At 47.1% G+C, this 137,936-nt stretch overlaps 3 protein-coding genes and 1 long non-coding RNA gene across 7 annotated transcripts; 2 read left to right on the top strand and 2 right to left on the bottom strand.

Moving 5' to 3' along the window:
• Positions 1-143: 143 nt before the first annotated feature.
• On the top strand, positions 144-5,641 carry SLC16A6 (solute carrier family 16 member 6). The gene is made up of 6 exons (XM_026046894.1): positions 144-168; positions 1,264-1,505; positions 1,586-1,729; positions 2,618-2,746; positions 3,818-4,642; positions 5,234-5,641. Exons 2-6 carry the CDS (start codon positions 1,271-1,273, stop codon positions 5,476-5,478), a joined length of 1,578 nt encoding a protein of 525 aa, XP_025902679.1. The 5' UTR covers positions 144-168; positions 1,264-1,270; the 3' UTR covers positions 5,479-5,641.
• Positions 5,642-17,690: 12,049 nt separating this feature from the next.
• GNA13 (G protein subunit alpha 13) lies at positions 17,691-42,961 on the bottom strand. Its single transcript, XM_026046759.1, has 4 exons — positions 42,606-42,961; positions 41,296-41,522; positions 25,519-25,569; positions 17,691-22,113 (listed from the first exon to the last, which is right to left on the bottom strand). Exons 1-4 carry the CDS (start codon positions 42,886-42,888, stop codon positions 21,541-21,543), a joined length of 1,134 nt encoding a protein of 377 aa, XP_025902544.1. The 5' UTR covers positions 42,889-42,961; the 3' UTR covers positions 17,691-21,540.
• A 1,046-nt stretch (positions 42,962-44,007) lies between these two features.
• Positions 44,008-46,356, bottom strand: LOC112953704. Of its 3 annotated transcripts, none has more exons than XR_003250605.1 (3): positions 46,338-46,356; positions 45,896-45,966; positions 44,008-44,891 (listed from the first exon to the last, which is right to left on the bottom strand). It is a non-coding gene; the product is annotated as an uncharacterized LOC112953704 (long non-coding RNA). The 3 variants fall into 3 exon arrangements; XR_003250604.1 differs by lacking the exon at positions 46,338-46,356 and adding an exon at positions 46,153-46,328; XR_003250606.1 differs by lacking the exons at positions 45,896-45,966; positions 46,338-46,356 and adding an exon at positions 46,153-46,328.
• Positions 46,357-48,361: 2,005 nt separating this feature from the next.
• Positions 48,362-71,955, top strand: RGS9 (regulator of G protein signaling 9). 2 transcript variants are annotated; one of them, XM_026046809.1, is made up of 17 exons: positions 48,362-48,424; positions 51,669-51,765; positions 54,313-54,363; positions 54,520-54,626; positions 55,398-55,449; positions 56,554-56,612; positions 57,033-57,109; positions 58,227-58,308; positions 58,725-58,787; positions 62,360-62,389; positions 62,824-62,885; positions 64,595-64,708; positions 65,647-65,762; positions 66,248-66,335; positions 67,061-67,199; positions 68,369-68,454; positions 70,021-71,955. In XM_026046809.1, exons 1-17 carry the CDS (start codon positions 48,362-48,364, stop codon positions 70,190-70,192), a joined length of 1,458 nt encoding a protein of 485 aa, XP_025902594.1. In that variant the 3' UTR covers positions 70,193-71,955. The 2 variants fall into 2 exon arrangements, with proteins under 2 accessions (XP_025902594.1, XP_025902595.1); XM_026046810.1 differs by lacking the exon at positions 68,369-68,454 and having other exon boundaries at positions 70,021-70,125.
• Positions 71,956-137,936: the final 65,981 nt, after the last annotated feature.

Raw genomic sequence — 137,936 nt, 5'->3', positions numbered from 1 at the left:
AGCGGCGCGGCCGGCGCAGACCGGCTCAGGCCGGTATATAAGGGAGCGCCGGGAGCGAGCGCCGCGCAGCCGGCGCCGCCGCGGGCAGCGCAGCAGCCGGGACGGCGGCAGCGGCGCCGCCTGCGCTCCCGCCGCCGCCATGGGCAGCCCCTAGCGCCGCCAGCGCCGGTGAGTGCGCCCGGGGCGCGGGCCCCCCTCCCCATTATTTATTATTATCATTTTTTTCCTCCCTTCCCCCCTTATCTTTTTTTTTTTCATCCGCCCTCCCCCGCCTCGCTGCGCCCGCGCGGAGCAGCCGGTGCGGCGGCGATGCGCAAAACGCGCCCGAAATGTTGGGAAAGTGATGGGGGGGAGGCTGGGTGCCCCCCGCGCGGGGCTGCCCGGGGRTTCCCACAGCCTCCCGCAGCGCTCTTCTCCATCGCTATTTTTTTTTTCATATCATGTGCTGCATTTTATTTTTTTAATTGCATTTTCCCCCTTCTTTTAGGTGATGCTGTATTTATTTATTGGCTAGCGCGCTGCCCGCTATCCCGGGCGCTGCCCGCGCGGCGGCTCCGCGCACGCGGGGCGGCCCCCGGGGGGGGTCGCGGGGGTCCCGCACGTGCCCGGCCCCGGCGCGAAGTTGCTGCGGGGCGCACGGGGTGCGGGGGGGCACGGCGGGACCCCCGCACCACGAGCGGGTCCCCAGCCCGGAGGAGCCCCCCGGTGCACGGAGCATCCCCCGCCTGTCGCAGCTGCATCACCGGGAGGGCGCCGGGTCCCCAAACTGGGCTTGGTGGCGGGGATGGGAGCGGGTGCCGCACACGCCATTTTGGCATCGGGCACCTTCCCAGCAAGTTATCCGTCCCCCCGCATCCCCTTGGAAAACTCCCAYTGGAAAACTCCGAGTGACCGGCCCCACAGGGAGGAAGCCTGAGATCCCGACCCGGGTCGGGATTTCGGGAATGCCGCTCGGCGGGGGGATTAGGGCGGCTTTGTCCGGCGGGCGTGAGACTCCGCRCCGGAGCCGGTGGATGTTTCGGGAACGGTGTCCCCGCGCTCAGGTGACGGCGCCGCAGCAGCGCTGGCCGAGCCTGGAGTTTCTCCTCGGCTCTAAGGCCACRGCCGGACAAAGCAGCCCCGTGGCGCCGGGAGGGAAACTTCTCCCGGAGTCCCGCGGCCGCGCCTGGCTCCGCGYGGGCGCTGCTGCAGGTGCCGAGCTGGGCGTCCCGGGGCCGGGCTCTTCCCCTGCTCATGCCTCGCTCTTCCTGCCCTCTCTCGCAGATCCAGAATGACGGTCAAAGCAGTGAAGATGTCGTGCGCCGCTCCCAATGTCTATACTAAAGTGCCTGACGGAGGATGGGGCTGGACGGTCGCGCTCGCCTTCTTCTTTGTGGAAGCCCTCACGTACGGCATCATCAAGTCCTTTGGGGTCTTCTTCAACGACCTGATGGAAAGCTTTGATGAAACCAACAGCAGGATATCCTGGATCATCTCCATATGCGTGTTCGTGCAGACGTTCACAGGTGGGCGCGCGGAGCGGGGCGGCGGAGCGGGCCGAGCCGCCGCGGGCGCCCGCCCGCCCTCACGGGCTCTTCTCTTCCAGCTCCCCTCTCCACGGTGCTCAGCAACCGCTTTGGCCACCGCGTGGTGGTGATGGCCGGCGGGGTGCTCATCAGCAGCGGCATGGTGGCCGCCTCCTTCGCCCGCACCGTGGTGGACATGTACGTCGCCATCGGGGTCGTTTCTGGTGAGTTCTGCCATCCCCTCCTCGCCGCTCGCTAGCGAAGCCTCCGGCAAACGCGGCTCCAGCTACGAGGGCTTCCTCGCCCTCTGCCTCTGCTCTCTCCCTCCACGCTGCGACTTATTTATTTATTTCTGGGCATTAGTCACTCTGCAACTTCAGCTCCCCGCTCGGTAGCTTTTCCCACAGAGCTGGCTGCAGAGAAGATGGTTGTGGTTTCCCCCCTTCCCCTTGGCCCTCCGCGCGGGCGCTGCCGCTTCCCAAGGCATCCCGGCGCACGCGGCTCTCGCRTCCCTTGGGGACGATCCCGCTCCGCGCGGGCAGCGGTGGCGTTGGGGACACGTGGGTTCGCCGCTCTTTCCTGTCTCGGTTTCCTGTGTCACCCAGGGCAGCTCCCGGGGGACGCAGCTCCGCGGGGAGGCTCTTGCGGACGCTCACGTTGCTCCYGCTTCCCTGCGGGACACGGAAGCGCTTCCTGGGAGCACATCCGCTAACGTTGCAGGGGTGGCAGCCCCCCAGCTGTCCCCGCTCTGCGCCGGGTGTCCCTCAGCCCCATAGTTTGAAGAAGCGATAGGTCCCAGCTCAAAGCCTAAGCACGCGAGGTTCTTGAACCGGCACTGCTGGCTGCTTGGGAGCAGAGGGCTCTAGCTCACGCTTTGGGKTTTTTTTGTTTTCTTTTTCCCCCACCCCCTTAAAAATCTTAATCCCTTTGGCTTTAGACCAAAACAAATAACCTTCTGGTTTCCCCAATGATTCTCTTCCAGGGTGACTCGCTGAGTTGGCCGAAATGACCCCGTAGTCTCGCCACCGGGAAAGCCGACTTAACGGGTTCTCGCACCGGTGTTTGCTTCTCCCTTGCTTGTTGTTATGGCAATTTTTGGCATTTATTCACAGGCCTCGGATACTGCCTCTCTTTCCTCCCGACTGTCACCATTTTATCACAGTATTTTGACAAAAGACGTTCGCTGGTCACAGCGGTGGCATCTACAGGAGAATGTTTCGCTGTCTTCTCTTTCGCGCCAGGTACGCAGACCGAATCCCAAACCTAGATGCATGTGGGAGGCACGAGGCAGCACTCTGACCCCCCTGCCACCCACCTGGGACCCTCGGGCCCCACATACGGGGCCGGTGCTCGTGTGTGTCTCGGTCACCAGTCCCTGCAGCCACCGGCTCCGTGTCCTGCGGGCCGGGTTACGGGCGGGACACGGAGCCCGTGTCGCAATCCTTGGCACCCTTGTCCATGCCCGCAGCTGTGACGGTGCTGAGGCCCTGACCCGAGGGGACCCTCGGCTGCCCCAGCTCCGAGCCCATACAAGGAAAGTTTTCCCCGGGGAAGGGGACGGGCACAGAGTGCATCCCGCAGCCTGCGGGCGAGGAAGGCTCCGCTGTCATTCCCAGCATCTCCGGTCAGAACAGGGCACCCCGCACGGACACCCAATCCTGGCTCCCTATATCTGTCCATCCGGCTAAAAATACGCCCGAGAAACGTCAGCTTTTTAAAGTAACCGTTCCTAAAGGTTAGCGGGCTGCCGCTTGGCACGCGCCTTATCCGCCAGCTCCTGGTGAGGGGGAACCCTCAGGGCACCTCGTCGTGGACCCTGCACGGAGCTCCGTGGCCTCCCCGCGGTGCCCGCCGCTGCTCCCTGCCCCGAGGTGCCGCCTGCCTTGGGTTAACCCCACGCTGGGTTCCTTCCGCCCGCTCCCGCACACAGGGTGGGCTGGGCCCGGAGAGGAAGCGCAGACGTCGCTCGCTCCCGTCCGCTAAAAATAACCCCACCGAGCGCCGAGGGGACGAGCCAAGGGGCCGCGGTGCCGCCGGGCTGCAGCCGCGCTCCCTCGGCGCCTGCCCGCTGCAGCCGCGCTCCCACGGAGCTGCCACGGGGATGCTAGTGCAGCTGGGTGCTGCACAGGATGCCCATTGGGGTGCTGCTCCAGCACGCCCTGCTTGGCCTCTGCTGTGTGAGCCCAGRGCTGGGCACCCTTCTGGCTTCGCTGCAGTAGAAAGCAACGGGGTCTTGGTTCCTTCCCTCGCTGTCATCTCGGGKAGCTTCGTGGTGGGTAGTTAGTTACTCACTCTGTGCCCTCTCCCCGCAGCCATCACGGCCCTGAAGGAGCAGATGGGCTGGCGCTACAGCCTCCTCGCCGTGGGGGTGCTGCAGCTGGGCATCGTCGTGTGCGGCTCGCTGCTGCGGCCCATCCTCATCGTCCAGGAGCACGAAGAGGTGAAAGCCCAGCCCGTGGAAGAGCCCGCAGAGACCAAGTACATGCTTGAAAACGAGCAAACGCGCACCTCAATCGAGTCCATCGACTCAGGAGTAGAAATAACTACCTCACCCAGCAATGTGCCTGGAAAAACCAAAGCAGAGCCCAAAAGTGAAGAGCCAAAGGAAAACGTACAGATCCTTGTTGACAATAACAGCTCCCCTACAGAACCAAAAACCCAACTACTGGACTTCTCTGTGATGAAAGACTATAGCTTTATCTGTTAYGCGTTCTTTGGCCTGTTTGCCACCTTGGGGTTCTTCGCTCCCTCGCTGTACATCATTCCCCTGAGCCTCAGCCTGGGCATCGGCAAGGACCACTCCGCGTACATCCTGTCGGCCATGGCCATCGCGGAGGTCTTGGGAAGAATTTCAGCTGGCTGGGTCCTCAACAAACAGCCCATCCGCAAGATCTACATTGAACTCATTTGTGTGATCCTGCTGTCTGTAGCACTGTTTGCCTTCCCGTTCGCCTCCGGGTTTTGGGGCTTGATGGCATGTAGCATATTCTTTGGGTTCATGCTCGGGACGGTGGCGGGCACGCACATCCCGCTGCTGGCAGAGGACGACGTGGTCGGCATCGCCAAGATGTCCTCTGCAGCTGGAGTCTACGTCTTCATTCAGAGCTTGGCTGGGTTGGCTGGACCACCCCTTGCAGGTACCTCTAAAACACGCGTGTCGCTTTTTGGGTGTTGGACACCAGCTGCTAATGCTGAGTCCTGCTGTGGAAGTGTCCTGGTGGGACGGTACTATGACTAGTGGTAAAACTCTGCAACTTGTATTAAGAGGCTCCTGGAGCCACAGGATTGCTGCAATGCAGCTCTGCAGAGTCCCAAAGATGAGGCAGCCTCCGCTGAGGAACCTCAGAGTGAGGAAAAACACCGCAGTGCTGGCCTGAGCCTGCTAGAACCTAAAATTGGCATCGTTTCAGGCTCTAGTGCAGGATGCACACGAACTGCTTTGGCTGTGCATGTCTCAACCAGACGTTCTGCAAAAAGATGAAGTTGCTAACGTAATAACTAGATGCCTGATGTATCTCAGGCTTAAAGTCCCTGCAGTCAGGAAAAGGTTCTCACTTGCCTGAAGATGACAGTATTTCTCCCTGGAAATGCTGCTTTAGCACTTTTGGTTTGTTTAATAGAACATGCATTTGTCACTTTTTTTTTTTTTCCCCCAGTGGGAAATAAAAATCCCACTGGACGGATGGGCAGCTGGCGGTGCCTGAYGGGTGTAACCGTTTCCTCCGTAGGTGTCTTGGTGGATACGACGCAGAACTACAGCTCGGCCTTCTACTCGTGCGCGGCCGGCATGGTCCTGGGCGCCGCGTTCCTGGCGCTCGTGCGGCCCTGCAAGGCCGGGCCGTGCCGCCGGCGGGAGCCGCGCGCCGAGGCGCCGGCCGCCGAGGCCCCCCCGCAGGACCCCCCCGAGGACTTCATCGAAATGGACATTGGAAAGGCAGACAGTTCAGGAAAAGGCTCCGACGGCGCCGCGTGAAGAGGCTGTTCCACCTCCATGCAGCGCTCCCGGGGCGCRACCGGGGACCGCGTCAGCTCTGCTCCACCTTTTAAAACTCCATTCGAAAGGGAATGCAACGTTTGAAATGTGAACTGTTGCTACCAACAAGGTTTTTTTTATCATTAGAGAAACAATTTTTTTTTTTTTTTTAAAAAAACCAACAATGGAAAGTTCCACAGAAAATACAGATAGCCACATAAGAATAAACTCTGTCTCGCATGAAGATGTGATTCACACTCCCGCTTTCCTCCCAAGTGACAAGTATAGGTAAAGGGTTGGCTCATCCCAATGGAAAAAGCAAGCCCGGGAACACCTGAAGCAGCCCCTGGAACTCTGAGCAGTCTCTGCCTTCATCCCACACTGCAACTCCCGCACAGCCAGTGAACAGATGATCCAACTACAGACAAGTATTTCACAAGGCACCGGTAATAAACTGACTTTCCCTCAGAAAAACACAGATTCCTGAGGAAGAGGCTAGGCTGGAGAGCTGACTTAAATTGCTAGCGTTCTTCTAATTAACTTGAATGTCACAAATGCTGGGAAACCGGAGGTTCCACGCATCTTTATGGCCAGTTATTATTGCACATACTTCACTACGAGATCATTTTTCTTCTCCCAATTAGTATCCTTCAAACTGTTTGCTATTGAGAGTCAGATCTGATGTACTGTTTCTAATTTAACTAGTATTTATTAACTTATTCTCAGATTGTTAAAGGCTGATAGGTTAAATAACTGGAGAGGAAAAATAATCTTTTTGAATAACGAAGTTATCTTTCCATCAATCCTTTCAATACCTATCTTGTATTGCTAGCTTGTGAAATTGTTGGGAAACTTTTATTTTTACAGCATAGAGTGTAGCTGTTTTTAATAGGTAGGTCTTAAATAACTCAATTGCTGTTAAAAAAAAAAAAAAAAAAAGAAAGAAAAAGAGATAAAACAAACTACAGATAAAGCATCTCTCTCCATAAGGCCTCAGCTGGTATATTTGGACCTAGCTCAACTGCTGTGAGCAGAGCACCACGCAGCCCTGATTTGGCCCAGGATGTCTTAATATTAAACCTCGCTTGGAGGGGTGCAAGGGAATGTTGGTGCAGTGATGGGATGTGCAGCCCCCTGCCCTGATCTGGGCCGCCGGGGCTGCACAAATACCCGCCCAGCTTCCCTGCTCTGTCCCGGAGAAACCATCCGGCCCCAGGTGCATTTTCACACCTAAAGAAAAGGAGAAAAGGCAACGTTGGGCTGTTCCTTTAGTCTTAAGTGGAGAGATTCCTCCTCCCTGGGACMCAAGCTTGCTTACCCCACCTATATGCATCTTCATGCCTCTAGGCAACTCAGGGGGACAAATAAAAAAGTCTGTTTTGGTTCAAAGAACACATGCTTTTGGAAAAAACAAAATCTGTGTATTTGAGTGAAAGTGGTATCATGCATTAACTGCTACACTGACATGTCTGTGTATTCTACCAGCCATAGAAACATGGGACAATCCGTTAAAGAAACCCACAAACGCCTCTTTGGGAAGGTGCTTGATTTGTTTTTCTAGTTGTCTTAGATGTCCAAAAAAAAAAAAAAAGGAACAGGCACTTTTGCTCGAGCGATTCATTGTCACTGCCTGCGACCTGTTGTGACCATGCTGCAGTTGTGTGTCCTTCAAACGCCTCAGCACTTTATCACGTAGAGCAGAACCTCGCGGAGCTGCGCCAAGGACTGGGAGCGCCCCGAGAGCCAGCGAGGGCTTGGTGAAGTCAGCGAGTCCGTGAACAAATGCACCCGTGCGTTCAAGTGTACTTCTTATTTATTGTTAATTTATGATACTTCAAGCATTCTGGTAAATGTTCTGTAGCATATAATTGTAAAATTATCGAAGTCTTTGTAATAAGAGACCTCACTACAGCACTTTGCTATCACAGCTCTGCTTAGAAGTGGAATAAGGCCTCCAGGTTTTGTGTGTGTGTGAAAGCTCCCTGTTCTGCACATTTACGAGGTTCTACTGTAATTTTTTTTTTTTTAAACCAACAATTTCCAATACAGATCAATAACATGTTTGTCACTGACCTCACAGTCCATCTCTGTTTCCGTGGCCGCACGAGCAGGTGAGCGAGTGAGTTTGTGTGTGTGCGGCTCGCCGAGCCGAGCCGGCTTCCCGTGCTCCAAGCAGGACTTACTGGTTTGTTTGTAACATACCTAGCGGACTCTGGAAATATGCTGAAACACTGAGTTTTGCAATAAACTTTCTCTTTTTTTTTTTTTCCTTTTTTCCTTCTTTCCCTCGCTTTCAAGAAAATGAAAGTATTTCCTTCTCGTCCTCCCCTGGGAAAAGGCCCTGGTCCTGGGGGTTAGTGCAGGGTTCGGTTCCAGCCCGTGGTGACCCCGCTGCTTGGGCAGCCCCCGTTCTTCCCTAGGAGCTGCTGGGAGCAGGTGGATAGCGCTGGGCTCGAGGCTGCGCTCACAAACCCTTGCCCGGATCAGCTGGATTATAAGCAGCCTTTCCCTGAGCAGTAGCCACTTAGGAACACGATCCTCCTGTCTTCAAGAAGGCAGCAAGCACGCAATTATTTTATCACCCCACAACTGCAGAATGCTCGCTGCAGGCCAGGCTGCAGGGCACGCATATCGGACATCAAACTAGTAATAAAGAGCAGCGGAGAATCGCACTAAACGGCACTTTTCCCCCAAACATTATTTCTTTCCACATTGACTGTGTCCTTCCCCGTTCCACCTGTGACCCTGGCACTGCAGAGCCCTGCGAGCAGTAACCCTGCCCCGCTCCCCAATTCCTGATGCCTGCATAACACATGTATTAGATCTGCAAATTAAGCGCTTGTTGAAGGAAATGTTGTGCCACCAACATGTATTAATTATGGTTTGTTTTCATTACAGTTGTAAAAGTCCTAGCGCAGAGGTGATCACATGTGCAMGCAGACCAGACTTAATGCAAATACCAAATTCCCAGGAAGCTAATCTGTCTCCACATTTGATTCTGGCTCAATGACAGCACCAAACAAACACGGTTTGCAACAGCTTCCTCGGAAAACAAAACACGGCAGTGTCCACACTCCTCACATAGGTGTAAGCACATAAAGCTGTAACACTATCTGATGCCTTCCTGTACGCAAGCAATTTTTGAGCCATTTTCCCACCTGGTTTAAATTAATTGCTCATGACCCCCTGGGACCAACTCTTTGTTACTCTGATGTGGAGGCATTAATATCGCAACCAAATAGGATAAAAACATTTAATGCAGCAATAGTGCAGTATTACTTGGTCCCTGTAAATAAGAGGAAAATGCAGGGTAAAAGAAATCCCTGCTCCTGCAGGCTGTGGGATTCCTTCCCTGAGGCCAGCGCCTGCCAAATGCAATAGGGACATAAGGGCAGACTGCAGAAGGACACACAAAAAACACCCTGAAACCATCGGTCCCTTGGAACGGCGCCCGCACAGGGCTGGGGGGACAGGGCTTCCTTTTAAGTGTTTTTCCCCTTTGAAAAAGAAAAGGAGCAGCAACCTCGGCTTCTTTTTCACTTATTTCAGATAAGCCAAAGTCAGGGACTTGAAAGGACAAAGGAATCTTTAAAAATAGCTAAACTGGTTCCGAAAAAAAAAAAAGAAAAAAAAAGTTAAGTAGGTGCTTACAAAACAGCACAAGTGTTTTAATGATTCCTTTCAGATGTTACTTGTTAGTATCTGAGATCATCGTTTTCCAGCTGCCCATAGTAAACATGACCTGAATTTTTTACAATGATACAAGGACAAAAAAACATTTTTTTTTCCTCCCTCTTTAAAGATGATCTTTACGATTTCTCAGAGCACCACTTTACAAACACATTCCTCTGACTTTTGGCTCGGTTTAAAGACTGACAAAGAGAATACATTATTTTCCAGTGTAATTATTTTGCACTTAGGTCAGCTTAATAACATCAAAAGGCAGAATCCCRAGTTTTTACTGGAATACCACATTGACGACAAGCGTTTTCCTGTTGGTTACTGAAGCTGTGCACAGAATCCTCCGTTGTGGCCACTCACCACTGCGAGACCTTGGCTTTTAAGTGCTGATGTGAAGGAGCCGAAGCTACCAGGTCTGGGCTGGAGAAGGAACAGTTCCCTCTAGTGTGGCCCTGCTGCAGGAGGCCTGGGAGAGGCTCTCGGGCATCCAGAGGCCCCAGCAATTAAATAAACCCTATTTTCAGCCATAATGCGTGTGCCTCCTACCACTCCAAGCGACCTCTGGGGTTCCTGGCAAAAGAATAAGGGCTGTTCTCCCCTGCCCTATTTCACTAATAAAGACTTTTACTTGCAAGAGATGCAAGCATTAATGCTAGCATTAAAAGAAAATATGCAATTTTTTTTTTTTTTTTTTTTGCAAATTGCAATAAGTCACCTAATAAATCAAGCACAAACCCCCACCCTCTTTCCCGCTGCCGTTGTCAAGCTCAACAATTTGTGGTAAAATATTGCTCCCTAGCAGGCTGGCCCAGGCGGGCAGCTCTGCCTCGGCACAGACAGCCCCCTAAATCACGGCTTTGTCCCAGAAGCCACAAGCAAAACCAAAAGCACTTATTACACGCCAGCGTTACGAGGAGGAGGCCAGCGAGACAATAGTTCCCCTCGCTGCCTCCTTGTCACAGCTTTCATTAATGCTGTGAGCGCCGCTGCCGGCCTGGCACAGGAGCGGGAGCCGGGATGGGTTATTGGGAGGTGGATCCTTTTTTTTTTGCACTTTTTTTTTAATCGACCCCCCTTAACTCATGTCGTCCCTCTGCTACATCCCGARTTCTCAGATGGGGCATTTGATGCACGTCAAGGCTGAGCTCACAGGTGGGGACGGACGGAGCACCAGGACGTGGCAGCTGCGACGGACGCTCCTGCTCRTGCAACCTGCTGCTGCAGTCGCTTCTGCACAGGGTCGATCACAGAGTTTGACCAATGGTTCCCCTACCAAAACGGTTCCTCTAGCAGGTCCACGTCCCTCCTTGTGCCCCCTCTGGCGACCACAACCAAAGGAGCAGCACGTTGCTTGGTGCTGCTGGAGACGCTGTCCAGTAGCCACACRCTTTTGTGGCCACATTTCCACCAGAAAACCTTTCCCAGGCTAATAAACTTGAATGCAAAAAGGCAAAAAATCCCCCTGCAGACAATGGACAAGCAGGACACRGCAGCAGCCCGGCCGGGGAGCACAGGAGCCACGTTCCTGCTTATCTGTCACCCTYGGCCAGCGGCGCTTTATCAGCAACCAGCACCTGCAGCCGCCCCGCGCTGCCCCCTCGCCCAAACCAAAACCTCCATGGAGCAAAGCGGGCCCCAAGGGCACAGCCCTGCCCTGCAAACACCCAGGCTGCCGCCCCCAAACCACTGCAGCTTGAAACCTGGCTGCAGCAAAACCCTGCAGCGTCCACCTGCACGGAACCACTGGCTGGGCTCTCCCTCTTAGAGCCGCGCATTGAAACGCTCCTTCTGCGCCAGCAGGAAATTGCATAAACTGTACCTGGAAAGGAAGAGCTTGCAGGCCAAAAATGCAGTTTTTCTGCTTTCTCTCCTTTTGTTTCGCTTTTTCTTCTGCCTCTGCTGGTGCGAGCCCTTCACAGGTTCTTTCAATCCTGCAATCAGGAGCCCAGAGCAAAGAAGCCAGAATGTTCTCCCTCCACCCCAGCAAAGGCAACCCCCATGCAAACAGGCAGCCCAAGCATTTACACACACAAAAGCATGTGAAATTCAGCTGGTAGAATATTTTCACTGAGAGAGCCCCTGCCTTTTCCAGACCTCTAGAGACGTCCTGACATCTCTTTCAAGTTTCCTTATTCGGGTCGTTTTGCACGAGACACGAATTTCAGCTGCTGTGTTTTTGTTCAGGTGCAGAAGGAGGGAATTAAATGGTGGAGGGAATCTGGGCTGAACTGAACCCTGGTTCGCCCGGGCCCCCAGAGCCCCCTTGTTCCTCCGCTCCTCCCAAGGCTCCTGGACGTGGGCTCGCAGAGGGCACCGTTCCTGCAGGATTTCCTCATGCATTTAACATGTTTCCTGCACCGTGTTCTTCAAGGACCCTGATCCTGCAGTCAGACCCATATGYTGGGCTTCTCCTTAAAAAAAATCACCTTTGGGACCCAAGAGCAGGCCAAACTGGTGTGAAGTGCTAACCAGCTGTGAACTACRTATTTATATTGAGTTATATCTTCAATAAAGAGGGGAATAGCTGCGATAAATATCCAAATGTATTTCTAAGCAGTTATTTCAAAACTGTATTTAAAAATATATAGATATACGCACTTGGGTATGTGCTTTCTCACTGCCAGGACAGCAGCTCCTTCGTGCGCTTCAGAGCGAGTTAATTGTGCCCAGCGGGAAAGCGGCGCCAGGGCGGCTTTGTGGAGCACAGAGCAAAAATTAATCCTGGAAATTGGGCGCCGCGGGATCTCTCACCCTCCAGCCCCATCGGGGACCGTGGCACCGGCGTGACAATTTGCCAGGCGGGAGCAGGAAGCTTCCTACCTGGGCCACAGAAAAGCGGGAAGGAAGCCCAGCTAAATCCCGGGGATGGAGATTGGAACAAGCTCCCCGACAGGGGAAATTAAACCCAACACCTGAAGCTCCAATTAAATCTGTGACGCTGGTTTCTGAAAACTGGGAACTATGGAAAGAAACTTCCTTGGTCTTTGGGCAAAGGACGTGTGCAAGAGTGTGTGAAGCCAAACCTGAGCCTCACGGGGCACCAGCGCAGCCCCAAACCGCATCCCCACGTCCGCAGTCAGCACCGGCCGAAGAGGCGATTCCAGCACTGGCTTTTCAGTCCGTTTGTCACGCACTGACAGACCTTTGTTGGCCAGTTCGTTTTGGAACAATCCACAGTAAATGCTCTTTAACTCTTTAAAACCAGGAGCTTTTGGGGTGCGCTGTGTGCTTTTCATACCTGCTTCAGTGCTGCAGCACAGTGCGATCCCTGCATGCACCTGTGGCCTCGGAAACCGATGGATGCTTTGGGGACCGTGTCCTGGTCCTTTGCTGGGTCCCATGAGCATGGTTTTGCTCTTGTCACCCACCTGCCAGGTCTCTGACACATGACATGTTATGTGGGCAGCAAGAAATCACAGCGTTAAAAGATTTTAATGTTAAAAGATCCATGATCACTTCAAAATTGCTCCCTTGCCGCCGTGTTTCTCATGTTAGAAATGGCAGCCCCAGGGACAGGGGAGCAGGTTGGAGCGGGGGCCTGGGGCGCTGGGGAAGCAGCAACCAGAGCCGGGCAGAACCGAGCTGGGCAGAACCGGGCAAAACCGAGCTGGGCAGAACCAAGAGGGGCTGCACTGGGTAGAACCAAGCYGGGCAGAACTGAGAGGGGTAGAACCCAGCCGGGTTGTGCTGGGCAGAAACAAGCTGAGCAGAACCGAGCTGGGCTGCAGTGAGCCGGGCCAAGCTGGGCCTGGCAGAACCGAGGCAGGTTGTACCAGGGAGGACCAGGCAGCCGGTCGGCTGGCTCCGCTGCGCGGCCCACGGGCTCCCTCTGCCGCGTCGCGGAGCCTCCGCAGCACCTCGGGTTTTAACCAGCACAAACACACTTTACAGCAAAGTCATATGAGCCCTAGATCCACTCATTAACGCTTTGTGATGATTTTCCATAGGTAAAAATGATCAACACACTTTTTTTTCCCCCTCTACAACAAAAAATCTCCACTGGAAGTTATGCAGCAGTCTGCATRTTAGGAATTCCCTGCAATCACTTAATTTAACTCAATACAACAGCAGGTCCCACGTGGCATTTTSCTGTTATTAAGCTGATGGCTGGTCTCTTGGAAACAATTTATTTCTTGCCCTTTATCAAGTTGTGCAGTAAAAGAGAAATACCTTTTGCCAAAGAACCGGTCCAGAGACGAAATTCCCAGGCTCATCCAGATGAAGGTGTGTCGGAGTTGTTCCCACAATACAGGAGCATCTCTGGGTTTTTCCTTCTTTGGGTATTTCAAGTCCTGTAATAAAAAAACACCACTGAGAAGGCCGTGTTCTCATTCACTCGTTTTCATGAGATGAATTGAGAAGCACACGAGAAAGCTGGGAACACACAGGATTATTTTTATGTATGTATGTACTGCAGGAGGGGGTGAAGGCAGCGGCCGCGCTGATCCGTGGGGGAATGTCCCTGCACATGGAGGTAGGATCCGAGTGGGAGCTGCAGCTTGGGGGCATCTCCCCCGTGGCAGGGGATGCATCATTTGCACGACAGCATCATTTGAACATCCTCCCCCAAGTGTTTTCAGCAGAGGTAGGTTCCGATGAGTCAAAATTTTGATTTCTGACAAGYCACGCTGGTCAGGGTCTCCACGAAACCAGCCAGATCCTAGGAAGTCCTGCTGGGAAGCGGGAACTTTCCGAAGCTGCTGGTGGCCTCCTGCAAGGAGAGACGGCGCCGTCCAACGCGGCTGTGGCCGGTGCACTGATCCTTGAAGGAAGTGGGAGAGCCTGGACAGGCCTAGAGGAAGGTGCTGCAAAAGCATGAAACTTTGCAAAGTTACTAATAGCTAATGCTAATAAGGAGGGCAAAATATAACAACACAGGGTTCAGTCTGTGTCCTTTTGCCAAAGGTGAGGAGGGAAAATATTTGTACACCCGAATAATGCAACATGCAAAAGGAGGCCGGACRGCCAAATCTTGCCGGTTCTTACAGGTGTGTCCTCTCTTTTCCTACCAGAAGCAGTGTTTTCCCAGCATACATTACAGATCTTGGGTGTTTTTAAAAAAATCAAATAAATAAAAATTAAAAAAAAACCCCACCACATAGCTCTAAAATTAAAAAAAAACTTATTTGATGTTTTCTTTGTGTTCAAAAGCTTTCACAAACATCAGTAAGACTTGCTGGGAGATACTATGCTCAGACAGAGGAAGAGTTCTGCCTGGGGTAGAAGAGGCAAATTTCCTACCGTGGGTACAAAACTTTAATGCAGTCCCCAGAAAGCTGGAGGCAGGAGAAGGGGAAGGAGAAGCTCCGGAATCAGGGCAGGACAGCGTTCCCGTTCCTGCACGAGCCGTTTATAGAACTGGAATTTCCCAGCTCTTCTGGGCCGTGGTTTTGAAGGGTCCTGGCTTAAGTCAGAGCTTTAGGGGTGCATTTTTAGGGGTGCATTTTTAAGCAGGACCACCCACCATCRCTCTGTGTGCTGGGGCAGCCTCCTCATGGCCAGAATCACATCCSCTTTTCTGCTGGGTTTTGTAAGCAGGGACAGAGGGGAAGGAGACGTTGCTTGGTTCATCCCAGCAAAAGGGGAAGTTCTCCCCTTAATTCTAGACGTTTTTTAGCGCGTGCCAGACGTGATGCAACAGGGCTGCTACTGCTGCGAGCTTGCTCAGCCTGCAGCATCCYAATATCGACTCTGAAATCGCTGGTTTCATTAAAGAGCTGTTTGCTTGCTGGTCTGCTTCCTTTTTCTCCAGGTAAAAAGGAAGCTCCACCAGGAAATGGTCACCAATTCACAGCTATTCCCTTGATTAGATTTTGGATCAGTGCATGACAATCTAGCTCATATGGAAAAAGGACCAAATAGGAAACATTATAAATATTATATTATATTTTAAATATTCAAACATATATATTATGCGTAGGCCACCCGGTAAAGATCAGTATCATTTAAAGATTTTACCTTTTCTGTGCATAACAGCTGAATAACAATCACTGCAAAGCGAAGCCCAGGGGTGCTCAGAGCACTCAGTCCCTGCTCCGTGGCCAAGCCGAGTGCCACCCRTGTTAATTGTGGAAGTGCTTCCTGCCTCAACAGCCTGATGGGGCAAATTGCTGCAGATTAATTATTCAGAGTTGGTATCGTTTCACAAACACCATTTGCACAGTGTAGTTTCTGCACAGAAACAGTCAGTGAGCACTGAAGTCAACGTGGGGAGACTTAAAGTGTGTGGGACCCACTACTGATTCCCCCCTGAATCTGATAAATGGGGGCTTTCTTTGAGGTACATGCTGACCGTCTTTCAGGCTCCTGGCACGGAGCAGGAGAGCGAGAGGAACTGAAATCCAACTGGGATTTTGGTTTTAAGTATTGCTGCCCACCGGGGGAAAGGGCCTGGGAAGACTTTCGTCACCTTCCGCAGGCCAGAAACAAGATCTGTCCCAGGGAACAGAGTAACAGAGAGGGGAAACTCACGTCCAACATTAATAAAAACACACTCGTACTTCCTCCTCGCTAAGTCCTAAACTAATGAAAACCAGTCCGTGCTGTTCAGCACCACCACGCTCTGATGCGGATGGAGTTTTGAACTATGCAGCCACAGAAACGATCCTTTTCCCATGCATTAGGTGTGCTAGCCAATGTGTCCAGCCTTATTTTCCAATGCCTGCCTGTCCTCACGGCCTGCAAAACAGCAGCCACCAGAGACCTCGCTGGCTACTGCCAGTACCTGGGAGAACAGACTTGGAATTTTAGCCTTTGCAGTCCACAAAAACTGCTACTCTTGGATGCTGCGTTTAGCAGAAACATGAAGTTTTGCCTCTCGTTTGGAGGTGTGCATAAAAACAAGGGAGGAAAGCAGAAAAATTGAAAGGAATCCAGTGCCATCTAAAAGCAGGCAAAAATCCAACGCTACCGCAGAACCTTTTAGAGCTCCATCCGTCTGGTCCCCTCCTATTGATTTCATCTATCGATGAAACTCCCAGCACAGCGCAGCTCTTCCCCTGGGCAGCGGGGCACTCGGGCTCCATCCCCTCCGCGCGGCCGGGAAGCTCCATGCGCCTCTCATCCCATGTCGGTCATGGCGCAACCATCGCCCCAACAGGAAAGGCTCCAACACAYGGACCCTTGGGTGGTACCTGGAGCCCTTGCTGGTTCCCAGACCCATCACCATTTAGAGGTTTAGGAAAGGGAAGATTTTAAACCATACTGTCAAGTGGAGAGAAGCTTCAGGCCGCCCAACGCGTAYCTCCGGCCGGGGAGCGGAGACGTCTCCTCTTTGGTACCAACCTCAGCTCTTCCCAAGCAGGAGAGGCTGGGCAAACAGCTTCCTATTGCTCCACGGGAAGATTAGCAGAGCCTGAGAGCTTTTAGTTTACCTTTTAGGATTATCCAGACAATATTAGTGCTGAGAAGCAGCTATGCAAGAAGGCGCTTATTTATATCCTGAGTATTTTCAGAAACTAGGTGCCCACAACGTGCCAAGCAAGTCAGTCTTCTTGCGGAAAATAAAGCGTGCATCTCAAACCTGGGAAAGCCAACAAGGAGAAATCCATGTTTTTCTGCAAAACATTATAATGTTTTCTGTAAAACATTATTTGATACTGCAGCCAGCTGCAAAACTGCCAGAGATCCATTTCTAGAGGCGGCAGAGGCCTATTCGCCTTGCAGCRGCCTAACACCCGCCTCTGCAACAGGGAGATGCATAATTTATAGAGAGGTTTCCCAGTTATGCCAGAACACAGCAAATGCACCATCAATATTTTAAATACTGAGGCCTAAATTGAAAGCAACTTCTGCAATCTCACTTTGCCTCTCAACTAGTGGAAACAAAGCAGAAAAATCAGGGTGAAAATAAAAATATGCAGGGGACCTTTTAACACGGAGCTTCTCTGAGACCAGAGGTGGAAAATCTCATATTTTAAGGACGCAGCCTTAGCCAAACAGCAGCAAAAACCTAGCGGACTTTCCTCTATATAACTAATTTTAAAATAATTTCATAATACCAATGTGAGACTGTATATGTTTATTCATCGTCAGTAATTTTTGTACACAAGGCAAATATTAATAGCTGAAAGGCAACATTTTTGCAGAGTATGTACACAGCAATGTACAAGCAAATTTAAGAGGTTTTGAACTATTAGTCAATTTACCCATTTTATAAAAAGGAAGTGATGCTTTTTTCTTCTACGACCTCCTTTAGAAATAATTTATTGCCAATCTTAAACTAAAGCAAGGAGAAAAAAAATTTACAATAAAAAGTAGTCCCTGGAAAGTTTATAAAAAGTTAAACATATAAAATTGTAAGCCACAAACATTTATACAAAGCTAATACAAATCTTGGTTTTGTTAAAGATCTATGAGGTTGTTACAAAATATATTTTTACATAAAGGCTTCACGTAAGGTAAGCTCTCACTGCTACTGAAAGCGCAGGAAAGCGGTTTTAAATAGTCGGCAATTCAATTTATTTTCAAGTACAACGCAAAGAAACTGCAAAATGGCACTGTATTGCAATGTTGTGTAATTAAAAAAAACATACAAACTATGTTAATGGTACCATCAAATAGGCAAGACCTGTAAAGCTGACTTGTGAACAGAGAGTACAGAACATTTCTGATCGCTCTGAAACGGGAAATGGCATCACTGGAAAAYGAATCTTCTGCAATCGCCCTCAAAGAGAAGGGCCTGGCGGCGGCTGCAGTCAGCAAAGGGCATGTTAAACATGCGTGATTCTCAGTCTTTAAGCACGGAATTACTCCTAAACATGAGACTATAACTCCGCTTAGTACTCTGTTCCTGTTTTTAAACTAAAAATTAAGAAAATAAGGCAAAACTCAGACAAAATTTGGCACTATGGGGAGCGCTGAGCAGGCAACCTGACACTGATCAAGCTCCCACCGAGTGCCCTGGGCTGGGGACACTTGGGACGGCCACCTCGCCTGAGCAAACCCAGCCTAATTCTGAGGAGCAAAACTCAGAGCCACCACTAGACAGGCAGGTCTAAATAAACAGCCTTTGACATCAAGGAACCCATTGGATTTTTTTTTCCCTTTTTTGAAGTCTAAAAGAACTCTTAAATTTAACACAAACTGATGGCTTAAGCTCCCACATACAACAGCTTGAAAAAAAAAAAAAAAGCAGGAATTTTTATGGCCCTGGGGATCAGGCACGGTTTTCTGGTGTTAAACAACTCAGTTTAACACGCTGCAGCAGGGAACGTTTGCTAAAACTCCGATTTCACCATCAGTGCACGAAGGCCGGACAAGGCAGGGGTAAATCTCAATATGTCACCCATCAGTGACCTTTTTAACCAGCTTCTCTGCCCTGAACAGAACTAAAAAGCTCAGGAACCTTCCTGCTCTTTACAAGAAACCCTGACCTAGGACCTCGGGGGGGTTTTAAACCACGAAGTCTCACTCTTATCAGGCAGGGGTGACTCACTTGTTTGCTTCAGGATACACATCAGTCTGCTCAACAATATCAATGGCTTCATCTCTTGTACCAGAGTGATATTCTGCCATAAAGAAACAATATTTAGCAACAGATCCACAAAGAAATCCCTTTGCAGGAGCTGACACGCGGCACGTTTGGAGGTGGGGAGCCCAAGGTGTATCTGCTCAGCCAGGATGTCCATGCAGAGGAGCCGTGTGAGCGGCTGCAGCAGCTCCCCAGCCCCTTCAGAAAGGTGGGAGAAGGCCACAGGATGCAGGGATTTCATCAAATTCATTAATTCCTGCCTAAGATTCAAATAGTACTTGCGTACCAGGACCTGCTTGGTCAGCACTGACCCATGTTCATCTCAGAAATGGCGAGTGCCTGGGAAATATTGATAACATCCTTGGACTGGCATCAGTTTTGAGGATCTTCAAGCAAGTTAACAGATCCCTTGATTAAAAAAAAACATTTTGCATAAATGAACTTGCTTAGACAGGCATATTCTCAGTAGCTTTCGTATCAGCCAATATCCAGTCTCAAGTCTCCTTTGTAATCACCTCGTCTGCCATCGTGCCGAGCACATACCACAGACCCTCTCCAAATTAAAGCTCGTTATCAAGCGAGCAGACAGTCTCCTCTGCAAGAAATTTGTTCAAACACTGTCAGCAATGGAGGGGATGAAAAAAAAAAAAAAAGACTATTCTCCCCGTCGTGGATTTGTTCCCATGGTTAATTACCACCTCTAGAAGGGTGTGGATTTGTTCAGCTGCCAGACTGGACTTTGTCCTGCCCTGTCAAGGTTGTTAGACTAAGGTGTGTTGCTGCTGACCTAACATTTATAACTCAACCCAACCAACCTGTAAACCTTCTTCCAGGAGGAGGAGAAGAACTTTCTGACCTCGCTGCAGGCAGGCTGGCCAGTCTTTCACATATCCTCATTAATCTCTTGTGCTATCTCTAGTTACACATTCTTCTTCACTTGCTCATACAGGAACTAAAGATGTCAAAAAAGGAGCAATCATCTCCATGCCTAATAAGAAGGTAACAACTACATGAAATATCCCCAACCTCAGATCATATTAACCCTTCTGACTTCCTTGCTGCAGTCAGGCTTTTAAAAGATTATGCACTGTGACTTCTCCCAAGCTCTTCTCATAATTCTTCCCTCCTAGAAATAGTGCCTCATCAAACAAATCAGACTAATGTTTAAGACTTATGATTGCTGCCTGGACAATATTAAAAAATAAAGATATTCTGAAGCACTTAACTGAAGTGCACATCCACTATTCCCTTTCTAATGGAAGGGGAATGAGGTACAGAGATGCTAATAGACCTTACAGTAAGTAGAAGGCAAAGTTCAGAAGACAGGGAGCTTCCCGTGTTCTAGCAACATCATCACACGTGCAGGGATCCTGCTCAAAGCAGTTTAAATATTATATCCTACCTCTGGCCACATATATGTTATAAAAAAAATTATGGCCAGCATCATCAACCACAGGAATCAGCTGTTTCCCTGGAGCAAAGGGGCAAGCAGAATATCTAAGTGGAACTACAGGCTGGAGGAAACCTGGTAGTGGCACCACTCTCTCCAATACAACTTGGCAAGCTTACTTTTATTTACTAGTACTCTGTGTGGTGTATGAAGATAGCTGTTCAGCTACATGGTCACGTTAAAGTCCCCCTGCCCCTAAAAAGAAGAAAAAAAATAGAGAGAGAGAACTGCAAAGGAGCTTTTGGTAACATATTATTAGTCACGAGCAGTACTCTATGCTGTGCAATGTATTTGGCTCAAGTACACTTAGGATTGCTAGACCCAGCTGGAAAGTCTCGGAGAGACTCTCGTCACCTGAAGCACATTCTGCTGTGACAGGTCACTCTTTTTTTCCAAAAACATTCATCTTAGTGGTGTTAGCCACACAAGGCCTCTGCTGGGAGCACCCGCTCACATAAGGCCACTGAAAACACTGTGGGAGGACAGAAGGCCGCGAGGCACTTCAGTTTGCGAGCACTTCCATCCATCACCAAGCGCTCCCTGCTGAAGCACAGGCACGCTGCATTAAGTTAGGAAGAAAGTAAAAAAAGAAAACAAAACAGAAAACCCACAGTGATAATATTAAAGCCCTTCAAGATCAGGTAAGGTACCTACGCGTAACATCTGGTTAGTGGAAATAAATACGAGTTTAGCTTGTTCCCCCTTCCCACATCAGAATCCGAGAGAACCGTATCATAGTGCTCGGTGCTTTGTCACGGCTCTAGGATGTACTTAAAAGATACAACATTGTGAAGGAGTGTGCTGTGCCATCCACTAACTCCTGCTCGTTAGACTTCTGCCTGCGTTAGTACTTCCTGCCAGCTATGTCTGAAGTTCCCAGTATAAGTATTTTTAAAGCACGGTCTAATCAAAACCCATGCACAGATTTCTATTTAGAYAGGAAATACATTACACCAGGTATCCAAGCTTTAAATAGATGATTTCAGCAAGGGATTTATGGAATTTCTAACCAATAAAAGACCTGAGAAATCATAAGTTGGCTGTGCAATCAGTCATCTTTACGAAGTTGAATGTGAAGAGTTTCTTTATAGTTACTGCCAAAATCTAACAATTGCATCCATTTCACTGAAGGCTGGACTCAGAATTGAGCAGGTGTAATGAATTTTCTAGTTTGGAGGTTGATTTTTATCATTCATGCTCTTAAAAGGTCCAATTTATATCACTTTACAGGYAACTTAGACATAGGCTTGCTATAAAACAACAACTTGAGTCAACTTGAAGCTACACTGGAAGAGATTAAGCCTGGATTTCTGCAGAAATTGGCAATAATGTATTCAGCAGCAGCTTTTAGCCACGTATCAAGAAGTCCGACAGGATCTGGATTTCTCTATTCCTGTTGTAAACTTCTAGTTAAAAACAACACACAAAAGTTATTCAAATAAAAATGTCTTTTTGCACATCACTGTAGCATAAGCTGCTTGAGGTTATCATGAAGGATGGTATCCTTGACATCACGGAAAACTAGTCGGATGTTTTCTGTGTTAATAGCAGTGGTGAAGTGGTGGTAGAGCGGCTTCTGCTGCTGGTCCCGGCGTTTGGTACGAAAACAATCCACTAGGAATTTTTGGACATCTGTTAAGCAGTGGGGATCCCCTTCAAACTCTGGGAAATAGTCTTTGATGCTCACTTTTTGTACTTTTTCCTCGAGTAAGTCCGTCTTATTTAAGAAGAGAATGATGGAGACGTTGCTGAAAACCCGGTTATTGACTATCGTCTCAAAAATGTTCAGGGACTCCGTGAGGCGATTCGTCTGCCGGTCCTCCATAAGCACCTGGTCAAACTCGCTCGAGGAGACGAGGAAGAGGATCGACGTGACGCTGTCGAAGCACTCGAACCAGCGCTTCCGTTCGGACCGCTGGCCACCTACATCAACCATTTTGAAAGGCACGTTTTTGATTTCGAAATCGTACTCGTGAATTCCTTTCGTGGGTTTTCGTGCCAGCAGAATGTCTTGTTGTGATGGAAGATAATCCTGAAATAAATAAATAAACAAACAAACAAAAATAAAGCAGAGTTTCCCAATTAGGACACAAATCACAGGCATGGTGATTACAGTTGACTTGCAATCTAGAGAAAAGCTTGCAGAGGAGCAGCGTGAGGTTTGGAACAGATACATGCATGCATATTTATATCTTAACACTGAAGCACTTTGGAAAATCTAAAGTCCAAAGCAGGGGAAATACAGAATTAAATCAAAAATATTTACTCCAGGGAGCTGTAGCTTTCCATTTGTCATATGGCAAGCATCCATAAGCAGCAACAAAAGATGCAGCATGACTGAAAGGTGCACCATGAATTCCTTAATGCGATTTCCCTCATTCTGAGTTACTTTATGCTTCGTTCTTCTCTTCCCACAAAGCTGGACACGCTAGTTGCCACCACACTAGCTGTCGTACTAGTTGCCAAAATGGGAATGCAGTAAAGAAGGGCTAAAACAGTCAGGTTCCTCAAATTAATAACCAGTGTCATACCCTGTTCTAAATATGAGCACTTGATTCCTCCCACATTCACATGCGTATTGTGTAAGCRACTCAAAAAAGGGCAGTGACATCAGTTCTGCTGAGCAAGTCATTTTTCAGACCGCCAATTAATCATGCCAGAAGTGTCAAACCTAACCAGGTCTCTGCACTGCGCCRCGGGCAGCTTCCTCTTTCTGGAAGATCTGCACCTAAGAGGTGGCTTCARTCTAGCTGCGTGACACCTGTGAGCTCGCCCTGCCTGAGTCTGCCCACAACTGAGCTGCCAGCAGAGGAAGGGCAGGGGAAGAAGCAGGAGCTCAGGACGTCGCAGCCTTCGCCCGCAGTGCTGCCTAGGAGGGTGCCCGAGGCAGCTGCTCCTGCATTTGTGCAGGGCGCCTTTTCCTCCGCACCAAAGCACGCAGAGGAAGTTTCCGCAGTCCTTACGTTCGCAGCCATCTTCACTGAAACGAGATGCTCGCAGGAGGAGGTGCTCGCGTTAGCTTTTGCTGACATGAAATTCTCAACTCAAACTGGGGATTTCTTCATTCTAAGAATGACACCTCCTCACATGGTCCAAGTTCTTCCACTTTTGAGGAAGTGCGTCTATAACAGACAGCTTTAGCTGAGATTTACAGCTCTGTTTTTCACCTGTTATGAAAATCTTCCTTACATTTTTCCAGCATTTCTTACAACATCAGAGACGGTGGTTTAAGTTTCAGAGTTGGAAACTAAGTCTCTTCTCAGGCAATAAACAACTGTTGAAGATCTTCCTTTGAGAATGTCAGGCAAAAAATGCAATTAAAAAAAGCAATTAAAATCATGAGTTATGTATAAAGATCCAACTATTAAAGGACCCTTTTGCTTTATTATGGAAGTTTGAAAGCAAAACTAAAGAGGGGCTGTTTTGTCTGAACTTCTGGTCTCTCTATTCAAGCTGTTCCAGATTAGGGCACTGATCTTTATCAAGGTTGCAGTTACGACACAGCTCTCCAGCACAGACTCTCCAGCCGCCCTTCTTGCTATTGCACAGGACAGAACAGCCACAAGCTGCACCACCTGAACCTACAGGAATGCTCGGAAGCAACACCAAACCTCCTCCAAAACCCAATGCAGCTTTAAAAATTAATAAGACTTCATTGCATTTAACTTTTGTCTTTTTTTTTTTTAACCACCAAAACTGTTAGAAGAGGAGGACAATCAAAATTAGAAGAAATGTCCTCATCAAGGGGCACTAAATAGGTGAGAAGGGATTTTGGATAAATTCGAATGTTAACATTTAGGAGAAAGGATGGAACAGGTTAAATCTTTATCCCCTCTTTCAAACAGGACTGCCTATTTTTTCTCTTCTGTTCAGAAGGTTCATCTCAAAGAAGTTCTCAGGGAAAATCAACCAACAACATGCACCTTAGGACAGTCTGAAACAAGAGGTAAAGCCACAGTCACTTTCTGCACTGAAATTAGCACACAGCAGATCACTTAGCAGTTGACCCTGACCATTTATACAGCAAAGACCGAACTCCTAACCCAGAATTCCTGACAAACTCACTCCCAAGTATTATTTCTCATTTAGATGCTTTCCCCACACACATTTTATGCCAGAGGAGGGCTACCCTGATGCAGCAGCCTGCAGCGAGTGCACTGCAAGCGAGCGCTTGGTGCGGAGCCACCACTCAGCTACAGCAGGCTAAACACATTCCTGAAAAGTGCATTAAAATACTGGGAGATTTCTTGAAGGATAATTTAATTCTCATCTCCCTTTTGCACAAACTGCTCGGAAACCACCAGCTTCCTTCCATAGTCATTCTGAATTAGGTCCTTTTTCCATTTTTATTGTTAATACGATTTTCTGTAAGTGAAGCCTTCTGCATTAGGCTGTTTCCTAGGGCCAGCACTTGCTGTCATTTCCCAAGTCTTGTTGACTCTTGCTTGCTGTCACTCTGCACCTTTCCTCCCAAACCCACTCTCTTCAACTCCTTACCCACTGCCAGCAGAAGCAACAAACTCCTACAAGGAAGGAAGCAGATTCTCCTGTGCCAGGGGGCTGCTCTTACTCTGCTGAGCTGACTAATCTGACCAGCCACTCCTCCTCCCCAAATGCTGCTGCCTTCAGCTCCCTCTCGGCAAGGCACGTGAAGCAGAGGTCCATCTGCTTACAAGCAACCCAGCTGCAGCCAGCGCACTCGCATCACAGATCAGATAAGAACAGTAAAATACTTATATTAGCATATTAAGCAACTCTTACAAATAGATAAGAATAAAGCAGAAGAACTTATCAAATCTTTCAGTAACAAAACTTACCCAGCACGTCCCCTGCTCCCCCCAAGTACTTAATGTTTTCTATGACAGCAAATCTTAGGAAACCTCCGCATCTCAGCRGCCTCTGGTCTGACTCTAAAGCAGAAATGCTCTAACTCACAACCTGGAACTTCAAACCAGAAATGCTCTAACACAGAACTCGGCCTTCCAACAGAGCAGATCTCTAATTCACACGTATTTTTTGAGCAAACTAATAACTATCTGGTCTCATGCATTAAGGAAAGAATAGGTCAGCATTAAGGAAAGAACAGGTCAGAGAAGCTGCAGAAGTTTGTACCTGTAACAGGTTCTTGTGAAAAATACGTATGATTTTTAAATTTGGTAAATAAGCATGGAGGTAATGTTATTTTTACAATCTTTTGGCTGCATAACCATTTGTAACTTGCTTTTTGTTTAATTTCCACAGAAGTTGTATTTGCAGACAGCCTCTTGGCCTTTGCTTTGCCTTGTGTTTGTGTCACGGCAGCRACGAACCACTGAGATAGAGAAGCAAAGTTACTGAGGATAAAGCCAGGAGAAGAGCACAGTTCATCTGCTTAAAACCCAATAGTSACAAAGACTATCTCAAATTCATAGCTAAAACAAACAAACAAAACACTTACTTGCTCTCCAAGTTTATCCAAGTTGTCCAAGAAGTATTTTACAGATTCCCCCTAAAAAACAAAGCAAACAGCGTTTAAATAAGCAGCACAGTTGAGCTCAAGAGATTTACCTAAATTAACGGGCCTTCAGAATGTAAACTATATAACTGTTGCTAGCTTTAATTACCTTTTTTTTAAGCCATCAATATCGAGAGCATAACTAAATTCTTATTTTTAGATTGGTTAATATTCAAACTTTAAAGGCACAAGCTGTCATGTTCATAATATTTATTTTTTTTCTCAGGTTTAGAATGCTCAGTAAATTCTGTGGTGCTATTTACACTGACCGCCCATGAAACACCCACTGAATCGGACGCCTTCATTATGAAAAGCTGCATTAAAACCCTCCAGAATTGGAAGAATTGAGTCTGGTTGTACAAACATTTAGATACAGAAATTAATCACTGGAGATGAGCCCACATATAAGAGCATTGCCATATGATCCCAGGCACTGYACCTGAGCGCAGCAAGTGTTTAGCAGAAAACTGCAACAGATGAAGCTAAAGTTCAAGACAGGCTACACTTTAATYCCCTATATGGGGCTATAAGCTGCAATGTTCCATATCTCACCTACTATATGTTCCACCTGCCAAATTCAAGACACCACCCCACAAACAGTAAATGCAGCTCTTAACCCTGATAACACAAAACTAACGTGAGCCTGARCTGGACGACTCTGCAGAACCCTACTAGTGCACTGGGAATAAGGGGAAGGAGGGATTTGCCCACTGGCACCGCTGAACCCAGTAACAATAATTTAACCCCATTTACAGTAATTTAGGATTTTGGCACCATCTTTCTGAGAGCTTCCCGGCCCAAGGCCAAACGCAAGAGGCCGCAGAGCCACCCCAGTCCTAGCTGCAGAGCCAGGGCAGGGCAGGTTGGAGGCGGGTCCCGCCACGTGCCCATGGGCAGCACCCACAGGCAGCACCCACAGGGCCTCCCCGGAGCAGTGACACCTGTGCGCTGCTGCCTGGCTCTGCTCCAAGMCACATGCCATGGGAAATGGTGCTCGGAGGGGCTCCTGAGCCAGTGTCTCTGACTGCGTTTATTGCAAGTGGGGAAGTCTCAGCGCCAGGACAGAAGGCAGGAGCTTCCCTTCAAAAGCTCTGAATTATCAAGCAGGATCCGACTTTCTGAATAGTAAACACACAAAGGAAACCTGTATTCCTACTCGGCAGATGGGAGAATAGAAATTCTGGCAAAAYTGTCTTGATGGGGAATCCTTAAGTATCCAAAATAGGGACAACTGCTGGAGCAGCGAGGCAGGACAGCAAGAGGCTCCTGACAAGGACTCTCTCCTCTGCAGTCTGAGCTTGCAGAGTTATCTGGGAGGACTCTGAAACCTCAGTATTAACCCATGTCACCCAAGCAGCCATAGGACAACAACGTAAAGCCACAGCCCCAAAGGGGCTCTGGCAGGTATATAACMTAGGCATCTTTGCAGGCACTAAAGAGGGTCACACAACGAAAGGAGACAAAGTCCCTGAGCAGGCAATTAGAACAGCAACCTTTAATTAGGCAAGGCCAGACTTTTGTTGAAACTTGCCTTGTGCTCGACACACCTGCAGGGACAGAGTCCAACACAGATCTACCACCACCACCTACCTTCTGCTCGTCTTAATGCTGCCTGCTCTCCGGTGACAGGCTGCAGCAGGACAACTAACCATTTTAAAGCTGCCTTGGAGCAAAGCAGTGACTTTTCATTACRGATTTTATGACTGCATTTTTTCACTATTTTAGAAATCCATTCGAATCTCACTCCTGTACGGGAAGTTCAGGGGAGACAACATTCCCATTATATAGAGAAATAGGTTTATGCACAAGGTTGTGCGTATAAATCTATCAGGAGCACTTYTGCTTCATGCTTCCCAAACAGCAGAAATTCAGGAGGCCTGAATTCTGATCCTAAAACCACTGCCTTTAGCTGAATGCTAACGACAAAGTAATATTTAAGGTCAGGCTTGATTTCTTTTTCAGATTCTAGTAGGAGCTGAGAAAACCCACACTACTGTGCACAAGTCAGCCAGGTTTCAGACTCGTTAGCTGCAGGCATTTACTGTAAAACACTCGTACCTCAGAGCCTATAGATATGCATCTATGTATATAYGTATTTTGATCTTAGCTCTTTTTATACTCCTCACAATAATGTCCACCCTGTAAATCACACTGACCTTGCAGTGCTGCAAGGCACAAGTTGGTGCCTCTCCCTTCTATGCCAGGAGCTTCTGCACCTGCAAGGGACGGAGCTGCTCTAACCCACAAGAAACCCACAGCCTGCAAAGGTCACAGGAAGGCTTCCCAAAGAGGGGGTTTTCTGCAAAACGCATCCCAGCAGCATCGCTCTAGACCCACACAAGGCCCTAGCAGCCGAAAAGCAGATGGAAAAGACTGCTCAAGGTTTCAGGCAGCCGTAGATAGAGTTTCGTGGCAGATGAGTATCACGGTGGGTGCTTTGAAAGCGCAGCGGGGTGAGGTATCAGGGCTGCTGCTCACAGTGGTGACGTAGCCCTTCTCCTCCTCCACAAATCCGATTTATTCACCGGGTGATTCCCTTACCAAAATCCCTTCAGACAACTGCTATGACACACCAAGGAAGTGTGTGTCAACATGACTCAATCTAACATTATCTTTAAAAATAGTTATTCAAATGCTGACTTCTAAATTTTTCATTCACTGGGAGTTTACAAGGGCTTCAAACGCATGATCTCTTTTTACTTCATATTAGAGGCATCTCCTTACATTACACAGCTACAAACCAACGCCTCGACAGAGGTCATTTTCCATCTGTTTTGGACTTCTCAGGGCAAGGGGGCTAAGTGCTGCTAACTACAGACATGCTCTTGAATTGGAACCTACCATGCCCAACAGATCCTTATCAGAACACGCTACTGCAAAAAAGCAGGTTTGACCCATTTTAAATAAGCTTCAAAAAGGCACCATTACAAAACAATCAAGCAAGACTTCAGATCCTTTTTGAAATGTGTAAGTCTTTGGAAAAAACATCCTCAGTATCATATAATATCAACAGAGAGAAAACCCCATACTACCAAGGAACACCTTAATTCCAGCAGTTGCTAAAGCTTAGCAAGAGAATGATCCATGCGCAGCCCTGCACAACTAAAACCTAACCAAAAAAAGAACAGAATTGTTTCTCAACTAGCCTGCTTTTCATTACATTAAATATAGTACTAGATCTCACATCCTATAAACTGAAGACTGTTCAACCACATTCAGGCTGCTGCCTGTAGGTTGTAAAATTTCCCTTTTGACTAACTGCAAGTTATCTGGTTTACCCGAGATGACTAGAAAATCGAAGCGGAGTTCCCCTCCCTGCTTAATGAATTCATTAATGAATGAATTAATTCATTTAATGAATTAAAGTTCATTTAAGTTGAACTTTAATGAACTTAGAAAAATCTCTTCTACCAAGAGGTCCTTGAACAAGTCACAGTCCAGAGCTACAATTGTATTTTTTATATATTAAAAAAGTTACACGGTTTCTATCAAATTCAGGAGCAGTGAAAAATATAAATACCGTCTACTAAGTAAGTAAATTTCAAAAACAACTGCAAGTATCAGCTATTCTCAGGCAGGCACCCAAAACTCATCCAAGCTAAATATAAAAAGAGATAAGGCTACCGATACAGCACAACTCCTTTGCACAGAGCTAACATATTCATAAAAGATCACATATTATATAACACAGCATGCTTCTAGGCAGGTGATATGGAGGGTTTAACCCAGTTACAGGTGAATGCTTTTGATGTGTGTGCCTATTTTTTTTTTAATAGTTAATGCAGGTGAACTTTAAAATTATTTTTACAGTCGAGCAGCTCTGAACTTCCAACCTCTGAAGTGTGGTTTAAGGTTAATAACAATTTGCTTGCTACACCACACAGACCGTGGAGCTCGTCCACTTCCCATTCCCTTATATCGAAATTAAAGCAGGTGCCCAAAGATGCTAATATCAATGGTAAAGTAAAACCTAGGTTTAAATGTATTTCTGGTATGCACATTGACCTGCAGAAACTTGAAGCAGTAAGCACTAAAATAAAGCTGTTTTCTTGAATATAAAGCAATGCAGTCAAATGAATGACTTGCACACTACCTTCAGAGACCTTACAGTGTTAGAATACCGTGTTATCTTCAACTTTAAGCCATCACTTTGCATGCAGAAGATGCACTTTTTCATTTAATTGGAACATGCATCTCAGCTGCAGCCCTTCAGCCTCCTCCCGATTCAGAAATGCATGTAAACCACAGGAAGTTGACTGTTAAATAGCTTTATTCATAACTGTCAAGGATCCCATTTTCAGAAAGGTTTGATTCAAAACAGCTTGTGCCACTCCTGCAGTCTTGGGATCCCAACTGAAGAAAGCCAGGCCAAGCTACTTGGTCAGGAACATACGATTCATTTACCAGCTACGAAAAAATCCCTCTAATTCATGTTCTTATCAAATTGCTTAGATGCTACAACAACAGCTACCCCAGCGATACTGCATTTAATTTACTTGTCTAGCTCATGCCTGCACAATAAGACATCTTAAAGTTTTAGGTAAGGCACATATTACAAAAACAAAACTGGTCATTTACCTACAAGGCAGCAGTGCAGTACAGCTGTGCCTATGTGGTCTTCTGAAGCCCAACAGATTCTTTTTTTTTTTCTTTTTTTCTTTAAACAGGAAGATTACAATCTAAAATGCAGCTATTTAGTGCCTAAAGCAAAATAACCACAAAAATACTTTGGAGAAAAAAGGCCAGATGAATTACACAACAGATGAACGTATCTTTTCAACCCAGGAAGTGGCACCAATTGATTTGGTTTCCATGAAAGCACTGTCAGCAATCATAATATGATCTGTTGAAAACTTTAACATAGCCAAATTAGTTTTAGCTCTTTTAAAGGGATCATATATAAGACATTTTAAATAATTTGTYACAAAAAAATGGGTTTAAAAATAAAAAATATCCAAATATTTTTCTTCTTATAAAATAAGACATCAGCCATCTGCTTGGTATCTACTGAGGCCTGTATCTGGAGGGGAAAAATGTTAGAGCAGAAGAGAGGCAACTGGGAAACCACTTAATACTGTTCTTAGTTACAGCAGTGACTTTCTTAGCAATGTTTCAGGAGTCTGCAGTAAAAATTACAATAACTCCTTTTAAAAAAGGATGCTACAGCATTTAGGGAAGAGTGTCAACGTAAGCAGCAGTACCATTTACTTACCAAAGTGCAAGGGAAAATATTCGCAATTGTGCTAACACAAAATACTTCCCTGAAAGAAATGTTTCCTTTCTCTAAGTGTTAATTATGACCAAAGTTATGTTAAAACCAGCATAAATTGGCACTCCCACCAAAACACAGCTGTCCTCACTCATGCCAACATGAACCCTATTGCTGCCATGTGGTACAACCAGATCTGTGAACTGTTTCAACTAAAACAAATCCTTTCCTCTCCCATTATTAAGGAGAAAGGCAAATTACTTTAAAACAGTAGTGCTATCAATGGTAATATTAAAGAAACCACAGTCTGACAAGGGCTAAAATGCACATACCCTACACCAAGATCATTTAGTCTTTTGATTTTCAGTAAGACTGGACAGTTTCAGTTACAGACCACGTTTGTTTAGCCAGGAGTACAAAACAACCTTATTCTCGCCGGGTACATGGCACAACTGCGTCACGGCTCATCCCACCTCTGCTCAGAGTCCTCTCCTATTTCCTCTTTTCAGAGCTTCCTGTGCGCAGCTCGGCTCGTCTTTGGCTTTCTGCAGAGCTCAGAGCCGTGTCACACAGCGTAAAAAAGAAACCCTTCTTGCATTCAGACAAGCTGAGCATCTATCCTAAAAAATGGGTTGAAGTCCTGACCCAAGAAAGCAATCTTTTACAAAACCTTTTCATAGCAGAGGAGAATTTGGATTCAGAACAGCTGGATCCCATTTGGTGGAGGGCTCTAAATATCATGAAGCCACAAAAGAACCAGGAAAGGTCRTGCCTGACATTTTTATCTATGAGAGGGTGTTAACAGCAGAAGGTGAAGGAGTTTAAGAAGGGTTTTTAACCAAATAATATCCCTTTAATCTATTATCCCCCATTGACTGTGTAATCCAATTAATCCATCATTCTCCAATTGTGGAAGGAGTGTAGGTGCACAGCCACAGCTCCTCGACCACCTCGCAGCATCCAGAGGCTGCTGGATCCCCAGAGCATCTGCCACAGCTGCCAGAGACGAAATGTTATAAATGGAAAGGGAGGAAATCAGGCAACCAGGTGTAAGTGATTTTAATGGTAAATGCAGCTAATAAAGCTCTGGCATCAGATTTTTCTCCTTGAACTGAATTCAGTTTTGCATTAGCCTTCAAAATGCTTTACACACAAATTTGCTCCATTTCCATTTCTGTTTCCATGGCTTCAGATTTGACGTGCTATCCCAAGTAGCCCAAAAAGGACATGATCCAGTACTAAGCAGAACTTAAGCCACATATTAATAGGCTACAGAGCAAATTGTTCCAGTTCAGAACTACTTTCCTAAGAAGCAAAAAATCCAGTTTTGTTTTTCTTTAGCTGACTTACTCCTTCATTGCCAAGCTCTCAAAAAGACTTGCTCAAAGACATGAAAAGTCAGACCAGCTTTTAGATAAGGTCAAGGATGGCTTGCCATTAAACTGCATAAAACTACAGCTTCTTCCCTGCAAGATACTCAAGTTATCCTACTTTCAAACAGATCTGAAAGACTACTTGAAATTAGAAGGCAACATACTCCATTAATGAATGAGAATTTTAAGCAGCTCCAGGTAGTTCACGTTTGTACAAAGCGATATTCTGTCTGTATAATCCAAAWGCAAAAGCCAAGAATCTCTTGCTCCTGAAATGATCTCCCAGCCAAATTAAAAACCCAAGAAACATAGAGCACTTATACTGAGGTAACATAAATCTTAAAATCACTCTTCCAAAATATGAAGCAGACACTTAAGTCTATTGCAGCCTCCTCCAGAGATCCAAGACAGATTGAGAAATACAATAAGGGACATACTCTGCAGAGCCAGGACATCTAGTGAAGAAGCTTCTGTTTGCTTGAACCTGAATAGAAATCAATCCATGAAAGCTAGTTAGGATATGTTGTTGAGAAAATCAGTTGTACTTTTTTCTTTGAAGGTTTATTTTTCCTCCCTTCTCTCCCTCACAAGGATGTACCTTCCAGATAAGTTCCCTTTAGGAAAGATACTGGTACTTTGTAAATAATTTTTTTGAGTTTCATTGATTTCTGGTCATGTGCCACATGAAGACCTAGTAGAAGTTATAGGAAAACATGCACTGACCTAGCTGAAACAGCTACCTCCCAGTTACTATTTACACTCTGGGAAGCATCTATATAAACTTCAGATGTTTTGCACACAAAACAGACTGGAACCAGACTGTAAACATTTGTTCTTCTTTCAGTGCACTGACCCACTGGCTCCATGACTTCATATGTTTGCAACTTAAACGGCATTTAATCTAACACTGAAGCAGCAGTGAGTCTGCAAATCTGCCATCCATCATTCGGAGCTTTACTTGCTTCCAAGTCATACAAGACTGGCAAGGGCTCCTAGAAACATGACAAATATTTGGCATGTAAAAACATATCAGYACTACAATTTGTCAAGTCGAACTTTAAGATGCTTGAAAAGCCTATTATTATACATTCTGTAAACTAAACCACAGCCTTTCAAAAGTGGAAGTCTATAACTAGATACCAACGTGCACACAGCAAAGTATCCCTAGGATTCAGCCTTATAACATGCACTTCGTTCTCATTTCAGGCTCATGAGACATCCGAATGACCAAAAGCTTTATAGCTCCTTCATCCAAGTCACTGGCTCAATTAGCAGAATCCATTTCAGTTAAATTCTGATGCTTCTCTTTGCAAACAATGCTAAACCAGCAAAATTAAATATTTGGGACATATGAAAATATCAGCTCTTGTTACAAACTACCTTATAAGATTCAAAGATAAAATCACTGAGCCGTGCGGAAGACATACATGCATCATTAGATGATCATTTCTTTAAAAAAAGTAGAAATTGTGTCTAAGGCATTAAACAGTAATGAGTCCAGAACACTCTTTGAACGGGATCAATATCCAAGAGGACAAACATTTCATACTACTTGTAGAATTTACTAGTAATTAAGCTGCAGAGGTAACTATATCTGCTTGCAGCTGAAAACTCTTATATGGTCCAAATATAATCTACTTGTTAAATTTCTAATAGAYCATCCTGCAAACCTCTGTGGGATACTTTGCATTACAGCAGATGTCAGTGCACAGCTTTTCCCCACCTGGAATTTCTGCATCCTCTTCTATTTGGTCACTAGCAGATGATCAACATGTCATGTGTCCAGCGAGAGGCGTTTCTAGATGCTCTGCTGAAATTCCAGGCAGTTTGTTTAAAATGATTTAACTGGTGCCACGAATCAAAGGATAAAGACAGAGAAACTCCTATGTGACTGTGCAATTGAACTTTCCTGTATCTTCCACTTAAAAAAGGTAACAGGAGGGGTGGAGGTCTCCTCAGTTCTTTGCTTAAGTCACTACAGATGCGCATGACCATCCACTTATTTTAAATAAGGATACCATTATAGATACTGGAAAAACATTTAAGACATGAATGATCATGACAGAAGTGTGATTCAAGGTACATTAAGTGCTGTGGAAAAGGGCACACTGCTGCTTACAGAAATTTTAGCCTCATAGTCTAAGGTATAATGACAAAGAACTCCGGWGTTTTCTACATTTAAATGTCCTAATATTTATCACTAATGCAGAATACAAGTGAAGAAGCTGCTGGGAATTATTCAGGACCTCATTGCAGTAGCCAACATAACCTTTATATATACATACATGATTCTAAACATTTTTTTTTTTAGTCACTATTTAAATTTATCCTGGAGAATAAAAAGGGGTGCTGGTAGACACAACGCTACTGTGAAGGATTAGGACGAAGCGCAACTGACTTCTTGCTATATAAAAAACACTACAACAGCCATTCTATTGCTCTTCTTGTTTAGTACAGACAGCTGTAGTTATGTTTTCTCACATTTTCTTAAGCAACTTCCTCAGCTACTGCAAGCTAAGCTCCCTATCACTTTGCTGTTTCTTTACAAAAAGTGCAGCACGAGCATAGAACGTTAGAAATAGCATTCAACAAAACTGAAGTTCAGGTCAATAAGACTGCCAAAACACCAAATTCCACTCCAGTGGAGCTTTAACAGCTCAGCGAGAATAGATTCAACCAGCCTCTAAGGCTGAAATTTTATTGCAGTAGGTTTAAATTARGGAAGAGCAGCAGCAATCAACACTGCCGCTGGCATTGCACCCCGATCCTAAAGGAGGCCATTATTTGCATATGAAAGAGATTGTTCCATTTTCTTTGCCTGAGGTGCATAATTAATTTCACCCCTATAGATGGAACATCACAGCTGCATTCATACCACAAGTTTTACCAGCATGGAGATTTGCTGACAGCTATGAATACTAGAACTTTGTAGTGTAGATTGGGCTTATATTTAGTAAGTGATTTGGAGACAGACACGGAACAAGTCTCAGCCACTGCTACATTTAAGCTGTGTGAAACACTGCAGGAGACAGCGCTACAGGTATTAACATGTAGTATCTTGCAGCTTAGCAGCCAATACGGAAATTGCCTTGAATACCATTATGTCCTTTATGTACCAAGCTCTCATGTTACCCTGCAAGCAGCAGAAGGCAGGGAAAGCTCCTCTAACACATTCACACCAGCTTAAAAAAATAGAGATCACGAGAACAGGTTCACCACCAACTACAGCAGTTCAAGACACGTGAAAGGCTGAGAAAGTTTCTTCCTCTGAGCGAGCTCTTTAGGACTCGCATCTTCTAAAGGGCACTTACACTTTAACTTTATTGTTCATTTTATCAAGGTTCACACAGGTACAGAAACCAGATTTTTACAAGATGACATCACTTGTTAGTCTTCTACAGTGTTTAGGAAAACTAAGTCACATGCTGATCAACTCCATAGCTTCAAGATGGAGCATGGGTAAGAACTCGGTGCCCTGCTCCCACACTGCATTGTGAAAGTCAGTRTTTTTAAAGCAGTGGTTCTCCATAAACAGATATTTGGATCAAGCTTGAATTCAGAATTCCATCCTCAGAGGTTGTACATAGACAAGATATGATTGTGCAGGCTAAACATAGCTCACAACACTTCAGAAAGTTGCTGGTGTTCTTGCTCAGAAGACAGCCCAACATGCTGCTCTCTTCCATGTGTGTATGGGGATAACACACCCAGATCAAGACAGCTCCCATTTAAAGACCTCTCAATTCACAGCCACATCTGTAGTTAAAGCCAGTAGCAGCAACATAAGATACTCGGTCAGRGCAGTTGTTAAAAAAGGCAGAAAAGATGGTGCTCTTTGACCTTAAGAGAGTAATGTCAGAAAGGGGAAGAAGGCAATGCCAGGGAGCAGACTCCTAAAAGGTGCAATAGCTCATGGAGACTGACATAAAAAAAAATCAATCCCCAATTTGGAAAATTAGAAAAATCAGCACTTAGTGTTAAATTAGTGTTACATTAGTAAAYTGAAACTCAGTGATAAATTAGTACCAAAACTTTGTATAAGATTCATTTGAAAATAATCTAGATCAAGTATCCTGGATTGTAATAATAATAATAATCTAGAATAATCTAGATCAGATCCCGGAATAGGCTGCCTAGGGAGGTTGTGGAGTCTCCTTCTCTGGAGGTCTTCAAAAATCCGCCTGGATGCCACCCTGTGCCACATGCTCTGGRTGTCCCTGCTGGAGCAGGCAGGTTTGAGTAGATGATCTCTAAAAGTCCCTTCCAGCCTCAACCATTCTGTGATTCTGTGAAGTAGATAGCGGTAAATCACCATTACCAAAGCCCTAGTATGTGCAATGAAATGTTTTCTGGCCACAAACCAAGAAAAAGTGAACTTGCAACTCCATATTTAACCCTAGTGTTAATGCCTATATGGAGGCCTTTGAATACAAATATGAATTTAAAGTYAAGATAATCTTGCCTGTGGGACAGGAAAAGCAGCCAATTTGCAAGAATTCTGAGTCTTCTCTGAAGATCTGGACATTTTTAAACAGAATTTTGTAAAATACTCCTCCTACCAGTTACAGCAACAGTCGTTGACACATCACTTTCACTTAAAGCAAAATCAACAGATGGCAATGGGTAACTCTAACCTTTCCAAGGGTTTTTATGAGCCAGACTCGCTATAACATGCCATCCTGTCATTTGAAGTTTGGTAGACCTATTGATTGGAGAAAGTGGGGAAAACAATTTGTATTTGTGCATAAAGCAGTAGAAGTTATTTTACACAGAAATTTAAGCAACGATTAGTGTAATCCCAGCACTGTACTAAAACACAGTAATGCTGAATTAAACAAATACATGCCCAGACAACAAACAGATGGATTTACAGAAACACATCGGGCAATGGGATCTCATGTCCTTTCCAGTAGTAAATTAATGTTCTCGTGCACATAATTGCCAAATCAAGATTTAGAGACAAAACCCAGGAAAGCTCCAAAAGAATACAAGACAACATAAAAATCTTACAGCACACTGAATAAAATTCTCCAAAAATGCTACTCTGCAACAGAAAATGCTACAGAGAAACTGCAGCAGAACTACCAGGAGAACTCAAAGCTGAACACGCCTTTTCCTGTCTTCTATAATCTGATCTAGCACTTGCAGACATGCCACAAAAGTAAACAGGATCCCGAGGTAACTGCGTATCCAGTCGTCCTTGCTGTATTTCATGCCTCCCTTTACCAGCAGTTCTAGGCAAAAGCTGCCAGAACACAAGGATCGATGACAGTGTCATCACTGCCCCCATACACTGAAGACTCATGGCACAAAAAAGGCAGCTAATGCAATTCACAAGAAGGGTAAAAATGTCTATTTGAAGAGTGCTGGCAGCAGACATCTAAAACCACTCTAAAGTTATCTTTACCAAAAATAATCCTTTAATATATCTGAAGTTCATGCTGCAACATGAGCTCATCCCAGCTGAGTATTGAAAATGCCAAAGACTCTTAAGACCTGATTTCCAAAGTGCTTCTTTGTCAATCATTCTGGCAGCAAACTCAAGACAAGCAGGTTCAGAGCTGGCACGCTGATGTGAGAGGCAGCACCCCGTGTATTGCTACCCAGAAGCATCTCCTCCGCAGTACTAGATATGCAGTAGCCGCACTAGAAACTTCTTCAGCCCCCAGCATCTCGGAACAAATTTCAACCTTCCAATTCACTGGAATACTGGTTTGCTGTTGTGATGAAATAAGCCACTGATGTGTATGGTATAKGATAAACAAAACCATTATCTTTATTCAAGTCACTATAGAAGATTCTTAGAGGAAAACAATTTGCAGTGGGAAATTTGAATTGTTAATTAGATGAAGGAAAGTTTAAGGATGAGGTAGATGAATTCCATAGCTAACACTTGCTAGCAACCTGAGCAGGGGCCACAGAAAAGCTCAAAGGATGAAGGATAGATACAGCTTAAGGATAGTTAGATTCTTAAGTGCAATTTACAGGAACTGACTAAGCAATGAAGGAAAAAAAAACTGTAAACTTAACAGCGTAAAGGAAATTGTCCCTTGGAAAACTTTGATTTATTATAAAGTTTGAGGAGTTATAACATTAACAATCAAAGAACTATTGAAGTGCTGCATTAAACCTTATTTACACMCCACATTAAACTGTAATTAGCCTTTTCTAGTTTCAAAACTTTGAGGTGTAAGCTAATTAACTTTTCTAAAACTTATTGGATTACAATCCAGAAACCCCAACACCCCCTTTAAAAACAAAACAAAAAAAAAACCCACCACCCCAATAACAAGGAACACACACACACACACACACACACACACACACACTAAGAGAGACAGAAGATACTGACAATGTCCATGACGAGTTAAATTAACAAAAAGAGGAACACCATTCTAGTGAGCAAGGCATGGAAATGATTTCTAATTCCATTAAAACACAACTGAGTCTTGGGTTTCCCCATAACATTGCTATAAAAAGACTGCACTGTTTCTTTAGGTTCCTAGTACGGTTTCTGCCACTGAGTGAAAGATGATAGAGGAAAATAGGAGAAGGAAAAAAGGCAAGAAGAGCTCAACGATCTCTTACAAATGCACTTGCACCTCTGGAGTCCATCTCAGCTCCTTTCCTTCAGTATCATCATATGAATTTTAACACTTTTATTCCTAACCACCACTGCTGGGTTATTTACTCACTTGTACCTTTGTCCCAAAGTGTCCTATCCTCAGAGTAAGTACTTTCCCAGMCCTCTTAATATGAAGAATTTTTCAGTGCAATGTCCAGAAAGCATGTTTCAAACAAACAAACAAAAAAAAMCCTAGACACTCTGAAAAGAAGCTGCTTACAGACAGTCAAGCCATGTTCTATACCACAGTCAGTCCCAATATTCCATGCTTTTTCCTCCACTCATCCTCCTCTCCTACTCACCTTATTACTCATACYACTGTTACTTTCATTACATGTTTTTGCCACATACATTTGAACTACAAGTGGAATATTTCCCCCGCCTCCCCATTTTACAGCACTAACAATTTTCAGTCTTCRACCTTTGCTTCAAGAATCAGCATCCAATAGTACTGAAATGCCAACTTCTTTCAACTTCTCCCTGCTCTCTCTCCCACCGACTTGGGATATGCCTGCACCTCCCTTGAACCATTCRTGTCTTCCTTCCATAGTATGCAACAGCTTCTACACAACCTAGGTTGTCTGAAGACATTTCTGCAAAGCTGCATCTGCTTCTGTCTGCAGATACAACAAGAATATGTATCCTTCAGGAGGGCTCCAGTATTCCTTTGCCCACAATTAGCTCTGTCATAACTTAAACTGGAAGCCTAGACCGGGGCTGCAATCAAGACTTCACGCTTGGCTAGCGCTGATCGCACTGCGCTCAATACAATGACATCATTCAAGTTTTTTCTCTTCTCTGCTTCCCCTTTTTTAAGAAAAAAAAGTGTTTACAACTTGGCATGAATATCTTACACTGAGATTTTGAAAGGATTTAAGAAATAAAGCAATGGAAGTATAAATAAAGGAGTTTTTYGTGAAWAKKWAWGTWWKGWCMWWACWTWMMTWTTAAGAGCTCTTTTAAAAATATTCTCAAGTTCAACCTAAAAYGTAATGTGATACAGATGTATCTTCACAGAGAAGATGATACAAACCTAGCAACTGTTAAAAGAAAGAAAAACGGCAGATTTCAGAAGAACAYGCCGACTTCAAGTCCTACTCAAAGTGAAACCATGCACATGCTTCAGCATGGAAAGAACCTACTGGTCAGAGACAACAGAGGCAGCAAAGGAAAAGGGACCTATTCAGCCTGAAGTCACTAAACATGCTTAATAGAAGACAAAGTTGTTTAACAGATTTTAAAACCGACTTTCCCATCGCAGCAATTACATCACGAAGAGTCACATTTGTACCAGAAGAGGATCTTGAATTTAGTAGAGCAGTTACTTCTTTATGATCATTTTGACAGCARAACTCTGTTTCAATACAACCTCCTTAACATCCAATTGCATTGTACCTCACACAACACAAGGAGCCACAGGCCCCATTACAAACATTACAAACACAGCTCAGAACAAGGCTGGGCAGTCAATGGGCTGCTCGAGCACTTGCCCATTCTCTGGAAGACACTCCATAATAAGGTCAATACATATTTACAACAAGTATTTACACAACCTATTTAAGTCAACGTATGATTACACAATTGTTCATAATAGCTCAACAGGAGACACCATCACCTATTGTTCACATTCGCACTAACACAAAGGTTATTTTAAGACTTTAAAACATAATGCCACTTAYGTTTAATAGTTCTGTGAGAACATCAGATTTAATCTATTTTAAGGTTCGCAAAATGCCCCACCCCTAAAAAGCCCTTTAACACTGGCATTTTACTGTGCAAATCTACAAATGACTAGACAGCAAGTAAATCCTCTCCTTCAGCAGGCATTAACGTAGAAATGGAGTGAAGGGACAGTTCCAAGATCAGGCTCAGGAATCAAGATATGTTTCCTTTTCTCTTTCCAAATCCTCTACTGACCTGTGTATTTATTACATCTCTAGCTGAGAACTTTAAAATAACAAGAATCTCATTACATGAGAATTAACATACACATTTAAATTTAAACAGGAAGTATACACAGGGAATGCTCGCAAGATAGCTCAAATTGGAATTAAGAAGGGAGTGGTTCTTCTAATTAACCCATGCATATCTTCCCTTAAAATCACCATAGTATTAAGCCATTCCTTACTGCAAATCATGTGAGACTTTTTAAACAAATACAGTATTTAATCAAGAGTAACGACATTCACATGGTAACAACACTACACAGATTCTGGCCACCAGTTCCTTGCCTCTTTTTTTTTTTTTTTAAACAAGGCCAAAAACTTGGTCTCAGTTCTCTCATGCATGAAATGAAGACAACTGTGTCAGTAGGTCTGTTACTCGTGGCTTTAAGAAAAGGAAAAAAGGAGAGAAAAAAAAAAGTAGAACTCATCTGTTCACAATACTATAGTGTGACACTCTGCCATTCGAACACACTTGGCATCCATTAGGAGGCTGCTCAATCAGTGTTTCATTGAGAAGCCTAAGTCATCCCACACCTTCAGCTAAACCCATTAAAATACAGATCCTACCAGCTGGAACTCCCTGCGCCTGTCGTATGCRTGCTGGATGCCGCTGTCTGCCCACAGCGCTCTGATGGCTGGAAGGTACTGCAGGAAAACCGTGGTCTCCACCGTGCCGTGCCCCACCGTGACCGCCCGCGTATCGAAAGCCATCATGGTATCTCCGTTGCTCTGGTTGGCCGGGTCTCCCCAGGGAATATGAAGTTTCTCTCTGGCATCGACGAGGACTCTCACACCTTTAACAACAGGAAAGAACAGCACAGTTAGGATTTCCCAGCATCTACTGTTTCACTAGCCGGTACTAGTCTGTAAAGGCTTGAACAACACACTTGCTCTGCGTGCTGTCGGAGCTCAGCAGGACTAACTACGCAGCAAGAAATAATGAAATTCAGGCAAAATTGACTCAAAGCGCTATATTTTCACATAAGATCTTGAATATTTGCTATTGAAAAAACACAGTCCGGGATCAGGCATGTAACAGCCATAAGCCACTCTTGCAGAAATGCCACAGAATGAATATTATCGCMTAAAGTCCCTCACTTGTATTTTCTTTCTTTAGCTACAGTAAATATTCTCCATCATAAGCTGAACATTTTAAGCCTGTTTGTTTCTAGGTAGATAAAAACAAACACCATCATGTCAGTGCTGATAAAGCAGAGGCAGGGGAATAAAATCAAGTACCAGATTTATGAATTGCGGTGGGGGAAAATGAGCAAATATTAAGGCAWGGGAGAGGCATAAGGAACCAAGATGCACTAACAGCTGGCTCTGTAACAACACGCTTGTTCAGGACCATCAAGATCCATGAGCTTCCCATGATTTTTCCATCTGTCAAAACCAACGAGTGCACCAAAGTAACTAGAAGACATGTTGTTCTGCCATGTGTGCTTTCCAAAAGTAAAAACTACCAGACTTTATTGAGGAATAAGGTCTATTTATCAAGGAATCAGGTCTACAAAGCAGCTCGTCGCTGTTACCACCCTGTTGCCTGCAGCGTTCCCCGGCGTGGTTTGGGAAGGGCTTCCCAGGGCAGTTTTCCCTGGGAGTGCGGGGCAATGAGGGCGCGGAGCACCCGGAGAAGGGGGCGGGCGGCCCGAGCGTGTCGGAAACTCAGGCCGGGTTTAACGGGGCTGCGACACCGCCCGGCCCGGCCCGGCTGACAGCGGGGCGGCCGCCGCGCCATGTGCGCGGGCCCCCGACGGTGTCAACGGAGCTTAACGGCCGTAACGGTCAGCGGGGAGGTGGGGGGAGGGGAGGGGGCGACCCCCCTCTCATTTCCCCCCTTTTTTTCCCCTCCCTCCCCCRGCTCCCTCACGCACCCTTGATCACGTTGCTGTAGATGGTGGCGCGGAACTCCTCGCGGGCCGCGCGGTCCCAGTCCTGCCCGTGGATGATGCGCATCTGCTTGAGGAAGGTGGACTTGCCGCTCTCGCCGGCGCCCAGCAGCAGGATCTTGACGAGGCGCTTCACGTAGGTCTTCTCGCGGTTGAGGCACTTGTCGATCTCCTTGGACTTGCGCTGCTGCTCGGCCTCGCCGCTCGTGAGCAGGCAGCCCGGGAAGCAGCCCGAGAGCACGGAGCGCGACGGCAGGAAGTCCGCCATCTTAGCGAGCACTGCCAGGCAGCGCGGGGAGGGGAGGGAGGGAGGGAGCGGCCGCCCGGCGCGGCGCGCAGCAGCCCGCTCTCTGCGCGCGCATGCGCACGCGCCGCCGCCGCCGCGCCCGCCATGTGACGCCACCGCGTCACATGACGCGCTCCCCCCCTCCGCACCGCCCCCGCACGCGCGCGCTCCCCCGGCGCGGTCACGTGGCCGCGCGGCGGGCCCCGCCCCGCCCCTCACAGGAAATGGCGGGAAGGAGGCGCCTCCCGTGAGGGGGCGCGGGCGGCGCTGCCCCGCGTGGGCGCCGGGCCCCGAGCGCGGGCGGCCGCGGGGGTCGCGCGAGGGGAAAGCGGCGCCCGCACGCGCCGGGAAGCCGCCTCAGACACGGCGCCTCTTCCCGGAAGGCGACGGCGCGCGTGGCCGGGGAGCCTCGGGGTGAGGGTGCAGGATGGAGCCTGCCAACTCAGCAGGTTTTTGTTCTCGGTAGAGAAAAAAGAGGAGAATCGTTTGGTTAGAAGCCTCCGAGCAAGCCGGCGTGTACTTCCTGCGGGCTGCTCAGTGAGGAGGAGACGTGGGGATGTGACACCCAAAGGGAAGAGCTGCCTGGGGGCCACACACAGCCACAATGCTAGAAACAGAGCTTTTCATCTTCTTTCATTAAATGGGAAGCACTATAAAACATTGAGAAATTCTCCTAGTGATGCTTTGAGAGTGTCAGGGCTCAAAACCCTTTTTCACATGAGAACAAATGGTTGTTTTATACCCTCCATGTTTCATAAGCAGGAGTGAGCCACAAATGCCTGGCCAGATACCCACATGGCACTGCCCTGCCTACATGGGCCGCTGCTCACAAAGGTCCCAGCCATCATATTAAAACAATCACTACCCCCAATCATTAGTATATTTGCCCAAATCTGTACAGAAAACTCTTAGGAGCTACATATTGGTCAAACCAGTCTGCCCACTGACACACTGGTGGCTGTTTTTAGATATACGGACTCAATGYGAGTGAGACGCAAGCAGAGATCCATGAGCAATGGAGCTCAGTTGCAAATACATCTGTGTTATGCTCTTCTGACATGCATTTATAGCAGGTACCACAGAAGTTACATATACACAATGCATGTGCAATGATTAAACAGTTCTTTTGTCTCCACTTGATCTTAACTTTGCTGCCTTTACTTTTACTTCACTTTATCTTTTCCTGATTTTTCCCCTCAATGCCCTTATGCTTTTTCTTTAAAATTTTTAAGCTTATGACAAAGGAAGAGATGAGCAAGGAAACTGTGAGCTGAGCTTAGCAGGCAAAAATGTCACTTTGCCTGTTAACTACAAGGACCCTTCTACATCAAACTCTGTGATGGGTACAAATGTTCACACCTTACACAGGGATTGTTCCCACAAAGGGGATTTAAGTTATTCCACGTGATCTTTATTAAAAAAAACCATTAATCATAAGAGAGCAGGATGTGGTTGCGTAAAATCTGTACAATCRTCCAAGCAGCAGATCTTAGTGGTCTTAATACAGAAACTAAAGCCAGTAATTCTTGAGGTCTAGTCCAAGTTTTAAAACCAAGTGTTCTTGCTGGCTTGACACAGTTCCCTGAGAATCTCATCTTCAGAAATGCAGAAGACTCAAGTTTCCACAGTTCCTCTTGGATCTAAGTTGTTTTCAGTGAATTAAAAGCCTGCCAAGCTTTCTCATTGCGTGCTTCTTGTCTGCATAAGGAAGCTGTTAACAGTACTTGTGCTTTCCTTCAGAAAGTTCAGTGTTCTTCCTATAGAGAAAGGAACACTCATTGCAAGAAAAAAGATGATCAAATATTAAAACATTTTAGTGCCTCCTTTGTGAGAAACTGATTAACTCCTACCAGAGTACAGCAAAGAAATCTGGATTCAGTCATAGAAACAGATTAAGAAAATCAGTTGTGCTGCAGAAAAGATAGCGACAGCCAGTCTTGCAAAGGGGTGACAAGTGTCTTTGCTGTCCGGGCCAGGCAGCGATCCTGGAGCACAATGATAAAGAGCATGAATTAAAGAAGAGTAAAGGCCATTCTCTTGTATCACCCAATAGCAAAGCCACCTTAACCCAGGCCAGAACGGCTGTCAGGACAGCCAGGCCTCTCCTAGGGCTACCTGTGCTCCCTTTCAGCCTCTCCTCCAGTTCTCCCTRGTAGTCTCAGTTTTGTCCTTTTCCTTCCCCTTTCTCCTCTTTTCACTTCACTTTCTCTCATCCAGCCCTGCCAGTGACTTTGCTAAAGCCTCCCGCTTCTCTGGGCCCTGGCTCTCCAGCTTCCCACACCAGCTGCCCGTAACCATCATCATCATCTGCTTCCCGCTGTCCCTCTTGGCATGGGGACTGCTTCTCTCACATTTTTGCCTGGTTCTTCTCTACTYCCATTCCCCGTTTCCAAGTGCTCCTGCACCCTCCAAAACCTCCTAGCTGCACCATTCCCAGTCTCTTTCCGAAGGAAAAGGCCCTCCACATGCTACAGAGAGGGAAAGTCTGTTCCCCACTGCATTAAAACCTGCGCTGAGGAGGACGGAGTTCCCTGGGGAAGGCATTGGAGCAGGCTCAGTGTTATCCAGCTTGGCAGGGGAAGCAAAACAGCTCAGCCCTGGGTCAGGTGCAAACCCAGCTGCATCCTCTCTCCCCAGCAGCCAGGCCTCATCTACAACACAGGGTGCACAAGGTCTTTCCCCATTTTACTTTTTTCCTTAGTTTTCCTGTCTCTGGAAGGTCCAGGAGAGACAGGAAACAAGTGCTTGCTGCCCACTCCCAGCTCTTCCCACGCAGCTGCTGAGGGAAACCCCTCAGTTTCAGTGGCTGTGCCCTGCCAGATGGTTCTTTTCTGGTAAATTGCTTTGAAACCTTCCTGAAAGGAACTCCGTGCTGAACTTCAGACAGCCCTCAACACGCTCGCAGGGCCGTCCTCGCCACCTCGCTTACGTTAGCCCCTTCCTTCCCCTCGCCACCATCCCCAGCTTCCTTAGAAAGGTCGTTACTCACTGCAYGCCTTTTGTGTTGCGGACACCGCTTGTGAAGTGTGAACAAAGGGCAACCACYGTAGGAAAAGTGATCTGTAAAGAAAAGAGGGGATTCCACCTACCCTGCTTTCCACAAGAGAAAGCAAAGAGAAACATCCCCTTATCTGTGAAGGAGCCCGTTAAGAGGGAAGGTAGCGCAAGGGGGCTTCAGAAGGAGGATGGAAAGACAGAGTTGAAGGTCCCATTGGACCTTTTCCTGACCATTCAAGGGGTACTTACAACCAGGAAAGCAGCAGCCGAAGCAGCCTCTGATCAATATGGTCCCAGCAGGGCCTTGGGCAAAATTTAGCCCCTAACTCCTCCTAATTTAGAGCCCTGGGTGCCTTTCCAAGCTTATATAACCTGACCCAAACACCTTCATGAGGACAATCAGCTGTAGCTCATTAGTTAGTGGGGTAATTCACCTGAGCAACACCTGGAAAGCAACTTATGTGTGGTCTTCTCTGCATTTAGTGATTTGAATCATTTATAAATGGCARGTAGTTAAATTTACACCAGGTGTTTCTTATAAAAAAGAGACGAGGCAGCTTTATAATGGATGGAAAGGCAGTTGTAGGGTTTTTTTTAAGCTAGTCGTGGTGGCAGAAGTGCAGTATGTGAAGCGCATTGGAGCTCCTGAGCGCAGCAAGGTTTGAGAGCTCGCGCCTCGCGTTGTAGCTCTTCACAGCTACGTCACCTGCTTCTCTTGCCAGGAAATTTGTCTTTCAGAATTCATGTGCCCACGCAGTTGGTTGTTCCTAAATAAAACAGTGATATCCCTCAGTGGAACTCCTGAAGTCRGTATTTGGAGCGAAATGACCTTTTTTTTTTGTTCCTGAAAGCCCACAGGGCACATGCAGTTGGTGGTGCTGGATGCTTTATTTAGGCCAGGGTTTGCACCGCACCTCAAGTACTTCTGAGCCCTTCCACAACACAGGAAGGTGATGCAAATAGCTGTTCAGAGAAACCATTTGCAGCTTGTAGCAAGTTTTGCTGGTTTGCTTACCAAACCAAGAAAYGATGCTACCTCTTTTTGACTGATATCTACACCGATAGCATGTCCAAGAGAATTGATCTCAGAAAGAAGTAGAGCCACTTTTGGTAGCTGTCACCCTCAAAATGCCTTTGGCTTTACTGTTTTTTCCTTATTTCTTCTGATTCTACTTGGATTTCCCTCCCTCTCCCACTGTTTTCCTTCAGGACAATCCAATGCCTTGGCAATCAGCTGATGCCTTGAAGCAGGAGATACAACTGATACAATTAGCACATGGAAATACAGAGGTTAATCATAATCATTAAATTACCTGGCAGCCCAAAGCAGGGAATGCCAGAAAAGCCTTCTGGAAAGCATGTACAGCCCGTGATCCAGAGGCTGCTGTGACTCACGCGGGGGATTTCGCATGGGAATCATTCCGAGCAGGCACAGGAGAGAGGCCTCTTGTTCAGATACTGCGAAAGAGCAATGATAAAGATAAAATGCTTCCATGAGGGCAGCAAAGCAGCTGGGAAAGCAGCCTGTGCCTTCAGGCTATTGCTATGAATGGCAAAAGAGCAGCTCGGAGGCAACATCCTTTCCTGCAGCGTGCGAGCCACGGATTGTAATGTCGGAGCGGGCACAAAACACYGGGCTGGGAAGCCTTGCCCTGGAAAGGGTTCTGCATGTCTGGGAAACGTGGGCTCTCCGTATGCAACTTGGGAAGAGCYGACTGGGCGGGATGCATGCATGGCATGCACGTGCATCCATAGGATGCGAGCGTGCAGTGCRGGGAGGCGTTTTCCACCCATGCTCAGAGTGCTTTTGGGGCGGGTGCAGGTACCTGCGGGTCTGCAATGTGAGTGAAGCAGAACGTGCCCACGTGGCTGGCACCKATTCCCGCGAGTGCTGAGCGGGAGATGGGACACAGGAGCTGTCGCTGTGCCCGAGGAGCCAGCCCTGTGCTCCCCACTCTGGGCCTGCAGGCTGAGCCCTCGGGCATCACAAGGAGATGCTGGATTTGTGGAAGAAACTGGCTGGGCAGATGGAGCTCTGAGTTTCCAGTGTCACCCATCAGAGAGCGCCCACCCACCCGCTGGCTGAGGCGGGACGACTAGCACCCAGCTCTGTCACCTGCACCCAGATGTGAGCCCTACACCGACCATACCCCTTGCCCCTAGCCCTAACTGCATGCACCCAGCCCTGTCCCGATCCCTGTTCCAATTCCCGTCCCGATCCCCGTCCCCAGCCCCGCCCCGCGCTCCCCCTAGCGGCCCGGGGCGTTGGCCGCGCGCCCCCGCGCCCTCATGCAAATGAGTGCGGGGCAGCGCGCGCTGATTGGCTGCGGCGCGCGGCGCCGGCGCCGCCTGCGGCGGGCATGGGGGGCGGCAGCGGCGGCGCCCGCAGCCAGGTGCGCTCGGACGGCGCCTCCGCTCCGCTCGGTCCCGCTCGGTCCCCTTGGGTTCCCCCGGCACCATGACCGTGGCGCGGCTGGACCAGGGGCAGCGCCACCGCCCGCGGATGGCCTTCCTCAAAAAGGTGAGGGCCGAACCGCGCCGGGGCAGCCCTGCCTGCGTGGAGCAAACAGCGTTGTCCGCTCCGGTAGCTCGGTGCTGGGAGGGCTGTCGTGTTGCCGCCGGGTCCATTCCTCTGCCCTCTCTTTAGTGCCTTAAAGGCCCTAAAATGGGGCCGTAAACTGGAAGAGAAAAAGAAAAATCACCTGCTGCGTTAGGCCCCTGTCCTGCCCGGCTGCCCGGGACCCTTGGAGCGCCCAGGTGATGCTCGTTGTTCCCCAGGGATGCGGCTCTTGGCTCCCTCTTCCCGCTCCTGCCGTGTTTGTTTGTGAGCGGGAGCAGCTGAGCGAGTGGGAAGAGGCGCCCACGCGTTTGGGATGGAACGGGATGCGTAGTGTTGTAACGCCTTTGGCGTTTTTCTTTTTCTGCAATGTTCATTCAAAAAACGTAGCCAGTTCTAGCCTAACGGATGTCTGCAGAGATATTTTTTGCAGCGTTGTAAGCAAGTGTTTCTCCCAGCTGCTTTTCCTGCCTGTGGCTTGTCTTATTGAGTGGAATTAGGTGGGTTTCCAGGGGCAAGCACAGCCTTGGAAGGGGAAATGTGGGAGCTTCTCGGTCCCAAAGTGCGCACTCGGAGCTGCAGACACAGGCACCTCTTGGGCTGGAGGCAGCGAAGAGGATGGTTTTTTGGTGCCTTGTTTTTGTAGGTCGATTTGGGAGCCCTCCCAAAAGAAACACCCTGGGTCAAATCCTGCCCCGCAGGAATGCTCGCGTGGGGATGCCGAGGAGAAGCTCCTGATCCTCAGGTGGGAAGAGCTGTTAAAGCAGCTGCTTGTCCCGGAGAAAAGGGCTGGTGCTGCAAGCAGGGAGACATCTGAGCAGTTATGGGCTTTGCATGACCCAGACCTGCTTGGAAAGGAGCCTCCTGAGGAGTCAGTAGACAGTCCTGGGCTCTCAGTGTTTCCCCACCCTGTCCCGTTTTTCCCGGGCAGTGGGGAAGCCCGGGATGGAGCCTTGGCTGTTGCACTGGTGCCGTCTGCTTGGGTTTGGCTGTGTTTCCGAGAGCAGAGCGTGCCCTGAAGTCCCCGGCACCTGTGGCAGCTGCTGCGGGTGGTGGCAGCTGAYGGTGCTTGGCACAGATCCCCTTAGCACCTCATGGAATTAGATCCTCGAGGAGCTAAAATCCTGGAGAGAAGCTTTGCTAATTGGTTAAGCCTGTGCTCCAGCCTCGCCCCCGGCTGGAACAGAGGGATTTCCTGGGATGCAGCTGATCCTGTTGTCCCTCTGGAGCTGGCAGGCTGCTCCATGCACCGGCTCTTCTGCTGGCTTGTGATTTGTTCCCTTCCAAATTGCTTTGGAAAGTGTGTTTCCAAAGGAAACAGGTTCCAGGGGAACCTCCTGGACAAGATGCCCGTGTCTGTCTGGACACTTGTGTGACTGTGGTGGCTGCCCCTTTGCTTTGTAGGTTCCATTGGGATCTGCTGCTGTGGGGGAAGGTGGCACAGGGAGGGAAAAGGCGCACGTGGAAAGGAGGGGTTGTTAACGTGCAGGCCTAGAAAATGAATTATCCTTTTGAGATAGGGATACAACTTTTTATCCTCACACCTATCTGAGGAATAGGGAGGGAATATTGATCTTTGCAAACGGAATTAGGTAGTAAAGAGGAGGGGATGCAGAATGGGATAAATATTTACGATGGAGGAAGCTGCGTGAGAAGATGTTTAATTTTGGCACCAGGAGYAGGTCCCCTGTGAGGGGGAGGATGTGTCTGTGCTGTATGGAGCACAGCCCAGGAGCAGGTCCTGCCCTGTGCCCCTGCTGAGGGGGTCGAGCTGCTCGCCCCGAGTTGTGTTTGTTGTTGCACAGAGTTGTTGTGTGGTTGTTGCACGGCAGCCTCTGCACCTGGCCACTGCTGCTCCTGTGCTGGAGACAGCCGGGTAGCGCGCGGGCAGCCGGCAGCACCGGCCTGCCCCTGGCAAGGGCTCTGTGCTGGCTCTGCCCCTGCCCACGGCTCCCATGTGCTGCTGTGCAGCTTGCAGAGTGCTGCCTTTTCCCGCGGTTTGCACCTTTAGTTGTGCTTTGCGCTTAAACCCAGTGGCTTTTTGCTGTTGGAGATGGTTTTGCTCTGGTCTGTGAGGTTGCCGCTGTGCAGAGGTTGGGGCTGGTTTGCAAGGAGACCTCGGAGGTGCCTCGGAATGAGCCTAGGRCTGGGCTCTGCCAGTGCTTCTGCCACCCCTGTTCACCTCGTGCCCCTGCACCCCTGAGCACGGCAGGACGCGGCTTCTAGTTCTAATTTCACATCAAGTGATGTGAAATTCAAACCAGACGGTTTCAAACCAGATGCAGACCATCTCCCCTGGGAGATGAGCAAGAGCTGTGTTTGGATCACGGTTTGCGGCCAGAGCAGTAGGCAGCTCCCCATTCCCCGTTCATTTCTTTTAATATCAATCATTTCTTAAACGATGCAAGGGAGCCCAGCAGGATGTGGGAGTGACGACTGTCTGGAGCTCGTTGCTCGTTAGGAGAGAACATCCTGTGCTGGGAAACTCTGGTGGGTTCCCAATCACCTGGTAATGACCTGGCTGCTGAATCCAGCAGGGAATGAGGGGCTGCCCTGTCCCTGCCTCCGGACCAGGGCTGGGGGCTCCATGCAGCGAGGGCCGGCTGAAAGCCTCGTTGGACCTGGCAAGGTTTTGGTCCTAGGTCACCATGGTGCCTGTGAWAACAATATCCTTCCCTATGAGTGCCATCAAGCTGCACCCACTGTATCTACTGATCCTAGTTTAAAAAGCTGCTTCCTCTCCCGAAATGGATGTGAGGAGACAAAATTGGTCCTGTTGGAACAATTTGAACCATCTAGAAATGGAGTAGAGAAGGAAGAGCATATTCTGCAAAACCGCTGCTCTCGTGGTATCCAGCTGATAAGAAATAAGAATAAGAAATCTCTCCAGCTGAAAAGCCTGTGTGCTTCCCCACTTGTAATGCTGGTCCCTTCTGTACCCAGGCCTTGGTCTGCTGCTCAGGGGCCGGGTGGTACCTGTGGCTCCCAAGGGATGGGTTGTTCTCCCTTCCCTGGGRTCTGCACTTCTTGGGCATCTCAAGGTGGCATCTCCAAGGGGAAGGGTCTGGAGAGGAGAGCGGTCGCTTCCCTGCGAGCAGCTTYCCTGCTCCTCTGCAGAGCCCCATGAGAGGCCCTGGGGTCCCTCCTGCCTTTCTCGCTACTCTCGTACAGCCTGTCCTAACACAGCCCCTGCCTGTGTGCTCTGCAGATYGAGACCCTTATGATGGAAATGCAGAATCCGGACACGGGCGTCAAGACGCACACTCAGAGGGTGATGATCACAAACATCCCGCACGCCGTGACAGGTAGGAGCTTGTCCTGGGGAAGGGACCAGCCAACAAAGTTGTTCAAAGAACAGCTATGGGTGGCCACCCTTGGCTTCTGGGTATGCCCTGGAGCTCCTGTTTCCAATAACTGTGCCGTGTGTCCTTTGAAACATCTGCGCCCTTGATCACGTCCTCACTTGTGTCTTCTTTGCAGAAGAGATGTGAGCATTGCTGGTCACACACTCACAGCTGTCTCACCAGAGTTTGACTCCTCTAGCCTTCCTTTGCCCTACAATACAGGGGAACAGAAGCTTCAGCTGGTGCTGGATCACAAATCAAGATAAATATTAAAAAACAATTAAACTGGGCAGAATAGAATTTTTCCTTGGCATTTTCCAATAATAACCATTTTTTCCCCTCAAACAGCAGGAAATAAGCTAGACATTCAACCCGGTTCTCTGCCTCTAAATGACACTTTTTTGCCTTCTTCAAATGGGCTAAGGAAAAACCAGCCGGGTCATATCTAGTGTGAGAGGAAGCTCCTGTTGCACACAGCCCTTGTGCCTGGTAGCTCCTTTCCCAGGGCCCTGGCAATGCTCTTGGCACTTCCCTGCTCTCCAAACCCTCATGTAACCTCCTGTGAGGGATCTTGCCTTGTAAATATTCACACAGACTGCCCCAAAATCCCGTCCTGTTCTGRGCTTCCTGCAGCACTTCGATATTGTGAACAAGAACTGCCACTGAAAGCAGTGAGCTCCAGGCAACAAAGGAGAAGACTTGGCCAGATAGATTAATTCTTCCCCGTGGCATTTGCAAAGCCTTTTAGGCCCTGCACATGGTTTGGACTTTTTAATATATGTAAGGAAAGGCAGGAAGGTTAATTTACTTGCCTGTGGGCACAGCCTGAGTCAGYGCAGGGGCAAGGAGAGCTTGGATGACACCTGAAGCTCGTTGTCTGGAGCTCGTTCTGTGTGTTACCACCCAAACCAGGTAGCGGTTGTCCAACTGAAGCTGCTGGGGCATCTGCAGAGGATCTGCCCCCTCTAGTTCCTGCTGAGCAGTTAAGGCAGTGCTGCACAGAAGTTTCCCYTCTGCTCAAAACAGCATGCCAGGCAGATTAGATGAAGTGGGAACAAGTGCTTCTCTTGATGTCTGAGCACTCTGAAATACCAGTTCCTGAAAGTCAGTAGATAGATGATGTGGAGGGAAGGTACCCGTGGGTGTTTATCCTCTTCGTGTGCTCTCTACTTTGTTCTGGTTCCTCAACCACAATTGCTGGGGCTTCCCTCTTGTGTAGGTCGTTAGTTCTCATCGGCTTCTGATGAGCACRTTAGGGTCTCTTTCCTGGTCAGTCATTATCAGACTCTAGAAGATGATATTTTTAGTGCTCCCCAARTTGTATATACACCAATTAGCATCTAGGTGTGGCAGATGAGACCGATTCCTGATTAATGAGGAAACTGTGAAGRCATTAGAGCAAATCAATCGGTGGGTGTTAATCTACTGAAGAGGACTGAGCTTCTCAAATTCAGGAAGACAGGTAGGTAAATTCTGTGTGAGTAAAATGACTCACAACTGAAAAGGCAAATAACTATCCATGTTTAATGTGCACCTTTTAGGGAAAAGGCTTACAAAGAGAGCTGTCTAGAAATAAGTGATGAGATAATCCTTTAATTTCAGCTATTTCAGGAAACAGGCAGGAGGATAAAAGCTCTGAGCCCCATTAGGAGGCTAAGGCATCACTCCAGTGTCAAGAAAGGTCATCGCTTCATTTTGCAGTTGCAGGGGACGTTTGAAGGAAAGGTCTGTTGATATTGATGTGGGACTGAGTGCATGGTGTTTTTTTTTTTTTTTTGCCTGACCTTGTTTAAGTGGAAGGAGGTTCACAGTAGTAAGTTCTAGATGAAGATTACAAGACTATTGGAAGTTTATGCTGACTATGGGCGTGACTGGCTACGTCCCAACAAGTGAACTTGGAGAAATGAAATGTTTGTGAATGTAGAAATCTTGCTTTCTTTCAATATGTCCTGTTACCAATCCAAGTTGGGCTAGYGTGCTACCCTAGTCTAAGTAGATCTAAGACTTCGCTGCTGCTTCTACACTGTAAGTAGTGTCCCTTAAAGGACTGGAGAAGATCAGTCACTGGTGCCTATCTAAAGCTAAGGTAACATCGTGCTCTGTGAATGTGGAGATACTTTGCAGTGATTCTTTCCAGATATGATGGTGCAAAACGAGGACAAGGATCTTCCCTGGGAATGTGTGTTGCTGAAGCCCTTTCTAAGCCAATAACGAAGGCTTAARTGATGCTCAGGCCACACGTGGGTCTCCTCAACGCTTGCTATGAACCGCCCTGAGTTGGTTGCCTTTGCCCTGCTCCCTCTCCTGATCAGAAGTTGATGCAGACTCAGGAGAAACACCCAAAAGGCAGCATGGACAGTGGGGACATACATTTGAGGACACATGTGGAATGAGGGATCCATGCATTTGCTAGGCTGGAGAGCAGTGTTGCGATAAGGAGTGGAGGAATCCCCCTTTGGCCCATGCATTGCATGTTTCTAAGTACCTGATAATTTCCTTGCTTTGCAGGTAATGATATACTGCAGTGGATTCTCCAGCGTTTGCAGATCACTGGAGAAGGTAGGTAGAAATGTAAACAGGGAAGGCTTTGGTTTTGTAAAACTTAAAGCTCTCCACAAACAACTCCCTTAGATGTGCTCTTCTGTTCTGAGCTCACTTCTGAACTCCACTGTGGTGTTTCTGTGCAATCRCAGCATCTTTCTCCTCCGTTTCCAGAGGCACTGCACCTGGGGGACCTGTTTGTCAAGTATGGATACATCTATCCTCTGCAGGAGCCAAAGAACCTCGCCCTCAAAGCAGACAGCAGCCTGTACAGGTTCCAAGTGAGTTGCAGCTCATCTAAAGAGGTTGACTGAAGCTAGTTTGAAAATCAGACAACTAGAGCAGTTCTCCAGGAGCTGGAGTCACAAGGCTGAACTAAGTAGCTGTGCTTATCTTTTGGCATGCAGAAGAATGGAAGAGGGGTCCACAGAGCCTGAGGCCACTTTTCCCACTCTGGCACCACTTAAAAGCAAACTGGGATGCTGCCTTTGACTAAATTAGTGTTTTTATTCTACTCTAAAGACTATGTTTTCTTCTAAATGTGTTTTCCTTTCTTGGTCTTAAAAGTATCAAATGAAATCCTAGTCATAGGTGATCTCTGGGTAATATCTAAGTGTTAACTAGTACTAGGTGAGCAGTCTGAATAATGAATGSATAGAAAGCACAGTAATGGATTATGGCCAAGTTCATGCATGGACTGTTTCCCTTATGTTGAGAAATTAAGATATGCTCACAGGAACTTCCAGTGAGGAGTTTGGTTCCCCTGTGCTGCCAAGTTAGGCTGCAGCATCTCCGTGTAAATGCTCAGGCGGTGGTGAAGGGTTTAACCATTTTAGTTGGTTGCAGGGCAGAAGGGGGTTTGACACCACCAGTCTAACGAGCTGTGTTGCAATGACTGGCCCAGCTGCACCACTGYGTGTGCTTGCCCACCGGCAGGGTGTTGAGCTTCTGAGCATGGGAGAGAGAAAAGGATTCCTCCCTTTCCACTGTGGGTGCTTCCAAGTGTGAGTTCAAAGTTACTATGTGCTACCCAAGGGCTTGTGTTTTTGCAGACTCCCTATTTCTGGCCCGCACAGAGCTGGCCTGCTGATGACACAGACTATGGTAAGTGAGAGTTATTTTTGTTCAGGAGGGGCAGTTCAGTCCTGTGTCTCTGTGCACACAGTCCCATACCACGTCTGCTGTTCGTGTCTCTGTTGTGTGTCCCCATGCAGTGACCAGCATTTTCTTTTATGCTCTTTTTTAAATAATGCAGAATGGAGGGAGCACTCTGGATGTGACTGCCTTGTTGTGACCTTAATTAGATAAAAGTGTTTAAATCTCCATTTTTTTCCATCAGGACCCATCAGCCTGGAACACATCTAAGTACACTACTGAGTAGGGAAGACTTTAAACACAAGCTTAACYTTCCCTGAGTAGTTGAGTGTATTCCTGGACCTTGGCCCAAGGCTGCCTCCCTGCAGCTTGGATCAAGCCCTGCATTTAGAGCTGGTTCTTTCTTTAAACAATTTGTGGTTGCTGCAGCATCTCGTGACAGCTTTTCTATACTGATCTTTGCTGCCATTGTAATGTCTTTTATTATAGGCCTGGTCGTGARACTTGGGCCAAACAGCTTGATTTGCTCCTTCAGGCTATGCTGTGCACTTCAGATTGGTTTGTTTAYGCCAAGCTTGTCCTATGTGGCTTTTATCTACATTATGCTGTAGATCTTCTGAAGAAAAACACTTTTAGATTGGAACGTTTTGAACAAAACTTGGAACAAGACATAGGCCTGTGCTTGGAAAGCTTATAGGAAGAACACTAAAACCCTCAACATCTTAAAGATTTGGCCCAGTATCCTATGGCCCTGGAGGCCCTGGCTCGGCTCCCGGAGGAGGCTCAACTGCTGGAATAAGGGCCCACATTGCTCGTTGTGCCCTGCTCCAACCCCTGTCCCGGATCAGGGAGTGTCCATGGCAAAATGGAAGCTCCCAGTTCATCTTCAATGAGCGTCTGGTGGGACTGGAGCTCATGCCTGGGAAAATGTCTTAATTGYTATTAAGATATTAAGACCCATGTAAACACAGTCTTTGTCTATTAAGATATAAAGATATTTTTTATCTCTTCATCTCATTTAATAGACAAAGATTGTGTTTATGTGAGTTCTGGATGTGGATATTTTGGTTTAAGTGTATTTTACTGTTTTTTTTTTTTCCTTTTCTTACCCAGCAATTTACCTAGCAAAGAAGAACATAAAGAGGAAGGGGATTTTAGAAGAATATGAAAAGGTAAGGAAATGTTGTGCTTGTTCTATTGCAAGCCTCTACTTTGCTGTTTCTCTGGCCATCTGTTCCTGTAGCTGGAGTATGGCAAAGAAAATCAAATTGCAATTGYTTGAAATATTCCTCCAGGGGCCTCAAAGGCCAAAATTGTAAAAGTGAAAAAGAAACTGGTGCAGGAAGAGGATTCTGAAGTCGGGGATAATTTCAACAAGGGTAATTGTTGATAATTTCARAAAGGGTAATTGCCCTCCTCGCAGTGGTACTTTTGAAATACTGTAGTTTGTATGAATTATACTGGGAAGAAACCGGAATTTCTAGCTTAGCTGCCAGCCTGACTAGTCAAATTGTGGAGAGTCAGGAAAGCCCTAGGAGGAGAGTGCCTTGTCCAGCATTCACGTACTAACTGCTATTTTATTTTTATTTCAGGAACATTACAACATGCTCAATAAAAAAATAAACTACAAATGGGATTTTGTTATTATGCAGGCCAAAGAGCAGTATAAGTGAGTCACCTCAGTTTCTGTTATTTGCCTCACTGGGGAGGGTGTGAGGAGACGAAGCTTTGCTATCTAGATATGCACTTAAGGTACAGTTTAAAACATAGATTGCAGCTTTAAAATAGCTCGCAAGTGCCCCTCGAGACTCTAAAATAAACCTGTTTTTTGTATCAGCTTGTGGCCTCTCAGTTTAGGAGGGACATTTTGTTCATCCTACTTTTTATAAGTGAAGAAGCTTGGCTGGATGCTTCAAATTCAYGGGGAAGTTAGTGGACATGAGATGTAATTACTCCTTTAGAGACAGTCTTTTCCCTTTTTGTGGATTCCTTTCACCTTTTCTACTTCCCAGCATGGCATATTTTGCTCCTGCCATTCAAGGACTGTTTATATCTTGCCCAGGATTGTAGCCAATGGGTCAGAACACAGCTCATCAGATAACTGTCTTGTTAAGCATGAGGCTGTTGTTGTAAACTGAGGTCAGACTTAGGCTTAGGGATACCAAATACAATTTTAAAGATAGATAAGACTGTGTATAAAATAGTAGATGAAATTAGAATTAGTTGATTCAACCCAAACTTTTCTAGTGCCCGTTCTGTTTCATAGAAGAGATTGAGATGGTTGATTTTTAGCTCCTGAGAACATTCCTGGCACCATTTTGAGATCATTTTTGGATGAAAATGTCCCCCTTAACTGAGTGATGGGGATGAGGCACGTATAGAACGTATCTCTGCATGGAGGTCTCAGACACTGGTCAGCAACATCTGAGGCAAATAAACATGAGGCAGCCTGACTGACCACAAGTAAGGGACTCTTAGCATGAAACTGTACCAAAGGGCTGTCCCTCTAATCAAAAGAGGATGTGTCTGCTCCCAGCTGAGCTCAGGAAGAAGATAATTTCCCTAAGAGAGAGGAGGGAAGAGCAGTCATGTGTGGCCTTGTGAAGGACATGATTTGGAGGCTAGAATTAGATTCTGGGTGGTTGGACGTGCAGTCTGTGCAAGGAAGCCTTGCAGTCGGCCTGGGGTCTGTGCAGCAGTGAAGGCTGGGGCTCTGTCACCTTCATGGAGGGGTGAAGGTCCACAGGTGCCTCTGCTGAAATTCACTCCTCTTCTTGGCTTTGCAGGGCAGGGAAGGAGCGGAAGAAGGCGGACAGGTACGCGCTGGACTGCCAGGAGAGAGCCTACTGGCTCGTGAACCGAGTGCCTGTAAGTCAGGGCCGCTCTACGTGGTTTCAGTATCTAACTGGTGCTGCCAAGCCCTGGGGAACCAGCTGGTAGCTGAGGAACCAGCTGGCTCAGTGGCAGTAACGCAAAGGAGCTTTGGGGGCAAGTTGTGGGTAAAAACAGAGTGGGACATGCTGCACTTTCACGGTCACTCCCAGATGGAGACCGGGAGGCRACAGGAATCCTGAATCCACCCAACTTTTCTCCTTGATTGCACTCAAAATGCAAGGGAGGGAGACTTAGTTAAAGGCCTCAGTTGGGAATAGTGTGTGAGGTGGCAGCAAAGAATGAGCAGCAGCAGCCCTTCTAGGTCTGTGGTTCCCCTTGTGCTTTAATGTGTCCTATTGGCTTTAAAACAACTGAGCTACAAAGGTGTTGATATTTCTTGTTTATGACAGCCCRGCATGCAAGATGTCCTGGAGTATGGAATAGACCGAGTAACAGATCCTAACGAAAATAAGGTAAACCAGGTGAGGCTGCATTATTGTCATATCTACTGTCTTGACTTGGGAAGACCTGGATAGTAACCCCATTGCTGTGTTTTTGGGGGGCACTGGAGGCTGAGCATGTCAGCTCAGGTGCGGTGGCTGCATGGGCCAGAAGCCGAAGCTGTCTCGTTGTCCCAGGGCTGTGTCCAACAAAACAGCATTGGGCAACTTCTTTGGGCTTTAAAATACTTGATTTCAGGTAGCTTGTGTGTGCAATTACAGGACACTTTCTCTGCTGGTGAAACTGAACTRAGGAAACTTTTGCCTCCAGCTGCTTGTTGATGCTTTTTCTATTAGTGCCAAATTAACTGTGGGGTTCTGGGATATAAAGGATCCAGAGGAAAGATCCAGGTTTATAAAAAAGACCTCCAAAAGGAGAATGAGCAAGAGGAAGATGAAGTTGGGGTAGTGCATAGGGAACAAACTACATTGCATAAGRATAAATATTGTGTGTCTTCAGGCCCTGAAGAAACATTACTGACCTGAGACTGAAACCCAAGTGGGACAGATCCAGAGTCCACACTGCAACAAATGCAGTCAGTGGCTGGAGAATTGGTGCCAACCTTCCCTTTCTTCATCAGCCCTTTTAAGTGATCCTTTATTTGTGCACTTCATAACATTCACTTGGAAGCGAAGTCAAAGTGTGTTGTGGCAATTAAATGTAAATGTTACTGCGATCAAACGCCCTGTCTTCCCACAACTTCTCATTTCTGTAGCAGCCTTTAAGCATCTCAACGGGCAGAGGCTGGATAATTGCTTTGGCCAATTGTGTTCTGTTGCCATAGAGACTAAAAATGAGCAAAACGCTAGGATTGGGGGATATTTTATGTCTTTGTACTGTATCTTTTAGCTGCTGGAATGCTTCCCCCCCCCTCAGAGTGAAAATGAAAGAGTGGAGGAGAGAAAGGGAGACTGAAGAGGAGGCTGGCTTCCCGTTCTCGCCCACGGTTTTACAGCTGACATGGCAGGAGACTKGGGGTTTGCAAACTTTCTGAAAGCCTCTAGCCAACTGACAGCTGCTTGGAGCACAGATGAAGGGAGAGGATGGGTGCAATTCCCACCCTGGACACGAAAGGCCCCCTATACTTTACACTTAAGTAGAGATCCCAATGAGTGATGAGGGCCTGAGCCAAGGACACCAAGCTTGAGGTGACTTCAATGCCTTTCTCCTTTAAGTTGGTCTCTGAGCTGCCTTTCCTCTGTGGAGACCRAGCAGGAAAGGGAAGATTCTTCTTGCTGTGCTTTCTGCAAATATCCAGCAGAGCCACCCAGGCTTTCCTGCATGCTCAGGCTTTGACAGGAAGGGATCCTTGGTGTGGGACATAGGTTCTGAGAAGCTTTCCGTGTGGGCAGGCGTAGGATTAGCTTTATTTATTTACCTGCATATGACTTTTCTACATGATGACCCTTCTGGCTATAAATAACATTTAACTTTGTGTTTTCTCTTTCCCACCAGCTGTCTGTCTTGTGCAAATGTGCTGTGACCTCCTGCYTCTGAGACCCCTGTAGAAGATTAACACAACTTAACTACACGTGTGAGGTGTCTTCAAGCAGTTATGCCAACATCCACCCCTTCTCACCCCACTGCACCAGGGCTCTCCAAGACATCCATCTGGCAAAAGGGAAGAAGAAATTAGGGGCCTTTTAAAACCACCTAATGGTTTTAATCTGCTGATATTTTTCCTAAATTAAATGCCCTAACCACTCTCTAGTTTCATCAAATGGAACAGTTCAGCTGGCACTTGGTAAATCTGGAGGGGCCTGAATTGTATCTCAGGTTCCCTAAGGAGCTAATGAGCTCCTACTGGGCAGGAAATAGCTGGCCTGGAACAGAAATGAAGCTCTTGGAAGAAGGCAATTCTAGGACAGTAAATGTAATAATAAGTAGTTAATTTTTTTGGTCCTCTGAAACAATGATGACACTGTAGAAACAGGGCTTACAAGAAAGCTGCCCTGGCATCAGGCAGACCTTTAAAAGCAGGAAAGGGAACAAAGCTTTTACTCTGCGCTTGCATCCAGCAATTTTTTTCCCAGTAATTCCAAGCTAACTAGTTGATGTTTTTTGAGCCCAATTTACTTTTGCCTTGGAGTTCTGCTTACCTTCAAATACCAGTGTCAGTGCCCTGGTTTTAGTGAGCTCTGCTCTCCTGCCTTTCAGCTGCTGCTCTGTGCTAGTTGCTGCTAGTTTCTCCCAGCCAAACAGCCCACTTGAATCCTCTGTCTCCTATAGTGTGTCCCGGGAGACTTTGCATCAACAGGGAGGCTGTAGGTCTATGGCTGATGGTCCTACTGTTGTCTGAGATCCTTGTGCTTCCCTTGATATATCAGCCCTTAAATCCTCTCTGTTCCATGTGTGTGGCCTGCAGAGCATCTCTGCAGTGTTTGCTTGCTTTCCTGGTTGTCCCTGCTGAGATGACATGCACTGCAGTCATTCCAAGACACTTATGGCACTTCCATCAGCAGGAAAAAAACAAAACAAAGCTCCCTACTCCTGCAATCCCACAACAGGGATCTCTTCGTGCTGTACTGGCTAGGCTAGGCTTGTGTGAAGATCAGATGGGCTGACTCTGTGTTAGGCAACACATCAGCCAATCTATAGAGCCCTATCTGGCTCCTGCTGCTGAAATGGTGAGTGCATCTTCTCAAAGCCAGCTGCCTTTCAGCTACATGTGGGTATCTCTCACACGTCAAACAACCCCTTCCAGAGTGGGACTAGCAATAGGATTAAAAGGCAGATGTGTCCCCACCAYGGTCCCGTGGCAGAGCAGCGCGGGAGAGCCCGGCTGTGTCCAGAGGGCAGCTCTGCAGCTGGATCCTGTCGCTGCATTCTGGATCTTGGCTTCCTGGGGCGCCCTGCAGACCTGAGGCTGCCTGGGTTAATTAGGATCATTGTGGGCTGCAGATTAGCTGCGTGGCTAAACCAGGAGATGCAGAACTGCATAAGCCTTTAAGGGCTTGTGAGAACATCCCCCCCTTGGCCTCTCTTCCCCTCTCCCTCCTTGATTTTTTTGCCCTAAGTAACTGTGTTTCAAAGGAAGCTGTGTGAATAAACACCCTGCAGTTAACTTCTCGCCTTCAACGGCGTGCTCATTCATAGATGACATATAACGTAGTCTAAATTATTCAAATCACCACGTAAGCACAGCAGCTACTGCTCCTGAGGCTTTTAATTGTGGTGTTTATATTTTGCAATGTGTTGGTTCCTGTCTCCTTTAGCTAATATTGAATGATCTAATCTGTGTCTTGTAAACGAATCTATTTAGCTCCATTAGAATAACCCTTTAATTGAAGGCATACAGGCAGGCTGCGATGGAAGAGGCAGTGCTAAACAGTAAATACAGCTAATGGAACCATTTACAGAATGTGGGTGCTTTTAGCTTTGATGATACCCTGATTAGTTGAKCTTGCTGTGTTTGATTTTATTTGTAATGACAATTAATTAGAGAAGACTGCACACAGACCTGCAATGGTGCTTAATTTCTCAGAGAAAATGTAGGCAAAAGCACCTACTCCAACTTAATGATATTTGTTTCTTTATTTTACAGAAAAAAACCATGGATGTTTATAGGAGAGAGGTAACTGGTCCTTCCCTTCATTTAGCTCATTAGATCTAAAGTAGTGGGAGAAATGCATCCAATGGCACCAGTATAGAGACAACCAAGGATTGATGATATTTGCATGCTAAATCTTCCAGAGCACTTATATGTAGCTAGAAGTGTGATGTGGGGAGGGAAGCAGTGGGGTTGCCCTTGTGCAGTTATGCAGCATGAGGAGCTCGTGTTAATTGTTTGCACACTGTAAAATGCTCTTCTGATGTTTGACTTRACTTTAATGAAAATACCTGTGTGGCCGGGATAATATAGAGATTCTGTGATCTTTTGGGCGTCCARTAATTAGGGAGGGAGCAGCCTCGTTAGCCTGACCCGCTGGGAGAGACTGAGGTTCAGGTAGAGATGGCGATGTTCTCTCACTTCCATGCTCCTAACTGGTCACATCTGGTCCCTCTCAGATCATGTACTATCAGCAGGCCATCATGAAGACCAGAGTGAAATCRTCCGTCTCCCTGGGAGGGTAAGTGCTGACTTCTGTCTGTCCGCGTGTTAATTAGCCCTCGGTGCTCCTCTTAATGAGATGATTGAGCTCCGCCTTGCGGGAGGTGGTGGCTCACTCATGGGAATGGCTGCGGTGGCCACGTGCGGTGGTTCCATGCTGGCTCTCCAGGCTGCGTGGTCCCTGGCCAGGAGGTGTAATGCAGAGGAGGGGACAGAGTCCCAGCTACAGCAGAGAGGCTTCCTTAGAGCCAAGGAGAGCTTTCCTGTGGATGTTCATGGAGCAGCATCGCCGCCTTGGTTGAAATTCCCTTTGAAATCACAAGGCGTTTTAGCTGATCACGGTTTGGGATCTAACACATCCTGGAGTCTGGAGCAGCAGCTCTCATTGTGGGGCCATGGTGCTAGGACACAGCAACGTGTCCATCTCCTGCCTGTGCTGGACAGATAGCGAGACAGGCTCATCCTCCTGGTCTGAGCTAAATAGGGTGCTCCAGCCTCTTAGCTGGGATAATTCAGCTGAGGGAAGATGGCTGTGGATGAATGAAATGGGTGGAAGAATTGGGGAAGCAGCACTCCTTGTGGTGAGGATGACAGCTTGAGATGCCCCCAATTCTGCTCACAGGTCCCTTAAAACTCCTCACCTCAGTTTCCCAGAAGAGTTGGAGCAGGGGAGACTTGRCTGCATCCATGAATTTTGCGATGTTTAACTGTCTGGCTATGGGGCTTTTCATATATTGGCTCTTGTCTTGCTAATATGTAGTACCCAATTTCTAGATCCAAAAAATATTTGTCTGTCTCGGCTGGGGGTTTGAGTCCAGATCTAATTATTATTGATTAGGGTAGGATCAGCAACTCGATGGTGTGCATGCATCAGAGCGTTGCATTGATTTAGGAGGAGCTGCAAAGCTCTAATCATTAAAAGGACAGAGCGGTGTTGCCTGAGCTGACAGATTTGTAGCATGATTAGAATATGGATTGGAGGAAATTATGCAGGTRCTGAACGCCTTGGCATTTCCACTGGGAAGATAGGCTAGAGCAGGTCTATGCCAAGCCTGTGGAATGCTTCGTGCAGGAGCACTGTCCAACTGCAGGGATTCTGCCAAGATGCCCGATAGCAGYGAGCCCTTGGACACGACTCCCAGCTTCGTATGCACTAAGCTGTTTGGCCTGGGATGAATTTTAAGTGGAGAAAACAGATTCCCCCCTGCTAAGAATGAACAAAGGAGGTGAAAGCTAAAATTCCAGCACACTGGTGAAATTGGCTGTAATTACTAGTCTGGCCAGCTCGGAAGGTGCAGCAGAGGTGTTTGTGGTTGCTGCTCGAGAGGAGATTTTCATTTCCTGCCAAACCCTCCTCGACTCCGCTGCGGAGCAACGAGCTGCACGGTGGGTACGTGGAGGAAAGGAGAGGCCAAGGCTCCTCCGTGCTGCTCTGCCTCTCCTGGGTTTTCCCAGGGTTTCCCGGGCTCTCCCAACCCCGGGGAAAGCCTATGGAGGACCCAATCCCATTCCATACAGTATTTGCTTCCCTTCTCTCTCAGCCATTGAGCTGCCAAAATGACCACTTTAAAAGATAACCGCGAGACTGCTGTTTGATGGCAAATGGGAGGGAAAAATGAACTCTGCTATTTAATCAGTCCATGTAATGATTTATTTGGGTTTATAATGGGGCTGACCACAATCCTGCTTGCAAATGAATACTTTGATTTTTGTTGGATTTATTTGTAGGCTTGTGAAGTACTGTGAGCAGTTCCTCTCCAATGACCCTTTGCTGTCTGGATGTCTCCCCAGCAACCCCTGGATAACCGATGATCCCGAGTTCTGGGACCTCAATGCGAAGCTGTATGTATTTTTATTCTCTCTCCTTGTGTTTTACCCTTGACTTTATGCTGATAGAAATGAGAAAGGGGAAGTACAGATCTCACCACGATACCCAGCTGCTGATCACGAGTCAGGAAGCATTCCCCTTTTGGCATGGCTTGTCCATGCCAAGGAAATGCTGGATTTACAGCATTGTCCCCTTCSTCTTGAAGTGGAGCTTTCCTTAATATTATGGAAATTCACAAGCTGATTGTGGGATTACACACTTGGCAGCTGCTGAGTGGGCCTGATCCTTACCTTGGATGAGTGTAGTTGGCCCTTCCTGACACAGGGATAGGATATGACCAGTAATACCAGAGYGTAGCTGCTTGGCTTAGCTTTAGCCTTATTAATTCATGCACTGCTGATGGTATAGCAGTGCAGAGCTGGTCCTTGTACACAGCTCCCCAAAGAAYGTACCCAGAGGTGAGATTCAGATGTGTATTGACTGCCCATGCCCTCTGTGAGGTCTCCCTCGGGCCTCTGTTTGGATATATGTTATCTATACAATGGCACCTCTGGGACTAATGTGTACAGGCTATTACTGACTGTCACGTGAGTCAGTGATAGTGTCCTGCCAGACAGCCCTGAGGGGTATCACCAGCACAGAGCGCGTTTAGGAGAAGCTAAGCCCAGGCCTACAACCACTGCTGCCTTCAGGACGGTGCTGAGTCAGACCTGCAAAGCTGGCGAGCGTAGCAAGAGCAGTGCAGGCACAGGGTAAACCTTGATCTCACCGTGCACCAAGTTGTTTAATCACCACTTATGTAGTGCACTGACCTGAGGAGCTCATGACAGCATCTGGGAAACAACACAGAGATCTCCTGGCCTTCTGCTAGAGGGCATTCAGCTTGTAATGAACATGTCAGTTAGATGGTCCGTGTGAAACCAGCAGTGCTGTTTGTGTCAAACCTCTGCAGAGTGGAAATCCCCACCAGAATGCGCGTGGAGCGATGGGCCCTCAACTTCAGCGAGCTGATAAGAGACCCCAAAGGTCGGCAGAACTTCCAGCTCTTCCTGAAGAAGGAGTTCAGCGGTGAGTCCGTGTGTCACTTCCCTCTGCCTAGGAGGCACTGAAGGACACTGCACAGCTCAGAGCGGCAGTGCAGAAGCCACAGCTCTGCAATAGGTACCGGGGGCTGTGACGATGACAAGGCCACAAMGCAAAGCGAGCGGAGTGATTTGGAGGCGCTGGCTGTGCAGGCAGTGCCTGCAATACCACCTAGTGGCACAGRGCACAAAATACAGCAGCTGGGCACTGCACAGGGAGCACTCCCACCRAGCTGCATCTGTGACTGGATTTATGCCCTTGGCAGGTGTCACTTGCCCCTGAGCAGAGAGCAGCAGAAGGCTGTTCCTTCCTTCAGTCCCAAGGAGATCTTCAGGGTCAGTTTGACAATTGGAGGTGCTCGAGATTGGAGCCAGCTCACACCAAATCAAACAAATTCAGCTTAGGAGCTAATAAATGCAAAGCAGTTTTCCTCAGTCTCACCCTCTGCTAACTGAATCCTTGTTGTGCAGGAGAGAATTTGAGTTTCTGGGAAGCCTGTGAGGATCTCAAGTATGGAGACCAATCCAAAGTCAAAGAAAAAGCAGAAGAAATTTACCAGTGAGTATGAAAATCTTTAATTATTAAACTCATTATAGCAAGCCCCATTGAGGTCCTCTGTACCTCAGCACTCCCCAGATAACTTATTCTTGATTTTTTTTCTTTGTAAACTGCAAAGTGTGGGTTGTGCTATGTCTCCATGTAGTAAAGAAACATTTTGAAGATGAAAGCAAAACACTTTTGTTATATAAACTATTTAATTATTTTTTCTACTATTGCACTTAAATTTTGTAAAGGAGAGGACTTAGATTGTAGTTTAAATATCAGAGTGGAATAGCAAAGATCTGGGGACTGCCACAGGCAAACTATAAGTGGATAAATACAGGTAATTTATGGAATCGTTCATATATCATTGGGATCTACCTTGGGACAAGATTACTGAAGAGCAGCTAATACCTCACATCAACTTCGAGTGTGAGAAGTCTAAGAACTATCCTCTGCCCAAGCTTCCTACAGATGAGAAAATTATCAGTTTATGGAGGTAATGTCCTTTGGGATCTTCAGAGCAGGCACTGTATGAAGGCACTAGCGAGGCCCGTTTGGCCTCCAGTGGGCCAGAACATGGTTTATATGCTGCAGAAAGAAGTGACTGCATGTCATGGACAGCCCTCGGGTGTGGTGGCCAGTCCTAGCTGGGAGTTGAAGGGACTGCTTGTTTGTCCCATAGACAGAAGAGTCTCTGGGAGTTCTCCCTTTAACTGTAGTATCATTTCCTCTTGTTGTAGACTCTTCCTGGCTCCAGGAGCGAGGCGCTGGATCAACATCGATGGCACCACAATGGGCATCACTGTGAGAGGTCTCAAGCACCCTCATCGTTACGTGTTAGATGCTGCTCAGACCCATATTTACATGCTGATGAAAAAGGTCTGTTTGTTCCCAAAGCCTTAGGGGGATTCCATGTTCTTGGGGCCTTCCCAGGGCTGTGTGGGCTCTCAAACAAAGGCCACTTGCAAGTAACACTGAAAGTCCCTGAAATTCGCTGACTTAAGCAAGCTCTGGTTCAGGCCTTTGTACTTTGTTGCTTCTCCTTCCAGCTTCTCCTCACCAGCATGCCCCAAGGTAACGAAGTTTAGTTGTGTGCTCAAAGTCCTGCCTTCTTAATACCAGCTGGGTCACCAGCTTATTCATGGCTTGAACAAATCTTATAATTTCCTGCATGTAAAACTGAGATGTTGCTGTTTTCTTACCCCAAGGATTGGTCGGAGACAAACTCAGTGTTCACGCAGCACCTGAAAGTGTGTTATATATTGATAGTATCAATGTTTGGGTTTCTTTTTTTTTTGCATAGCAGCAGCTGTGCTCTCCCCCAACAGTGTCCTTTATTCATTCTAAGTACCAGTCTGAATGCCACGTGCAGTATCCTTGTGGTGGGATGCTTGTTGCACAACTGCCTTTTAGCAGTGGTTGGGAAAATTCGTAGAAACTGCTGTAACTGAAAGACTTCTATACCAAGAACAGAACAGGATATGGCTCCTGTCTTAAAATACTCAGTAAAACTTATTTCTCACAGTTTGCTGTGGTTATGTTGATGGACCTTTTTAGGTCTGACTGGTGCAGTCATGGTTACCTGGGGACTGATATTTTTGGCCAGCAATGTCATGGCTTTCATTAGATCATCAGATCATAAATAACTTGTGGATCCTCCTTATGAGATATAAGATACACTTAGGAAGGAGCAGTGTGGGCCAGAGGAGCAGCTGGTGACACCGAAAGCAAAAAAACTGTTCTGATTTGAGCCATTTGTGAAAAGTTCTGCTCCTGAAATGTAAGCCCTTCACCCTGCAGTGACATTGAGGCCTCTGGTCTGGACTTGCCTGAGTCGAGACCTTTGGGCTTGGGTCTTTCCTGGGAAGCTTTATCATGAGATTAAGGAATTAAGAAATGTGCATTAGGATTGCGTTAGTTTCTTGGAACTGGGTAGTCTCACCCAGCAGCCCCAGCCTCCCTGGCTCCGGAGCAGCTCTCCTTGGTGATGATTTTAATAAAGGTGTTTGCAACCTGTGACTACCCCTTTTTCCCTTTTCTCCTAGTAGGACTCCTATGGCCGCTATTTAAAGTCTCCAATATACAAGGAAATGCTGGCCAAGGCCATTGTGCCTCAAGAGACGGTCAAAAAAAGGCAAGTGAAATGGCATGTAATTGTAGCAAGGGGGAAAACAGCTTAAGCTGCAGCAGAGCTGCTAAGATTTAGATGTCGGGTAAAACAGATTTTTCATTAAGAAGATGCTTTGAGACAGATTACACTGTTTATAAGCCTGTTGAAACTGACTTGACTATAGCCAGAGTACTTGGCAATTGCCTACCTTGGTCTGTGAGTTTTTTTAAATTAATTAATTAATGATTGCTCCTTTCCTGAGAAGAATAAGAGCAGTGTTTTTGGTGAGTATGGGAGAACCTTCCACCATGAAACGTCGGCTTCCAGACTAGAGCCACTGCAGTGTTCTCCATCTATTCTACTCAGCTCTGCCTGGACAAAGCTGTTCACCCCCTGGGAAGTGATGGTGAAAAGCAGCCAAATTGGAACAAACAGTATCTTGCATGTGAGTGACTGCTGGCACAAGGTAGAAGGCCTGAAAAGGAACAGGCTTGAAAGGGCTTTTTCCAGACTAAGATGAGGCCTGCATAGCAAATTTGGGCCATTTGAGCTGCAGTCGCTTCATAAAGCCGAAGGTGCAGTGTCAGAGCCAAGCTGGGTGGAGCACTTCTCTCTGTTCCTCTTCCACTTTTTTTAACCTCACGAGCAGGAAAGAGGAATCGTGGACTTTGACACTTTGGCTTCATCCACTTCAAGTCAGTGGAAAAAATAAACCTGCCCGTGACTTGCCAGGGGCTTGGCTAGTTTTCCCCTGAGCTGCACATCGCAAGGGTGCTGTCAGATGGTGGCTGTTCCCTGGTGACTTCCTTCGTGATTGGGGTGTCTCTCCTGGGAATACAGTACTCACCATCGTGCTTAGGGTAAAGCTCTTGTACTTCATCCAACCTTAACACTTGTTTTCACCGCTGCTGGGGGGATTTTCCTGGAGTGGCAGCRGGAATTCTTTTGGATCTGGCAGAGATCAGATCCCCACCCATCGTAGCCCCTGTCTTGAGCTTGCTTGAGGGCACCACGAATAAAAGATTCCTCTGTTAACAGATGATCAGGCTCACATTGAGTGCCTACAAATGCAGGCAACAAAGCGGGGAGTCCCTAGGGTCCCAGCACAAGGCTGGATTTTGCTCTTTTAGCAGTTCAGCATGACAGAGTCCTGCTTTAAACCACCTAGTCTGTACTTATGCTTCCCTGCAAGTACAGTACCAATGGTGGTAGGTTCATCTCTATCTGAGCATGCCCTTCCACTAATGGGCTGCTGCGGGTCTCACTAGCCCTGTTTCAGGGGGTCAGTTTTGAAACACTGAGCAAAGTCAGCCAAAATGCCAAGTTACAGCTCTGTATTTCATGTGTACGGTGCCTTTCTCCACCCAGGGCAGGGTTTAGCAGGTGCTGAGCCATGTGCCATCCCCATGCACAGCCTCAGGGATTTAACTGGACAGGATGTTTTTCTCATTGATGATTCTGCTCTGCCTGGGCCCATCTGGATGCTTGGGCATTTCGGGACATCCTCGTCGCTTTGGGAGCGACAGTGCAAGGCTCTGATGCCCTCCTGCCCCTCGGTAACTYGCTGCTTCTCTCTCCCTCCCTGCCCAGCTCCAGTTTCCTCTTTGGACGGCGCCACCTCCGCTCCAGCCCTAGCCCCATCATCCTGAGGAAGCTGGAGGAAGAGGCCAAAGCCAGAGAAGCCGCCACCACTGTGGACATCACGCAGGTTATGAGCAAGCTGGACCGCAGGAGCCAGCTCAAGAAGGACCCTCCCAAGTAGGCTCTGAGCCCCGCGGGGCGCAGCCCGGGGGAAAGACAAGCTGAGGCTGCTTGAGCTTCGTCTCCCCTTCCTGAAGGTGTCAGTGCTGCTTTACGTTTGCCCGGCCCGCTCTGCCAGCAGCCCCGCTCGCTGCCTGTCACTGCTCCCTGCAGCAGCACGTGCTGCTTCCCGGGCATGGAAGTGCTGCTGGAGACTTGCTGCTGGCTGGGCAGGAGCCTTGGTGCCACCAGCTCCTCTCCTGCACACTCCCAAGGGGGTGTTTTCCAGCAGCCCTGGGCCCCCGGGATGGCCGGGCATCTCTCTGCCTCTCGCTCTGCTGCTGGCAGCCTGGGATGGCACGAGGCAGGATACAGCCCTGCTCCTGCTGCTGCCCAAGTCCTTGGGGTGGAAACTGGCTTTATCCAGAGCAGAGCTGGGGCTCCCGCTGGGAGCAGAGTGCGACTGCCCACCTTGGAATGTGATGGTGTGGGTGCTTGTCCTCTAATGCATGTGGAAGAGCCACGGACACCTGCAGGGCAGACTTCCCATGAGGTCAACATGATGAGGGCTCCCAAAGGTTTAGGTGACCCTCCTTTTTAATGACAGTCCCAAGTCCCCTGTTCCATGTGGAGGTAATGAGTGAAAGCATGAGGATTCTCCCTGTTACCCTTCCTCATGACGACCTGGTGTGCAGGCTTGGAGAGCAGGCTCTTGCAAGAGCTTGCAGGAGGGCTTCAGGGATGCAGCCAAGGCTTTGTGTTTCTTTTATCAAATCCTTTCTGACTCATCTTGTCTTTTTCCTGCTCTTCTGTTTTGTGTTGCTTAAAAAATAACATAATGTAGTTCCAGTTGCCACTGGTTTGTAGCCCAGGGGCAAGGAAGAACCAGGATGGAGGCATTAATAGCTGATTTCAGCTTTAAGTAGTGGTTTTTCTCCTTTACTCTTTAGAATGAGGAAACCTAAACAAGTCGTTTAGTGCTAAAGAACTTGGGGAGATCCCAGGCTTTGCTGGGAAGCCCCTGTGTGTCTGTACCAAGCTCGCCATTACCAGAAGTGAGAAGATTCCCACAAAGCCCGATAAAAGGAGTGGGGAGGCAGAAAAGCTTCCTTATTCAAGAGAATTTAGAGGAAGCAGAGGGACTGGGTGGGAAATGCCAAGGGCAGGAAACCTGTTGAGTCCTKCTATTGGTGTTTTGTCCCTCATTCCTACTGGGTTGATTTTGCAGCAAGTGGGAGGTGCAGAAAGCTGGATGCTTGGGAACTGTTGAGTATCAGGGTGTTGAGCACCAGCCTCTCACTAACATGGAAATAACTGAGCAATAGGTAGGTCCCTCACAGCAGTTCGCGCCCTCCCTGCGCATATTAGTCCTGATTCTGTGTCTGATAGCTGGTCTGAGCTGGTGTYGCTGTAAAACTAGTCTCCTTTTATAGCTGAGTTAAGGTGACTTCTGTAACCTCTTTTAACCTCATGGTGATAAATCTTCTTAGAGGAACTGAAACCACATTGTATGGGGTTTTGGCTTGGATGCCAAGGCCTGCTTGCTCTGTCCCTGCCCGTGTTCCCAATGGAAGCAATGGCAAATTTTTGCAATGCCATAAAGGGAAGCAGGCTCAGACTGTAAAATTTCTTATTTTTGCTTGCAACTGGAAGACTGACTTAYGTGACGTACTGAGCACCATCAACCTGAGCTGAGGGCTCTGAAGGACACAAGGGAGCTTGGCAAGGCTGGCCCAAAGCTTTTGGCTGGGAGGAGCTGCACCATCTCCTCAGGATTTGTATAGGAGGGAGCACTGGGCAGGCTGGGTTGCTAGGGTGTAATAACACATGCAAGATCAAGGCAGGATATAAATAGCAAATAACCTGCGTGTTCCAGCCAATTGCTCCAATTCCACTTCTGTTTTTTGTTGTTATTTCTATCCACTTCCCTCTCCCCCCCTTTTTTTTTTCCTATCATCTCAGCTTTGCACAGTTGTCCTGTTTACAGGGGTTAATGCTGCACGCTCTGTGCTTGTGAAAGATGAGGCCTGCCCTTGCAGGCAGAGGCTGGCTCTGTTGTGCTTATAGGCTGAACAAGCTGGTGTGACCCAACGTGCCGGCTCCGGCTGCTCCTTCCCCCTGAGGAGGAAGGCTGCATGGCACAAAGTGTGACCACGGTACAAACTGAACCGAACTTTGGGTCAGCCACGAAATGGCTTGTTTCCATTGGAAATCAGAGCAATATGTTGTTTCAGTTCTTGGCCATCGCTTCCATGCATTCATCTGTCTAATAAAAATAAATGGAGAAAATGGAGAAAAAAGAACGGCGTTTCTCCTTTGTGCTGTCTCAGTGCGTTCATCCTTCAAAGTGTCATCTCTTCACCATGCACACATGTATTTTTTCTCTGGGCTTTTATGGATAGGGGTTCACTTCTTTTCTGCTCGTTCATCCCTGGGCTGGTTCATTCCTTGAACCTGGAAATTCCTTGATTTCCTGCTGGTTCATTCCTTGGGGGAAAGACCCAGCTGTGCACCACGCACTTTGCCCTGAATCTGTACTCCAGCTTGTCAAGTGGGTTTGTCCTCTTCTTTAACCACCACAGCCCCTATTTCCCCTGTTCGCCCCGCTGCCCGGCCCTGCCCCACGCTCATTCCATGGGCTGTAGGGCTCAACCTGCAAGGCAGGCGCTCCAGGACCCGGAGGAGATGGTGGCCACCTGGGTCGGCTCTCCCTGCTGCCACTGGCGCCATGAGCTCCTGCCTTGGCACTCGCACTGGTGTTGGTGCTYGCTCCCATGCCCTGGTTGGGATATTGAGCTCCTGGGAGCAGGAGGAGATGCGGAGGTGGCAGCAGGGCAGGAGCATCCTCAAAACCACCCTGCTCTTGGCGCAGGTTGCTAGAGAAGGGCAATTTCTGTCTAGAGAGCTCTTGAAACCGAGCCCTAGCCTCGCTGCTCGCCTGGAGGGCTGCGGCACTTGCCTCCTTTCCAACCCATGTGGGCTCGTGCTGGGGCGCTTTGCCTGGAGACCTGGGGTTGGACAGCAGCAAGCTCAAAGCCAGGCTCCGTGCTGTGCCTTTGCTGTCTCGGAGAACACTTCAAAAAGTGCCTGTCGCCTCGTGAGTTCCTATCTCGCAATGCGGCTTCTTCCAGATGAAAATGGACATTTCCTTGGAGAGAGGGATCCACCCTGTGGACTCCGAGGAGGCAGAGGAGAGCTGCCGCCGAGCCCACGAGGACTCGGCCAAGGAGGTCCATCTGCCCTTGGGAGAGCCCTGCCAAAGGAGGGAGAGCAGGGTAGCAAGCAGCCCTGCCGGGTTCACCACGGGAACCATGCTGATAAAGTAGTGCATTAGAGACATCCTTCAGCATCAGGGAAGCTCAGACGACCRCAGTTATGAATAATGGACCCTGATGTACCCATCTGTTTGTAATTTAGGATTTTGAAGCATTTTTGACTTGTTTTCCTTCCTATCTTTGTATAGTCACATCCRTTCATTGCAAACTTCTTGATAAACGAACTGCCTTTCTTGCCTTATACCAGATGCAGAATATACACATACATGCATTTATATATATAAAAATACACACATATACATACACGTACACATACAGATATATCTACTGGGAAATAAAATAGTGTCTTATCAGACTTGCTTGCATGGCCATGAGGTATCAGCACTCTGTACATAACACAGCTGGAACGGAGCTTGCAGGCGTTTTTCAGAGCAGGACTCAGAGTTTGAGCAGTGCCAAGACCGGGCCTTGTTAGGTTTCCAGCTTGGGTCCACCCYGATTGTTATTAAGAATTCTTAATTTTAAAGCAATTTCACTAAGGGACAGCTGATTGCAGACAGAATAGATTGAACACTTCATGAGAAGCCCTGTGCCATATGGCAAGACATCCTTGATCAAAACCAAAAACGATCCCAAAGAGCTACAGGAGAACAGGAGAGACTCTGGAGCACTTCTGTATTAGTTCCAGTGTCTTTTGGTGGCTTCTCAGCACCCTGAATTGAACTGCATCCCTGCAAGACCTGGGAACATCACATGCAAATCGGTTGGTTGTTTGGGCCACTCCAAACTTAGACTGATGCATTGCACCATCTTAACTGCATTGCCATGTCCCAGAGTGCTTTCCACCCCATGGCCTGATAAAGTTCTCCACAAGATGCTCTGGCACTACTGTTATTTCTTATGAACTTTGTCACAGGTGCTATAAAACCTCCATTTATCATGAGAAGCTGTCCCTATCCACATGCAGGTAACTTGACACAGGGATGAAGGAGCACTTTGAAGAAYCCCTTAGGAAAGAGATCGTGTCCATGATGACCCTATGACCCCATGATGAACATTCCTGGCAGTGAAGAGGCGTGGTGGGATTTGCAGGGATATCGCTGAGTTTTTCCTTGGTGCACTGGGCTGCAGATAAGCCGGGTTTTATTTCCAGACACAGTTTGCGGTTGCTCGGTGAAGCTGACGCTCTCCAGATGCTGCTTGTGCTAGAACAAGGTGGCAGGTACGACTTGGGGCATGACGGCAGGACTTGGTAGCATCCTGGCCTCATGCCCCTCTCCCAAGGTAGGATTTTAGTGCCACCATGGGGCTCTAACATCACCAGTGCTGAGTAGTTTGGCTCCAGAAATAGGTCTGAACACGCCTGACACTGCACGTCCCCACGGTGAGCACCAAGGGGGACCATCCCCTAGCCCTGCCTTCTTCCCTCTTGCCCCATTCTCCACAGGTTACCCATGGCGCCGGTGTCTCTCTTCCCTCATTCCGTGCTTGCGGACACCGCAGCGGCCCCGCATCCCTCCCGCGGCCGGCTCAGCACGCGTGGTGATAGCTGAGGCCTTCGCCCCGTGGGACGCCACGCGCGTCGCAGTCGGCGGCGCTTTCAGCTCCGGCGGCTCCGATCCCRTCTCTTGGAAGCCTTGGAAGCCGCCGGGAGTCCCTGGGAAGAACGAGCTCTCCGCAGCCGCCCGGACATCCCCAGCCCTGTGGGCAGGTTCACAGAGAAACTCCCCTCTGCTCGGTTGGCAGAAGAAAAATCGGCGGCTCCGGCGGCTCTAGAGGCAGCGGGAAGCCCCACTCCGAGCTCCGAGCCCGGTGGCGGTGCCGCGGGGCCGGCCCACGCAGCCACCCATGGCCGCAAGGAGCAGGAGAGGACRCCTGAGGAGAGGATGTTTGAGGAGAGGGCCTGAGTGGCCACGAGGCGGGAGCTGCAGTGGGTAGACCTGAGGTCTGCTGCGAAGAGTACACCCCACTCGGGGTGCCCCATCTGGGGGTGTTCTCCTGGCACCCCAGGGTGTCTTGGCACGTGTCTGTGAGGCCAGGGAGCCATGCTGAGCGCATGGTCCCGGCTGCCTCAGCCAGCCACCTCAAGGGGACACTGTTGGGACAGGATGGCAGCAGGTCCCACGTCYTTGCAGGCCCTCGGCTGGAGCTGGAGCCTGCGGGGGCTAAGGCTGCTCCCTCATGCAGGCCGGGGCTGCCTTGGGCCAGGCACAGCACAGCTCCAGGTCCAGGCCCACCAGTTCTGGGGCATGGCCACATCAGGAGACCTGTCCCTTGCCGGACATCCATGTTGGAGCGCTACAGCCCGCTCCGGTCCCCGAGCAGGAGGAACTGGAGTGGAATTGGAGTGGTTAACGGCATGATCCCCCCAGCATGAGGAGTGATAAATGGCATTACGAAAGACTCTTTGTGACTTGACCTTTTTGGGGGACATCAGGGAATTGCAGCCACTGGTGGGATGATGTTTTATGCATTTTTGCTGCATGCCTGGCCTGGAAACAGAGGTATCCCCCAGGATCCCTTTGAGGCCACAGATTCCCACCTCTGCTCCACCCCACACTAAAGACAAGCTCTTGCAAGCCAGTTTACTTCTTAAAATTCACGTTGCCATAGCAGCTTAGTGCACTGTCTTAAGTCCTCCTCCTTGCAAAACTTTGATCACCGTGAAAACAGAATTATGTTGTTCTCTGGCATGTTCTACATCTAAATATGCTAAASTTCCCATAGTTGGGGCTTCAGTGTCTCTGCAAAGACCTCTTTTATTTCTCCCTCAGAAAAAAAGAATAAAAAATCACAGGTCAAAGGACAGTGTCTCCAGCCTCAGATGTGAAGGCAGCTCCTTCACCTCATAAGCTCCTTGTCCCTCGGTACAGACTGTTCTGCAGCCTCCATCCTCCATCTGGGGGTCCTGCTTGCTGGGGCTGGGTTGTGGGACCTCCTGAGAATAGCAGGGACTTCTTGACAATATCTCCATGAAAGGGGTTGCAGACAAGCAAAGGGTGATCACAACCACCTTACTGCAAGCGAAGGAGAGTCCTGCCACTGGACATTYGGGTGACAGCTCAGACAGGATGCAAAGGTTGGCATTTTGTTAGACTGATTACTCCTTGGAGAGAACATGGTTGGAGACCTACAGGAATGTCCTGCATCTTCTGTTGAAGGTTGTTGCAGGCCCAAATAYAGTGGTCTGGCCAAGGTCCAGCTCTTTACAAGCTCTGCTTTTACCTTAGGAGCCTGATTTTGTTCTTGAATGTCTCTCTGTTGCACTGTGCTGGGAGCAATAGAAGGCACTTTAACTATCATCAAATCCTGTTTCCGTCCGGTGTCCCATTTTTGTGGCTGTGTTCATGCTAGAAAGACCAAAAAGAATTAGATCAGACATAGACAAATTTGCAATAGCAAATTGCTCAGCTTTTGGTTAAGCAGCACATTAACCCAAGTCCCCTTTTGCTGTTGTTGTTAACAAAACSCCATCTCCCCACTCCAGAGAAGACCCTTCCGGACCAGGATGGAGAAAGGTCAGTGGGATTTTTATTAATGTTCACAGCCAGACCTCTTCATGTCAGCTTTTTTCTTTTTTTTTTTTTCCCCCAATCAACTGAAGGGTAAAAAAAAGAAGAATAAAATTGGGGTAAAAGTTGAAGAACACTTTAATTTATAAGAAAAAGAACTAAATAATTGATGTAGTCATGGTGCCAAAGGTAATTTCTGCTGCTCCCTCTATCTCACAAAGACATTTAGCATTGATTGAGATCAAAGTATCAAAAACCCCTGCTGCTGAGCTGAAAGGCAAAACTTTCGGCTGCCTTTCTCCGCTCTAATAATATCGTCTTTATGTAGTTAATAAACTGCACACTTCAGTCAAACTATATCATTACAGAAGACTTAGGGAGCTAATAATTTAAAAGCAAAGAATTGCCTCTGTTCTTCACTTTGAACTAAACAACATTCTGTTGAATGAGGGGGACATCAAAGCTTTGTTACTATTACCAATGTGGCTGGAGCATAGGGCCGCACAGAGTGTGTACTTCAGTCATCAAGAGAGAAGAAAAAAAGATTAAAGATATTGGCTTATCAACCCACAGGCAGAACCAGGTGTTTTATTTTCTGCTGTGCAGGCATCAGGTGGTTTGCTTATCAACGAGCTTTCTTGTTAAATAGATGTACGTGGCCGAGGCTGCGCCTGCTCGTCCCAGCCATGGTCCTTTTGTCTCCTGAGCAATCTTTGTGAAAGTTTGGGCCATTTGTTTGCAGAAGGGTGGGTAATGGTGATATATATATATATATATATACACATACACACATATATACGCATGTATACATATAGCATACATTTTTGCCTCTTCACCCATGCCCTGGTCCATGGTGCTGAGCTGGGCAGGGCTCTCCTCCCCATGCATGTGCTCATGGGCATCATGTGCCCTGTTGGCATTTAATAGTTTGTGTTTGTCCTCTCCCTGCGAGGAAGAGGAGGATGTGGTGAAGGCTGCAGGAGGCCTCAGGTGTAGGAAGGACCTCACCTTGCCCGGGTGCCCAGGAGGAGACCTTTACTCCCTGGATGCCATCCCCCTCACATGCTCCATAAGTGTTTGCAGGGACCTCACTGCTGATGGGAGTGGGTGTCCACTGAGGGTCTCCACCAAAAGGTCCTAAACCCCCTTAATAACAAGTGAAGTCCATTAGTTGGGTGAAGCTTCCTCACCAGATGGGTTTCCTGCAGGAAGGGAATGTTACAGGTCTGGATCTGAATCCAACTCGGGCTTTTCATACTCATTGGCCACAGATATTCAAACGCAGGTTGTGGTGCAAATCCTGAACTGTCCTCACCACGAGAATCAAAAGGAAGAGTGAGGTCGGTGTCTGGAAGGACAGAGGCTCTACGCCCGGCTGCTCCGATTCCTGGGGTTTTGATGTATCCCAAGATGTTCCAGGCAGATCACGGAGCCAACCATTTGGTGTGGGCTCTATTATGGGATACTCCTACTTCTTAAATACCGCTTTTCATTTGCATCAAAAACTCTCCTTGGTTCTCGGCCGTCTGGATCTCGTCTCCTATTAAAGACTGGAATTTAAAAAAGCGGAAAATAATGGCTTATTTCAAAGTAACAATTCGACTGCTTTTTGAAATGCTGTCCTTATTCAAAGCCACTTAAATTTATACATATTTCTAAGTCTTTATTATCCTCAGAGGCTGAACCAATTTGGGTCCTGATTTCTGCAAATGTTCTCCTTGATTTCTGTGTCAGAAAGTTGAGATGTAATGTGAAGACATTGGACGTTAACCATAGGCAATGAATGGTTTCCTGGGAATCATTGCTTAAGTTATTCTTTAAAATACTTTGCAAAACCCGTCACTATGGGGAGAAAATTCACAGCAAAAGCTGTGAAAAGCTTTCAGGAAGGCTTGATATTCTACCTTCCATCCCGTTCAACTGCAGGATGGAGCGAGCTCATGTGTATATATGTGTGCATATGTGTGCTTTCGTGGCCTTTGCTGTTTTTTCTTTTTCCTTTCCATTGGGTATTGCTTTACCATGCATGGAGGATGACATTCTAGCCCTGAAATGGCCTGAAAAGCTTTTTTTCTTTCTTTTTATTTAAAAAAACCCACAAATTTCGTTTGTGAAATGGAAGAGGTTGTTCTAACAGGTACAGATACGGCTGATACACATTTTATGACCAGAATAATGCCAGCTACCCTGTAAATGGAGAGGAGCAGGTCCACTCACCCCTTCTGGAGASCCATGGATGTCCTGCAGATCACGGCATAGCAAGAGGGGTGCAGAGCACATGCTGGTGGAGCCTCTTGTTTTGAGGGCACTGAAGGCAGAATATCTGCTTGTCTATCTGCCTATCAGTCTCTCTACTACAGGCAGATTCAGTCATGGCATGATCATTTTTTTGCAGCATTTAGAAACACTCCCGAGCTCAAATCAGTGGCGTGAGCCAGTGCAATGCACAGAAAAGCTTTCCAGCTGGACAGCGWTGCAGAGCGAACGGCTCTTGAGCCAACACTTGCAAGATCTGGTAATACAAAGGTAATGAAGTAACTCTGACGGGAGTGCAAGGCAGAGTGAAGCTGTCTTTAGCCTTTACCAAAACCGCTGTCAGTGCCTTTGCCTTTTCACAGCACAGCTCCTCGCAAAGCTAATTGGGTTAGTGCCTTGCRGGGGGTTTTCAGTGTCTGCAGGAGATGGGCTGCTGCAAACACCTTCCCCTTCAAGGCACGCAGCATTGCCTTTTTCACACCACAGCTCTCTCCCTGGCTTCTGTTCTCGAAAAGCAAAAGTCCCAGGCTGTTCTTCAGTATCAGCCATTACAGGGTTTCAGTTCTTTCCTCCCAGCCATTTTCAAATGTTCAACTTAAAAGGAAAATGTTTCATTTTAGGCCAAATCCCCCCCTCCTCTCGCTTTCCCCTCTCTTCTCTTCCCTCGGCCCCCCCTTTCCTCTGGAAGAAGAACAAAGTCATTCAAATCAGGAAGCTGAGGAACTCCATGTACACTTTCCACTGGGACCTCAATCCCTACTGGTTTGGCTTGATTTGATTGAAGTGTAATTTAATCCTTCATCATTTGTCATAATGTCATTTATATATAAAAACAACACCGCATCCAAACTTCAGATCAGCACCGAGGAGCTCTCCAGGAGGCACAGAAACGGAGCCGAGGAGCAGCCTTGGCTGCCTGCAAGGAGTGTGGGAGGCTGGCAGGCAGCGACTGCCTTTCCCGGGGCTGGGAAGGCACTCGGATGAGGAGTAYTGTAGTTAGGTCAAGTTGTAAGTGGGTAGTGAGGAAGGGTCCTGAGGGGTGACCATGAGCGCATCCAAGCCAACTCCAACATAGGCCGTSGAGTAGCATGTCTGGGAGGAGGTGGCAACCTGGATTTCAGCACGGGCTAGAGGATGGAGGACATGTGCAGGCTAACCAGCTGGATGAAAGCAGGGATGGGAGTCTAAATCCTTCAACCACATCTTTGTTTGAATAGAGGAAAGGAAAGGATAGACCTTGGTATCAGAAATCTCTTCCTAGCTCTGCCATTGTGTGCGGGTCTCCTGCATCCCCTTTTCTTCAATGACCTCTGGTTTTTGCCCTCACCTTCAGCGGTTCCACTTGGGTCTGCAGGACGTTTGGACATGGAGCCCTTCTCAAGGGCCAAGAGGTGAGGTGGCCGGAGGGACCAGATACAGGTCTCAGCACAAGGTGTCAGCCACAGGATGCTCCATCTTCATCCTTTGGCTCGAGCGCCTTGTGTCTGGGCACACACAGCTGGAGCACAGCGTGTCCGAGCACTGACCCTTCTCCGGACTCACAAGCCAACCGGCTWCTGTTTCTACCCCATGTCCTTTGCTCCCTGCCTGCAGTCTCACGTGCCATCAAGAGGGACTCACCTGGCTCAGCACCTGGGCAAGGCTGCTCCTCATCCTCGTTCAAGCTGTCCAGCTCCCCACTTGCTGCTGGTGTCACCAACCGGAGACTGGCTCCGTTGGGGCCAGGAGTGGCCCAGCTGGTCGGTGACACCACCTAGCATGGACATCTATGACCCGAACCGTGCTGCACTGCCCACCCCACAACCAGAGAGGTTGTGCAAGGGCCCTGCTTGCCCTCCCCATCTCCGCTGCTGCTGCCACCCTTCTTTGCTCGGCCCCCTTCTAACAGCAGCACAGAGTGTCTGTTCATAATGCTTGTCAAAAATTAAAGCAGAACCTGCTTTCTAATGTGCTGTCTGCTTGACTGACAGAAAAAGATTCTTCCTCAAAAAAAAAAATTGCATTTAAAATTCCAAATAYGCACTTTTTGCTCAGACGAAAGAACGCGTGTTCCTTCTTTCAAGGCAGGTTCTCTATGACCTCTAGGTTTTAATATTTTCAGCAAAGTGTCATTTGACAATTCAAATACAGCCGGTAAGCAGAAAGTAAATGTCCTTTAAGATAAGTGCATACTATATTGAGAGCTGGTGATGAGAAGATTTCACCTACAGCTAGAAACTTCAGAGTAATATGTATGACTGCTTTGCATAGATAAAAAAATAAAAAGGGCTTTGGTGAAATATTGGTGTTTCCAGATTTCAGCTTTGCACTGACACCAGTGCTAAAATATTCCCACTGCTGAGATCAGAAGCAAGGAAGTTGGCCTGTGTTTAGAGATTTTGTTGTTCAGGTTTTGCTCCCATGAATTTGGCTGGATTCAGACAATGTAGTTTGGCCCACGGGATCAGGCTGCTACCTGGTGCTGCCCCTTTCTTTCCTTCCCACCTCTCCTGTTTGCACACTCTGCTCCGTCCTAGAAAAGCCCTGTGCTTGTCTAGGGTTGTCTCCCACCATGAACAGACTCAAAACAGAGCCACATTTCTCCCTTGGCAGGCTGACAGCTGTTAGAGCTTCGTTTTTGCAGATGTTATGCCGTATTGCCTTGGATAATACCTTCAGGAGATGCTCCACCAGGGCCAGCAGGACAGCAACCACCTTGCCCCAACACGTGGGCAYGGGGCAAGATGCAGATGGGGCTCACCCCACCATCTCTCAACCCTGGCTCCATCTAGAGATGCTCTTGGCTTCGGACTCTCCTCTTGCACTCCTGTCCTGGATCCTTCCGAGGTGATTGTGCTCTCTGGAAACCCTTGCACAGAGAGCTCCGTTATGGCACGCGCGCACACCCCTCGGTGCGTAACTCAAGCCGGCAGCCAGCAACAGATCAGCTTGTCACAATAATTAATAGGCCTCCCTGTGGTCCTTGGTAATCCATCCCCACGCTGCACAGCCCCGGCTCTGTTTTACTTAGGTATATTTAAGCCTCAGAACTACCCCAAACAGAGCCTTTTTCATGAAGCAGATTCATTCAACACCTTATAAGGGTTGCGGGCGCTGGGAGGGGGCACGTTTACACAGATGCTAGTGTCTCAGGACTTGCTAGCAGGTGTCTCCTAACTTTACACGGACCACCCTCACACTAAAGGGACCCTTTGGCTTTGAGCCTGTTTGAGTTACACGACTTTGGTCTCCGAGTTCCTGCTCCGGGAGCGATTTATGACTCTCCTCATTGACGGTGCTCCCAGCGAACGCAGCGTTGGGTTGTTGGCCAACGGCGCGGCGCTCGCGGCAGCCCGGCTTCCCCGGCCGTGCTCCCAAGGGAAAGGAAAACAGCGGCCCCCGTGCGGGCTGCGGGGTTTCTCCCTTGTTTGTTTGTTTATTTAAAAAGGAGATAGGGGGAAAAAAAAAAGAGCTAATGAATTTCGCCTGAATTTGGCCATTTTCTCTTGCTGAGGTCATATGAGAGCTGAGATGACATGATTAGAAATGTTTTCGAGCATTCCTGAAGCCTCAASAGGTGGGGAGGGCAAATATTTGGGGATTGCTAAGTGTAATTTGGAGAACAAACCTCTCGGCGGCTCTGCGACGCAGGGGCGATTGCAGAGGGTGTTGCCCCTTCCCCRAGGGGCAGCCGTGAGCTCAACCTGCAGCGAACTGAGGGCAAATTCAAGCCCCTCGGGCTTGGGGGGACGTCATTTGCTCCTGACAACACTGCCAAGCTGAAGTCCAGACCCTGTGGGGCAGATACTGCACAAATGCCCCCTCGAAAGGCCATTATTGAAGGGTCCCAGGAAGCTGCAGGGGTTTCTCCCTATTCCTTCAACCCCCTCATAGCAGTAACGGGTTAGTTTGGATAGTCATAATAAAAAATGAATGAGTTTGTTGTGCTTGTGGAACTAAATAATGCTTTAATAGCAGAATCCTTTTTCAAAGATACTAGTTAAGAGTAAGTAGCACTTTAGGCAACGCAGGCATCTGCTGCAGGGACATTCCCTTGTAATTAGTTAATGAGCTTGATGTACTTTTTCCTTCTAATTAAAATGCCATGTTTTTAGCCTTGTTAGGAATGGTAAACTTTTGAGACGTATTAGATACGCGTTCCCTCTCAGGCCCTGGTGAGCTAGCAGCACCCTCTTGGTTGGCTTGTTGGGTGGGTAAGGAAGATGTTTGCAAGGATTCGTGTGCCCAAAGCTGGAGCAAGATACGTAGTGCTCACCGTGCACAAGGCAGCTACAACCAAAGGAGAAGAGCAGACAAGGAAAGGTCCATGTGGCTCTTTCTTCCGTGTAGAGCATGTTGGTCCTCTTCATGCTTGAGCAGCTTCTCTTCAGGGCTTATCTCATCAATCTTCTCAAGGKGACAGATGGCAGGGTCATTCAGTGACTGAGCTGGCCTTCCCAAATCCAGTATCAGTGTTCAGGATCAAAACTCCTCTGAGAAAATCTTGACAAATATGTTTCAGTTTGGTCCTCCCCAGTTTCTCGTGCTAGAGAAGTCTGTCTGACCAGATGCTCCTGGAGGCTTCTCCAGGTGACTGCAGACCTTTTCTCCTCTGACTCAGAGTTTTTAACATTATTATGGGCTCTTGCTACCAGTGCTTGTTGAGAATTCCTTGGTCTTTGGACGCCTAGACTCAGATACAAATAAACATATCCAAGACACTCTTAGGGAAGGGAAGGTTTATAACACAGAGGACCTTTGTTACTGGATTTAAGCCCAACACAGGCATGTCCTGTCATTTTCAGATTTTTGGAAACTTCCTGGAATGAGCCCTAGAGAACAGTGTGCAGACCTGGGAGGTGGGAAGCCCAAGAGCTGCCCAGACTGGGCACAGACCTGGGGATATGGGGTGCCAGACCCGAYTCTAGCTTTGCCTCCACTTCAAGACCAACTATGAACCCCCATGTGGGTTCATATGGGACATTACTCGTCCTGTGACTCAGGGGTTAAGGCAGCCTAACTCAACCCTTCCCAGGAGATGTGCACAGCCTAGACAACCTCTTCCCWGCTTTCTACAAGCTAAGGGGTGCTTTGCATGAGCAAAGTGAGTCCTCCTCCTTCTAAAAGATACCCTGGATCTCTTAGAGAAGYAGCAGACCTCACTGAAACAAGCGGTTTCACTAAACTCAAATGGAGGAGTAACTTTGAAAGGCTACCAAGAGTTGGGAAACATGAAGCCTGATGGTTGGTCAGAGCTGTGGGCTGATAGTTTGCTCTGGCAGCAAATGAAAGCAGGATCAGCCCCAGTAGCTGGAAGCAGCCTGTGTGCTGGACTGCCAAAATATAGGAGAGAGTATTGTGAGCAGGAATCCAAACGGAGAAGGAGTAGAGCTCTTGGCAGAGGGATCGCTAAGCAAGGAACCTGCTGGCTCTCATTCATCTGTGCTGGCTTTGCATGAGCCCTGACACAGTCCTTGACTCCTGTCACCACTTTCCCAGCCTCCAAGGGTGCTCCTACTCCTTCACAAAGACCCTTGAATATCAGACCCACAGGAGGATGAAGAGAAATTGGTAGAACAGGGATAACTTGTTATTATTATTGCCCTTGGGAAAACAGACAGCAAGACATTAGCCACACTGGAATCCCTGGTAGCTTCTTTTCCTGGTTGACCCCATTTTTCAGTGTCCCCCCCTTCCTAGCTGGGCTCCAAAGCGGGATACATTTCCTCCTGGCCAGCCATCGGGCTGATTGGATTTAAATATGAAAAGCATTGCTCACTGTGAACATTAAGCCTTTGGTTAAAAGTGCAGGATGTGAAGAGGTGCAGGACTTTTTTAGTCTTTCATAAGGTCCCTTTCAGTGTCTTCGTATGAAATGGTGCTGAAAGTCTCTGCAATATAATGATCGCACACGCTATATATGCAGTGTCTCTCCTCCCTTTACGTTGAGTTTTCCTAGCTAATTTCACAGTAAACTTCATTAAATCATCATTCCTTTGCTGGGAAATCAGGAGGTTCTTGTTGCCACGTGGTATATGTGGTCTCTGCTTACGCATCTGCCTTGAAGTAATGTGGATGGGCTTCATCTCCTGCAGCCTTTTTGCTAAAGTCAAGGGACCCARTCCTCAGGTCCCTTGTCCTAAATTAAGATTTACTGTCCTCTGCAACCCTTCACTTATATTTTTCCCAAATCTGCCTGCTCAAGGCCTAGTCCACACCCGGCAGTGCTGGTGTCCATTGCATGTTCTTCACTGGGCCACAAAYGCAAGTTCCTGGAGATGGACCCCTTGCCTTGGCCGTGTCCCCACACAGCTCTGGGCTCTGGGCATCGCACCGTGCCCGCAGGGCTGGCATGTCCCAGCTTAGGAGCCTTTAAGGCAAGGACAAAGAAGAGACCAGAGGTCAAGCCCCAGATTATTGCATCCAGCCTCCAAAAGACAAAGCAAAGATAAGAAGATGAAAAAAAGAAAAAGAGCAATCGGGACAAACACCAAGAGGAGAAAATGCATCTCTAAGCCGCAAGTTCCCATAAATTATGTGGGATTAAATGCATGCAAAATGCACACTGCAGTGACCGAGGAGCAGGGGACGGCGAGGAGCACGCGCTCTCCTTCGTCCCCAAAGCACAAACCTGGCGCTGCTGCCACCCTGGTCCCCCCTGCCCCGAGCTGTGGTCAGAAAGGAGCTGCCAGTCACTCGGTGGCGCTTTGATGTGGCCACAAAGGAGCGAGTCATTTGAGACGCTTCCTGACTGGTGGCCTCTATCAGATTGTGAATCATCTGAACCCTTCTGTCTAATCCGCTTGTGTATCTTTGAAGCCTTTTCTGCCTTGCAAACAAATGATCAACTGCAACTTATTTTTAATCCATTAAAAGCTTCCAGTATATTCCCCTGTAAAAACAAAATGCCATATCTGAGACGTGGTGCCTCAGGGAGGAGGGAATTTTCGAGTATTGATTTGGCCTCTGCTGAGCACATTCAAATGGGAGCATCAATCTGTGAGTTACTTGCTAAAAGAAATGTCAAAGGTTTGGGTTTTGCTGTGGTCTATTCTAGCTATTCTAGCTAATTTAGCTATTAAAATACCAGGTTCACAAGTAAATAAGCTGGAACACAGCTCCAAAAGGGCTTGGATATGTTGTATAAGGCATCTGAGGGGCTACAAGTGGCTGGGCAATACAAGGATAAGCTTAAAGAAGAGCTCCTGCTCTTCTCTTCTTTCATTTCCAGCTAGCCATAGATGGGAGGACATCTCTGTGTTGCAAGACTTTTACACACATGCCCTCTCATTAAGCTTCATGAGAATTAATTGCCACTTTCCATTCCATCTTCCATGTTTTGCTCTAACTCTCTGTTTGAACAAAAGCTAAATTACAAAATCCATCTGAAACTTAATTGAAAACACCAAGTTCCATCTGCTCTCACATGAATTATGGTCAAAGTTGCCGTTTTAAAGAACAGTTGTTGTTGTTGTTATTTTTTTTAACGCCAAACTCTAAATGAGCTCAAATTGAGTTCAAAACAGCTCAAAATTGGGACCAGGTTTGTTCCAGGAGTTTGTAAACTGGAGTAAAAGCTTTGGGCAACGTGAGGCTGAATACTGAGCTCGCAAGGACCAAGCAAGTGCGGGATTTCACCCAGGACATTTCTGGGGACTCTGCTCATCACAAAGAGATGCTGGGAGCTGATTGATTCATGAAGGATGATGGATGTCCTTTCAGGCAGGGATATCCCTACATCTCCTGCAGGAGAAGGTTATCAGGCCCATGGAGCCCAGGTGTTTGCACTGCAGTGAGGGCAGCACAGCTGCCTCTTGTTCCTTCTTGATGAGGCCATGAGCACAGGCCAGATCTTGCTGCCTTTATCAGGGACCACAGCAACATCCTGCCCCTTTTGGGAGCCTGAAGGCCCTGGTGTTGGGGCAGAGCCTTGTGCTGCTCAGGGCAGTTGTAGCTGCAGTGATGAAGAGCTTGGTGCCATCATTGCTCTCCTATGATTGGGGTCCTCGGCCAAGCCCAAGGAGGATCTGCAGGGTGTCCAAAGCAAAGCCAAGGGAGAGGATCTGGCCATGCAGGTAAGCCCAGAGCCACGGAGGTGCATGGGTCTTGCTCCAGGTTTTATCCAGGGAGATGGTCCTGTTTGCAGCCACAGGAGCTGGGGAGCGCCTGGCTCTTCGGTTGTGCAGCGACATGTTCTTTCCTGGTACYTATGGAGTAGAGAGTCACGCAGAGAGTGGTGGAAAGGGATTTCCTCCCTCCTCTGAGGGTCGTAGTGTTTTGTTTAACCTTAAACTAAATCTGTCTGAAGGATCTTCCCAAATTGCATAATCTCAAATGCCTTGTAGAGACCACATAGAGTTGATTTTTGAGCGTGTAAGCATGGAAGGCTCGATTGTGCATTCATTCCTGTTGTTCCTGCTGAGGAGGAGATGCTAGGGAATGGATTTCCTCACCCTCCGGCTGCCTCTCTGGGCACTGCTCTCCTACAAGTGATGGGAGGCTATGGAGGTTTCTCAGTTGAAACTCAGTAAGAATAAGGTCCCTAGCCCTGAAATGCTTTTGTGCTGTTCTGCAGTTAGGCCACAGAGCAGCCTTTTGAGAGGCTGTAAATAATCCAGGAGAGATCCTGCGGAATGGTTTTGTAAGAGGAATCAGAAGTGTGACTACTTAGTGGTGTTAGAAGTGAAAACATCTCTTAACTCTTTGGTGAATAGTAGAGTGAAGAGCGGCGTAAAGCATATATAAATTGTCTGAGCATAAGATGCCACTGCCCTTGGGAAGGTGACTAGGTTATTTTGTTGTATTTTTTTTTTAAATGGCTGCATGTCTTTAAGACACAAATACTCAGCTGATTCTTCTCCCTTTTTGGCTGACTCTGTGCCTTCTGGAGCTGAGCATCCTCCTGTGATGTGTAAATGATGAGTGACTTCTGATGATCAAAGACTCGGGGCTTGATAGACATATTTCAGCTGCCTATTTGATACCCAGACAGCATTTCATATCAGCCCTCACATCCGAATGTATCATTTCAGAACATGCACTTACTAGATTAATTCTCTTCAGGCAGCCAGTTAAATAGGAACGATGCCTTCTTCAGGCCCTGCTTCTGCCAGGCTTGTGATTGCAAGGAGCTTTGCTTATGTGAGGCGCCCATAGGGTCCCTGGAGATGCGATTCAGAAGTGCAAATTTTCTTCTGCGTGCGAGCAAGACCAAGGGATTAGGATCGTGTTGCTGGGAAGAGAGCGAGTCTTGTGTGTGATAGTGCAAAGAGAGCAAGAAAAACCCGAGATCTTTCACCGTGCGCAAAGCAGAGTGGGGTAAACTCTTTGCAAATCATCCTGTCCATCTTGCTATGAGCAGTGACCAAATGCAGAGCACTCGGTGCTGCTGCAGTGCCTGTGTTCAGCAGGCCCTGGCCTGGCTGTCTCTTATGCAATAAAAGTTGGTATCTGCTAAGCCTTGAGCCAAGCTGTTAAATGGGTCCAAGGGAGTTATCCAAATCCGAGCTTTATTCTCGATGGAAATTCCAGGTGTGAACTGGAGCGTTTTTGCTGCAACTGGTTGGGAAATGGATATGTATTTCATGTTAGAAACAAAGAAATGATTTTTAATTTTTTTTAAAGCAATGAATATTAACATTTCCCTTGTCAAAGGAAGTCTTCAGGTGGTGGTGTGGTGGGAAATGCTATAGCCTCTTTTTGATACTTCTTTCTGTCCTTAGTCCCCAAAAGGCAACCCAAGGGCCATACCTGCCCTGCACTTGGCCAACCCTGCAAGTCATTGGTAGCCACTGGTAGAAGAAAGCCAGAGGTGACTTTCTTGTTGAGGAAAATGTCCTGCAGAAGCTTTTGTCCAGCTTTTCTTTCCATTTGCACCTATTTGCTGGAGTATTGGTGGTGCGAGCTGGAGATGGGTTTAAGGGTGTTGTTGGGCCTCCTTTCAGAAGAACATACAGTGCATGAACGTGCAGCTTGGTTGCAACCCTGGTAAAACAAGGTGTGCTTTCCGCCTCCTCAAAGCAGGATGGTGGGTCAGCACGTCCTTTGTGTCTGCAGAATTGGACACCACGTGTGACTGCATGTTTGGTTGCTACYGTCCAAGCAGTGGACAGTATTTGTAACGTTGACTGTTAGTGGTTAAAGTAGTTTTAATGTCCAAATTGAGGAAAATACTGATGATGCTGGAGTTGCAAGGACTTTGATCTCTCTTCTCCACCCTCCCTTTCACAGTGTGTTGCTTAAGATTTACCAAACATTGCATCTCTCTGCATAAAAATTCACCTTTTGTGYTGCTACATATAATCACTGAATAGTGATAACAACAATAAAACTCCTWGGAAATCTCCCTGTGGCAACAAGTAATTGACCCAAGAATTTTTACTAGGAGGAATGTGGGTTTTTTGTCTAATAACCACACGGCAGCGTGGCTGCATCTGCTCATTGGGGGATTCGCCGCTATTGTTCCCACCCGTCCTCGTGCTTTGCCTTCGCCCTTTGAGTTTTCTCAAAGGATCGAGATTATTTGGTTGCTTTGAAGAACAAAGGATGCGGGATTTTTTTTAGATGACTGGCTATTTTGATCTGCAAGGTCTGCGCGCAGTGTGAGGGAACAAACATCACTAAATCATTAAGGGGAAGAGGAAGGTTATGCATAATGGAGAGGAGCAGCACAAAAGCCACCTCGTCCAGAGGAAGACAGGGGCTTGGGCAGGAGTTSAGCCCTGCCCTGGTCCCTTCTGGAGAGTGGGGACTTGGGTGCTGCAGTAAAAGGCTCTGGGGAAAGTTGAGCTCCCTCTGTGCACTGGGGTGTCATGGCCCAAGAGCATGTCCCCCTTCCAATGGGTCTTGCATTAGCCTGTAATTAAGCAAAAAATCTTTTATTTGGCATGGTATTTTATTTTAAATTAGAGAGTGAATATTACCTGTTAATTATGGAGGTCACAGTATGCACAGAGCAGTGTCTAATTTGTGTGCAAATGTCTATTTCTGTCCTATTTGGAGGAAATGAAAAGTTGATGCAGTGTGGTYCTTGGACAAAGCCTGGAAAAATGCAGGGCTCCTCCGGGCTCTGCAGGAAATGTAAAACCCTGGTGCAGAGGTTGCACTCTACAAGCAGCCCAGTGCCATGTTGYGGTTGAATATCTGCCCTTTCCTAATAGATGTTAGGAAACGGCTTGCTCATGATGATGGAGTGCAAGTGCACTTATTTCCTCCAGTGTTGATCCCCTGCAATTGCCCACCAGTTTTTGATTTAGTCCCGAATTCTGCAAACACTTAAGCGCATATTTTCCTTCACGCACTTAATGGGCGCAGTCACTCAGAGACAGCCGAACATATGTAGACGTGTTTGTGGGATCCCAGGGGCTGCCACAACTATTCCAGGTTCAGTTCCCATTTCCCATCCCTTGCCTGAGAGCTGGGCTCGTTTTGGAGACGCTGGTCACCTTGATGGGCCAGTCCCTTTCCTATTCCTGGCTTTAGGACACTGGTGACACTGGGTTCCTAGGGCCATGCTTGGGTGAGAGCATCATCTCCGGCTTCCTGGTGGTAGAAGGGAAAAGCTAAAACCCACCTTGCAGAAAAGAGGCTTCCTCAATTAATAAATGTGCTCRCAGGCTTGCCAGATGAAAGAAATGCAAAATACCATGATAGTTCCTTTTATGATCATTAATAATAGTATAACTTACCTGAAAGGCACAGTGCACAGCCCCGGGGAGGTTTGATCTCATGTCATGCATGGGGATGGGGATTGGGGGAGACTCTGTCTCTTTGGGGAGTTGCTAGATGAGAAACCAGGCAGCAGATCCTTCTCCACCCCCTGCTTCGCTCTATTCCCCGTGCTACTTTGCTCCCAAGGATCAATATCTGCACTGAGAAATTACACTGTTATCTACATATTGTCACATATGGGGTCTCCCCCGCCTCCTGGGCACGTGTTAGCAGGCTCTGATGGAGGGATGTTTCTTTTGAAACTGTGAAGAGCATCGTCCATACGTGATATGTGGGGTGCAGGAGTCAGCAGAGCCCTTTATGCCTGTGTGCGGATCGCTCCTCCTCAATTTGCATTACAGAAAAACAATCTTTTATTTATTTAAGTTGGAAATCCCTTTGCATCTGAACTTCAAGTATGCAGCAAACACACTTTGATCATTTTAATGCAGAAGTCACTGATTTACAATAAATATTGTGTTTTCTTTTCATACTTCTTTTTGTTCTTTGAGGAGATTAGAGGAAAGGAAGGAAATTGGAAGGAAATTTTGACCTCATTAGAATTGTCTGGCGAAAGAAATGTGCAGAACAAGATGTTGGCTTCCAAGCAGTCCCGAGCTAAGGGTAGAGATTGTAGCAGGATCATTTGGTCATTAATATCTGATGCAGTTAATTGGGGCTGGGAAGAGAAGCGACTCTGGTGCTGTGTGGCCTGACCATGTGTTCTGCTGGGCTGGCCCATGGGTTGGTGTCCCCTGGGTTGAGTTCTGGGACATGCTGCATCCCCCTTCAGCGCTGCTGAGGGTGGTGGGGAGAGGTGAAATTTGCTGCTTTTCTGGGATTTGGGGCATGGAACCACYGTCAGGTTGAAAAATTCTTCAGTTAACAGGTTTGGTGGTGTAGAATAAATGGAAAGCAAATCCTCAAAGCAAAATCCCCACAACTTTTCCAGCCCCTCTCGTCAAAATACTGCTTTCTCCTGGCATGACCCATCCTGGAGCAGTGGCTTCTGCTTAGAGGTGCAAATTGCCATTCAGGTCCCTGCTAAAAGGGGAGTTTTCACCCCAAYCTGGCGCAGACTGAAAGCAGTTAGAGAAAAGAGCAACTTTCTTTGCCTAGAGCCTGTTCCCACCTGCTCCCGCTGCCCCCGGCTGCTCCTTTTATTTCCCTAATCAATGTTGCCTCCTTTAGCTTTGCTCAATGCTGTGTATTCCTTTTGCTCCTTCATCCTGCAACAAATCTATGAAATTGTATTCCTGGTCCATATTTCCTAGAGGAAAAAGGGCCTGCAATGGAGTCCACTAATGCACAACCTGCTTGCAGATACGTGCCTGGAAAGAAAGGCCAGTATTTTGGATAGAAATTGAGATAAAAGATGCAGCTACTGAGACATCTTGGTAATCTGGGTCCCAGGAGGAATTCCTCCACTAATTAGGAAGATAAAYAGCTAAAGCAATAGGATGCTACTGGGCAGAGCTGGTATGGTTCAGGAGAATAAACTTGGATGAAATAATAATATTTTAAATCACCATTTTAAGCAATAGAAGTAACAGCATGAATAAATCTTTGCTAAGCTCCTCTTGGACACAAAAATGCTGAAGTTTTGCAAGAATGAAWGTGTCCCTACTCATTTGCTAAACACCTAATCCAAAATGGGTTTTCTGGGTGGAGATTCAGRCTTTCAATAAAAGTGTAAATGTCAACAAGACATTCTAAGAATTCAAAAAATAAAATCCTTTTCAGCTAAGCCTTCTTCTCTGTGTTATTGAATATTTTTGCAATATGGTTTGGAGGGAGAGGGGAAAAGGCAGYAGCATGAATGTGCACTTGGACATCATTCCATGAATCCACCTGCCTGTTTGCCGTGGCAGATGCTCTCATGCCATTGCAATAATCCCTGTCCCGGACACCAAGACGGAAGGGATTTGTCGGCCTTTCCCGGGAAGGGAGCGTGGCTTCCCTGTGCCTCTGGAAAGCTTTAGGGAGGAACACTGGTTTTCACTTAAGCTTCATTTCCTGTCAATTTAATGGGATTTCATCATGCAAGTCCCTTCATACACAATTTGCACCGAGCAAATTTTCCTGGGCAAACTCCCTGGGTTTTACTGGCGTTATTCTGAGTCTGAATCCAGCCTTTACTGGAAGCGGCCTTAGAGAGCCTCCTTCCACTGAGAGCCTGCCCTGGGAAAACTCAGACAAATCCCAGGCAAAATTTTCCAATTATTACCCAATGACTGATTAAGTTTAGGTTTCCCATTGGCAATAAGCAATTGGTGAAAAGAAAGTGATTAACAGCTTAATTATATCTAGTTTCCTCTGAGTAAAGTGCCTTTCTTTATTTTGAGGCTTGGAAGATGAGTGGTACAGTACATTGTTTGAAAATGCATCCTCTGTTTTGGAAAATCTCCATATATTTTGTTTCCGTGTTATCTGCGTGGTTGTAATTAGAAAATGATGTGCCTGCTGCATGACCCCCTCATAAAGAGCATACTTAAAGTGAGACAATAACATTCAATTCCCTTTCTAAACCATCAAAAAGAAAATGGTTTTCAAGRCATTTATTCCTCCTTCCCAATTCCCTCCCTTCAGCTGCTTGGGTGGTCTCATTTGACAAGTTTTACAATAGAGGAGTATTTTTCTTTTTTTTTTATGGACAAACAAGTAAGTGCAGGAGAAAATCTGGAATTGGGAAATAAAGGGAGAACTTGGGCTCAATATCAATGGATTCCTCTGTTGCTCCTTGCCACYGTGTGTTGGAGGGATGTCCCCTTGCAGAGGGGACAGTCTGAGCTGTCCTCTTTGCTCTGATCTCTGTTATTGCACCAGCCCATGCAGTCCCTGGTTGCAAGGTGAGATGAGGACTGGGCAGGTGATGGGGAGCTGGGAACTGGCCCTTGTGGTGTGCTGCAGCCTTACCTGAAAGTCCATAAAATAGAAATGATGATTTTTATGAGGCTATAAAATCAGTTTTGCAGCACAAAAATTACTGTCATGGGTCAGCTTGCAGGAGCAGTTCAGAAAATGGATGATTTGAGACTGGTCCTGGAGAAGTCGTGTCCAACTATGGATGGTGAGAGCCTGGGACTAGGAGCTACTGCTCCAGCAGCCATCCTGGGCCTGAAGCGCTTGTTTACATGACGTGAGTTTCAAATATTATCTACTGTTCTTGTTGCACCCCTGCTGTAGTTAGTCCTACCTAAGTTGCTGAGGAAACAGATCAAATATCACTATAAAAAATGGAAATTGAACAAGTGCCTTTTAAAAAACAATATTTATGTACTGTATATATCTATCTGGGCTTTACATTGAAATGACAGCAGGGAAAAATGCAAATATTTAAAGCTTGAGGTATCTGCAGCATTTCCATTTGGGTTATCACTTTATGCTGGCTCTGTGCACATTAGCTGTGCTGCAAATGAGGTTTGAGATCTCCATCTGGTCCTGGTGGACAAGAGCTCCTGCAGAAAGAAAGCAAAACCAAAGAGCTCAGAGTCTGAGTGGTGGCTGCAAAGCTGTTGGGGTTATGCATGAAGCTAGAAAAGGAAAGCAACTCTGAACCTAATGGATTTTATAGTTTAAAACATACGAATTGAACCATAACTTTCATGTTAAGCTAGTCTTGTCTTTGCATGTCCAGCTATTGATATTTTTCTTCCATTGCTTATAGAGGAATGGGAGCAAGTCCTCTAACCTGAACATTAAATATGTGCCTAAATTCTGGGTTCCTGGTGGGACATCTTCCTCCAAACCTGTGTTTAGGGTCTGTGCATTATCAATGCAGTGTGATAAGGGCTGTTGAAGTCTGGGGGTCAATGCTATGCTTAGATGCCCCAAGGTAGGATCCTCCTCRAGGCCCATGAAGTGCTGCCTCTCTCCACTGGAAACGTGGGAGAGGATTGTGCTTGGGTGCCTCCTGCAATTAGGCTGAGCAGGTCTGTCTGTCTGCTGGACAGGGATGGCATGAGATCTCTTGGTGTTTGTCTCCTTTCCTCCTGCTTTASTTGTCCAGATCCTCAGCAATGGGCATCTCTTTTCCTCAGATGGTATTATCACGCCCTGAATCTCAAGTGTGCCCAGTGCCCAAATGCAAAGGAAGCCAAACTGGGTGTTTCACAGACTAACATATATATTTAATTGACCTTAAAGCACGGCAGAATAAAGTGGTGTCTCCTTTCCRTAGCAGTTCTTGTGCTAGTGTTGATGACATGGTGACTTGCCTTGGAGGTGCATGGTCACTAGTGCAATTCCACCGTATTTATGGTCATTCCTGATGTTCCTTGTGATAATAGAGCACATATATATTTTTTTCCAGTAGCATCTGAAGCTATTTCRTGTATAGAGAGGGTAGAAGGTAGGCTGCATGTTGATGACTGTATGTAGAGGGCCTCCAAGGAGTGAGGCACCATGGAGTCATGTGGCCTTCTGCTCAAATGTAGCCTACTTGAGGTTTTAAATGATCTTAAATATATGACAGGCCTAAAATTAGTTTTCCTCTCATCCATTTTCAAGATTTTTTTTTCCTACAAAAATTGAGTTCTCTGCCCTCTTTTTGGATGAAAAGCACTGTGCAGAGGTGAACTGGYAGAGCATATTCATCCTAATAACGCTATTAAAGATAGCACCATTTTTCTTGTGGCCTTTGGTAGAATCAAAAGCGTGGGGTAGTTTTATTTATACACAGGATAGACTGAGTGACAGATCAAATGACCAGACTTTAGTATGATTTAGGAAAATTAGTTAATTGGGCTGGAGAAATCAAGAATCCCCATGGAGTCTGCAGGGCAAAACTCGCTTCACATGGTTCATAAACAAAGGGATGTGTTGCTAGGATTGCTAAGTTCAATAGATTTTGCTTTTGCAACCCACTGTTGCAGTTCTACTCTTTCACTTTCWGACTGGGAGATATTTGGTTGTCATGATTTTGTTTTCCTTCTGTTTTTTTATTGTTTTCATCGGTCCTAACAGCAGGACTAGCATTTGCAGTCTGTTCCAGAAGACCAAAAAAAAAAAAAAATCAGATAAATAGTGAAAGTATTGAGTGAATGTTAGCAAAAGATGTGTGTTGGGGAGCCCGGCGGGGTTGGGAACCTCTGAAGGCCACAGGATCTGGGTGATCTGGGGCAGGTGGCAATGGGGAGATAAGTGCTCAAAAAGGCAGGAAGCCGCACGAGTGGGTTGGTGCACGTTTTTCCCTGTTGGAGATGCCCTTGGGCACAGTTAGGCTCTTATATCGAGATGTCTCGGCGTGCACACCAGKGCCAGGATGTTCCTTAGCGACTCCTGATATTTGTTCTTTGTCTAACGTTGCACCACCCGCCAGGATTCCTTGATCTTGCCTTGTTTGGATTCCTTCGTGAATTACATCCATGTGTCCGAGGCAATGAGCCCTTTCACATAATTGGTCAATGTTTGTGCTAAGCCCAACAGCTCTTTCCCAAACGAGCGCGGGTCCTGGTTCCCTCCCGTCCCTGAAGTGCCAGTGTTAAGAACAGGGCTCTGGGTACGGGCACGTGGTGGCAAGCCTGGGACAGAGGGCTGTGGGGTTATAGTCATTCCTTGTGTGTTTGCTCCTTACGCAGCTCCTTCCAGATGGGATTCTTGGTAGTGCTTGACATGAGGCTGTGCCTGAAACCCTTAGGGAAGCTCCATGGGGTGCGGGATCCCGTAGGCTGCTTGTTGCCTGTGGTTTCTTGCCAACGCGTGTTGCTCCAAGGGCTCTGCACTTGCAGCCCGTGCCCACGTAAGACGCAGGGAAGGCTCTTCCCATCCTTTCCAATGCAGGTATTTGATTCACTGAGCAGATTTAACTAATTGGAATTATCACTGAACCCCTTTTTGGGTRAAATTCTGATTCTGTGGCTATTTGCAGAGCTGGTATCTTGGGAGGCTAGAGGTTGCTGCTGATGTTGGTCAGGATCCATGTAATGGAGTTGGCCATTGGTCCTTGCAATGGGCAAGAGCAACAACATGAGGGCACCATCTCAAGGTGGCCAGCAAAGGAAATACCAGAGTGACCTTATAAAATCAGTGTGGCAAAAAAAAMCCAAACAAAACCTTCAATGATAGGGTTAAGGGCCCCTCAGGTAATGATTCTCCTGGTTTATCTTGTTCCTGATAGACCATAGTTTAAATGTGGTCATTGGGYACATGTGAAATGGTACTTAACTCATCAGGGGCAGGTTCATGGTGTGATGGGTGCAGTGCCAGCTGGACAACCAGCAAGCTTAACACCTCCCTTTGGAGCAGAAGATCTTTGAAACTTATTTGATCGTTCCTGAAGATTAGGGTGATTGGGAGCTGCGAGCTCGCCCTGCCCGGCCGTGCCGATGCGGCACCGGTGGCCGCGCTGCAGCCCTTGCAGCACCTCCACGGCCACCRCTTTGAAGCCAGGCTGCACCGAGACCTCTGTGCCGGCTGAAAATATCCCGCAGCCTGATAAAGAAGTGCAGGTACAGCTGAAATCCACTGTGTAATAAGGATTAGTGAAGCCTGAGGAGGCTGGTTTGGATTGAAGCTCGAGCTGGAGCGTCTGAGGTTGGGATTCAATCAGCGTGAAGCCCAACTCGGGCTTCATCAGATGCTGCGGGGCCCCCGCTGCCCCTTTGCCTCCCCCCACTCCACCTTCAGAGCAAGCAAATCCTCAGAGCTCATCACTTTTTGGAAAAAGCAGTTTAATTCCCCAACCAGGGCAGGTTCTTGCTGCAGATCCTGCATTCCGGCTAAATCCTCTGCTTTCCCAGCGCCTTCCTGCGCCTGCCTACCTGCGAGCTGCCCGGATTGATCTCGGATACGTGGGCAATTGCTGCACCGAGCGCGGGCTGAAAGAATCCCGTCTGATCTGGTGATGATCCCCGAGCCTATATCCTGACTAATTGTGTCCATGGAAATCAAGTGCGCTTTAACTAATGACAAAAAATGGAGAGCGATAACATGGTCAAAGCTTATTTGAAGAAACGACATGTTTAAAAACCTGACATGACTTAAAACAGAATCATATAAGTTCCTTTGCTAAAACACTTTCAGGATATATTAGGTATAACAATAGTTTTCTACATGAAAATGGCTTTGAAATCTTAAAAGAAAAGTATTTTAAAAGAAAAGAATTTTTGCGGTGCATTAAATTGGACGTGAATATGACAGATTTCAAAGACTGTCAAAATAACGAATTTACATCATAAATGCACAGGCTCCCTTTTTAAAGGCCTCTTCAACAACTCAGGAAGGCGTTTAATGGTGAGCAAGTTCAAAGTGTCACGGACTCCCACTGCTATGAAAAGGAGGCAATACCCACTATACTCTCTGTGTTTCAGATAATGTATCTGTCTCTTTTCAAGTTAATAAACTGCACTCCTGTCAAATTGCAGATAAATGAAAGCGACCAAGACATTGTTTTCCCCACATATTGCTAAGAAAGATATCTCCCAATATTTCTAAACGACCAGTATGCTAAAAAGAACTTGAAATGAATCCACCCTGCAGTTATTTTACAGCATCAAAGACAATGAAATTTCCACAGAGGCACTTTCTGAAGTTTTAAATGCTTTATTTCTGATAGCTGCTCATTAAGAAGCTTCGAAAGCTTTTTATTGTTTCAAAGGCAGTCATCTAAATTTTTAATCATTCACTGGTGCTCTATGGTCATGATGTTACTCTCTAGCTTTAAAAACCCTTTTTTATTTTCTAAACAGCAATGTCAACATAATGTTTCCTTGAATAATTGTTAGGTATGGCCTTGCTCAGAGCAGCTGAGAGGGGGGAGAGAAAGGGAGAGGATTTTTTCCAGCTCTCCTTTGCAAGAGGGAAAAATGCAGCATTTCCAGAAACTGAAATGCAGGGCCAGAAGTTTCCAGAGTGGACCACCAATTCAAAGCCTTGGTCTCTTGGCATGGCTTTAGCCCTGCTTTTCTTTACAGAGGGGGAAGTTTGCAGGTGTTTCCCAAGCCAGTAAGGATGCTCTGCAGCCCCATCCTCGCTCTGTGGCTGGGCCCACGCTGGTGCTGCAGGTTCTTGTGCACTAGATGTAAGGATGTGCTTGTGGTTTATTACTCCACTCATACTGAATTTCTCCCCCTGGAAAGCCTCATATAGCACCTCTCCTCTTCAAGGACGGAGTTTTCCATTTGCGGGATCTGAGCATCGGGCTGAATCCGTGCTGCAGCTCGAGCCTCTCCCCTTTCTTGTGCTCACATTAAAGTGTGCTCCTTGTGCTGATAAGCAGTGATGAAAGATGGGGACAGATCTCGCCTGCGCTGACTCCGCAACAGTGTGACTCCCTCTGAACGTGTGTGTTCGTCATTTCTGCATCCCAGTGCTCCATTAAAAGCAAAGGAAAAACACCGAGCTAAGGCAAGTGCAGTAATGGCCCATGCACTGCGCAGCATTTGGACGCTGCCACTGGGGACGGCGAGGGGAATAACCACCGGCCCGGGCCAATGCAAAGCTTTGCCCTCCTCTAGTGACACTTCCGATCTGAGGCTCTCAGAGCAGTTAAACACATTAGTTCATTGGCTTCCTGATGGGTCCTGCAGCCATCACCCGTTGCACAGCTAAGGCAACCAAGGGGTTGCTTTGGGCAAGGGCTCCTTGCAAGCAAGGGGTAAGGCACTCACTTTAACCACCACCTCTTAGTGTCCTGCGTGATGGATATATGACCTGGGTCTTCAAAGAACCTCTGTTTTTTATTCTGAATGCATAACTGTTGAGTAGATCTTAGTTTTATGCTATGTGTGCAGGCTCATGTCTGTTGTAGGTGCAGCTGCTGTTTTATCCTTCTGCTCCCATGGTGTTTAGGGAAGGGATTTCAAGGGCACCGAGTGCTGCTTTCTGACTTTTCCTTCYGGCAGTGCCACAACCTCCATCCCCTTGCTCTGGCTCCTGATGCTCTGGATATACCAGCAGGGTCTTGGGAAGCCTCTGGATCATCTTTCCAAATGTTACATTTGCAGAACGCACTTTTTCTTGCAATGATAAAAGACTAATTGCAACTCTGCAGAATCATGTCTGAAAACAACTCCCCTGTGTGTCTAGGATGACCAAAGAAAACAAATGAGATGAATAAATCATAAACTTTGCAGAACATGTTTTGCCAGAGACAAAATAGATTCAGTTCTAACATGCTATGTTCTGAGCTAAATTTAGAACTCATGATTTTGGACAGATTTCCAAATATTGACATGCAGGGTCTCAGGCCCTTGCAATAATTGCAAACATCATGTGTTCCTGGCTGTTTTCAGAATATTTCAGAATATTTCAGAATATTTAAGGTTGGAAGGGACCTCTACACACCCCTCTTTCACACCCTGATCCATGCTCTGTCACCTTTCCAGGGCGAGTTGAGGTCTAGGCCTCCATGCAGAAAGAGCCAAGAGCTTTGATAGTAATTAGAAGCTGATACTTCATTATGATGCCAGCAGATCATCTGGCCTTTGAAGCACAAAAGAAGGGGGTGGGAGAAGCCCTAGCTCTTGCATTGGGGCAGCTCTTTCCCACTGGTAACCTCACCATGCAACGTTGTATTGTCCTATTGAAAATGTATGTCTTGTCACAAGCCTTGACTATCCCAAGCCTTTGGCTACCCCCATTTCCTTGCTGCCTCTCCTTTTGCCCTGTGCCCAGGATTAGCCAGGTATGGAGGTAGCGATGAGCAGCCCTGCAGGCTCCTGGGGCCATGGCATCTCTGATCCGCCACGTGCTGCATTTCTGTGCTGTAATTGCTGGTCTGGATCCTTGCAGCTATAAAGCTGTCCTTGGGAGGGTGTGATGGATGGGGCTGTGTCACCCAAGTGGCTTTTTCTAGAGGAGCATTGGCAACGTCTTGGTGTGTTCCCCGAGGTGCTGCTTTGCTCTGTCCCTGTTTTCTAGAGCTGCAGTTCCCCTGGCTTTCATGTCCCAGTCAAACTGGTTGCTCTGAGGCTGGAACTCTTGTTTTTAAGTGTTTAAGATATCTTAAAGACAAGCAAACAAACAACAAAAGCTGAACTTTTTCCTTAAAGCAGAGAGTTTACCAGTATGATTCACATATCAGAGAAAACATAGCTTTAGATGGTCATTTATAGGAGTTGACCCATTTAATTTGTTTTGTTTTTGTATTTCTTGCCTCAAATTATTCCCAAAGCATTAAACTTCATAGTTTCATTAATGGCGGCAAATTAGCTGTCATATGGTATCGTTTCTCTTTCCTTGTGAACGGCTTAGATGATGGACTGAAAACAYACTTAAAATATTTGATCTGGAATTTGCTTTTGGGGACTGTTTGGGGGTCTGAACTCCAAGCTGCATCACCAGGGTGTCTGAGCATCCCTGCAGCCCCTGGCATGGAGCACTTTGCATGTTATTGTGTGAATCCAGGTGAAAACAGAGGAACGCAGCACATCACCACTCTTCCCTCCTCAGTAACGTGTAGTTGTGGAGGGTGGGATCCCTCTCGCTTAATGGAGACTGAACCTGACTTTTCCACAGTTAGAATTAGGCATCTTGGACTCCTCTGCACTCAATGAACAGAGCAGGGTGCCCAGAGGAAGTCCTGAGACTGATGTCCAAGGGAAGAGTGAGGAAATGCCCCAGTGGAGATGTCCCCTTCTCCAATGACTGCAGAAGCTACCCTGATGACTAAGACCCCACATCTCACCTCCAGGTGATGAGATGGATCCTAGATGTCTAGGTCCTAATGTGACCCTCAGGAGACAACCAAATTTTATTTCAAAAATAAACACTTTACATGGAAGAATGGAAAATATAGCCTTCTCCCCTGCTTTTTTTTGTGCCATTTATTGCTTTTTAGTGAGGTCTTCACTGCAAGAGCTTGCATTGAACTGAACCTTCCACTCCAAACTCTCCCATCAGTTTTGGGAGAGGAGGGAACAAACAAACACCCATCCCTTGTGTTCTCAGGTCCAGGCATCTCTTCTTGAGCTGTAATTCGTGGCTGTCTGATGGCTTTGGAGTCACAGCACCAATTTTCTCGCCCCTCCTGAACTTGCACCCTCTCCCCTTGGCCCAGAGAGGGGCCTCTTGGCACACTGCTCTTCCCTGCTGCTCTCTAAATCCTACTCTGTAAGAGGAAACAACTTGGAATAGTGATAAATCATCAGCAAACAGACCTATGTGGAAGGCAGGCATGGCAAAGCCAGTGCAGTGGCTAAATGCAGCTTGTCTGTCTTTCCTTCGTGGTTTTCATGCCTGTGTTTGAGCTCGTGAAAGCTGTGCTGCATAAGCAGGTGTGTGTGTTTGGATCCAGCTGTGCTMCTTTTGCAAGCTGGTAACTACTCACATCTGGTTCCCCCTGATTGTAGTGCTGAGAAATCGCCTTGTTCTCATTTTGAAGTAGCAAAGATGGCAGAAGGTCCTTTTATTCCCCATAATCAATTCTAGTTGGAGGGTCCTTTAAACTTGCACACAAAAGAGCAAGGTCCAGTAAGCTGGAGACACCAAAGGTCAGGCTGGAAATAGGACAGAAAGGGTTGTGCAGAGTGTACTTAACCATCACAGCATCTTTTTCAGATGTATAGCAGATTTTCTTCTTCTATCTTGTTTTGTTTAGACCTTTAAAAAAAAACCAAATGAATATTTTTTAAAACTGGACTCTAGATTGGCAGAAGTTGTTGGGCAAAGTGCAATTCCAGGGAAATGGAGCCACCGCCTGTCTGCAGGATCCCACCCTTGGTACATGGAGCTTGGGGGCACCCCAGGGCTGATGCTCCCATTGCCCTCGGAGCTCCTGCCTTTTACTCCCTCTTGGCCACATGCTGCAACAGGACAAACAAAAAAAAACATTCCCAAAGTGGAACATATCAACCGAGCTAAGGCTGAGCTGCTGTTGTGGTGGTTTAAGTTTGTGGAGCACTTGGGCTGAAATAATCCCGTRCTTTCTGCACCTGACCGAGCATATCTGCAGGGGAAATTACTTTACATTGACGCTCGAAATTGCAGGATGCTGCTTATCCAGAGCTCATCGTTTGTGTGGGCAGACTTGAGTCCAGTTTTAGCTACCCTAAAGTCCACATAAGCCCCTGAGCTCCAGGTTATCCATTAGCCAGGCACCTCTGGGGTCTCGAGTAGCCTGATAGGAARTGCCAGACCCTGGGGCTTAAAATAGGCCCGAGGCTGCTGGACTCTGGCCTTGGAGCACTGCAAGCAGAGCAGTGTGGCCTGGTGATGGGGACCAAAGGCAGGAGGCACCGTGGGGATGGCAGCAGGCTGGAGCGGAGAAACAAGCTGCTCTTTCTAATTTGGGCTYGGCCACTAACTTGATGTGACTTGGACCTGGTCTCCCTGGCTTAWTCTTTCCTTTTTTTCTTTGCTTGCAAAGAATTAAAAATGCTGGAACATCCTCTCTGGAAAACCAGCTGCTTGGTCTCAGAGCTTGGGTATTTCTAGTAAATAAATTTCAAGAAGAAATGCAGCTAAAAGCTGCTAACTAACCTAGCCCTGCTGTTCAGTTATTTTGTTGGGTTTTCAAGCGTCTTTGTGGTGATTCTATTCTTTCCCTGTCTTTCCAGTGCCATGTTGAAATACTATGTGACTTGAAAGCCTGAAAGTCATGGAAGGGGGTAGAGGGAGGAGGAAAATACAAAGCAGGCTGCACGGATGGCTATTGGGGGGAGTGAGGGGATTTGGGGGTGGTTTTTTTCCTCAGCCTCAGTAACCACATGAAAGCTCTTTAAAAAAAATAACAAAACTGTCTTCTCCATAGCAGTCCTGGTAGCACAGGTAGTAAAGGCTGGTATTAATTACCCGACTGAGCTTATTGCTGCAGGTGGAAGCTTGTCAGATGCYGAAACACTTGGGTGGCCAGTCACACTGGTTCTATAAAGCTAATGGGACACCTTGTCAACCCTGGCCCTCCTTCCYGTGTCCCAGGAGGAGATGCAGAGCGGGTTTCTGGAAGATGCTGCCCTGAGAAGTCTTCCAAAGGARCCTTCCCCAAAAGCAGAACTGGCTTTCTGGAGCCACCTGGATCCAAATATGTGCAGACACGCTTGCGTTTATGAAAACCAAACCTGTTGGAAGAAGAAATTGCTGTGTGACACAAACAACAGGCCTTTCAGAAGCCAGCACCGTGGGTGCTCCAATTAATGGTGCCACGWTGATCTCTGTTGCTCATGAGTTCATTACAAAAGACAGACAGACATCTGCAGGGGTCTTAAAATAATGACTTCTTTTATCTGGTGATTGGCAGAGGTAGGGTGACAAGTATGTGCTGCTTAGCATAAGCTGACTTTTTCTTCTCTTTTTTRGATACCAACAGAAAATGTGGGCACTGGAAAACAGCAACTGTGTGGATGACAAGGCTGTAACATTCCTTTGCTCCTCCAACCTAGTGTTGCCTGTGTTTGCAAAGTACTCCCTTTAAGCTTGAGAATGGAGTAAGCCTCCTGGTCTGCAACACTCCAGGAGCTACTTTTGCTTTCTGAGGCCAATTTTTCCCACTGCAGCACTGGGGTGACCTCAATAGCCCACTGTGCCAGTTGCCTACACAGGGAGTCTTTGGGTTTATCCATTTCTGGCTTTGAGATCAGGTCCAACAACATCACGGCAGCTGCCTGAAGGCCAAGGGACCAGTCAGACCATGAATCAATGGTAGAAATAGCCCTTGAATTTATCTGCCCTTTCCAGGGCTACACAGCCATGRCATTGCTGGCCACTTTCATAGGGACAGAGAGACTTCCCATCACTTTCAGTGACTYGACTCTCTCTGGCCTCGGAAACACCTGGAAGCCCTTAAAAGAGAACAATTCTAGGGCTGCTCCCATTTAATTCATTCCTTGGGTTATCAATGTGGGAAAAGTTCAAGACAGTTCAGGTTTCTTATAATACTGAGTCTGAGTTTCCCAAAGTTTTAGTTTATTTTTAAGTTAGGTCCAGCAGTAGGAAATAAGCGAGTATTTGATATTTTATAATTGCACTTYGATCTCTTACAGTACTTTTGGTCCAGAGATTTCAAAGCCATTTGCAAACTTCCATGACTTAAGTATCAGAATAGAGAAATGCCATCTATTTTGTGGCGGCAGAGAAGTAACCTGTTTTCCCTAAATATATGAGGAGTTGAGCTGGGATTAGAAGCCAGAACTTCAGACTCCCAATCCCTTCTTTACCTGCTTGCTGAGTCTTTGCTCATTTTCACATAGGAAAAGCAATTGCGAATAAGAAGCTAGTACTAAGGCAGCTGGTCTATAGGGGATAAAGTTAAATTTTTTACAATGATGCTTTAAGACTGGGTTGAGAGTGGAGATGGACTCAAGCTGCAAAATTGAGAAGAACTAGGATAGAACAYTGAAAACCCTAGAGTGAAGAAGCATTTGAGTTTGAGGCGTGGGGTTTATTACTCTGGGATTGCCTAGAGCTCCATCCTAGAGGTCTACAGCACATCTGCAGCTCTTATCTCTTGGCCTCAATACTTCATTTTGCTGTGCAACAGAAGTGACCAAAGAGTTTTCTGTCATACCCTGTGATTCTTACTGATCTACTCAAGCAAAATTATGTAACTAATAGAAGGGACAAAACTTGCAGTTGTGTTTTCCCTGTCTTGGCTCCTTTTGCATGCTGTGTACGTGGAGTGTRTTTTGAAATAGGGTGAAAAACGTTATTTGTTTTATTTGGTCTTTCATTGGGGGATTGCTGGCTCTTTGCAAACTGAGCTTACACATAAGGCCACAAGAGTTTAAGGCTGATTAAAATGATGCAGGAAAACATGAAATGCTGTTCTCCAGAAGCTATCAAACTCTCTGTTAATCTGTGCTGACACCTTTTGAGAAACAGGGTTAAGAGACAATAAAGAACGCGGGGTGACTGAGATCAAGACAAAAAAGTGAATTAGAGAATTAATGAAGAAAGATCTTGAGAAAGATGTCTTTGATACCTAAAAATAACCAATGGTATGTATTAGTCTAAAAAGCATATTTTCAATGCAGGGRTAAGTGCACACAGCAGGGAAGAAAATACAAGAGAGGCACTGTAGTAGTGAGTGTAGAGGGTGAATTTAACTGACAATAGATCACCAGAGGCTGTGGTATTGCATTTAGAGGGTTAAAAGGCTAAGCATCTTTGTATTTAATGGAAGATGCTGGTAGAATTCTCAAAAGTAAAAGAAGGAGAGAAAAATCTGTTGCCTGGGAACTTGAGAGATGCACTTCCTAGCCCGGAAAGCTGCAGATCTCTTCAGCAGAGACCTCGTTTCTTCTCACGTTCAATAGAATTGGTTCAGATCTGGGAAACTTAGCTTAACTGAGACCCCTCCCAGGTGTGTTGCTTGCCCTGAGCTAGGATTGTGTGTTGTGGTCCATCTTGGGGCTGATCAGGGACTAGTTTGTCTGCAGGTTAGATTGTGAGGAAGCATTTTAGGGGCTTTCAAGCTTGCTCATAGATGAATGCATTCCTTGGTGCAGAGGTCCATCGTCATGAAGACGTGCGATCAAGAAAAGGTTGCTTTTTCTGGACAGATGTTACTGACAGCATGGTCACTGTGCAGCCTTACGGATGGTTCTTGGTTTTCTAGTGCCACCTAATACTGCAAAGTCTCCATCAAACCCCAAATTTGCCAGATGGGTGTCTGGGTGATGCCTCTGAGAATCATGGCMTGCTTGGAGAAGGGCATTTGGGCTAGATTTCCTTTCTTTAGGACTGGAGTTTACAAAGAGTTAGAAGCAAACCAGAATTTATAATTGTTGTCTTCACTAGGATTTTGCATATACTACTTTGAACCAAAAAGTCATTCATTCTTCTTAAAAGACTTACCTGATCCTATCTAAAAACCAATGGTTGACATTCTCTGAGGGGAAAGAAAGGAAAAAAAGGGTTAAGGGTGTTCCATAAAGAGGAATAACAGGAACAAAGCTGTGCCATACATTAAAATTGGCAATATTCCTTAAGGCAATCCATATCCATTTTCTTATTAGTAGTGTGCTGTGATGCTAAACAGAAAATGACAACTGTGAATAAGATAAAGGTCTTTGTTGTGCATGAAATATTAAAATTGTTACTTTAAGGAAGGATTTTTTTAAAATGCCATAAAACATTTACGATAACATTTTACAAAATTAGGAAGGGGAGAATTGGTTTGAAGTCTTCTAAATCTATTAAATTTGTATGCTGTTGTTCTAAGCAATGGTTAAAAAGGCAAGAAAAGGAAAAGGTCTAGGAGGCATAAATATATGCATTGGGATATATATTTGATGGCTTTATCTAAGGATGGGAAAGCTGGTACTCGAACAAGCTGCAGAACTGAGCAAAAGTTTGTGTGGGAGATGCAGAGCGGCTGTGCAAAAGCTGGATCTGCTGAAACCCCAGGGCAGGGCTTTGCTGCTCAGGCCAAACAGTTTCATGGTCAAGGTCTCTGCAGGTGCTTTTGCAGTGATTCCCCAAAGGCTCCTCTTTGTCCAGCCCACAGCACTGCTGGCAGAGCAGATGCAATAGATATTSCAACAGATATTGCACCCAATGCGATTAAATTGCACCCAGGTCCTTGCACTGCATGGGGGGAGGCTGCAGAGATCACACCAGCATCAAGCTGCCTGGGGAGCCCTGGTCACCCCGTCCCACCTTCCTCCCCTCCCTGCCACTCTGCAGCTGATGGAGCTCCCCACCGCCCGCCTTGCAAGCAGAGCAATTTGTTCCCTTTTTAAGCAAAATTAATTACAGCACATGAATAAATGCAGGAGCTTCAAACAATCCAGTGACTCCGACTGGAAAAGTTGGCACTTGGAAAGCAAAGATGAGCAGCAACATGGTCGTGTGTCATGCTGAACTCAGGGAGAGACTTTTGAAATCCTGGCGCTCTGCACGCTCTGGTTGGCGGAGCGGCAGGAAACCCGCGCTCCACGTTTTGTTGGTTAGTAATTACATTTTTCATATTTTATTTATTTCCTCAAAAGAAACAAGTAATTATTACACAATCCTTTCCCCATACCACTTTGGAAGATTTATCAATTATAATCTAGGAGAACGGCCCCATGTTAGACTTCAAATGCGTCTCATTAAAGGTGTTTTTTAAGGAAGAGTGGTGGAAAAACAAAGAACTGCTGTGCTGTTGTCTTTTACCTCTCTTTAATGTTGGGTTCAGAAGTAATGATGTTGGGAACAACCACTCTTCAAGCCTCTATTTCCTCGTGTTTACTCATTAAACACGAGAACCAGGTGCTCTCACGGGGAAATGCTCATTCCAACRTTGGCTTTGGAAATCAAAAAGTCTCTTGGCTTTCACTAACAAGCGCTGCTCTACAGCAAAGGGCCTGGTAAAAAAGCAAGCAGGACTTGCTTTAAAAATGCAATATTAGTACTCGGTCCTAAAATTAATTTGCAGGAGCTATCTGGCTTTTATAGAGATGTTAATGGAAGGTGTGCGATTGTGGGTTCATCATGATGCCTAATGTTTGGTCTCTCTCTGAGCTCCTGCGGATGAGCTGGGGTAACCAGCTGCCCCATTTAGGCAGATGTTTATCACCCTGCAAGGTGTTTCCAGCTTTGCATCATCTAGGGAGCTATTCAGGGACCTGATGCCATTTTGGACCCTCAGGGCATGCGGATCYGTGTGGGCTTGTGCCTTTGGTATAGTGCGGAGGTTGAGGAGGTCCTCAGGGCTCCCAAAACTGCACCCAGGCTCCCAAAACTGCAGCTCTGCACCCCTGCTCAGGCCCTGGTCCCCACCTGTATGACTCGCTGCCTGGGTGCAATGGGCACCCTTGAGACTTGAAAGCTGCAAGGGCCAATTGTCTTCCAGCTTTGGTCTCCACCTGGAGCTAATGGGGCTGAAATTAGGAGGCCAGAGCAGAGCTCATAGCAGCAAGGTTCAACTGGCTCAAAAATGCTGCAGTGTGTGCCCAGGATTTTCTTGATTTGGTATTGGCATGTGCCCTTGCCTTCTGGCCATCAGGGAGCAGGAAGACTTGGGATGAAGATCTCAAGATGACTTTTGTGCCCTAGCTTTTTGTATGGGGCATAGCTAGTTTTGGTGGAAGTAGGATGATGGATTTGCCTCATGGTTGGAGGCTGCTGGCAGGGAGGAATGTACTCTCATCCTGCCTGGAGACACTGAGGTGTGTCAAACAAACGTGTGTGGCAGGAAGTAGAGGGCTGCTGTGCCCTTGCTGTGTGAAGGGCACTCATCTGTTTTGGTGAAACRCTGAAAACTTGCGTGTTCCCCCAAGTAGGAGGAACTTTTCAACAGAAAGTAGAATTCTTTCTTTACAGTGAAGTAGGAAGCCCCCTTTCCCTCGGGAAATGCTTTTCCTGCTTGACTTCACCCAAGCCTAATTTTAGCCCCTGCTTTAGGTGAAGCTCAGGACAAGGCTTTCCTTTACCCGCCCTGATATAACCCTTCTCTGTCTCCTGATTGCCCATGCCAAGGTAGTCAGAGGGCACCAGCAAGGCTGTTCCGCAAGGACGTCCGTACAGATTCCAGTTGTCCATCTCCATTGGCTTGGCTGCTGGAAGGCCCTCTTTCAAATCCCAGCCCCTTTGAGAAGTCCCACTGATGCAGGACCTGAAGATCCATGTTAAAAGCTGCGACTGCCGCTCCCCCCTTTCTCATCCACCTTCCCAGGGCAGTCGCTTAAAGTTTTTACTTGTCCTACAGGAAAGGCTGTTAGTGGGAAGATATCAAGGGGAATCTGTATAGATGTGATTGGCAAGCTGTGTTCTTAGCTCTTGGTGCTTTTTTGAGTCATCGTCTTTTCCCCAGCAGTGCCTTTTAATTCTGGTTTTAGAGCTGACCTTGTTACTGTTGTTAGTGGAGTTTTTTCCCTTTCCCTTTTTTTCGGCATAGCACTTCTGTAAATGTTTTTGTTCTTTGTTCTAGTTCACTGTCCCTTTGAGGTTCCCTCTGATGTCTAGTCAGTGGCGTGTTTTTGATAAATTCTTCCCTAGCTGGTGCATCTTCTCTCCAGGTATCAAAAATCAGGGCACTGGTTATTGAAGGGATGCTCATTAGAGCGATATGTGACTTKGCGGTTGCCGCCGTGACGGAGGAGTGGGTGCCTCCAAGTCAACAAATGGGCCAGCAGTTAAACAAAAAAGCAGCATTCCTGCCCTTTTGGACCCATCAGGTAAAACCTCGAGCCTTTGAGCGCAGGGCTTTGATTGCYGCTGTGTGATGGGGAAGGCAGCATGCTCTGCAAACTACTTGCCAGCCACATCCCACCTCTAGTGCTGTCCTGTACCTACTGGCAGCCTCCTGGAGTGTCCCATAGAGCAGAACCAGGCTTAGCAGTTCAAGGTTAATACCTTTCTTAAAAAAGGGGCTGTAGGGCGGAGTGAGCTTTGCTTTGCACCTCTYTGCTGCTTGCAGCCTCTTCTGGCAGAAGACATGAGGGGGCTGTGATGGAGACAGGAGGCTGCCCAGTAGGGCTAGGAAGCTCCTACAGTCCTCCTGGCACAGCAGCTCTGCAGAGGAACTGTCTTCCCAGCTGCTCCATGGGAAGCTGATCCCGCTCCAGCCTGCTTGCCGAGTGTGCTGACCTGAACCAGTCCTTGGCTTTGAGCCTGGGCTAACTGAAAAAATCTGTTCTGGAGCAGAACCCAAGTCACGTGCAGTTCAAAGTGGTTTCTTGATGTGTTAAAGATGCTGTGTAAATCTTCATCTCCCTGGGAACCCCTATTTTRTATCCACCTGCTTCTGGGCACTAGGGGATCACCAAGTGCACAAGGTGCTTCTGAACATGCAGTGAAACTGGTTGCATCTTAAAGTCCTGGTCCTGTTTGGGCGGAGAGGAGAACAGGGATGAACTGCAGCTGAAGCTTCTTTCTACCAGCCAAATTAAGACTTGGGGAATCTGAGGATACTCACAAAAAAAAAAAAAAAAGGAAGTCAGCATTCCCACCTTTGTACTTTCCCAACCATAGGCTTTCTGTCTTGGATTATTCAGGAATCGTTCTTGCATTATGCATGCCAAATAGGCTTTCCCTGAGTCTCTCATGTTAGAGGTTTAACAGCAGAGAGCTTTGTTCTGGTTACAAACAGTGCAAAGAACATCTCTTAGGTTTGTTTACACCAAAGGGCCTAATAATCCCCTGTGCATCATGCAAGGGCTTGCAACAGGAAAGGTAATGCCTAATGACCTTGATTCCTTAAATGTGTTCCAAACTCCTCCTCAGACACTAGAGGGTGAAGCTCCACAATGCTACTCCAAAATAAGCAAGACGGAGAAAATGAGCTGCTGAAAGGTCAAAGACGGTGTCTGAGCCAGAAGTCTTGGTTGCTTTGATTATGTTAGCACTGCCCTATATTCTAGGAACCTTTTAGGAAATTAAAGAAACTCTTGGTTGGACAAAGTTGAAGTGAAAAACAAGATTAAGTGGCCTCTGGCAATGCCTTTTCTCCTTCTGAAACATTGCAAGATGCGATTCCCTAACCAGACAGGTCCCACTGGAAATGCTGAGGATCCACTGGAAACTCTGCTAGTCTCCAACGTGGCACCAGTTCACAGGATCAGCAGCAAAGCCATTCGAAGGAGGCAGCCTTAAAATAAATTCAGCCTTGAATTCTCTCCATGGTTTCATTTTAAGAATGAAACCAACTGCCAGCTCCAATCTCTGGAAGAACATACCATAATTTAACATTAATATTTGCGTGTTGCAACTTGATAGGCATACTCCAAGTGCACCACTACTTTGTTCTAACTCTAACTCGCCCATCCACACCTGCCCAGACTGTTGGTGACTTTCTCAGTTGGATGCACATGTACATGTCTCGGAGCTGAGCTGTGTCAGCACACACTGTGCCTCCTTGCTTTAAAAAGATTGCAAAATGCTTGGCTGGTGCCAGTGAGCAAGCTTCGTGCAGCCAAAAATGAAATGCAAATAGGAGGTTTGGCCCATTGCTGGTGAGAATCTTCAAAGCAGGACTCCCCTTCCTGTGATGTGAAGACTTTGAGATGGAATCCCCCCAAGCAATGCTTGCTCTCAGAAGGGATGCCAGCACCTGGTAAAATCAAAGCTTTGAAGACGGGCCTCCCCATTGATAGAAGTCTTTGCATAAGCACCCTCCTATCTTCTCTGATGCCTTTCCAGTGTCAGCAAACTGGAAGCTACAAAATCAGAGCGGGGTGGGACCCCTTTGATGCATCCTCACTGGATCAGCAGGTCTTGGGTTTGCTGGAAGCCACCACCTGGCTGTGTGGACACATCTGACTGACCATTTTCTGTCTGGCTAAGGGGGCTGGCAGACAAATTCCAGCAAGTCTGGATGATACTGTGCTTCCCCTTCCCCTTCTATCAATGTTCTCTCTGCCCTCGCAGAGCTGGGCTGTGCCAACACCTTAAGCACTTGAGGAGAAACCTAGCAGATTCACCTGGATGGGTGGGGATGTTTCAGACTCTGTGCTGGAACATCTGGACAAGCCTTTGACTGCAACTGCTGCAAGAAAAATAACCCCCGATGAAAGCAGAGCTGGAGAGAGAATATGGGCTGTGTCTGCAGAGCCCCAGTGAACAAAGGGCTCAATTTTGGRTCTCGCTGGAAGAGATGATGGAGCACAGAAGTGGGAAAACACTGTAACTTGTCTTCACTGTCTTGCAGTGCTCACCTTGCTCCCTCTCACCTCCTCCCTTGATTTTCTCAACTGGAGAATTAAGCATTTTGTCCTCTCCCATACCCACCTTCACAACCTCTTCTCAGGTTGCTCTTCCCCAAAGCCCGGGTTTTGCTGCACCAGGCAGGGTGTCAGGTAGCCCACAGATGATTTTGTTACTTGTTCGGGCACTGTTTTACCTTAACGTGCCAAATAGTGAATTACAAGGAAAAAAGAAATCTTTTTCCAGTCTCACAAGTGTCTTGTAAAGCCACATTAAGATCTCCTCATTCTCCAAAGCTTTCCACTAGCAGCGCGTAAGGAAAAGGGAAGGAATAAGGCTTCACCTGCCTTTCCTTCCTCTTCTATAAGCAAGTGATGCTCCTTGCGATACCTGTCCTGGAACCTGTTTGGAGAGAGGAGAGGCTTGTCCTCCAGCCAGGAAGGAAGGAAGGAGGTGGAAATGAAAAGAAAACGCCCACGGTGCTCTCATGGGAGAGGAATTAGGATGCAGTTGCGTGGGCGCAGAGGCTGGGAGAAAGATGCTGGCTAAGGAAGGATCAGCAGATGGTGTTTGCTATGTGGAGAAAGGGCAGAAGTCCAGGTGCTACTTTCTGGTTGCGTTCCATAGCAGACCACCATGTTCCCAAGAAGAGAGGTCTTGCTCCTGTGGTTGTCTTTGTTTAGGAGACGGGGTTCCCTCCTGCAGTTGCTCGTGTGCAGGTCTGGGTGGTTCTGGTCTCATGTGCTCTGCTGGGTGGTTCTGGTTATCCCAAAATGCCGTACTTCGAACAAGAAGTCCACTGCCTGTGTCCACCGAATCCCAAGGACGGAACTAGAATTACATTAAAACTGCRTATTTTGGCCTTAATGAATTATCTATTTAAAAAGGGAAAAACACTGAATAAGTGCTAGTGCAAGTGTGGAACAGGATTTTTCAAAGGAATTACCTCAGCCAAGGCCCAGGATAAAAGTATTTTCAATAATAGCATTAGGCCAACAAGAATCACAGTGAGAAATGCCAACGGTAGTCTCTAAATGCTTAAGCAACTTGAAATCTGAAGATGAAAAGGACTGTACACCAACTATTTATTCTTATTAATGCTGAATTGTACAGAAGTACATTTATATTTTATACCCCTTTGAACTGAGAAATACATATAATTCCCACAAGAGGATAAAGTATTTTTGCACTGGAGGATTAGAAAGAGGTGCTGCTCAAAGGGAAATTGAAGGTACAGAGATYTGACAATACATCTGACCGCTGATCTTGTACTAAATGAGTCCTAAGAACTGAAGAATGAGGTCTGTGTTTTGAGAAGTAAGGTGATGATGGCAAATGGAATTAGTCCTAGCAGGTCTTAAGCAAATCACTGTGGTGTTTGAGGGTGGTTCTGCTTAAAAATGAAGGCACTGATAGACGTCTGTGACTGCGCTCCATCCTTTGTAATGGTCTGCACCTTGGCCAATGCTGCTGTAGGCCCTTCCACTTGGACGTGTCCCCTGGGAACCAGGGAGTGGGAAGTGGTTGTTCTTGCTGAACGTTCCCATTTGAAGCCAACCCTTCATCCGCTTGGATGCAACTCCCTGCTGGGAGGATAGGAAGGGTGGCAAGCCTCCAGCAACGCGATGCATCATCTGAACAGAGGAGCTGCCGTGCTCTGCAGGTGCCTCCTTTGTGCTCCCGCTCGGAGGAAGAGCACAAGGAACCATTGCACATGCAAGGATAAACAAGAATCAGGCACCATCAACTTGCTCCACCAACTCAACAAGACCTACCACGCCAGCTGGAAGGACATTACTCTTTAGAAAAGGGTCACTTCTGTTTGCTCGAATGCACCATTGCATCACACCATGCACCAGTGCATCACACCACGTAAAGCCAGGAGCATCGTCTCGGGAGGACACAACCAGCTTGTCTGGAGACCGGGTGTGTGACGGCCAYGGTCTTTGTGCCGCCGTGAGCGCAGTTTTATTAAGCGCCGTCTCGGGAGCTCCCCTGTTTTAGTCCCGCTGGAGCTGGGGGCCGTGGTTTCTAATCGGCAAATATCGCCTCGAAAGTCCCATTGTATCAGTCCTCCGTGGGGAGGGGAAGAGGGCCAGATAATGAGCTGCTGCATGATCAACGGCGAGAAAAAGGTATAAAAGAGAGAGACCATTAGAAAAGAACAAGGCTTTAAATGCCATCTGAGATTTTAGCTGAAAAGGCCTTTATTAGGGTAAAAAAAAAAAAATCTACATTTAACAATATAGAGTACCCAGTCCTGTAGATTCTACCGCAAACTCCTCTGAAGTAAACTACAAAGGATTGTGATGTTTCTTCTTTCAGACTTTTTTTATATGAACTTTTTTTTTTAAGGCACCGTATCCCAGTGAACTATCCTCCATTTCTTTTTCTTGCTGAAGCTGCAGATGTACATTATGCTAGTGTGAAAAAAAGCTAATTAAACTGCATAGGCTCTGCAGGAGGCAGCGAAGGCCTGCAGAGCACGGGGGATGATTGATTTGGACTGTCACACAGCTCTGCTGGGTGTCATAACTTAGTGACAAATAAAGGATTACAGTGTCCCAGAGTAACTCTCTCCCCTTTATTGTTCACTAGACATCAAAGCACAAAAGCATATTAGCATTTTTAATAAGTAGTTAGGTCAGTCGTGGCTTACAGTTTGGAATTACTTTATRTAAAACTGAAAAAAAAATGAAAGAAAACCCAAACTTATTGGTAGATTAAAAATATAATACCCACAAGGCAGGAAYGATTCTTCCCTTGCTTTCAATGGGGAGTGCATTATTTGTCTAAAGCATGCGGGGAATGCGGGTTTGCAGTCTATTGTCTGCAAGCTAGATTTCTAGCTATAAAAATAGTATTAGGGAGTCGAAAACATTTTTATCAAAAAAAGCAATTATTGAACTTGTAGCTTTAGAGGACTCTGTGGTGCATTATTTGTGCATTTTTCATGGGGAGCTTATTGTTTTCTGCTTACAATTAGCAGTCTAAAATGATTTTTTTAATCACCTTATCTCTAATGAACATGTATCCCTGGAAAAGAAATTGCCAGTATCTTTGCTTTTTAAAAAAACAATAACAACAATATGAGGATCTTTCGATGAACAGAACGTAGAGATGAAAATATGGACCAGRATGGCAGAAGGAAGCCCGTGTGTTCTTATTGGGATAAAATCAGCTCTGTAATTGTGGCCGTGGCTCTTTGAAGTGGGCAGGGTCCCCTGTGCCGCTCTGCAGAGCCGGACCCGGGGGCTCGCTCGGGGTCCTGTTTGCAGGGGGATCTCGTGGGAAMGGGCGAGGGCAGCAGGGTCCCGCCGAGGGGGAGTGGGGACGGGGGTGATCCGAGCGGCAGCACCGCAGTGTCTGCCCGGCGCTGCTGTCGGAGAGCCCCTTCCATCATTACGTGCTTTAGGATATTCATAAATACCATATATTYATAAGTACCACACGGCGTTTGGGCTGAATCTTTATACAGGAGGATCTTGGCTAGATGTTGGTTCTTTGCGATGCAGCTGATGGAAACCAGAGCCCGAGGGAGAGGTGATGGTTGATGACACCAGCAATGGGAACYGGCCAAAGCTGGCTCAGACTGCTCAGGTCCTGGGACAACCCTGCAGAAAGGCTGGGAGGGAGCCATGGACTCCCCGTCAGTGCCATGGAAGTCCCTGAGATATCCTCAATGGGCCAGATAGAGTTGTTGAAAGTGATTTTATTCCTCCTAGGAATATGTCTTTAATCACTAAGGTCACTCTTAGGGTTTGCTGTTGTGAAGCTGTCATTAAGTCCGTGTTGTTGTTTTTTATTGCTAGTCTATGGGAATTTAACTCTTTCCTAACTCTCTGGGTTTATCTTGGGACTTGACTCACCTCAATTGCAAGTATGGTCCAGCACTAAGAGTAACAAGGATGTTTTTCATGGCCAGAGCTCTGTTTTCTAAGCCTAAGTTGCATCCTTCCCTGAGGACAACCACTTATCTAGAGGTGAATCTTCCATTACACTCATTTATTTCATTAGATCTGAAATTCTAATTACCTTATASGCTCATTCCTTTCTATTTGCAACTGCCAGCAGTTGACTGAGCAGAAATAGCTACAACARAAAAGAGTCACAATTTTAATGTAGCGCTTTTTATTAAATCCAAACTTAGCAGACTTTGGAGCATTTAAACATGCATCAGGAATTGAATTCTGTAATGTGAATCCACCGCTGGAGTTTGTGCGAGGATGCCACCATGCATTTCAATTACTGCGTGTTCTCTGGGCTACAAGGACATGATGGAATAGTCGGTCTTCGTATTATAGATGAGCTGGAAGTCTCAACAAGATGTGAGATCTGAAAACAGGAGGTTCTTAATCCTGGCGGGACTCAGCAAGTCACTCGTACTGCAGAGGACTATTTGCATGCGGGTTGTGGCACATTGCAAACCACAGGATCTTATTTTTTATGTAATAAAGCAAACAATGACCTCCTCCTCCATCCAGAAAAGAGGCCTGAAGYGTGAACTGCTTTTATTTCCTCTATCGGACTCATCAGCGTAACTTACAAATACCTGCTTTGCCCTTTCTAGCCTTTTTCCCMAAAAATCTTGTGGCATCTGGACTGTCTTTCTAGCCGTGATTGCTCTGTGCTGACTTGTTCCTGTAATTCAGGAGGTTGCTGACTGTTTGAAAATGATGGCTTCATTTGTTTTCTCAAGTTCTTGCTGGAGCACTTGTTAGTGTACAAGTGCCATTCTGTGCACGGGATTAATGAAAGCGCCTTTCTTCTCCGCACAAGTTGTATTACGTCAGGCGTTTCTCCACACGCACCCCAGTTTCACTTATCTGATTGATACACTTAGACATCACGCATGAAATATGCCTTTATTCCTGCATTTATGTCTATAAACTAAAAAGGACCCTTTATGCTGCAAGGAGAATCCTGCAGCTCGRCGCTGAACTGTGAGACTTTGTCAACAGTTAAGCTGGCCCTTGGCCAAAACCCAGTCTTATCTCTTCAAGCAAAACCAGTGGCAGGAGCCACAATGGTGAATTTTGAAAGATCCAGTTGGAAAAAAACCACACTAATGATGTCACTTTGGAATCACAACCAGCAGCTGTCAGCACCCAAGCTGAGCCCATCGCGGGGTGGTAGCACCTGGCAGTCCTGCTTTCGGGGAGCTGCTTCCTGTAGATGCTGACAGGGGAGTAAAGGGACCAAATTTATCTTGCCTTAAAAATGATTTTTTGAGGTCTTTGCTTTTAGGCCTACCTGCCCCATGGGTTGCACATCATGAAACAGAGTCCTAGGGCATGTTCGTTGCAAAGCAGAGCTCAGCCAACTGCCTGGATGAAGAGGTGCTTTGGTGGGACAAGCTCAGCTCGGCCTTGGGACTGGCCAGAAACACCYCTTGGTTTGTGTCTCTTGTTATGACCATTGCCTGCAGCCAATCTGATGATGAGGATGGATACTTGCAATAAATATACATCACACAGGAGCCTCAGCCAGATGAGGGCACCGTCGGGCTTGGGCACTGGCTCATCCAAAGCCCTTCTGGTCTTCGAGGCAAGACCTAACAGGCAGGGGAGAAACTGGTGAAGAACAGGTTGAGTGAAAATAGCAGCCATCTAATTACACATCTGTGCCCGAGAGGAGAATCGTGGCTGTTGCCTGCAAACCTGCTCCATGGGGTTATGGAAGCTGCTCCACATCTTCCTGTGCCACTGGCCATAAGGACTTAGTGCCTTGGTRTTGGACGTCTCCAGTCGGGCTGCAATCCCGCATTTCTGTGGCATGACCTGCCAAAGCTTGCGAGAGTTGGGGCAAAACTTCCCAAAAGTTTGAATAGCCTTTTCTAGGTCTGGCAGATCTCGTTTTAAGCCACATCCTACRAGTTTGGCTTCTTCTCTGAGAAATGCCTGAGACGCAGCATTGCCCAGAGAGCCCATTTGCTACCGGATTTCCATAATCCAGGAGTCCTAACAACCTTGCAGAGCGGCACCCCAGCAGGCAGCCTAGAGAGAAGCCAAAGACCATAACATCCCTCCTGTCCCTCCTCAAACTGGGTCACAGCCGATGCCAAAAGGGATTTACGCCGTTACTGCAAGAGTTGGAGGACAGGGAATTTCTGTTGCAAGCTTCTGTCCCCCTCCATTGCTTTTAGCACCGCTGATTGAAGCACGTTCTGCCCTGGAAGAAGGCCGCAGTATTTGCAAAACGCTTTTGCATCTCATGCAAAAGCAAAGCCCCAGAGCTGCTTCTGACTAGGCAGCCCGGGACATGGTGGGGGAAAAGCGAAGCGGTAACAGGTCTGTGCAAATATCCGTGTACGGTCATGCAGCGTATCCTGCGGGATGTGCAGAGCATTCATAGACTTGCTGGTGTTGTAGGGAGCACAGAGCAGTTTTCATGCTTGCGCAACAGCCGAGAGCCTCTTTCCTCCTTTTTTCATGTGAGAGCTGAATGAGTTAAAATGACAGAAACAGAGTGGAAAAAATAAGCAGACTTGGATCTGGACTAAATATACGAGCAGGATAGAATGTTAATTTTACCCAGATTTGGTTTTGCTTGAGAAAAAAAAAAGACAACGCTTTGTTTCTCTGAGCTAGCTGCATAATGTCTAAGTGTGGCACTTGCTAGTGTCAGGCAGCAGAGCCCAGGTCCGTTTCATCTGTTCTAATTACCCCTCGCTTGGAGATATCTCATATCGGCACGTGGCATTTCTAACCACACATGCTGCAAAATTCTTCCTGGTGGATCTCRGAGTCTTGACTCCAAGTTTTCGTGCTCTGGTTGGTTGGCACCTTAATTAAGGTTGGAGTATTTGTGAATTTAATTAAGAATATGGGCTCAATTAAGAAGACGTGTGATTACACAAAGTTAGCTGTGAATAGTTGGATACTTTGACTCCTGCCTTAGCTGATTCCTGATTTAGAAGAAGGTTCTCTGTCTAACTGGTGCTTATCTGTGGGATAAACTGGTTTTAACCACCTGGCCCTTACCAAGTACACCTCCCTCCCCTTTAGCAGTGGTAGAACAGCTACAGTTTAGATTAAAACCCCAGGAAGTTCYCCCCTTCCCCAAAAAAAACCATGTTAAGGAAAAGTTACAATAGCAATATAACGGTAATACATTTTTTATTGTTGCTAAAATTGATTTCATATAAATAAGACGATGAATGTGCCCATGCAAGGATGAGCCTGAAGAAACCCATCTGCTGCAGGTTACAGGTGCAGGGTCTTTCAACTCAGAGCAAGGGAAAGGGCGTGAGGGGGTGTTTGGCCATTGAAAAAGCAAACGAGCACTGGTGGTGGCCATTGAGGAGGACGAGGTTTGCGATTTGGGGGCAAATTTGAGCTGCTTTTTGGAGAAACTTGCAGTAGCCTCGAGGTTGTTGTGTGTGAGGTTCAGGGAAGCCCAGAGCAAGTCGTTTTGCCTCCTGCCTTTTGGGGAGCCTGGGCAGAGCCGCAACGATCCTGCACATGAGCAGCAAAGAGCCCGGTTCTGCTCCTCCGCATCCCTGTGAAAACGGGGTCAATCAAAGGAATTCAAGGCTGCCGTGAAGTCTGGCAAGCGAGATCGTATCTCGCGTTATCGAGCATTTCAAGTTCATAGCAGCAGGGAAATATGGAAGGGAAAGATATCCTTGCTTGTGCAAGTCTGCTGTCCTTTCCCTCCGTGGCACCAGCTAGGCCGTCAGGGCAAGGAGCCTCTGCGGCGCCGGGCGGCCGGTGTCCGCTTTGCATTGCGCACAGAGGGACCTCGGCGCGCGGGATGCAAGGGGGGTGTCCACGGGGGCCCTGACCTCCGCTAATAACAGCAACGTTAAAATATTCGGCCCCGAGATCACAGCGACATCTGAAACTTTCCTTCAGCCGTTCTCGCCCYCCTCCTCTTTTTTCTCATCTCTTTGGGTCCTTTGGCCCATATGTTGCTAATTTTCTGTCTTTTCAAAGTGCTCTGTTTCATTTAAAGTCAGAATACATTCTATTCATCACCATGAATACTAGGGGAAAAAGAAAGAGATCTCAAAGGTCAGCGTTCCCCTTAATATATAAAATAAATGAGCAAAGCACTGTGTTTTTTTTCTCCCCCCCTTTTAGCTTATTACTTTTCTTAATCTACTTTTTAGCTCTACTGTGTGAGATCACAGGAGGGACTTAAGCAATCTTCCTAGAAAGGCTTCTTATATATGCTGCACGAAAGAAGTTCCTCCAAAATGCTTCCCTTTGTAGTCTGAGCTGCTGAGCCGGACTTCAACCAAGCTAATTACTGGTCAGCAAGCTGGCATGCTGCTATGGTGACACGCAGAAGTGCCCCCGAGGACTTCACTTGCCGGGAGCCCCCTTCCTCTCGCTGTCCATCACGGTTACCCAGGAAAGATGTCCTTTCTTCTTCACCAAGATGTTGCATCTAATCCGTTGAAACCGGTGCCAGGGAAGGCAAGGGGAGATGTTAGCGGGGAGATTTTGCTTTAGATCATAACCCCATCAAGGCGCAAGGTAGGGGTAGGCTGATGAAATTGGTTCCAACTCCGTGCAAGGTGACCTGCTTTTTAAAATACCCTCGTTCCAGAAAGTGGTCGCGGGGTTTAGCTCCTGGAACAGCATGGAAGGGAATTGCTGTGTAGCCTGCCAAGAGTTCCTGCTGCCAACAGGCCGCTCTTTTCTCGCCTCCCCACAACTTGTGGTGACAAACGCAGGTTTCTCGCTCACCGTCGCAACCGAGAGCAGGGCCGGGGACCATCCAACGTCAGGCTGAAGTGACCCGTGAGGAGCAGCCAAACCCCAAGCGAACTCCAGAGCCAAATGAACCTGTCTTTACAAAACCTCAGACCACATGAAAGCGCTCGGATTCGTGTTATGTTCTCAGCTTGGGATTTGGGCCAAGTTAGTTAAAGCGTTCATCAAGACTCGGGCCTTGGTGGTGAAGCTGGGCTTGAGAACTGAACTAGTCTCAGTTTGGACTTCGGATGGCTTGGAAGGAAATTGCTGTCCGAAGGAGCAGCACCGGCTGGATTTCCCCTGCTCCTGGGCCATTCCGTTGCTCCGCGATGGAATTGCTGGAGAATCTGCATAACCTCACACCTTCACCTCAAAAACAAGCCATGTGCACCAAAATGGCTGGGTCCTCCTGTGATTTAGTTTGCTCAGCCCCTTGGCCAGAGCAGGTCCAGCCTGAGCTCGGCTCCCTCCCTGCGTTTTGAATGTTGTGTTCCAATGAATCAGAGCCCAGATGTCTTCTCGGCTGGGACCTCCTCTGGGCAGAGACGTGCCCGCTCTTCAACACCCTCGTGCTGCGCCTTGACCGATAAATCATCCCGCTGCAGTTTTCTGCAGTGCTATAGGATGCCTACCGGCATCTGGCAGCACTTCAGGGCTGGCACTTCATCAGTAGATGAACAAAGCCAAGTAGTACAGTAAAAGTAAAACTATTACAATCTGGGGTATTTCCAGCATGAGATCCTGACCAGAAAAGAAGGGAAAGGAGTAGGCAAGGAGGGGCCTTAAATGCTGCTAGCTTGGAGCTGTAAATTTAGAATAAATAACATTTCTGGCTGTTTTGAACAAGTACAGAACTTGCTTATCTGTAAGTGAAAGTTTTTTTGCTTAGCAGAACGGATCCATTAATCTAAATTAAGAGAGCGTTCAGTGGGAACCAGGAATGATGCTACTGAAGAACTGCAGCCCAAAAAAGCAGTTAGCGAGCAGCTGTTCGTAGCTGCCTTTTCACCACAGGCCTGTTTGATCTCTCCCGAGGCTGATACAAGTTTTGCAGGCGGCTAATGGCCTTTTTTTGAGCACCAGGCCTGTTTGTGCATCTGCAACTGGAAACACTGCGGCCCTGAAAGGAAGTGAGGTCTTTTAGGTCTTGTTTCTGGCTCTGCCGCTAATTTAATGTATGACCTTGGGCAAGTCGGAAAGCCTCGCTGACCTCAGTTTACCTACTGGGAAGAAGGGAGCAGCACCGCTTATCAGCCGCTGTGGTATTCCAAAATTTCCCTCAGACAAGTCTCCTCGGTCTGCATGATGAGTGAATCATCAGTCCACCCATCGGTAGGCAGCCTCCTTCCCTGCTCCAGAGGGGAGCTTGTGCTTCCATGCTGATGGGAATGCTCGTAACTCAGCGCAGGACGGAGTCGTAACCGGCTCCTGACCTCCAGCGTCGGAGCATTTCCAGGCAAACCGGCAGCATGGTCATCCACCAGGACATCCTCCTGCTCCTCAGCTGGCTCTTTCCAGGGCRTGTGGTTGCTGCTTGCAACCGAGAAGGAAAATCACTCTGAGAAAAGTCCGTGTGCTTTAAAGCCTGACTTTTCCATCCCTTGTCACTTTTGATTTGCACACAATTAATTAAACACTCGGCTGGTAGTAAAATTAGGTGCTTCCTGAGCATTGTGTTTTGGAAATTGCTTTTTTAATGCTTTCTGCTCTATCAGGGCTGTCCTGCTGGGGAAAGGGCTAATATCTTCTCCCAAATTTGCCTTTTCGCTCAGCGTTGCTGTATAACAGAGCACAATATCCACATTGCAAATGCTACATCTTATCAAAGATTCCCAACAAGTTCTCCAGAATTTTGGGGAATTTTCCGTGTCTGGAGGTGGTTTCAGACCCRTGGCTTCTGGACTCATCAAACTTTGAGTGATTTGCATCATTAAATGTTGCTTAATGGGAACACTAGACTTTGCATCCAAGAGTGGAGACCCTCAGCCCATCTACAGGGGCAGCAGGTACAATTTTGACATCTAGATCAGCATATTCTTACTTTTCTCTGAAATGGAGATGGGATTCCTGCTCTGGTAGCCATGAAACCAAACCGAAGGGCAGGCATCAAAATCTATAAGAAGTCATAGCAGTTTTCTTACCCAGAGAGGGAGGGGAAACGAGGATCCCGTACAAGATGTCCCATGTCTGATTATGTTCCGTGCATCCACGGCTATTGAGGCTCTCTGATTCCCCCGTTTGAGATTTAGCTGCAACATCCCATTTGTTGCAAGTAGATATGTAAAGTCTCCTCGGTATTCAGGTTCATTTAAAGATTTACATTTTGTATTTCCTTGCTCCTTTTCTGACGATGTACATAAAACAGAATTGTAAATGTTTAGGAAAATCAAAGCTATTCTTAGATGCCTGCAATTCCACTAAGTTTGTATTCTCTAATTTGTGCCGTGAAAGGGAGAGGAAATCTGGGAGAAAAGCTTGTAGTTTGCTTTTTGAGTTTGCCTTTACTGCGTTTCCATTGAAACTTGGGGCTCCGAGCTACGTTTCCCAAGGCAATTGGAAAGCGCTGTCAGCACCGTTCCCTTCCGAGGACACGTCTGTGGCTGCTCTCCTATCTTCACAGAGCTGCAGTGGCGAATTTGAAGGTTAATTACATCCAGACCAGCTTCAGCATATTTCTAGAAGTTTGGCTAGACTAAGCTACCTTTTTATCACGAGGTGGAACGGGTGAGATGTGAGTAAATTCTGCCTCTAATTAGTTTTTGCACAAACCCTTTGGTTTGCAGGGTAGGCTGCAATGCACGGGCTGATCCCRATGCATAGCGATGATCATCATAGACTTGATCCTTAACACCAGGAGCCAAAACGAGATCTCCTTTCTGGCTCAGTATCCAGTTACCCCACTAATACCAGGAGATTTGCGGTCCATCCTGCATATGCCAGAGGCTGTGGGCAAAAAGGGGGAAGAAGCAATTTCCGACTAGGATCTTGGGAAGCAAATCGCTCCCCAGGTAAAGCTAAGTTAGAGCAAATCTGCTCCTTTCTTTCTTTTTTTTTTTTTTCTCTATATTTTTTTTCTTTCTTTGCGCACAGTCAACATCTTGAGAAAGTTCAGCCCCATGATACCAACTGCGAAGCGAAACGCTGAACAAAACTCCAAACCGGCAGAACAAGAATTTTCAAAGGAATGAGAATTGCATTCCCTAAAGCCAACCTCAGCGCTACTTTTGTACTTCTCTCTTTCTGAATCTGAAATTAGGAAGGAAAAAAATAAAAAATTAAAAAAAAAAAAGAAAAAAGGAAGAGCCTTCCTGGAGCACACCGGCTTCCTAGTTCCCCCTTTGCCCAGGCTTGCAGCTCTGCAGGAAAGGTGGGTTTAACCATGCAAGAGTCTCGTGGCTTGTTGAGCAGAGCTCTGGCCAGGCGTTCAGGAAAGCCAGGCTCTCCTTCCYGCTCCACAGCGAGGAGGCTGGAATAACTGAGTGCTTGCCTTTGGAGATGCGTGGTCAGGAGAATTTCCAGTGCAGGGAAAAAAATCATATCTAAAACATTCTTCTGCATTAGAAAAAAAGAAATCAGAGGGGTGGTATTTTGCACAAGAGGAGAGTTGTCTGTGATGTTTGCCACTGTCCCATGGAGCAGTGCCTGTGTCCTGCCTGGATTTGGGCACCAGCAAATGCCAGAGGTTCCCATGAGGGGTAGGATGGCCAGGCTGGAGCCCTGACCAACCCGTTCCGAAGCCTCTGATGAAAAATATTAGACAAAAACTTGACACAACATTATTTCTGGAGAAGAGTTTGTGACTTTTTTTATTATTTTAATTCTTTTCTTAGGCCGCAAAGACCTGTTGCATTAAGACCAACACGTGTGTGCTGTGTAGGACCTGGCCGGCGGTCTTTGGCGATGGAGGTTGCAGCTGGTGACCAGCCCTTAGCACGTTGCATGTCCTCAGCCTGCAGCAGGGTCGAGCCTCGCCGACTGGCAGACGTTCAGCACATCTTGGTGAGGTTAGTGGCTTTTGGCGTGGGGTTTTACCTGGGCGAGTCAGCTCTGGAGGAATGCTCTGCACGCATGAACTATCTCATGCTCACCAAAGCGCTTATTAGTTTCAGTCTCTGGCCCCTGTATTATTATGGCCTTGATAACTTTATTAAAGTCAGGCCCAGCTTATTCATCTCGCAGAATGGCCCTAACTATTTGTAGATATTTTAAAGTAGCCATCCTCGCATCCTGATGGCTTCCAGACCTCGCTGAGAGACACGCATGTGTTTGAAATGCCTGCTTTCCTTCTCCATTTCACCATAAAGTAGCCAATTTAATTTTGCACAATACCATTTGATAACAACCATGTGTGTGCGTCTTCAGCGTTTATATACTTCAGAGAAGGTACTGCTTGGTCAGTGTGAGATAATTTCACAAGGCAAAACGGAACCAGATGTTGCTCCTTTTCATTTGGCTCCTCAGGCCGCCTATCTTGTTTCCAACGTCAATCTTCACCCAGGTTTTCCATTACCTTGGGAAGGGGATATCTTTGCACGCTGAGTTTTCATTGCCCGCGTGCCCGACCAAGTGCACCGAGTAGCCAAGGTAGGTGATTATCAGCTTAGCACCTCTGAGATGGTTATTAAATGGTATCAATGCTCCACGCTTGCGAGATGGGCCAAGCGAGTGGAGGGTGAGCTCAAAGGGGGGGTAGCCCCAGGGACTGCAGGTTTGGGGTGAACCTGCGGGCTCATGGATGGGGATGGAAGCTTTGCCACGTGTCAGGGAGGAGCTGCAGCACCCGGCGAGCGGATCTGCAGGTGGGCGGATGTCCTCATCCAGGCGTCCAAGTTGATGGGATTCTGGAGTCCCTCTTATTTGGTGAGAGTTTGTTGCTGCTTAAGAACTTCCAGAGCAGGTGTCGGGGTAGAGACAGAGCTAGCAGGGCTTGATGAGTCGCTTTTGTGTTGAGAAAGATGAGACAAATTTCAGTGAAGTTATGAACCAGTAGGATAGGGAGGATGGAGGAATTTGCTGATGGAAGAAAGGARGAGTTTTGTCATGTAGAAGTGCAGCTGGCAATGGGACATGCAGCAGGAGATCGGGAGTGGAAGTGGTAGCTGGGCTAGCAGAGARGCCTGTGGATCAGCCTGGAGGAGGAAAGTTAAAATGTGAGTAGGCAGGAGTAGGAGGTGACAGGGCTTAAAGGAGAAAGCTGAGAGTTTCCAAGGGAAAGGGACAAAGAGGGAGCCCCAGTGACAAAAGTGGCACTTGAAGAGTAGCTAAAGGAGGGAGAGAGACTAGGGAAAGCCCAAGGTCTCCAAAGCTCTGGTGTAGAGACCTGCTGGGTGAACAACGAGAGCTGGTATTTTATATCAGAGTCACCCTATTGACTTGTTGAGAATGCGCTGCCAGTGACAGCAGTGGGYATGGAATCATCTTCCTCGCTCCATTAAAAGCGATGCTAAGGGCTCAGAGATGGAATCTGCTAGTAGATGCTCCAGTGGTTCCTAAATTGGGCTGCCTGGGTGCATGGAGTGATCCGTGAAGCAAGGCCACGGGGTGAACGCTCAGCACTCTCCTTGCTTGCTGCAGTCTGCTGAGTAATTCACCTTGTCTCCATCCATAATGGGAATTTTGGCCCGGTTTCTGCTGTCCCAAGCCCAGGCTGCCTGGATGTCACTGCAGAGCTGTCCTTGTTGGTCTCAGTTACACACAAGGCACGTTGCTTGCTCTCCTAGCAGACGAGAGCGTTATCTCACTGGATGCTGTGGTCTTGGCAACACGGTCCTACAAATAACTCCTCCTCTTGGCCRCAACCAAAGCTGCCGCAGAAAACAAGACTGAACATGGGCACACTGAGGGCAGAGACCTGGATTAGTTGCCCCGCAGCGTTATTGCCAGGCTATAAAGTTGTGCACTGCCTCATTTGCAGGTGCTTTTACCTCGACACCTACAGTTATTAAGCTCCACGATGAGAACAGCCCTTAGTGATCCACAAGTGACTCACCGGTCTTGTGATGTCCTGGCAGGCGGTAGCGCTTGGCCGGTCTCTCTCGGCCTGGCTGGGCTCTGAGGCCCTTGGAAGACGCCGTTATTGCAGGGAGTGTCCAGGCTCGCGCCGAGCTCCTCTTGGGCTGGCCCACTGGGATGGAGATGGATTCCAGAGCCGCGCGTGGTTCCTCTGGCTCGGGCTGATGGAGCCTTGTGGACRGTAGGAGGCTCACAGGACAACGTCAGGGATCTGGCAAGGGTCTCCAAGAGAAACCCAGTGCTTTGGCTTGGGGCATGTAGCGTGCGTGCTGCTTGTTGCTTTTCTTAAGCCCTCCTCCCGCCCTTTCTTATTTTTTGGTTGGAATATGAGCTCAGCGTGAGCCTTGCATGCATTACTTTGGGTTAAACCACCCCAAATTTGCAGAAATCCTCACATATGGGTAAGCTGATCTTATGAGTCATGCTTGTTGCCATGAATACTGGATGACATATGGCAAAGCACTATAATAGGACATAGACTCCAAGCAGCTGGCCGGAGTCATGCAAATCCTGTTACGGGATGGCATGTAGGCCAATGAGCAAAGATCCCGCAGAAAGAAGTCTTGATAATCAACATTTCTTTATGGACTAAATCCTAAATGCTCCCTGGCACAGCTTGCAGGAAAAAAAACAGCAGGTGCCCATGCATGAATCCTTTCCTCGGTACCTACCTTCGCCAGTCTCTGCTTTCTAAGAGTGATGTTGAAAGACTTCCTGATAAGGATATAGAAGAAAATCATCAATTTTTAAAAAGTCTTTTTCTCTTGAGTTGTCAACTGTTTCTGAATTTTTACAGTTGTTAAAAATTAAAAAAAAAAAAAAAAAAGTAATAATTTTGTCACTCCGCACATTTCCAATCTGGGAAATTGTAGGAGAAGACAATTCCACTGGAGACCYAGCTGGAAGGAAGGAGAGATATTTGCTTAACTCCTGCATAACTGACAATCATCTTGGCAATTTCTTTGCCTCACTGCAGTCAAGGTGGCTTTCATCRTTGGCGTTATAATTTGTCCCTGCCTTTCCAATTGCTCCTTTCTCCCTTCATCTGCCTCTGCAGTCTACCTGAACTAATGAAAAATCCTCTTCCTACCAAGATTTTGAGTTGCAAAGAGATGAAAACAAGAGTAGTGCCCTGTACTGATTAGCGTGGCTGCAGATCTAAATAATCTGTGTTAGAATGAAAAAAAAAAATGGGAAAAATTCTGGTCACGGCAGGGTTTGTACCTTTGTGCCGKGAGGTTGGCGGTGACCTTTATTGCCTCCAGGGCTCATCAGGAGCAGCCACCCACAGTCAATTGCTCCATTGCTTTYGGAGGATATCAGATGAGTTCTTCAGCTCCTTAGGGCAGGATTATCAACCTGGGATATCTTAAGTGAGCCCTCAATTCCACATAAAGACATGCAGATAAAGGACGGGATTTTTAGAAGGATGGTTTCGGGTATTCAAAGCCTCTGCAGGTTCTGATTGCTCATTTGGTTAGCAGGTTCCTCACGCTCAGGTGTGTTATGCACATCCTCAGGTGTGGGCCTTAGGTGACCCAGTTTGAAAAATATAAAATTCAGCTCTCTGCCTCTGTCCGCAGTGAAGTGAAGTATAAATCCACAGGACACTCAGGCCACTAAACCGCTTGGTCCCAGCAATGCCCATCACTTGGTTTCTTTTGATGCCTCCCATGTGGCTAGTGCACATGCTGGAGGAGTGCCTGTGGAAACGAAACTCAGCAACTAATATTTGCATATAATTACAGGAACGGGCTCACAGGGGTCTAACTTAGGCTATATCACCCAAAACTCCTTGAGAAGTGCCAGAAAAGTCGCTTTGAAAAGAGGCTGGATAAGATCTCCAAGCCTTTATTGCTCCTCCTAATCCCACTCTCCTGCCAACCCCCTGGTCCACGTTTTCGAAGTCATCTCGGCACAGCTTGCTCTTCTGTGAAAATGCGCGGGTCATTTGTTGGTGACAACAGGAGACGGATCTTTTGGTGACGTAAATCAATGTCACTTCAAAGCTTTAATGAAGCAATACTTATTTACACCTTCTAGATATCGGATCCTTATGTTCTGCTTTTATGTGCGTTAAAGTTCTTTTTTCTTGAAAGGTAACATGCTGTTGCAAATTTCTATAATTAAGTCACCTAGTTTCTGTGGCAAAAGATACTATAAGRTTTAATAAAATAAATATTCCGGCGCAGTTTAATTCTAGCAAAGCCAAACTAAAAACCTTTCCATCATTTCTCATTATGAAGGCAGCAAAACATGCTTAACAGAATATCTTATCAAAATTAGTGAAAACATTAAACTTCCTCCCAAAAAAATTTCTTTTGAAAAGTTGTTCTAAGCAAGTTTCTGAAATCTCAGAAGTATTAAATCCTCATTAATATAAGCTCAATGTATTTATGGTGTCAAAAATGTGTTTTATAAAAGCCAAAAGCAGAGTTGCACAAGTTGCCTCATTATCAATAATCTAGCATCGTCCCTTTTATGTGTCATTTCTTTACACAATATACTATCATTTATGACTTTTAGCAAATACATCATGGCAAAGGATTACTCTCATCAGAGGCAGGCTTTGAAAAGGATATGCTAATTTCTAGAGAGCAAGAAAACATCAAAACAGTGCCAGCAAATAGCCAAGGGACTTTCATGTCTTAATATCCTTCAGAAGTGCTTTATCTCCTAGTGCAACGTGTATCATAGTATAAACAGGAAATGAAACAGCCAAGGCATCAAAGAACCACCAGTGCATGGCTGTAATTTTAGATCAGGTTTAATAAAGGTTATCTGCAGCAGGCTAATCAAACAAAAGGGTGTATGTTTTAAAGCGCCATTTGATAATTTTCATTTAAGGCTCCCGATCAAAGAGATCCTAACAATGTCTTACTGACTCCAGATAGATCCCTTTGCCGCACTTTTCAAAGTAGCTTCATTTATTGCTGGTAAAACTGGTTTTGATGTTCTAATTTTTTAGGTGGAGGAGAGATCAGAAACTGCTCTGGTTTCCTGTGCACCTTAATTTGAAAAGCAATGGGAAGAGAGACAAGAAGGAAATGAGCAAACGCTGGGAAGATCCCAGGGTCACTTCTCCAAGCCCAACACAGCCCCGGCACCCTAGGCAGGGGGTTGTGCCGGGGCATGGGTGGCAATGAAGGGAAGGGACAAGGACCTGTAGCCTGGATAAGGTTGGATCAGGCCGTTGAGCAGTGAAGGTGATGGAAAAAGCCTGGGAAATGAACAACCACGAGCCGGGATGGCGAACGAGGCAGGTCTGAAGAAGCCAAACTGGATGTTTTCGAGGCACTTGAGGCTTGACACTTCTCTGGCTTGTCCACCAGGAGTAGCTCCACAGACGTGGAGCTGCATCTCGAGCAGAGAGGCAGTTAGAGCTGCGAGGGAAATATCCTCCTGTCTTATCAGGGAAAAAAAGAGAAAATGACAATTTGCTTTTCCTGCCCTGGGAAAAAAAAATGCAGCGCTTTCCTCTCCATTTTGAGGCTGATTCTTTGCTATTCAGGCCAGAAGATCAGATTCCTGAAAAACTGACTGCTTGATAATTCCTAAAAAGTGCAATAATTCTAGCAGGTGAGACTTCCAGCACCTGCCCTCCCAGTAAGAAGGCCAGAGAACTTGCTTGGGATGTGAATTTATTCTGCCATATTCCCGGTTTATCAGTTCTTCTGGTTGGAGAGCAAAGATGGAGCAGAGAAACTTCTTCCAAATAAGAAATCATCAAAATTGCTATGTCTCGAACAAGACCGATACAGTCAATGAGCTAAATGTATTTCAAATGTTTTATTGAGGTCTTCAATGCTAACCAGGCCCAGGGATGTTTCAAACTGGGTTTCATGGTCAGATGGCACCTCATATTAAACATGAGCTCTGGTCTTGAAAGTTCAGACCGTGGCTCGTAGGCGTGGGCTGGCCCAGCTCCGGGAAGCTGCTGTATCGACAGCAATTTTGRGACTTGGATCTTTGCAAAGCTTATTGCTGTCTTTTATATCCATAAATCCAAAGCCCCAGAGAGGGTAGCTCTGAAGAAAAATCCAAACAAATATAAAATTCACCCTTGGGTGCACTTAATAGAGCCCATAAGAAATGTGCTGACTCCCAAATTTCTCCTTCCCATACACTTCACAAAACGCTAGTTTTATACATATACATGTGTATATGTTTCCTGCTGTTGCTCTCTTAAATATATCAAAGTATTCTTGTGCACCAATATACTTTTATCATGGTATTTGTAAGAATGCAAGACCTTGGTGGCTCCCATTCAGGTTTGGTTTGCTGCTTTCTTTTTTTGAAGTAAAATTTAAATTACCAAAGAAGTGCTGATAGTCACAAAAATCCCGCGATTGGCCATGGAAACTCGACCACAATAATYGCCCCAGAACCAGCCCCATGAAAAATTCATGCTTCAGGAATGCTGTTYCACGAAGAGCAGTCTCTTCCAATAGCAAACGCTTCAGAAGAAGTGAAATGATGAGTCCACTGTTTCGAGAAATGAGAACGCTGCCAAACTTTTTGGCAGAATAATCTATTTTTTAAAAAAGAAAAGACTTGCTTCTCATTAAAAATAAACCTGCATGCTTCAACGTCCCCAGCATCCCTTCCGGAGCCGGCGTGGATGTGTGAGGTACCTGCAGCTCCTGCCGAGGCTCTGTGCTGGATTACCGGCTCCAGTGCAGACCCAAATCAGCAGTGCATCGGGGCTAGTAATGACCAAATGCCAGCTCCTTTTTAGCAGCTTATTGGAACTAATATTGGTGCTTCCTAATCCCATTATCAAAGGGTACCATGAAAAACACCATGACGGTTGGTACGAATTGCCAACCTTTCACAGATTCATAGACTTGAAGCCAGAAGAAACCGTTCAATAATCTTTTTCTGCTGACCTTTATTTCATGGGCCRTTAAATTTCATCCATATCAAGTCCCGTAACTGGTGTCTGAGGAAGGTACAAGTTGTGCTTGGCAAAAGCATATCTTCAAAGGAGGAAACCTGTCATGATTCTGAAGACACTGGAGCTGGACCCTTGGCAATTTCGCTCAGTGGTTATGACAGTTAATTTCTGGGCACTCTTCTTCCCAAGGAAGYTAAGTCAGGGAAAGAGAATGTGTGGAAATAAAGCCAACAATCTCTTTCTCCTTAACCCTCTGCAGACACTCGTTCTGGAGCACAAACGTGGGCACAAGAGTCATTTGGAAGTGCTATGCAATGACTGTTACAGCTGCAGATTTTATTTTGAATGTCTGATTCACGTTACATCAAGTAATTCTCCGTGTTCCTCCCTGCTAACCAGAGAGATGAATATTTCACACTGACGTGCTTTCTTCAAGCCTTATCCCAACCTCCTCCTCCATTTTTCGCTCAAGATTTGTCTATGACCTCTACACTTTGGGAAAATGTGAACACTAGTTGGCAGGTGGCAAGTAAAACATACATGGTCCGAAACATGTCTGAGCTCAGCAAATAGTGTGCCTAAATCCTAAAATTATCCAAGACAGTCTCCTTAATCTTTATGGGAGAAAATTAAGTCTTCAAAGCAAGAAGGAATTTAAACTATCCCTGGTTCAAAGAAAATTGCCACATGCCGACAAACATTAAGAATGATAATATTTTGCTAAAGCCCCAGTAAATCGTTGTGTGGTTTGCCTGCATTTCCTTTCCCATTGCTGCTCATTACTCATACATCCACATTCACACTGGGAGGTGGAGGAGGAAGAACTCCCTGTTGAAAAGAAAAAATATGAAATATTTTTAATTTGATACAATGCCCTGGGATACAGTTTGGATYCAATAATGTGTCTTCCTGTTCAGGCTGCATCTTCCACACATCTTTGGCTCATTTGCTGGGTACCAAAGATCCCTACCTAAGCAGAGGCTGTCAGATGGATGCCTTATCGATCCCTCCTATTAACCACCCTAATTCAAAGCATTAAGCAGAAGCACTAAGAGCTTGTAATAGCTTCAATTACAGTTCAAGTTCATTAATGTTTGGATGCACTCAAGGAAATGGAAGGAAAAGGAGAAAGACGTAAGAAATGGAGTTCTGTGAGCTGGTTTTGGAGGGGATGGCGAATCCTCCACGGCCCCTTGGGTGCAGAGGTGACCAGCACAGCRCTCACAGGGCTGGAGGTGGCTGATGCTACTCTTCCAAACTGGGTAGGAGCCAGAATTAACATTTCCCCAACTCTACTTTGGAGTTTTCTTTTCTCCAAGCAGCTTGAGGATGGAGCAAGTTTCTGAATGGCTGCGTGAAGCAGAAAAGCAAGAGGGCACAGGTCTGTGCAAGCCACCAGCATCCCGAAACCCAGGCCTCTTGCCGCCCCTTTCTTGGCACTTCGGGCATGGGCATTTTTGGATGCAGATTTTCACATTTGTTGTCGAACAAAAGAGCTAAAGCAGAACACATGATGCAGGCTCCCCCTCCTCACGCGCACACACACACGCTCCGTACATTTTTTCCAGGAGACTGGAGCTAAATCCATATCCACAGCTTGATCACATATGTTGGAAAAGGATCCAAACCGGCACAGCTCTGTGTCCGTGAAGCACCAGGCTCTCTGTACCAGCCACCCATCTGTCCTGAGGAAGGACCTGCCTCCATGCRAACTCCTCCTCACCCCTGTCACTGATCAACGGGAACTGCAACCCTTATGGCCTTATAACCCTTCTTACGGACCTTCCAAAGTGCTGGGTAAACTCTGCAATTTSATTCGAAAATGCCCAAGATGCCAGCTCTATATTTAGCAGAGCCTGCTGTGCACATGCAACGGCTGATAACCACTAATCACAAGGTGAACGTTCAGTCACMGGAGGAAGAGCAGCTGGGCAGGGAGGATGGAGAGCGCCCAGCCGTGCCCGACCTGCGGCGCCGCACACAGGGCTGCAGATCAGGGACGTCGGTTCCCATCACGCAGCTTCGCCCTGAAGCAGCTTAGCTGCTTTGGCGGAGCAGATGACATTAAACAGATGAAGAACAAAAACGGCTCAGATATGATTATAATACATATGTGTAGCTGTCACAGCCCTCTTCCAGCTTGCGCCGCATGAAAATAACCCCATCAAAACAGAAAGGCTTTTAGGGCTGAGGTTAATTGCAAAATAGCTCTAAATAAAAAGAAAATCGCAGGGTCCAAAATGTTGTTTGTGGAAGTCGGCGGCTTGAGCTGAACTTTGCAGAGCAAAAAGTTTACTCTGCGCTTGCAAACCTTGTCATAAAATGGACAAGCCAGGACTAACTGCTGGAACAAACCTTTTTTTTTTTTTTTTTTTTTTTTTTGCAATGTGCACCCGGTTGCTATTATCTGTGCACCAAAACTTGTGTCGCTAGCGAGGCTGAAGTCAGAGCCTAGATCATCTGTAGGCTGCTCCTTGTCAAGCCGAGGGGGTGACATCTGTACCCAACACCCTCCTACGCCATAGAGTGTGCTTGAACCAAATCCCTGCTCTGACTTGATGCTCTATCTCCTTTAAAGAGCAAATATGTGAAGATGGAGCTGAGCTTTATTGCTCCATTACAGCCCTGTCCGGAAGACTTGGCATCCAGTTGCGCCAGTTGRATCTTCATCGCAAAGCTTAGAATCTACATGATGAAGTTTGCCATGTATTTTTTCATGTGTGTGCAAGAAGCAGAGCTTCGGGGAAGACTGGTGACCTTTGCAGACAGCCCGAGTACGACTGACCATTCCCCTGGTGCTAACGTGGAGCTGGGGGAAACTCCRTCCTGACAGAGTTTTGCTTTCAGAGTTGGGTTTGTTTAAGTGACTCTAAGGGGTGCTGAGCTGCCTGGAGCAAAGCCAAAGAAAATGTTGATGCAAATCCCTGCAAAGTAAACCTACCCCCTCCTGGAGTCATGTGTAGTGTAATTGTTTTCTATTTTATTTCATGCAACGTCCCCAATCTATCAGTGTGACAACCAACATGGAGCATGTGGCAGCATGGAGAYGTCTCAGATTTTCTTTCCACGAGCCTGGAAAAAACTGGCTTCCCTCTGGATCTTCTTTGTTAAATGCATCACGCTTTAGTTTTCAAGAASTTGATGTTTAGAAACAGAATTAGCTTCAAAACCAAATGTCCCCAAACACTAGAATGCTTCATGCTGCTTCATACCTGATTCCGTAATGTGTTATCCCTGAATATCGACTTGGCCATGCTCATGACTTCCCATCCCTCAACCCGTCCCCATCCAGGCTACCTTGCCCTTTCACCCTCACAGTTYTGCAGAAAGTGGTAGGGTAATAAAATAAGGCCAATCGGCGCATTTTTGCACCCKTGGTTTCTCGTTTTCTTCCTGAACTCCAAAATTTCCCATCACTAGCTAATGGATTCCTTAGCACTGAAATGTCATGCTGTGATAGTTGTCCATAGGAATCCAAAGCTACAAACCTTCCAGTGTTGGATTAACAAGCAGGACAATGATCTAATACCGAGCAACACAGGGGCCAAGATAACGTCATCGAAGAAGTTCCTGAGAGCTGCCACGGCAGGATCTCTGCTCACACTAAAGAGCATCTCTTGGAAGCAGCTCGGCTCCTGCCTCTGACGAGCATTCATCGAATTCCTGGCAGAAATTCCTCCTTCCTGACAGAAGGGTGAGCTTTGCCTTTGCAGGCTGCTTCCTGGCAGCRTTTTTAACCCAAAATGCCCCAGATTGTTCAGTTTGTGCTCAGGTTTGCTCTGCTGGCTTGCAAACCTCAGCAGGCCCTGTGGTGGACTCAGCTTGTTGGGCTTGAAGTTTGCATGGTTTTAGGAGGCATTGCTGGTGTTTTTGCACAATGATAGAAGGTGCAAGTGYGCGTGGCTTTTACTACCCGTCCAAAATCAAGTGCTAGACTTCATTTGAAGTTTGCTTTGGAGCGGATTAATTCAAGATATTTCAGAATCCATATACACTGGGTTATAGATAGGCTGCAGAAAGACCAGCCTGGAAAATATCTGGAGAAAACTCTCCGAGTTTGTTCAAAGGGGCTGGCTGTGAAACACGAAGCTCAGTGGGCTGTGTTGCCTGAGAAGGGGAGAGGAGGATTTCAAGCGCTGAGCTGTGCACAGCAAGAAGCTRACAGGAAGCCCGGAATCCAGGCTCTTGGACGGAAGAGATTAAAATGCTTTCGCAGGTTTGCGAGATCAAGGACCTGTTTTGTTTTAATTGAATTTGCTCCCAAATGTGTCTCCCGAGCCCTGCGAGGCACCTGCGGTCCCCAGGGAGCAGCCGCAGGGAATGAAGGGCGCTTTGGAGAGCCCGGAGCACAGGGCTCGGAGCCGCTAACGGCACCGGCAGCCTTGCAGGAACGTGTTGGAGAGTTAATTATTGTGTTGAACTGTGATTCTCCCATGCCAGAACGTAAGTAGCTTGTTTGGAGGCTCTTTCCTTCCCCCCTCACTCCCCTGGCGAAGATAAAGGAGTTGAGTTTAATCATTAAATCTCCATCTTGATCCATGTAGGTCACGCACTGAACCAGAGTCAGATATTACGGCGTTTAGCAACCTTATCTCCTTTACAATAAAGAGCAAGCAGGAAGCTGACTCTGTTGTCTGCTCCCTTTTTTTTTTAATATACRTTTATTTAAAGAAAAGCCATCTCAGAAATGGTGGGGAGGGGGGGGAAATCTTCCAAACAGCAGCTTCTGTAAACAGGATGAAATCAGATAAAGAAATTACTGTAAAAATATTGCCTCATCTCTGAAGCTCAGAACTTTTTTTTTTCTTTTGCTCTTTTTTATCTTTGAGAAAGATAATGAAAGAGGAAGCTTGAAACCACATTTCCATTGATGTTTGAATACACAACTGCTGGATTTAAGAACTGGAGGAGATCAAAGAGAATGGTTTTCATTCCGATAAAATTATAGCAGTTCTGGTATAGGGTGATGGGCTCATTTATGAACTCTATGAAGCAAATAGTTGTTAAGGCACTTTTTATTTTCCCCTCTCTCTCTTTCCTTTGCTAAGAACTAAATGAAAAATGCTTGGAATTCCTGAGGATTAATTAGGAGTGTGGCTAATAATGTTATAATAGATACATAGTACGAGTGTACGTCTCTTGCAGGATATTCTTTGGGAGCACAAAACATCTGGACAATCCAAAGGGAAGAGGAATGGCTGTTTGTTGCTACTGTATATTGCAGTTCACATGGCACGAAAACTTAAAGAGCATTAGGTTACAAAAAYACGTCTCCTGACACCATGCAATGGTGATTGAGTTTTCTTCTTAACACAGCATCTGACAGTCGTTACAAAGCACGAGCTGCAAGTTAAAGCAAACGCAATTATTTAACATACGCTCTAATATGTTTTTAAACTGCAATAAAACTAATCAGGGTGCATGCATAAAATGCAAAGATTTTTGATTGCATGAGCCATCTAAGCCTGCAGTACTATCGTGCATCTACGAGAGCTCCCCATACCAGTGCAAAGATCTGGTGCCTTAGGAACACTGCACTTGAGCTGCTGGGAATTTTTCCAAGCTCTGGGTGGTGTCGGGGCTTGTGTCACCCTGGATTGACCAGACAGTGATCAAGAGTGATCGATGCTGATCCCCTCTGATGGTTCCCTAGGGCAAAAGCCACAAGTGCCTCATACAGCAAGAGATGTTGACAGCCATCGGCAGGGGTAGATCTCACTACCGGTAACTCTCGGCGCMCGGATCCCTCCAAGAAGCTATGGAAGTGCCCGGGCCTCAAGATCAAGAGCTATGACTCGTACTGAGAGCAATCGATAGCTCTGGATGTGGTGCCCTCGTGCGATGTCAGAAAATCGATACTCAGCAGGGCCTGTCGGCAGGAGGAACGGCCAGCGTTGGTAGTCGGCAGAGAGCAGCA

This window comes from Nothoprocta perdicaria, unplaced genomic scaffold, assembly GCF_003342845.1.
Source record: "Nothoprocta perdicaria isolate Ctin4 unplaced genomic scaffold, notPer1 scaffold_46, whole genome shotgun sequence".
Classification (NCBI taxonomy): Eukaryota; Metazoa; Chordata; class Aves; order Tinamiformes; family Tinamidae; genus Nothoprocta; species Nothoprocta perdicaria.
The sequence above is the reverse complement of the archived record's forward strand: the minus strand, read 5'-3'. Positions and strand labels throughout refer to the sequence as shown.